The sequence below is a fragment of the Phymastichus coffea genome, unplaced genomic scaffold (genome assembly GCF_024137745.1).
Source record: "Phymastichus coffea isolate CEN01 unplaced genomic scaffold, Cenicafe_Pcof_1.1 PCOF00063, whole genome shotgun sequence".
Classification (NCBI taxonomy): Eukaryota; Metazoa; Arthropoda; class Insecta; order Hymenoptera; family Eulophidae; genus Phymastichus; species Phymastichus coffea.
Genome location: NW_026706874.1, coordinates 754,366 through 886,653, shown reverse-complemented (window position 1 = coordinate 886,653; position 132,288 = coordinate 754,366). Strand labels below are relative to the sequence as shown.

The following is a 132,288-nucleotide window of genomic DNA, read 5'->3' as shown; positions in this document are numbered from 1 at the left end:
TTGAAATCGTTCGATATCATAATTACAAATGCGGTTTTAAAAGTATAAAATGAAGTGTCTTTCATGAAAGCAGTACCTTTAACTTGAAATTTATTGTATAAAAATGTAAATAACTGTTACGTTTAGTTTCTATTGCCATTTCAGAGGTAATGCAAACAACTGTATGACTTAATTTGCAGCTTTTAGATGAGACAATCAATACGACAATAAATCTCTCAAAACGAGCAAATTTATTGATTGACCTGTTGAAAGTTAAAGAAACCAAACTGCATATTGTTTTTTTTTTCTTTCTTTGCGCAAGTCAAAATAACAATGTACCTCTTTCAACTCATTGTCGAGGACAAATAGTAAATAAAACATTTAAAAAACTGGTGATATATATGTGTGCGCGCGCGCCCGTATGTATCTGTTGTAATATTGAGCTTCAAACCGTCCAAATTATTTATTTGCGACGATGCACATCTAAAAAAATGAAATAATGCATTTATTAAGGATTATTATTAAAATCACTGACGTAATACGTCCAGGCTGTAAAAATAAATACAGCAATCAATTAAGTAAGAACGTGTGCACATGACCTTCAACTTCTTTTTCACAGGTAAATTAGCGCAGGTATGCGGGTTAGTCGGTCGAACAAGACAAAAGAAAGGGATCAGCAGATTTTTTGGGGATGAGGCGCAAAGTTTATGACCAATTATTACCTCCGCGAAGAGGCGACGTGAGTATGTGAACTTTCATGCTGTTTGCTTCTGGCTAAATTGACATTCTTACGTGGATGATTCACACACATGCAAGTATCATTTATACTTATCATGCAGTTTTCTTTTTCTGTTGGGAGAGGTCTTTCAATGTTTACTAAACATTATGCAAATGAAAGCAGTAGGTCTTTGTAAGGCCGACCGCGATGATTTAATAGTAAAATACACTTACATTTTTGTCGTGAAATTAAAAATTTTTCAAAAAGAGAATGTCCATTATCATTTTTGAAAATAAGAGAAAATCGCTTGCACTTAAAAAGAAAACAAGAGCCATGCATTATCCTTATATGGATGCAGTCGGTGCACATATATGCAAACAAGCAACAATGCGCGTGCGAGGCAAGGAAATTTTCGATAAACAAAAGAAAGACTGAGAGAGAGAGAGAGTGCGAGAGAGAGTGCGAGAGAGAGTGCGAGAGAGAGTGCGAGAGAGAGAGAGAGAGAGAGAGAGAGAGAGAGAGAGAGAGAGAGAGAGAGAGAGAGAGAGAGAGAGAGAGAGAGAGAGAGAGAGAGAGAGAGAGAGAGAGAGAGAGAGAGAGAGAGAGAGAGAGAGAGAGAGAGTACAAGTCTCTTTTTTCTCTTTTGTTTAGAAAAGAGAACAAGAAAAAAATTCTTATTCAAGGTACTTCCTTGGGTATGTAACAAAACGTTGTGAAAGAAACTCCGTTTTTGTTCGTTATTACACTTTATTTTTTCGTCTAATTGTGTGTGATTTTATAATTTGTTTATTGATTGTTTGTTTTGACGTGAATTTATGTATATACATAAGGCTGTATCAAAATAAGAGCACCATTTACAGTGTAAACGTGAGTCTCTTAAAACACCATTTTATTTGTTATTCATTATTGTTTAAATTTTTCTTGACTAATGATTACGCGAGTTATTACATAGAATATGCATACGTACTGCCACCCACACATTTCGTAATAATTTCTTTGTATTTATGTCCAAAAAGATTACCTTTGAAATAGTCTAGTTTACTGATATACTAAAACATCAGTTTTGAAATATGATATTTGTGTTTGTATTTACAGTGTTTTCTTTTTCAACTGTTGTTGAAATTCGTTTATCATTCTTTTCCGTTTTCTCAACATGGCTTATCGACTGACAGAAAATTTTTTGTGCAATTTTATCTTTATAGCTCCTAAAAGCCTTTATAAAGGCTGTTTGTTATAATTCAAGTACACTGCTCACATATATACTCAACGCAGTATAACAGTCTCCTAGAATATGTAGCTTCATTGACTGTACAATAAATTTCAATCTCTGAATGACTTTATTTGCATATTTGTAAAATTATTGACTACGTCAAGTTTTCAAAGATAATAAACTTATTACATTTACATATTTTTTAAGCAGTTGTTTTTAAGGTTCATTGTACAGTGTGTACAACTTTAATTTTTTTGAAATTTAGAGTAATGAAATTAATCTCTTTTTTGAAATCAATACTTATTAATTGACACCTTTCATTGGTAGTTTTCTCAAAGCTATAAAGATAACAGTTACACCACGCAACTCATGTCCGATTAAATTGTAGTATGAAAGGCTTTAACTTTACAAATATAAAAATAAGCAATTTTACACAAAGAAAGAAAATAAATTCGAATCTTATCAGAGTATACAAAACTCACTTAGAATATATCGCAATGCAACTGATTCGCAAACTGTATTATATATCGCAAAGAATATTGATACTCGATAAACTCGTTGTAAAAATATATTATATTTGAATCAATAATTTTTTTTCCACGAGAGATCCCTGCAGTCAATGTAACTAACAATATCAAAATATTACAACACTTCCTAATAATAACAAGTTCAGCCGATAGGCAAATGACGTCGGCGTATCAATGAATCATGAGAACAGTTGTTACCAAATTTAAGTCATAAATTGAAATAACACGTAACATAATTCCGTCAATAATAAAAGTTAGAATGACTGCGAACAAAACCGATCATTAACGATATGTAAAATATATATGTATTTCTAATAAAATGAAACTAAAAAAATTGAGAAAGCGATGCTATAATCTAAAACTATTTCAACTGCTCTATTCGCGAGAGAAAAACGAGATTAAACGCCGACACATCGATAAGCCATCGCCAATACTTTGTTGTTTTTTTTTCTTTTTTAAGTTGACGATCGCAAGCTTCGCTGTGCTATTTTGACAGTTTTTTCAGCTGATTGAACTTGAGTTGTTATTGTTGATGTTGTTGGTCGGTCGGATTTTGTTGCTGTTGACGACGTTGATGGCACCGATTTACCGTGTTGCATGGCCATGTGCCTTGCAAACGAATTACTTGGCACCAAAGCTGCGCAGTCCGTGCATCGACTTACCATTATGGCTGTAATTTAAAGTTGATTAGTAAATCTTATATTTTTTATATCGAATTTACAACCTACACTTGTAAAATTACGATAAGTTTATTTTTAAAAAGATTATAATATTTTCGGACAACATATACTTTGTGAAACAAAAATGTAATCGAATTTCAACGGTTGTTTCTATTTAAATAGAAATGTGTTACGTATTAAATAAACTTTTCAATGTCTGATTTTTATTAAAACAATAAAACTAAAATGCTCAAGAAATTTTTACCCTCATTTCCTTTAATTGCGTTGTTTTATCTTTTTAGTAATAAATATGATCTTATATTAGTTATAAGCTGTAATCTAGTATTTTTTTACACATTATAAAACAATTTTTCTTCGTGTATAAAATATATTTGATTCTTTCAAATCGATGCAAATCGATAAAATAAATAATTATTATGTTATTGAAAATATTTGTTTTTTTTTTTCTCATAAAATTACATTTGTAAAAAAATCATATTTTAAAATTAGCTTTGTATTTTAGAAACATCCATTATTTTACATACATTGAAAAATGCAAGTTTATGTAAGATTCAAGAATATCAAAGGAAATAAAAAAGATAAATATACACTAAATCATGAGATAAAAAAATAATCTACATTTTAATCATTTTAGGGTTTGAATTGAAAGAAAAAAAAACTTCACTCGAAACGTATAATATTCTAAAATATTTTACAATCAACGTACCGGACTTTTTGGTCCTGTGCTGAAGTTGATGGCTATTGAGTGCGTTAACACTGGAGAACCATTTACCACATTCTGAACAGTTGAGTTTCTTCAGTTTACCAGTCTGACTGGAGCTGAGCACGACTTCTTCCATTTCATCCATCTCTTCAGTTTTGATTTTCTTAGCTGTGTCGACATCTATTGGTTTCGACGATGACGACGATCTGCTACTTTTTCGCGATTCTTCCGTCTCGGTTTCAGCCTCCAAGTTTTCGATTATTTTCTCTTCCTTGAAAAAGACAGGTTTGTCTTTTGGTGGTCGTCCACGTCTTCGTGGTTCGTCGCTTTTCTTCTCTGACGATTCCTCTTCACTAAGTTTATGTTTCTTCGCAGATTCATCCTCGGCTTTGTCTTCGGACTCAGTTGATTTTGCATCATCTGTTGGCTCCTCGTCTTTGGACAGCGTTCTCTTTGGGGGCCGACCTCGTTTTTTCGGTTCAGTCGAGGGAGTGTCAACAGAGCTTTCTATTTTTTCATCGCCATCGGCATTATCTGTTTCTTCATCCTTCGATACACTTTTCTTCTTCGGTCTACCGCGTTTCTTAGGCAGTACCGAAGACTCAGAAGTTTCTTCTGTCTTGTTTTCTATCTTTTCTTCTACATCTTCAGACTCTTCGTCCCGATACATACTCCGTTTAGGTGGTCTTCCTCGTTTTCGTGGCTCCGGTGTCAATAATTCAACCTTCTTTTCGTCAGAACTTGCGGTTTTATCTTCTAATTCTGGAGTTACAGATTTTTCCACGTAAAAGCTTCTCTTTCCTGGTGGACGACCACGTCTACGAGGTTCCGACGATGTTGGTTGTCTCTCTGCTGAAGCTTCTGATTTTAGCTCACCTTCTAGTATAGGACTAAAGAAATAAAATAATTGTAACTTAGCATGTATTAAAATTGAGTATTATTTTTTCATCGTTAAAATAACGACAATTGCTCACCTCTTATCTTTTTCTTTAGAAGCGCTCCTCTTGCGTAGCGGTCTTCCTCGTCTCTTCGGTCCAATTTCTCTTTCGGGTGAACTTTCATCCATACTCTCGTCCGTCTCATCGGTCTCGGATTTGTCACCTCTACTAGACCAATTTTTAGCCGGCCTACCACGTTTTCTTGGTGAGTGTACAACTCGAACGTGTCTAGCGAGAGCAACAGCAATATCGAAATACTCGTCGCACGACTTACACTTAAACTTCTTGTCGACGCCGAGTTTCTTTCTCTCTTCGAGCTTCTCTAAATAAGCCGGTGACTTGGGACATATTTGCACGTGCCTCTCGAGTGCCCGACGTTTACGGAAATTGCGCATACAGTGACTACACTGCATCATCGGCTTGCGTATCTTCTTCTTACGCGGTGCATTGTCATCTTCTTCATCCGTGTCACCCACACTGATCACGTCGTTCTCTTTGTCACTTGAACCTTTTTTACCGTCCAGTGTTATTTCCATAACGTTGGATCGTTCGGATTCATCAATGTCAATGTCTATTACTTCGACAAGTCGCGTCGATCGTCTACCTTTCTTGGCTGGTTGACGTGGATTGTAATCGGGATCGGCTGTCACTTTCTTTTTTCTTCGACCGCGACGTCTTTGCACTACAGGCTCCTCTTCTTCCTCGGAATAAACAGATGCTGGCTGAATTATGATCTCCGAGTCACCACGATTTACAACCGTCAACTGTTGCTTTCGAGAGCGTTTTGCTTTCACGCCACTCGAACTGTCAAGAGTCGAATTTGGTATACTTTGGGACATGTTATCGTCAGACATGTGTCCATCGTCAAAATCACTGTACGCCGGATCTATTACTTCTTGTTTGATCTTGCGATGTGCCTGCAGGAGATTGTTCGTCATTCGTGCTTTTTTCGGATTCTTGTACGTACGATAGACTTGCGTCGTTAGTTGTTTTTTGGGAGTTAGTATTGTTGCTGGTTTCGGTGTGCTACGTATGCTTGATGCGAATTTCGTTATCGGCGTTTCTTTCTTCGTCTTTTGTAACTCGACTTTAGACGTTGTCGTTGTCATTGTCGTTGTTGTTGTAGTTGGTAGTGGTGATGACGGTGGTGGTTTGCCTGTTTTGAAACTCTGTATAGATGCCTGCAATTCATCAAATGTTAACTCAGAGTCCGATAGGTTTTCGTCGCAGAGAATATATTGCACTGTTGATTGTTCTAGTATTTCTGCATCACTATCTAGATCTGTAAATTATTCGGGAAATTGAATTTTTAAGTTTAATGCAACATTTATATTTAATACTCACCTAGTACGTAGGATTCATCTTGATTCTGAAGAACATAAGTGATTTTTTCTTTCTGATTGATATTAAGCTTCTTTAGTGGTGTAACGGCTGATTTAATGCTTTGTGTTTGTGGTTTTGCTGCTTGATAGACAACGGTTGGTTTTATTGTTTGAGTTTGTGGTTTTGTTCGATGAACATAATGTTTTGTTTGATTAACGTATTGCCTTGCTGGAATAACCATCTGCTTTGTCTGGGCAATGAATTGCCTTGGTTGAGTGACTACCTGTCGTGGTTGAGCCATTATTTTTCTCGGCTGAGGGACTATTTGCCTTGTTTGTGTGACAATTTGCCTTGGTTGTTGAGCAATAATTTGCCTTGGTTGTTGGGCTATAATTTGTCTCGGTTGGGTAACGATATGCCTTGCTTGTGTTACAATTTGTTTTGGTTGAGTTACTAGTGGTCTTGTTTGACCAGTAATAGTCTTTGCTTGAGTGGCAATCGGCTTTGTTTGAGTAACAATGTGTCTTGTTTGAGTAACAACAGGTCTTGATGTTTGATTAACAACTTGTTTTGTAGAAGCGACATTTTTACTATTAACGTCGTGATTTTTTGTAACTATCTTTGTAAGTGGTGTCTCTTTTTTTCGCACCTTGACTTCTTGTACTTTCTCTTGAGGTTTAGAAACCTCAATGATTTCTGTTTTGATACCTACTAAACTTTTCTCCAATATATCTTCTTTTTTTTTAACTGGATCTACAGATGCAGGTGCTTGACTTACTCTTTCAAATTTAATTTCTTCATCTTTTTTCTCACATGGTTTTAATTGCTTATTTGCTTGCGCAGAAGGTTTCTTTACTGTTTTCACAGCACCTTCTCCAATCAGCCTTTCGACATCAGATCTGTAAAACGTTAAAATTTGTGATAAATCACCATTTTACAAAAGTTTAAATTTTTAATTCAAGTTACTTCATAAGAAAATGGAAATTTGTTGGTGGTTCTCCAGATTCATCATACAGAGCTACTGCAAATATATCATCTGAATCCTCTACTGCATACAGTGCCAGCTGTTGGCCAGTGGACGTAAGAAACGTAGCAATAGTTTCATCATCATCTGTATCTGAATCTGATTTTGGTTCTGGTTCTTTAGATTTGGATAAAGCTTCTGATTTTATAATTTCCTAGAAGTTTATTTACTCATATTATATATTTTTAATTTATACTATAACATAGATCAATAATTTTGGTATTGTGGATAATCTGTAAATTTACCTGACTTGGTATAGCAACAACATTTTCTTCATCTTTGGAATCATTCAAAGATGCGTGAAGTGTAATGACATTATCCAGATCAGGATTTTGGTCAGAAACATTATCTTCAGATTTAATGTTTGTGATTAGTTTGACTACTTGTCCTTCTTGAGACTCATTGTCATAAATTATCTATAAATATATATAGAATATTTAATTAAAATATATTAAAAAAAAACATTTTTTAATCTGACTTTGGATCTATTTGTAAATGAAGCATCTTGTGAATTTTAAAACAGTTGTTTCTTGATAAATAGAAGTAAAGGATAAGGATAATGAATAATGAATTTCCTTACCACAGCTCCCTGTAGTTCATTCTGACTGTCACTCAAGAGTTCTGCTTCATTAGACTTGCTTACATCTGGCATGTGAATCTCTTGGCCAGTTTCAATAATAACTGCATTCTCACTATTGGCTTCCATTGTATATCTCCACTGAACGTTTACACCCTGGTCCTCATAGTATCATGATTTTTGTTGGTCAAAATAGTCAACCAATGCACCAACAGCATCAATCAAATTACACACAAACTACACCATGGAGTCAATATATAATATTTATAAGATTGTATAATGCAGAAACGCACTAAATTTACGAAAGCTTCAGCACTGCACTTGATTACAATAAAATGAGAGAGAATCAGTCGTTAGGATTTTGAGGTTACAGTTACACTGAGACAATTGACTCAAAATTGTATTCGTGTTCCCAGCTAAGAAAGTGTGCAAACCTGCGAATAAGTTTAACTTAATGAACTCGTCTTATGCTAAAGAGACTTGATAATTCAAGGACTTTCAGTTTGTCGCATCCGAGTTGGCTTTCTCGACTCCATAACATAACAAATAACAAATCCCGTCGCGCAGAATCGACTGTCGCTGAAAAAATACCAGTGCACTGTGTACGACACTGCCCGCCACTGCAGCGTCGGCTTCCCTAGGCCCTCTTCGTTGGTACTACCTACTTATTTGATGAACTAGATGTTCGTGACCGTCATTTTTTAACTTTCTTCTTTATTTTTTATATCACACAATAACATATTGTTTTTTGCAATTACGAAAATTTTTAGTTTTTCTTTGCTTCGCGTATATTGAATTATTTACTTACGAATAGCCTAATTAATCACAATCTGAACGTAAGTATATAGATTACAAGCTGAACTTCGCTAGAAATAAACAGTTTTTTACTGTTTTTTTAGACATTCTTCAACTCTTTGTATGCCTGTGTCGTAGTCAATAACCGTATTGATTTTCAGAATTCAGACGACCGACGAAGCGTTCTGATTGGCTGATCTGTTTTTCATAAAACCAATGAACTACAAATTAAATAATATAACGTTTTTTCTTTGATAAACCAACGATACTTTACGATATCTTTCTTGAAAAATATTGTAACGAAATAAATTGCTTTTTTACATATTTTTTCAAAATTATTACGATCGCTACAAAAAATTATTCGTATTTTCAGGTAAGGTCAGTTCAGGCAAATATGGCCACTTTAGTTATTGTCTGCTATGCTTTGAGAGAAAGATATTATATTTAGCTTTAGAATAAAAAAATTATGGTAATTATCATAGAGGATTGTTCTCTGTGGTCTTCATGCTTTGGATGCATACCATATTCAAATCTTTGTTAAAAATGAAGAGGTATATCTACTAAAAATACATAAATTATCATTTTTAAAATACTCAAACAAAAAATAGTTTCAACATTAACTGTTATGCAAATGCATTTCTTGCCAGCCATCAAAATGTATATATCAGTAAATTTATTAAGATTGGAGCAGAAATAATGGAATAAATTATAATAATTAACAGAGAAAGAGATAAGATGTATCCGTAAATGTCACAACACAATATGTAACAGAGTTTTGTCTTGCTAGTCATATTATGTGCAGGAGGCAAGGATTACATTATAAGATTTTACTTTTTCTTTATAACAGCATGTGAGAATTTGACTTGATAGCGTAAAAATCATGTACTTCAAATAAAGTACTTAACCATTAAGTAATCACGATGTTAACAAAACTGAATGTTATTAGTGGCGAAAAAACTTGATGACGAATAAGTAAGAGCAATGCAATCAAATAGTAACTTGATGTTAACTTATGAGAAGACATTATTAAGACTGAGCAAGGGAAGTTTAATTAAGTGCCATAATAATTTGCTGTTGATCTAATTAGGTAAATTAAGAAAAAGGTTTATATTATAATAAATAATTAATTAGAATAAACAATGCAAGTGAAATGAAAAATTTTACAAGTACAATGTAAAATGATTATGGTTTTTGTACTATATTCTTTTAAAATTTTCGAAATATATATGAATCTTTAAAGAATTAATTATATATTATACATAATTTTTACAAATGTTTTTTATTCAATGAAAAGATAACATAAAATGTTTACATATAATTTGCTGTGTTGTTTATTGTTTGTTTATTCTTCACTTTATGAATAGTTTTCTGAATAATTCTTTCTTTATTCTTAAGTTCTAGATACAATATCTAAGTAAAAATCAACACTATAAATTAATGATTATTAATTGCAATTTTAAAGAAAAAATTTCAAATTCAAAAGGTTTTATCAACTTTGGATAAAGCAGTGGCCATTTTTACAACTTTGTGCGTACTTCACTGTATATTGGTAAGATGGAGTGGTGAATTTGAAAAATAAAACAAATTTTTATTTTCGCCTGCATTTACAAACAAAATAAATATAGAACCGGCGTATGAAGTATTTAATTATTTTAACAAACATCACTTGTGTAAATTAATCAAACACAACTAATTAATTGCTAATAACTAACGCGCTATAAAAATAATCGAGTTAATTACTAGCTGTTACTATAATTACAGAATCGCTCACTTTCTAATTAGGGTATGTCGCTTCGCTCGCTAATGATTTTGTACACTTGTAGATAAATATGTAACGATGCGATTGTGACGAGTACGTGAAATATTTATTAGTTGAGAGGCATTCGTCATCATTAAAATATAAACATTGTATTCTAAAACTTTGACGATCTTGTAGATACATATAGCGTGATATAATCAATAGCATTTAATACACATGTGCAAGTATGCAGACTGGGACGGTCATTTAGGATTGACCATCCTTCTTCCAAAATGACACATATTTTCTTAATATATTTTTTCATAATACTTTCCAAGTAATCTATCTTTTTCCTTTCTGTCGCTTATACGAATAATGACACTAAATTATACTTTTCCCCCTTCTTATCCTTGAAGTTTCCGCGAATATCGCTTATGCTAATCTCAAGGCGTCGAATTCAAATGGCGGATTATAATTGTTAATTCGTTAAATGATCCTCCGCGCGCAAGTCTTCATCAGTTTCTCTTCCCTTCTCCCATCAAAGAAATTTTTCTTCCTTAACTTGTTCATATCTCTTCCCTGTCGCAAAGCTTGCGAGTTCGGAGAGAAAGTGGGTCTCTCTCTCATATTTTTGCATAATTCAAACAGCTGTTTGAATTAAAGCGCAATTAAAGAGGGGCTGAATGTTGTAAAGCTCGCGCGCTTTTTCATTACTTTCCTTGCGTCTGTTTGGCATGGTTAAAGGTTGCGTTGTTATCTCTTACTGCTTTATCACTTCGCTTACGCGTTTTACAACTTGGTCGTTCCTTTTGTTTCTTTTCCCCTTCCAATACTACACATTTTACCAATTTGAGTAAGAAAAAACTGTTAAAATATGAAATATGCAGTTCATTAACATTTTAGTTAATCTAAATTTTTCAACAAAATTCGCACATCATATGTAGTGATAAAAATAACAACAGACAAAAACATTGTCTGCACGAGGCTTCATACATAAACTAGAATAATTAATCATCCTGACAAGTCTGATTACTTTCTTTATTTTGATACATAGACATCTAAATGTTAATTCGAAATGTTATAACGTATCATTATAATCTTTTACACAATGTTGACATGTCGATTGTTCTAGCAATTTTGCGATAGCCAATGCTCTAATAAAAGTAATAACGAAACCCGTGAACGTTTTAGAAAGCAAATTGATGAATGAATGCAATAATCAGCTGATAGTGTGCAATGTGATTGAACGCGACGAGTATCGTAAAAATCAGACGAAAATCTCTTTCTCGAAGATTCAAGTGGAGAACGCTGTACGCTTAGAAAGAAAAGGAGAGTCTCAATACACGTACTCACAGACGTGCAGCATGTGTGCGTGCGCGTGTGTGTGTACAAAAGGCGAACTCTTCGAATGATCGATGAGAGACTACGGGTCGCAGATTTTCCTGACGCGAAAATGCAGATTCTAAAATAGGGACGACAAGACTCGCTCGTGACGCGACGACGAGAGTTTACAACGGATAAGCCGTCGCTCAAAAACGAGTTTATCGAAAGTTTCTCTCTCGCAAGCAACTATCGGCCCGAATTATAAATTGAACGACTTTATCGTACGCGCACGTGGCCGAGCTCGCCTTACCTTTCTTCTTTTCCTTTTCCACCGAGCAAGTTTTTAATTTGGCAAGTTTTAGCGACGCGCACGAGTGCCGTCGCGATATTAATTATTAACTATTACTCTCGATCGATCTCATCGCCGTGTGCCAAAGTGAATTATTTTTCGACGTGTCTGGCGTGTGCGCGGGGCTTAACTGTAACACAACGCGCAGTACGCGATTAAAATTTTGTTCTGCCCGAGCTTGTCGACGAAGGAGAGCGGGCCAATATCGAGTCAGCGAACAACTATCTTTTATCAAGAAAATTCCAATTCCCTTTAGTGACAAACTTCACTTCTCCACCGCAAGGTACAGGCAACTATGCGACTAACGAATAAGACGACAAGTATTCCCGGCGATAAAGAAACCTGGGGGAATCTTTCAATATCGAGGCTCACGCGCGCTCCTTTGTGCCAGCGTCGAACTTATATGAAAATTAAGAAGAGAAATTGCCTATAAATTCGGCCTGACCCTCGAATGTACGTCACATGATCAAACTGAAATAGTGTCTTAGCGAGGGCTGCGGCTCTCTTATCCGATCGCTTTATCTACTATTTTATCAGATTGTAATCGACGTCGACCATGGATTTTACATTGCAATCATTCTTCATTTACAATTTATCGTAATTATCGATAAACGCCCGAAATCGTTTCATCTGACTTTTGACTTACATCGATTTTCAATCAGATTCAATATTATTCTTCTCATTTCAAAGATTATACATTTGGCATATATCGGTTATGAATATCATCACTGTCTACCTTTGTTTTTTTACAGGATATCAAATTCAAGAACGTTATCTTCAAGTGTACCGTTACTTTCGTAAAAAACAGTCGCAAAACCAATAGTTTTTTAACAATTCCACCTTTCGACGAAATACCTGCGAAACGAATCAAGCAGTGACGAAACGATTTGGTTCGCAAGACACTCTTCGGATTCACTTTTAAGAAAATGATTATTAAACGTTCTTATCCATCTCTCAGAGGAGAAGAGAGAGGAACGGCTTATCATCTGGCAGTCGAAAGAAAAATTACGAGGGGTGTGTGTGTGTGTGTATGTGCAATCGATGTCGCACGAAGCGCGCGAGTTTTATTGGCTTTTTGGCTGTCGCCCTCACCCGCCGCGGCAACCCGACAAATTACCTCGTTCGGGAATTTCATAAAGCCTTTTCGGAAATTTATGTGCGAGCCTCAGAATCTTTGCTTTTTTTGAGAGAAGAATTTTCTCAGGTATTTTTATTTATTGTCCGATAATAATTACGCTGAAAAATTTATGCGACCCTTTTGAATGTCCCTTAAATATTCACCATTTTGTCACGTTTACTTTATTAATTTTTCGAATGCTTATTAACTACTTAGCGATTTTCTGTAATAACAGAAGCAGTTTTCACATTGTATTCAGATTATTAGTGATGTATTTCATTTCAGTAGTATGTGTAGGCTTAATAATAGAGTTATATTATACCGCTGATATTCAATAATTATTATAATTAATTATTCAATAATTAATAGCACATTAATTTTGAAAACTACAATATGAATTTTATTGTCACTGTGGAACTAGATTCAATGAATGCGCGAACTCAATTAACTGCTAAAATATTATATTTCCATTCATTATATGTTTTTGGAATATTTATATTATAAAAATATAAATATTCCAATCGGAATACTTATTGGGAAGTAGAAAACGAAAAAAATTTGTTCTTTTAAATTTAGCATGTGAAGGTATATTACGAAAAAATTGCAAAAAGATTGTTTCAAGATTCAGTTGAAATTTTACCGGTACCACAAAACAAAGTGCCAATTTTGTCTCGAAGTAATTTCAACTCGCACATCTGCCTCGTCTTTTCAATAACCCACTACGCAAAAGCACCTGTACATATATATTATACCTCATCTGAAAATCCAGTTATCATTAACAGCGCATAAATCATTCGCAAAACAAACGAAAGAAGAAGGAAAAAGCAGCTTTAGCTCGTCCCCTAGGCATAATCACGAGGCAAAAGAAAAGAGAAAAGAAATAAAATTGAAGCCGTATGCGATTCATCATAAGCGCGCGCGCACGAGGGAAAGGGAGAGAGAGAGAGCTATTATTTTCTTTCTAGCGATATTTCTTGAAATTGAAAGAAAAACCGGTTAAGCGGCTCACTTTCTCGCGGCACGGGCGCACGGTATCATTAAACTTGCACAATGACCGCGAGCGCAAGCTCGCCATCATTGTTACCGGCGCGCGCGCGCAGGACGGAAATAAACGGATACGACGACTTGCCCGCAAGGAGTTCTGCCAGAGCTCGTGGCTCTCGCTCCTTATTCTTAGACGCGCTCCAAATCTCGCGTACGGATGCGGCGTCTCATTCGTTTTTCGCGCGTGGCATGGATTATATTTTGCCGATGAACTATTCACGAGTGCAATTATCCCTAAGCGACGAGCCTTTCATCCCGTTAAAAATTTTAACTGCATGGCAGCCAAGGCAAGTGGAATCACTCTGTCTGCTGCAGGTTAATGACAAAAAAAAAAAGAAGAAAAAGAGGCCGCTAAGGCGCTTACCGTAATGACGCTTCTCGGCGAAAGACGATCGAGTCTCGCTTGCACTCGCTCACAGCGTGTGTCTCCGCCGTGTATTAATAATTGACGCTTGCTGGCTTACAGCTTCTTTCTTACTCTGCTTCAGTGTCGCGCACTCTCCCATGACTACACTACCCTGGTTACAGAATGGATGTCGTCACTGTGAATACCGCAATGTAGCTGATGTTCTTTTTTCTTTCGTAAGCTTTGTACGAACAATACCGTTGCAGATAATTTTTCCTTTTTGCAGTTTCGCATGCCAGTCGGAGCTTACGTTCACTTTTTGATTTATACTTCCAGTATTTCGAGCTTTATGAATACGTTGAAATACGAAATTGCGTGAACGGCAGATAGTTTTTTCTAAAGAAAACCTATAGACACTACGCGGCGAATGTTATCGATAGGTCATGGCGTGATTTCGTTACTCTTCGCCTATACACATTTTAATAGTAATTATAAGTTTATTGTGAATACGAATTTAAGAATCGAATAAAATATCTACTACTTGAATGATGGTTACGGAATCGCAGACCGTATCCTGTTATGGAAAATCACGATGATTGATTTTCATAGACGGCCGAACTGTGCGCCATATATTCATTGCCATAACGGTTGGGAGCGAATAAGAAACATTGCGCAAATAACTGATCGTTCGCACTGCAAGCTGACGATAAGCCATAAGGATAGCTAGACTTGTGCATTATCTTGCAAATCGACGCGAGCATCGATCGATCGAAGAAAATTATATCGATTTGTCGGTAAAATTTATAACTCTTCTATGTGGGCGGCATTGTGACTGCTAGCGATTGATTTTTAATACGCCCAGTCATTGCGAATTGCGTACAACTTTCACACTTGCATGTCAATGGAAACGTACCGGCGCAATACGCTGAATGCAGTCCTTTAATAAATCAAGTGATCAGGAACGAAGTAAATTTGAAGAGGGAAATATTATCCGAGAAATTGAATGATGTTTAACGGAGCTAGTGAAAGTAGCTTTCTCGTCAGTTTGTCCAGTTTTCATTATTACCCTGAACGACGACCGTTAAGACGATAAATGAAATCGGTAAAAGTGAAACCGATAAAACGATGAGCGTTCATATTGTCGAATAACTATTGTGATTGTCCGATGAACGAATTGGAGAGCTTTTACTGTCTAATGGATGATGTGCATTCTGAAATCCACACACAAACAAATTCCAACGGACCGCTCGCGATCTCGACAACAACGGAACACCTCCACGCATCGTTAAATATTCGTCGAGGCGTATAACTGCTCTAATTGGTTTTTCGCGCGAGACTATGAATACGTTTGTGTCTTTAAATTTCCATCTCGCGAGAAAGCTGTGCACGTAAGCCTCGCATTCAAATCGTGGACACGCGCTCTTCCTTTCTTTTTCTTTCGCCAGATAGTCGTGAATTTATGCGCTCGCATGTTCCTACCACTGTCAATATTCATTTCAATATTGTTCTGGCGACGAGAAAGAATCTTTTGGAATGATATGCAAATGGAGACGAGGCTCGAGACATAACAAGTAACAAGTAGACGGGTCCATTGTGTGCTTAGTCGGTGATTTGGCTGATGAAGGCGCGCTCTGCCTCGTTGCCCAATTGCACCGTTACTACCGTATTCGAAGCTCTCTACTATTTTCTATCTTTGTCTTGCAGAAACATTGACAATGATTATTCGGCAAACGGAACAGAAAAGAGAACAAATCGGTCTGATAACGCGCGAAATCAAACGGCAGTCGGGAAACTTTTCTTGCCACTCGGCTAAACTTATATCGCTTGCTTTATTGTGCGTGTAGAGCGCGCACGATTGTCTTTTCCCCGGCTGTTTGCGCGCGCGAGCCTCGCGCCTCGAATTGAAATTAAGCGACGAGGCAAACGAGTTGGCAGCCTAGGGAATGCTCAAGTGAACGATTTGAATGTGATTGCAGCTTTGGCGCTGTTGCTTGATGTGTTTGTATTCGCGAGTTAATTGTTTTACTCGACACGTTTTGCTGCATCCGCGTTAATCTTTTACGGGCTTGCGAGATTTAACGTATATGATGATGACTATTGTTTGTCACTGGCAATTGTTGATAACAAATAGAAACATGGCTGTCGTACTTCCTTTCGATAACGTTGCGTTAAAAAAAATTGTTCTTAATTTAAGAAAGCGATCGCTCGTTCATGTAACTGAAGAACTCAATGGAAATGCTTTTAGAAACGAAGCGAATCAATAAAGATAAATCAAACAGCTCTATAAATATAATTGGCTAGCAAGAGAATGACTTTTTAAAAATAGCACAGATTATATAACGTACAAGACGACTTATATAGACTCGCGGCCGAAAATTTCTCTACTGCGATCTTATTAAAGTCGACGTGCTCGCGCCCCGACTATTTTTCGCCATACGAGAAGATGATTGATATAATGGAGGAAAGAACTTGCCTTGCGCGTTCTAATTAATTTAGTCTGCCTTGTGACTTTCAGCTTTTCCGAGCGCGAGTAAGAGTTTCGTTGTCGGTTTATTATTTGTCGCGAACAACTTATTTTTTACTTTTATAAATTTAATAATAAATGTTTAATGCTGGTTATAATACAACTGGATTCAGCACTTTTAAATATAACATACCCACTCAACTAGACATGTATAAAACTCATAAAATTTAAGCATCTTTATAAGCCATAAATACTGTCTTCCGCTTTATAGGATATATAATCACTTGAATGTTAAATTTTCTATAATATCAAAAAATATGAGTTCGTGCAGTTGAATCTCTAGAAAAATTCCTACTATCTGGTGCTCTTTATTGACAAGTGCTACAGACATTTCATCTAATTTCCTTGGATTCCGTTCAAAAGTGGAAGCACACCACTAATTAAAGAAATATCATCGGTTGCGTCGAAGCAATCCAGGTTTTCATTTCCAAGCCATCAGCGATGCTCGCGAAATACCGCAAGTGCGTAATACGCAAAAGTCCGCCTAAAAAGCTAATATCAGCAAGGCTGGAAGGAGAAGGAAAAGAGCAAAAAGTAAGTACGCCGGGCTGCGAAATTGCACTTAATCCGTTCAAAGTAACGACTGTAGCTTCCTTTTTACTTATATAGCTGAAAATTGTCTCGCGTGGTCGAGAGGCAGGAAAGTCACTTCAACCCGATATTGCACAAGCGAATATTCTCAATATTGCGGTGCTACATAGACAGTAATCATTTCAATAAGAAACTTGCCCGACGCTTGTTTTGCCTCTTTTCTTTCGGTAAAAGTATGTACGCACGTTGTGAACGGGTGGATTTATCCTGGCGATAAATTCTCGGCGTTATATGTAAGTGCGCCGAAATTTAGGTGACTCGAGAGAGGATGAAGTGGACAAATTGTCTGGAAAATTTTTTGAAAAGTCGGCTGTTATTTTTCTTTTACTTTGCTAGCTTTATGCGAAATATATGTCAGTTTGGAATTTCGGACGCTAGCCAAAGAATGGTTACACCTAAATGATTGTTTTCCAGTTATTTTCTCGTGGGGGTAGTCTGCCCCAACATCAGTGTACTCCACGAGAGCTTTTAAAAAATCTATTGCACTTCGACATCGACTGTGTTATTACAGGTGAGTTCGTCTTTGATAAATTTTTCCACGCAATGTCCATTCCATCGTTAGCTCAACAAACCAAAAAAAAGAGAGAGAAAAAGGAAAATAAATAAAAAAATAAAAGTTATCCACGAAAGTCGAACCGCAAAACAAGCTATATAACGGGTATGTAGGTGCACAACCATATCCTCCGTTATCAATAGTCCATTAGCAGAGCCGATCAATAAACGATACGTCCGGTTGAAAAAAAGCGGCGTAGAGCATTGTATACTTCAATTTTCTTCGCAATCTCTGAGCCATTAATCAAGCTTGGCGTTTGTGTACTATTAACTGAAGCTACGGCGGTTTGGGCGCGCGCACGTGTGTGTTCACGTTACACTTCCTCTCAATCGGAGCGACACTTTTGCCGGAGCGGTAATCAAGCTCGATTAATTGCAGTTTTTCCGCTTCCATGACACACGACGCAGCCGCGCGTATACACGACAATTTCACGCGCCGACGAACGTTGCGCGCCGCTCTTTTTTTCCCTCCCTCCTCTCGTTTTTTTCGGGCATGTTAAAACTGCCGTGGCCGAATTGTCCGTGATGAGCTTTAGTTTGGCAAATTAAACACGATGTGGTCACTGTGCGGTTTTCTTTTCGTTGCCCGCGGAGAGTTTGATATACCGTAACGTGCTTCTTTTTGGCGACGAGTGAATTTTAACGGGATTATGAGAAGCGAAATGCGTTTTCCCATTTTCATCGCTAAAATTAACGATGCTATATATCGTCGCTTCATTGGAAATATTCCATAGGGATATGATAATGCATTCGTGATGTAGCGAGTTTTCGTGGCACCATCAAATACGCAAACCACTAATTCAGAGAGTGAATAACCATTTTCACCGTTAAACTGAGCTTTAATGACGTTTGCTGAAAAAAAGGAATTTAGGTAAAAAAAAATTCTCTAGGCTTACTGATAATGCACGAAGTATTCCCGCTAATTGAAAATCGATGAGTTTTATCGGAAGTCGAAGCGCGAAAATTCAACGTGTAATTGTAGGCCGCCCGTAGGAAATAACTTGCGAAACGAAGGAGCCACCATGCACCATGCATTAACAGCGCACATGCTTCACGCGAAGAAAGCATGACGCAATTCAACGCACTGGAAGAGAAACCGCATTGCTCTGGCGCGCATACGTTATCTTGATATTTATTTTGCTACTCAGTCCTCTATCACCCGGCGCGCTGCGAAAGTAAGGAAAGAGTTGAACGAAATAGTTCACGCGGGAAAACGAGCAGCGCGCATATTACGCGCGCGTGATTTGATTCTGATGTTACGTCAGTGGTGCAGTGCAATCATAATATTATTCCAATCGCGCAGGATGAATGTGGAAAAAGGGGGACTCTCGAATTTTCCATCTAATCACAGCGACTTATTAGCTCACACTGGCAACTCTTTAAAAAAGCAGCCATCGCTGCAGAAAAAAAAATGAAGCCGGCAAATGGAAAAAAATGTGCGGGCGAATATTTCAGCGGGCACACATTTTTTATTCAGCCGTCGCTAAGTTGAGAGGGGTGGGTTTTGTTTCGCAGCGATGCAATTTTAATCCAGAATTCCTCGGGAAAGAAAATTAGCCGCGGGCGTGCGCGCTAAGATTGCCTTTCTCCATCAGCGGGGGGAGGCGGGGTATTCTTTTCGGGGGTTTGTTGTTGTTGCGTCTAAGTAACGAGCGGTCGTTTTATTCAATTTTCTCCGAGCCGTATCGGCTTCTATTTATCTTTTCCTCTTCCTCCGGCCATTTTCCAAGGTCATAACAATTTGCCCTCGTTACGCTCGCTTGAATTTTCAATTATTTCCTCTCTCTTGCCATGGTAACAAATGCATTTTTTCGGGGCTTCTTTTTTCTTCGAGGTAGAGGATTAACATGGGGTACTGTTTGTATTTCAAAGTGGAGAATTAAGTGCTCCTTTTGCGAGTTTCACCTGATACTTACCTTGGATGTTAACTAAGTCAGTTGAAAATCAACTTCAAACTTACGGCCAAAGTTTGGATTGTCGTGGTAAAGCATTTTTCGACAATTTATAAGTTTTGCCTGCGTATTACTTATATTATCAAGTAATACTATTACGTAAGCTAGAAGAACTCTAATCATTGTTTAAACTACGCGACAAATGTTTAGATAAACTTGAATAATCGAATTTAATTACATTATGAATTCATTTACCACATTAATTACATTGATTTTTTTTTGCATTAAAATTTTTCTGACTCTTAATGGAATTCTCACTTTTCCTTGGTAATTATCATGCTTTTAAAATATTTTTAATACAGCGATAAATACGGATGTGAATAATGCCTAACTAATATTAAATGTAAAAGTGTTGTTTAAAATAAAAATGGAATTCTTAAAAAAACCAAATATTTACTAATTATTTGAAGTCTAGAGAACAGAAATAAATGAAATGAATAGAAATAAAGGCATAATATATATGAATAGATTTAATTTAGTATTCATTCGTGAAAAATTGGTTTTTTTTAATAAGATTATGAATTTTTTACAGCATGGATATTTTCTTCAGTTCTTTAAATTAACAAAATATCTCTTAGTGCAAAGGAATATTTGGATTTTATTTTTTCAGTTCAATTATAATATTATGCTTGAAGGGTGCAAAAAATGTCAGACTCGTACTTTAAAACGTATTTTCCAAGGGCTAATGTCAAAGTTAAATAGCAAAATAGAACGTCAAATTATAGTTGTCTTTTAACTTGAAACAATTCCTCATAAAGAATGAAATAATGAAGTAAAAGGTAACATTGTGACAATGTAAAATAAACTGAAGATGTATTCAACGATAATTGCTAATTTTATTGATATACAAGATATACATCGCGCGTGGCGCTGGCGACATTTGCTACATACACAATTGCACGCATCGTATCATGCGACGCCTTAACTTTCATTTTTCACAAATATAGTATCAATCGTCGAAAAATAAACCCAATGCCAATGCAATACATAGGCGATCTTATTTATATATTTATTTCTTTTTTGTTGAACTCAGAGTATGGATTACCTAGCTGACTCTCTTTTATTTTTTTTGTTTGAGGGAATGGGTTCATTTTTCGACGCGAAACGTTTTATTTCGGGTATCGGTTTCAGTTTTATTTTTAGGTCGACGATATTCGATGCGACAGGATTTTCTTCGTTTTTTCCAGAGCTTTCAATGAAATTTCATTCGTGGCAAGTTCCACTCTCTGCCACTATCGCTGTGTATATTTTTTGTGTGCGTTTTTTTTTAAGGTACGTAGACATTTTTGGAAAAATCGTGCCGTTTACTGTTTTTAAAATATTGAATAATTGATTGACACGACTGCAGTCAAATCATTTCGCTTTTTTTATTTACAGAATAGCAAATCAATAAATCAAATGTAAAATTGCTATATGGTTTGTTTCATTTGAAAACACAAGTGTTGTACACATTCAATATTTACAAGCTCAGCAAAAAATATATATAAACTTCTCATTATCGAGTAATTACGCGTTATAAACTCTAATTTAGACATTAGTCAACATCAAATAAAATAGTAGATATTAAATTTTGATCCTACAAAATTGATCTTACTATACTACATGTCTCATACAAATAAAAACGTTACGAATCTACGTAAATTGCGTGGCTATTTTCTAGAACACGATAAGTAGCAACTAAAATAACTTACTAATTCCTTTCGTTCAACATCGAATTCACTAATTTTTCATCCCTCAGGATTTCATTCAAACAATATAACCATAAAAATATTCTCGCATCGAATTACATGTACACTTTGCATTCGTATAGTTATTGCAACTAATGTAGAGTAGACGTCATTTTGCTTATTGCATGGATACGAATAATCGAATCTCGTAATAAATGATAACAAGTGCATAATACCAGTGACAATGATGACGTAGGAACCAATATATTAAAAAATGAACATGGAAGATTCCGAAGATGAAAAAATATCATCTCCTGTCGTTTTCGTGATAAATTCACGTAATAATAATAATTTTCATAGAAGATATCGATCGGAAGTACAAACGACGCAGGCGGCATGTCGTTCGAATCAGTCTCCGTCATCCCTTTCCGGTATTACTCTTGAAATCGAAGCACCAACTACAAACACGGCTCTATTTATACAAAGATAATGATAATAGTTTGTCGGCATAGCAAGTCTCTTGGCGCGACGTAAGAATCATAATCCGCGTTGACTGTGAGAGGTAATCACGTGAACTGCGCGCCAAAACTCAATTACAACTATGCATAATTGACGCAAAAATTCAAGTCTTTTTAGGCTGCTCAGGGATAACGAGTCGCTGAATTGCAATGGTTTCGATTTTCATTCTCCAGGGAATGTCGCTCCGATTAAATTTTGAAAATTCGTTGATCCCAGCGTCTAATAGTCTACCGTATACAAAGTCAGCCGTCGCACAGCTCGTCCCCTTCAGGCAAGGAATAAATCGCGAAAAAGGAAACTAAGAAAAAAACTATCTATTAGCAGACAGTCTTGTCAGCTTGGCAGACACCGTCGGGAGGGGCGAGAAAGAGTTTGCCATCGCCACAGGCACACAACTGATAAACGGCAATACCATCGGATCTGTTGCTGGGCATTCGTCTTCTCGACGACGATGACGTCTCGTGAGGCGCAAGAAGACCTTTGAGAAAGACGGCTCGCGCGTCAAGGGTGACGGTGCCTTGCCGGCTGCTAAGTCGCAACTGCGACAGGCAGTCGGCTTCTATTCCACCCGCCGACGACTCGATGCTTATTCGCTGTGGCGCGCGTATCTCCAGAGAACGCGTTGCCGACTCTAGCCTGCGAAGCGCAGTTCAATTTTTAAGTGCTGCGGGTTAATCTATGACCAGGCTTGCCTGTTATCCCTTCGTTACCTCAGGTCGCGACCAGCTTCGGAATTGACAAGTGGGGTTTGAACACTGCCGTCGAAAACAGCGCCACCAACACCTGTGATTTTCAGAGTCTTGGCACCAACGACCACACGCTCGTTCGTCGCCGAGAACAGTAATTCGCCGTTCGGATCGGTTATTTTGAAGGCCCTCGACACGCATTCCATTTTGTCTTCGCCTGTAATTTAACGATAAGTTGTCGCTTAGAGCGCCATCATTTCAAGTACTTCACCAAATTAAATGCATATGAAATAATGCGAGATTGGACATATCGTATCAATTTAATTCAACTCAGTAGATAAAACTCACATATTCGGCTTGAATATTCATCGGTAAAAACTTACTGAGCGTAAATCTGGCAAGTAATCGGCCATTATCACCTCGAGCTGATGCAGTGAAGTTGGACCAAGACTCGAGACTGAGACTATTGCCACGTCTGGACTTGAGACTAGAGGCGACTAAAGAATCGAGGACGGCAGCTTGGCCACGTAGCTCAACACCTCCAGGTATCACTTTCAACGAACCTATCCCCTCCTGCAGCACATTGGCAAAGACAAATTATTATTATTTCAATTTTTAACCTGTGGTAGAAAGTTAAACAAAAATACGATCCATTACTTCCGGGAATGTTCACATTCATTTTTCGATGCATGGGTAGTATTATCAATAAAACTGTCAGAAAAAACCGAAAGAGAGAGTGAGAGAGAGAGAGATGTACAACAATTAATTTCTTCAGTCAAAATTGCATTTGTGTTGGATATGGCAATTAACATTTACGCATGTACAATCAAGTCAACACGAGCGCGAAAAAGAAAAAGAAAAAATAGTCGTTTTGATTGATCACGGCCAGTAACAGTAGCGCAACGCTATATATACTGTAATTCCGCCATCCGTCCAAATTATACCTTCGACTCACATACCCTGCTCTCGCTCAGTCTAATGGCATCCCATTTCGTGATTATGAAAATTAATTGATCTACGCGAAACTCGCTTGAATGTATAATCCTCCCTGCGTGCATTATTGATTGTCGCGTTTCTCGACAAATAATACCTCGGATCTGCGTTTAGTTTTTCGATAGGTAAGATTAGAGTCACTCGGTAATGATCATTAATTTCCATTTTGTGAGCACCACGATAATCCTAGTTCCCCCATTTTTTATCTTGCTACCTTTTGAAATAATGAACAAACGAACTCATCGATTTGTAGCTTTTTACCCGCCAATACGTAATTCGACTATTGTCAGACTTTTGCTTGCCCGCAGGACAAAAGCACAGCGTTTTCATTTGTTTTCATTTGTGCAATTTTCCCACGCACGCGACTTAATTAAGCATGAAGATTTATCGCCGCTGCGACACAGATGAAAATCCCATCATTCTTGCATATTATTGATAATGGATTTTTGCAAAATTTTAAATCCTTTCGTGGATTTTGGTGTATTTACGAAAAAGCTTTTTGACATTCTCTTTACTACAGTGATAAAAAATAAAAAAGATTCGTATTTTTTTTATTCGTAAATGGGAAAAATTTTTTTTGAATCTAAAAGAAAAGTCGTACAACCGCTCGCGTTGACATTTCCCAATCACAATAGGCCGCGTTACTGTCGTCGACAGACGCGCTGGAGCGCGTCCGGTACTCTCCCTCTCCAAGGAAAAGTCGCTTAGTTGACGTCGAAAGAAAGCCTTTATTTGTTCTTTTTTAAGCTCTTTCTACTCGTTCCTTTTCGCGAGAAAAAACGTTTTGCAAGATGACGCCTCGCCTGCAATTAAAAACTAATCGTATTTCAATGTTCATTCAACATATTCTCAAAGTATTAGCAAGGCAATTAAGATCCGTTTCTTACGTGTATGTATATGGAAGGAGGTGGAGAACACTTGAGGAATCGTTTGGCAATTAGTCGGCGATGCATTGGGTCGATCATTGGAATCGGGCATTGCGAGGCGTTGATTGCGGCTATCATTTCCCAGTGCCTACGACGAGTGAGTATAGTCTGAATTATGTTTACGAGCTTTCGGTCTCCCCCTCCCTCCTCGGTATAATTGCCATTTGAAATATCGCGGACGATTAGCTTGAAGCTTATTTTGCGGACCGATGATCCGTCAAGTCCAAGCTCTTGCCATTTTTCACGCTGTTTAATTCACTTTAGCGTCGGCGGCGGAGTGGCAATTTCGATATAGCATCTCTTGTTGCGAAAGAGACCAGAAATTTTAGAAGTTACGTTGCAGTAACTGACAGATTTTTAATTACGGATTTTCATGAAAGCATAATTTTGTATTTTACAAGAACGGGAAACTTATTATGATTTATGTCGTGCCTGAAACCTAATTCAGTCATGTAATTGGGAAATATGAAAAAATCTAATGAAAATAACCGTTTCTTTATTTACAAACGATTAGACTTTTTTACTGAAATATCGGAAATTATCTTTATTTTAGTGAACCGAAAGTCCGTTATTTTCCATCCATTATATTCGTTAAATCCAATACCGAAAATGAACAATTCTAAAGTTTTCATTTTATGAAAAATTTATCAGTGTCAGATTCTGTTAAACGCGAGAAAGTCTTTCAAGAAAAAAAAATAACGAACGACGGTTGATAATTAACTTCCACGGCGCGCACGGAAAAGAAAACCCTGGTTGCGGTGATAAGCCGTAAAAACAACGGTAATATTACACTAATTAACGAAGTTGACATTTTTTGGCTCTTGAAAGTAAAAGACGAGACAAGCTCCATTAACCCAATTTCTCCGCCGAAGAAAAGAAGAAAAAAAGAATCGACAGCACTAGCCGGTGGTAGGGTTTTGTGCCATTGTCGAGCGCGCGAAAAATAATTATCGGCTTCGCGAATTTTCTCTCTTGATATTTTTTAGCATTGATGTCCGACGCCTCGAGGCATTATTACGATGATGTTTTTTCTTCACGTGTGTTTGTGTCGTAGCATACTTTTTTCATTCTTATATGCAGTTGGACTTTCTTCTTTGAAGATGTGACGAAGATGAAGTGAAATGTGATAAAATTAATTTGGTTTTTCCTAACGAATATCCTTTGATAAATTATACCAATTAACCCTTTTTCGCTGTATTTGCCATTGATTTAAATTTATCGTCGACGTTTATTCTGCAATGAATGACCAATACTTGTCGTGTTATCTGATTATTCTTTCATTTGCGTTTCATTCGCTAATTATTTCAAACTGTTCAAACGTGAAAAATCACAGGTCATGATGAACGACAATTGCACACAAATACGTTGCATTCAAAAAGAAATAGTTTTTTCCCTCTCGATGAAGAATCTCTCGGGCTTATTTGCAATGCAAACTTTAACGATAATACGCATCATGCCGCCATTTAATGAAGAGTAAAACGCGCGTAATGACGCGTGTTTTACTCTTTAATACATTATAGCATACATCAGGGTGATAAACGTCGAATGGTGATTCGATTCCTCCATCCGCGCGAACTGTATACGCGCGTTTGGGAAAGTCTATCGATTCACAATCAATCGCCGACGGGGTTTTAGAACACGCGCGCGTTCGCGCCCAAACTTTCTCTATTTTAGCGATGACGTGCTCCAGAGTATTAATTCTGACGTCCGAATGTTAAACTTGGACGAGTTGCCCGCTGATTTAGAGCGGAAATTATATGCCGTTCTGCTAACTTTTGACTGTGCGTCGTTAAAAATTAGTCCCTCGACTCACAACTTCAACACCTCAACTTTTTAATTCTTTTTTATCAAGGCTGTTGAGTTCAGTGTAATTGTAAATGAGCCATATATTCGTCATTAAAACTAGTGCCTGCATTTTCCTGTTCGCAATCAACAAGCCGTGTGTATTTTAATGGCCGCGAAAACAAAACAAAAATCGTATAAAAAATTGCGAAGCGGAGAAAAATCCATACACGTAAAACTACCATTTGTCAAAGAGAGAGAGAGAGAGAGAGAGAAAGAGAACAAACAATCCCCCTCCCCCACGAGTCGGCACTAAAGTATCCGTTCGATTCATTTTTCAGCATCCTCTCTTTCTCGCAATACACAACATCGTCCAAATGAAGAATCGAATCTCGCAGCTCGCTCTTCACTGCATCTTTTATTCGGTTTACTCGCGGATTTTTCAGCGCGGAAGTGAAAGAAAAAAAGTTTTCAATCCATCCAGCCTTGCGAAGCACGGAGACATAAAAATGCGCAAGACACTAAAACTTGCGGTAGAGAGACATCAACAACGCGCGTTGTTGCACACTTCGTCGCGCCCCAAAATTCATAGCTGCTCGTAAAGTCTCGCGCTCGCGTTCAAGGTAATGAATAATGCCCCCGTCTACCTAAGTTTTTCTCCTTGCCGTCGATGTGTGAATCATATTGAATATAGATCCAATTTTTTTCGGAAAGGAAGTGGGAAGCTCGTTAAAATTATTCAAGTTGAACGTGCCCTTGCTATATTACACTCTGTTTACATGGTATTTTATGAAGCCGTGAGGGATTTGTAAGCGAAAACAATGCCAACAGCAGTACGACAATAGAACTTGATAGCGCGTATGCAGAGAGAGAGAGAGAAAACATTAAAAACATCATTAAAAAACATCGTGCTTGGGCATTTCTACATTTTCACTTTTTCCTTTTGAATCTCAATCCCCCACTTTCTCTTCCGCTGTTGTATGTCTTATATTTTCTTTTCTTTTTTTAAAAGAGGAGCTTTACAATAATGAGAATAGATGGAAGTAAAAAATAAAGACGTCCTCTTATGTGGAAGACACAGTTATTCAATTCGTAAAAAAATGTCTTAGGTCTGAGTTATGGTTTTATTATATTACTTATTTTGAACTGCTGAACATGAATTTGGCAGTAGAATAGTCTCATTACAATCCAGTTTTAAATATACATATTAAACATAGATCAAAACATTTTTTTATCAGTAGATTTGTTATGCAAAAAGTGCAAACAAATAAGAATAGGACCTTAAGAGTTCGATCACTTTTGAAGAAAAGAATCAATTAAAAAATCTTGTGAAATGAACCTCCAACTAAATTTTTAATAATTTCGACAAAGAAATGGAAAATCGTTCTGGATCAATCAAAATCTCAAAAAAAGTATCACACATTTGAAATATCTCAAAGTGTACCTATCCCATGCTGGTTCTAAATTACAGCACCCAACGTACAGAATCCATCGTACGTTCGCACGAGAGAGAGAGAGAGAGAAAGAGAGAGACGGTGCACTGGTGAAAAGGGCAGCCAATTGCGAAGAGCCTGTAATCCTCAAAAGGTGCGGGAAGGTTCTCTCTATATATAGTAGTAGCGGGAGTGCAGAGGCTCCTTCAATTATACAGTAGCAGCAGCCTGGAGGGTCAGTACTAGAAGAGAGAGAGAGAGAGAGAGAGAGAAGCTTACGAGAGAAAACGAGCAGCAATCGATATAGCGAGAGAGAAAGCGAGCTGGCGTCTTAGAAGAGCGACGGCTTCTAATTATCTACAACGAGGCTTAATCGATCGCAAAGTGCCGGTGCGCCAGAATTTAATTTGCTCGCTAACGCCATTGTGGCCGAACACACCTCACTCTGAGAATCAACTCGACTCTTTTGCCTCTGTGTACGTGCAGTCGACGCAAATATTCTCTAAGGGCCTCTTCGCTTTTCTATAGGCTGCCTTTCTTGACACGCGATTAAAGGATCAAAAAGATGTAACACCAAAAATTAGAATAAGTGAAAAATCACCTTGATTAATATTCGATATAAATGGCAAATACGGATTAATTAAAATTAATTTTCGCTGCTGATATTCGATGGAGTGAAGACGCTGAGACTAATTAATGTAATTCCCAAAGGAAAATAACTATATCTAAGCGGTTTCGTATTCCGTGAAAGTCAAACGTTAATAGCTTACTAATGATTGTATAGCAACCATCGAAAAGTAATCAGTCTGTCGCAAGAATGCCCTCGATATCCGCGTTTCTACTACTGGTAACATTGCGGTTATTGACCGTCAATACCACCGATCAATTGACTATCTGGCTGGAGCACTCAAGAAACTGCGCTGAAAATGCACTTGACAAAACAATGCGACACTCGATAAGTTTCATTCGCCAACTTAAATGACTTGACGAACAATGCTTTTTGTTACTGACTTTCAATATAATATTAGTGTTTCTACAAAATGAGTAAAAAAAATGATTTTGTTTCATTGTTTTAATAATGAATTTCATAGTGTTACGAGGTCGAAATTTTTTACGATGCTGGTTGCTAGTGTAATTAATAAAGTGTTTTTAAAAGTATTTTCCAGGTCGTAGAATTTAGTGTTTTAGTAATTGACAGTATAATTCATTTCTATTATAATTTATTCTCGATTTTATCGTGTAGATTATATTTAACTCTTCAATTATAATGATTATTTGATGAAGGTACCGTTATTGCGTATTCTGGTGATGTTTAAATCGAAATACAATGAAAGTTGTAAGATTAGTAGTAAGATTAGTAATTTCTATGTGTTATTAAAACTCATAGAAGAAACTGTAAACTGATGAATTAAACACAATTCCAATTGTGTTATCGAGACTTACCATCTTTTCAGACACAATCGTTGAATTAAACATTGGATTCATTATCGAAGACTTATTAGGTAAAGTACCGATATTGTATAGTTAAATAACTATACAATTATTATCAGTTGATGAATATTATAGCACTAGAAAAGCAATGTAAATAAAATTTGAAAATTATTTGTTATAGCATGAGATAAGCACTTTCTAGAATCTAATTGAGATACTTATCTAACATAAATGCAAGTATGCATGTCATAGTATAGCGATGAAAGAAAAATATGAAAGAATAACAATGCGCTGGTAGTGTAAATTACATTTCACTGTTAGTCTAATCTACCTATTTTACGAAACAACTTGTATTCGATATTATGTTTCCTTTATACTTTATTCTCGTTAATGCATTCTATTTGGCATTTGGTATTCAGATACATTGGCTGGATATACTTTCGCACCAGATAACTCGAAATCATGAAATCCATCAACTAATTATATTTCTAAATAGTAGCCAAAGTGAGTCGTCGTACCAGCAAAGGATAGTTTTACAAAAACTGATGGAATCTCCAAACCTCATAATGGACGTAGCAAAACCATCATATTCCAACAACTATACAGCGTTAAGAGAGTTGAACTATGTGAATCGATACGTCGCCATCTATGAATCATTGCATCACTCTGTCTCGTCAGAAAATTTAAACAATTTCTTGGACTTATTCGTCGAAATCACAGGAATTTTAATGCGGCCAAACTGTTTATTCATCATTTTAAGCGATAAATTTTCTTATCGGCAAATACAATTGTTTCTCTTGTACGCTTGGAAGTATAAATTTTTAGATATCTCAGTACTAGAAGTGAAAGGTAATCTTAAAAACAAATACGTCATTCCATTGTTTCACAATTTTAATCCATTTTTCGACAATTTCACGAGACAATCATTTGACACGGATATCGAAATATTCCCGAATAAATTGTACGATTGTAAGAAATATGTTTTGAAAGTACCTGTATTCAATTTGGAACCATACATCCGAGTGGATAGAAACGTTAAAGGTCAGGTAATAAATATCCAAGGTACTTACACGGACTTCTTACCAATCGTAGCGAAGCACTTGAATATCCATCTAAATTACACAATGAGTTTTATGAATCTTACTCTTTCATCGGTTGTCGACGCAAACATTTTAAAGCATATCAATTTGAACGTGATGTTAATACCACTACCAAAATTAGACAAAACTTCGGAAGCGAAACACCTATTTCTTGAATTGGACCTCGGATTTATCATCGAAGATTTGGTAATTTTGGTACCAATTGTTTCAATCAATGCTGGAACTGTGTCGCTAAAGATATTCACGAATATTCTTATTATACCGTTTATCACTGGATTATGCACCACACTCGCACGCTGGTGTCATGGTAATATTGAGAAATTCGATATGTTTGAGATACTCGAGGTATTGCTGAGCGTTTCATCGAGACATCAACCGAAAACTACAGCAGGAAGATTAATATTTCTCGGTGTTTTGCTCGTATCGATGAGATATGCTTTAGAATTCTACACAGATCTGACGGAAAATCTTGTGAATGACGACGTGCCATTCGACACTCTCGAAGAAATCATCGACTATCCACTAGTACCGTACGTCAACAAAATTTTATTAAATGACGTCCTTAGCGGTGACGATTCGGTAACGGAAATTTTAAGATCGAAAATCAACACGATCGGTAGTATAATGGATTGTATTAATAAAATGATTGCACAGAAGAAGTTTGCGTGTATGACTCCAAAAAAAAATGCGGAAATGCGCTCGAAAATTTATAAAAATTCTGATGGTTTACCAATTATGAAGATTGCAAAACCAATAATATTGTCACCGCGATGGGTTTATATCTTTGAAAGATCATCGCCTTTTATGCATGTATTTAAAAAGCATTTCAACCGGCTGTACGAGACAGGGGTGTTCTATTATGTAGTGCATCAACATGCGTATTATCATCAATCGGTTTCAGTGAACAAAGACGAAGATGAAGAAACTCAGGGAGCACTTTTTATGCAGCTACTTTTCATACTTGTTATTGGTTATAGTTCGTGTACGGCAGTTTTTCTTTTAGAAGTTCTGTTTGGATTTCTGCGGAAATATTTACGTAGAAAAGGATTGACATTTTCAAAAAAGTATTTTATCGTAAAAAAATAAATTTCCACAACTTAAGCGTTTACTTATTATTCTGAGTGATCGACTTTCGAGGACTCGCATCCAAAAGATTATATATGCATGGGACGACAAGTTACTTGCTGTCTCAATATTAGAAGTAAGCTCTGATAAGAAAAATGTGTTACTTATGATATAATACTTCAATCCATTTGATAGAATTCTCACGGAAGAGTACTTTAACTTAAATATTTCATTATTTCCGAATAAGCTTCACAACTGCAATGCATTCAGTCTAGACATATCTGTTTTTAACTTAGAACCACAAATTGAAGTAAAAGTGAACGATTAGGTTATAGAAATGTTAAAGGTCCCTATGTGAACTTTATTCCGATATATGCGTCTACGATTCTAAACTTCTTATACGATACCCCATACCAATAGATATATTTTGTTGACAAAAATACTGGAAGTCAGTTTCGGCTGATTTGAGACAGTGCTTTTCACAACCTAAATTCCAAAATTTTCACTTTCAACAATCAACGTTACTGTGTCATCTTTTATGTATCTTTACGTTACATTTTCGACTTTATATTTATATTTATATTTATAAATTTAATCTGTGAAAAAATTGTCAAGAAATTACACAGTAACATATTAGCCGAAATAACTTCACATTACTTCGTGTAAAATATCGATTTATGATTCTGTTTATTATTGATTATATTTCTTCGAAGCTAAACTTGATAATATAAATATTCAATAAGTTTGTATGTCTTGAGAATAAACGTAGTTAAGCGGATCAAGATTATTTTACAATTTTATTAAGGTTAAGCCGTTGGGTGAATGTGGATTTTATTCTTTTCTTGATGTCTACGAATTACTTTACTTTTTAATCATTTAATCAGTCGATACTAACTTGAGTTATTTATTAGTACCAATTTGCTATTTGTGCTATCAATTCGTTTACAGACCCTTACATGTCGTTACAAATAATAACCCGTGTGACCATAGTTCAGCCAATCAGATCTCGAATAAACTAGCTTTAGTCTTTATCTCTTACAAACCTATCTCTTTTTTATAAAAGGAAAGGATACTTGGAAATTTGTGGATAAAATTGTCAATGTAGAAAGTAACTTTAAATTGTATTTATATTTTCTCATGAAAATAAATATGTTTGTTAAGCAAATAAATGTTTTCTCAATCATATTGATTTTTTCAGATCGATATGTCAAAGTTTCTTTGAAACGTACCAAATGAATATGGAAATATATCACAAAATTGATTACGTTTAGTCCTCGCGGAAAAGAAAAATAAATATCACATTTAGCGGAAAATTCGTAAAGCACAAAGTAATATTCCCGCGCCGATGTGTTTCAATTTCGAAGGAAATTGCTCGGCTACGGTGTAGTAAAGAGAGCGAACGAGCGAGCGGAAGGAGACTTGTGATGAATTAAAGTCTATAATTTTTCCACGAACTCTGTAGTGGCCGGATGAATCCTATTTATTCGTGTTCAGGAAATACTTCATTTTTATAATTTCTTATCTTAGCCCCCATCTCGTTCCTTCATTGTATTCTATACGCATTATAGTCTTCGATCGCTAGCACACGCAATCTGGATAATTGAAAATAATGCTTCGTTTGGTTGGGCTATTTTCTTTCGCTTGATCGCATGTATTGAAGCGATTTTGATTAATCTAAGCTATTACATGCGAAGCCATTGTTTTGCATTGACGAGAAACTTCATTTTTATGTGTACTATTTTTTAAATAATATTATCTATAACAAATTGTGGTATATTTATCAAATGACAAAGTCATACCAATTTCTTAATTTCAGAACCTTTTGATGGTCCAACAATGAAAACGTGAAAACGTGCACCATCGAAAAGAAATAATCCAAAGTTATCAGATGTTGTATCATATTTCATTCTCAGTTGTAAGTTTAGATTTTAAGTCACATGCCAAGAAGCAGAATAAGTTAGGTTAAAAAACACATAGATACACGAGCACGAGAGATAGAGAGAAAGCAGTAAGTAGCTCTTCGGAAACAAGGTGCGAAAAGCGAGAAGGCAGGAGTAGCAAGTTTTTCGCGGGAAGGATGAAAATAAGGAGGGGCGGGGGAGAGAGGTCACGGAAGTAAGGTCCCTCATCAAATATGAATGGCCCAGGAGAATCACGCGAATAAAGAAGACACCGGCGTCTTGCCAGTGTGTATATACTCTTTGCCGCAGAAAACTTGAAAACTTGCAGCAGGATATCATCGAAATCCTGCTCGCGCGCGCAAGAGCGCGTCGAGTTTATCCTTCTATTTTCTCTCGTGCTCGATCACTCGATCTCCGCGTTCGCGCGTTTCCTTTTATTTTCTTGTTCGCGGCTCTGCTACTCTCTCTCTCTATCTTGCACCTACCGACAGCAACATTTCCTCTCTCCTTTGGCATATCAATACTCATTTCTAACTTACATCGATTTAGATAAAAAAGAATCATTCGTCTAATCGGGTATATTTGCCGCGGGAGGTTCATTTTATACTCTATTCGATATTTTCAAAACTTGTCTTATTATTTGGATATTGCGAACATTCGATAAAAGTTCACCAAAGTACAACGTACCTGTTAATTCAAATCCTAATTATCATAACAAATGTCTAACCATAATGATCCAAATTAATTTCTGTGAAAAAGAAATAAGCAAGCATTAGAAGCGCATATAAGAGAGACAGGTGTGCAAGGATTTTGCAAGAGAGAGAGAGAGAGAGAGAGAGAGATAAGGCGAAAATAAGAAGATCAGTGCTTGGCGCTCGCACGCGCAAAGTGGATGATCCGATGTCTATTAGAGCGAGAATAAGAAAGAGAGTCGAGCTAGACATTTCCCTCGGGGAAATCGCAGAGAGGAACTCTCACGGATTGATACGCAATTTCCATCGATTTTTCTCTTTCGTCTCTCACCCCGTTCAAACTCGATAATCGCAATACCTTGATAATAGAAAGTTATGCCTGCCAAACTATTCTGCAGGTGAGAAACGCGGAACAATTGCATTTATGCATGCTACTGTTTTATTCAGTTGTGTGGCACGGAAACGACTGTATAAAGAGATGAGTGTCTGCAACGTCATTTTTTTTACGTCATTATAAAAAGTGAGTGTCTCCGAATTGACGAATATATACGTGTATCCAAGGAAAACATTTGTCACTCAGAAAGCTGTAGCAGCGGCGCTGACCTGCTCTACTTTTGAAAATAGAAAAGCTTCGGATTTCAACTCGAAGAAGACATCTACATTCAATTATTTATGGTCCTATGACACCAGATTTTCTCTTCACTAGGGTATTTAGTTCTTTTTGCCAAACACCATGTCTCTTGTGCGATGTTGATATGAATTTTTTCATGGACATCGATTAATAAAATATCTATACTATAAAATAGATATCAAAAAAGCAATTTTAGTGGATTGGGTATATTTTTTCGTTGAGGAAAGAGGGAAAAATTGAAAAAAATTCGTTCGAGCGAAAAGAAAAAAGCCACACAAGTTTTTCATATGTGTAAGCTTTTACAAAGAAAAAAAGGTAACTTTCATAAGCTGCTCTATTCGACCATTTCAATTGCAATACAGGCGTATGCAAGAAAAAAAATGAAACGCTTCTACTCGTAATATGTTATGTCCTTTTCATCATAAATGCTCCCCCTCATCGATCGCCTTTTCTTTCTTTTTCAAACGTTTAATTCGTTCTTTTTTTGCTTTCTCTTTCTAATAGCCTCATTTTTCGCAGGGAGAAAGAGAGTGGACGCGGCTTTAAAAATTGTTGTCGGTCTGGCTCTTTTTCTCGGGCATTATTCTTTTGTCGTGAGCTGCATGAATGCGCGCTTGCCGCTGGCCAACTCTCCCTCTCTGGGTTGATTTTTAAAGCTCTTAATTTCTTGCGCGAAAGATTTTTTTTGATGTGTAAAAACTACCCTCGGGACATCCACCGTTGTACATTTCGTTATGAAAATTATTTCACTTCGACGATGAAAATCCACGAAAGCTTGATTAAACGCACGGAAGAGATTTTCTTTTTTCGGCCGGCAGAGAGAGATACGAGTAATTATTTTTAAGCGTGCCGAAGCCATTGGCGTCATTGATCATAGTGGCGGACAATTAAAACGATCGTCCGTGACAAGCGTGAATATCTTACCAAACTGAATTCCATGACTTTCAGCAGCCATAACGTGAGCGCGAGGTTGAGAATGACGACGAGAGCAAGGCTTAGCACTAGCACGTACAGGCATCTCCGTCGCCAGCCGTACACAGCCATACCTAAGCCTACTTTGTTGTTGTTACTCGTGAACTCGCTCGTTGTTGTTGTTGTTGTTGTTGCTGCTGCTGCTGCTGTGGTTGTTGTTGGCTGACGGATTTGACGGGGTGTACTGGCCGCGTCGTCTGACCAATTTGATTGCGTTCTTGTTATCCTGTAAAGCAGAATGTAAAGAAAGTTTTTTTGCTGTTTTCTTTTTTGTTCTTTAGTGATGATAAGTGATGGCGAATCGAAAACCTAAGTTCGATTTGAACCGTGCAGTAAATGCTAAATTGATACACTTCTAATTGCGAACTGAACGAAATGACAACAATTTTTAACGTGTTATGATGATGGATGTTAATTAAAGCTGTCAATTAGAACTGACGGATAACCTGTCCATTACTTGAAAAAAAAAAGAAAAATTCTTCTCTTTAATTAGTAATTTTCGCTTGGGATAACAATGCTCTGGCTGTATCCAGCAATACTGTACACAGTCGTTGAATAAATAATAATGCACGCACAGTAACAATGGATTGAAATTTAATCTGGAATAACGACGGCAGTTAATTTAACGCGCGACCGAAGTTTATCATGATAAAACGAAAAGCCCGAATGAGCGAAAGTGATAGCTACAATAATTCGTAGACTGCTCAGTGCTACAATTCTTGCGTCAGTAATCGGCAGCTTTAATTTGATGGTAAAAACTATTCGCGTTGGATTATAAAAATTAAAAGTATAGGTGAGAGATCTTGTCGTTTGTTTGATGACTAGGACTTTGTCGCTTTCTTATAAATAATAATTTATAATAAAAATTATATCTCGATTGCTTACATGCAGGAATTCACCATCCAACAGGAAATTCAAGATTAAAAAATACCATAACGAAAACAAGCAAACTATTAATTTAAAAAAAATGAAAGGCAAAGGTTATCTTGTTGAGGAAACAAAATGCACGAAGTAGAAATGACCTATTTTTACATTATAGTACGTAAAATCATAGTGACGCACGATAAAATATAATTATCGGTACCTTTCCCGTTACTCAAGTAAAAATTCAATAAAACATCTTAATAATTTTACAATGACTTGTGAAAAAAGATCAATCACAATTACAAAATCGTCATCTATGTAACGCTGGTCTTTCTCGCAGAAGACAGTAGCAGCATACGGCAGAGTAGCCAAAATAGGATTACGGGAACCTCGAGGAAATTTAAAAGCCAATTAGGCAATCACGATAAGAGATAAGGCGGCGGTGAGCGCGCAAAAAGAGAAGAACGCGCGCGCTCGCGAAGCCCAGAGTTATGCAAAGCTAAGCGCGAGAGCAAAATGCCCGACATAATTTCAAGCTCAACTAATCCCTCGCTCTAACGAAACTTATCTCCTGCCTTTATTTATATGCTCTCCTTTTTCCTGACTTTCTTTTATTTCTCAATTCGTCAATTGTTTTCCGGAGATTGGCGCTCCACGGATAGATTGCATTTTATTTTCTTGTGTTTGGGAAAATAGTAAAAATCATAAATGAGAGAAAAAATTGTTATTAGTTGATAATCGCGAAAAATTCCACAGATGTCATATTTAGAATTTTTTCATTTCCAATGTTTACCACAGTTGAAAATTCAGTATTATTTTTTATTACAGCGCACTTTAGAAAATTATTTGTAGATGTAAATGATGTTTTAATTCAAATTTTAGCAAATTAAAAATATCAAGTATTTGGTTCTCGAAAAAATAAACCAAAAGTGGCTTCTTTTTCTCTTCCTCCACCGTAAAGCCGTTAACAGTGTCCGGAGCGGACGCTAATTCAATCTGCCGTGTGATGGCCGTCGGCGAAAATCGATCCACGCTTCAGAGTAGGATTTTTTCTTTTTTTTCTTTTCGCGCATGCACACGCCAACCAATTACACTTCACAGATTTTTTGTTCTCTTATTTTTTTGTCGGATGGAAAAATTTTATAAGACTTCAGAGATATTAAACGTATATGATCACAAAATATTTAGCACGAAAATAATTGCATTTCCAACGATTTATACTCAACTATAAGCATTCAACGGCAGTGTCACGTTAATGATTTTATTCCGTTTGATAATTTGTCCAAATTGCATCATTTTTCTAATCACAAAAGTAAGAACAGAAGTCAAGTTATAGTGTGAATTCTCTTAGTATACCTAGAACATTTCTAATAATTTAAGCGATTTCCCTTGTCCATAAACTATCAAATCGAGTCCTGCATTCATTGTTGCGAAAATAGACAGAAATTAAAGCAATTAGATAGATGAGGACAAAAGCAGCTGCCGCGCAACTATGAAGTATGCACAAGGACGAAAAGAATACGAGAGAAAGAGAGAGAGAGAAATATCAATCTGGCTTTTCGCCACAATATTCTCTCCAAATATGTAGAGTATGGACGAACTCAGCCACACGGAGAGTGAGAGAGAGAGAGAGAGTCGATATTGATATTGAAAGGGAATGTCAAGAGAGGATTACCTGTCCGAGCGAGAAAAGTCCTGTTACGAGAAGGAGGCAATTGGCCGTTATGAGTGGATTTCATTTCGACAGCCAAATGACCATAGAAACCCGCTGCAACGATAATAATCGTTCGATTATACTAAGTGATGGATTTTTAGTGTTTCCGCTGATAGAATTATTCACGTCGTATGAAATACTTATATTCTCAAGAGTGGAACATTATCATCCCAGCTTTCACAGTACTCAAAATAGCCGCACGACCCGAATACCTATTTGTATTTCGATGACATTATTTATTCTTTCAACGACCCACTTCGGAACTCGGGATGATTTGATTTTCTCGTTTGAACATTCAAAGTTCAGAAATCTAGACTGGTAAAGGTCGTTCTAGTTACGTCGTAGGATCAATATACTTAGATTCATAACGCTACAAGAAGAATCGAAGTACAAGAGCAAGAAACGCTTGGCTAAGATATTATCTCTGTGGCGGGCTGATCGTTCTGGTCACTTCGTTAGCCGAGCGATTGTTTTGAAAGTGGAGGGGGAGGGGGCGGCGTAGAGAAAGCCGATCATTATCCGTGGCCAAGCGAAATGCCACAAGCTTGCGGTCTCTTTGCCAAGTGGATTTGTCTCTGCTAATCGCTCGACTAGCTAGCTGACTATCGACTCGAATCCTGCATTCATTGTTGCGAAAATAGACAGAAATTAAAGCAATTAGAGAGATGAGGACAAAAGCAACTGCCGCGCGATTATGAAGTATGCACAGGGACGAAAAGAATACGAGAAAGAGAGAGAGTTGCGACCCTCCTATTACCCTCGACAAACAATTTCGTTATTTGTAGAATCGTGTCGGAATTGAGTTCGTTAATTTGTTATTTGCTATTCGCTATTTCCTATTTGCTATTTGCAGAGCTAGAAAGTAGAAATTTATTATGAAAATTTAATATGAAAATTTTGTTCGTGAGAATTGAATTGAAGCTCACTAAATTGAAAAATTATCAAAATTTTTCAAGAATTGATTTGAATAGTCTATTTTTTGGTCGCGATTTCTCGCCAATTGGTGCGATATTTGGAAGGGCTGAAGACTTCGATGACGACCGATATTTTAAAAATCGAATTTAAAGCGCAGCGATTGTCGCTCGGGGGTCAAGATAATCATACTCGGGCGCACTTAGCCGTATTACGCGCTTGAAAGGGTAAAAAAACAGTCAGACGGGCAGCAAGCCAAATCCAGTAGAGCTATGTATGGGAGAATGGCTTGAGATATTAGCCGATTGTTTGTCGCGCTTTTGTCGTTGCGCGCACAATGGGAGGGAAGAAGGCTTTTATGTTCGTCGGAAACTGTTGCTGGTATGCCGCTTTGAGAGAGCGTTTAGCTGCGAGCTTTGCTTTATTTTTCTCGAAACTTCATTTGCTGTGGCAAGAAAAAAGAGCTCTCGGATATATACTGGCAAGTACTAAATGCCATTCTAGAGAGAAAGTTATGCCACGTTCAGCAAAGCAACGCTCAGAATCCCTCTGTAATATTCAGGTCGCGGTTAAGGTAACGGTCATTCGTCGAATGCGTATACATTCAGATCGAACGCCTTGGAGATTTGGCGTACAACTAAACAAAAAGAAACTATTAACTATGTTAGTTTCGCACTCGAGCGGATTAGCGTGTGCACACCGTGAATACAGTGCAGGGGCAAGTTCACTAATGGAATACAGTTTGAGACACGCGTATGTATAAACTTCGAAGATTTGTATCATCCGGGTTCATTTTAGCTACATGCTGATTATAATACGTTAACAAGAAGAGTGCCATATATATTTTATCGGTCGAAATACATCAGCGCTCAGGAATTTTTGAGAATATTACACATTAGAAAAGTTAAATGGGTGTTATCGAAAAATCAGACGAATATAGATTTTGTAACTATGGTTCAATAAAGTATTTGATGGTCGCCTTCTAGCATATTTTCATATGTAAAAACATTTGCCAAAGTTACAAGTAAATCAGCGAGCCGAAGATGTGGCACTCTAGTGGTGATTCGCACTTCGACGCGGATTTTGGCGGTTTTTGTGGTGCCGAGAGCAGAAGTTTGTTTCTAAAGCGGATTAACGGCAGGAGGGCGCTTCGTTGAAAAAAAAACAGTGGCGCAGCGTGCTAATGGAATCGAGCAATTAACTTGACACCGCGATCGCTCTTTCGCGCGATGGTGGCAATGTGAGAGTTATTCGTTGGCTTTTTATGCCGTGCTCATTGGATGCTCGCCCTTTTTTTTTTCGTGGTTGTGAACGAGAATAGTTTTTGTTCGTTATTTCTTATTTCGTGCGTACCCATGCGTCCGAACTGCAGCGACGACTGGAAATTAGTATTCCTCCGAAAATGGCGCGTCCAAGCCCCGAGTATTTTTTCTGCGGCCTTTGTATAACGAGCAACCAACGCGCATACTCTCGAAAACAAACAAAAAAAGAGAGAAAGGTTCAACGACTATATGGGCAAGAAACGAGAAAGAGAGCGAGGAGAGAGCGACTCTACCAAATAAAACGACGATGGTTGAAAGGCATCATAAACATCCACTAGAAGTCAAAGCCTAAACTCCCCCTTTCTCGGCAAGGGAAAAAAGAGAGTTCCCTTGCGCACCAATGAATCCCAGTTTCCCTAATGAATTAGCGGCACTCGTTTCCCTGCCTCTCGGGCAGCGAGGCGCACTAATTGCCACGGCATTAGCCTTTTTTCCTCTCTCTCTCTCTCTCTCTCTCTCGCGCATACACAAAGCTAGGTATTCTTCGGTGAGGCTTGCTGCAACTCCAAATGCGATAGGCACATCCTTCCTCGCGATAAAAATATACGATCGGAAAGATATATATTCAAGACAATGTCAGCACTGAGCAAACAGAGACGAGAAAGTACAGGGAAATCTCCGGAGGGAGAGGGAGCTGCAGTAGTAGGCGAACGGAACGACGACGACGGAAACTCAAACATTAGCGTAACCGCCAGCAAATGCTGCCGGAGATTCGACGTCGCGGTGGGATCGGCTAACTCCCGCCGCGCTTTGGCGCCACCTCGACTTCCTTTTTTTCTCTCTTCGGCAATAGATTACTCGCAGCTCGAAGGTACAACAATTCAATTGCAGAAAAATCACTTCCAAGAGAGCGCAACTAACTTGGCCGAAAGCGAGTCAGGCAGGAGGAGCGTAGAACAAGGAAGAACACTTCTAGGGAGGAAGAATCTAAGCTGGAAGCAGCAGCAGCTCGAGGAATAGTTTGACGTAGCTTTTAGGTCGAGTTAGCCAGCAGCAGCCGCCACGAGTGAGAGAGGAACTTCCGTAATGCGTTAATCCGGTGTACAGTTGCGCACAGGTAGAGAGGTAGGATAGGTATTCAAACCCGTCGACGTCGAACGGCCAACAGATAAGAGCCAACCCTTAGTCGCGTAGAAGTTAGCACCCATGCGGGAGGATTTGCAGCTTTTCAACCGACAATTTTCCTCTTTTTATTCTTCCGAGAATGTCTTGCGCGATTTTGACGTTTTGCCAAAGTTTTTTTCTTTTTCGAATAATCTTGTAATAATGTAATTCTACATTGGCGTTTTAAGTAATTTATAGACATAGTATTTCATTACAAGCAAACAATAATTTATAACGTCATTCCAAATAGCGAAATAAATGACTGTGACTTAACTACCATGTTCGCCATCGCTGCTTCGAACACATTCATGGATGAACTTTTCTTTGCTTTTATTTATTTTTCGTTTTCCCGATTCAGATTTGTTTTTCATTGAAATCTCTTCGAAAGTTTTGTCGAATAGTCAAAATAAGCCGAAAGGAAAGCTCAAAGTGAACGTTTTACTTCAATTAAGCAGTTAGTTTGTATTAATATAAAAAATAAAGTTTAACTAACGGCTGCATCAAACATGATTCATGTTTCTCTGGAGGGAAAACCACGTAAGACCGAATTTACAACAAATAATTTAAACGCAATATCGTACAATTGAAATCGACTCGCCAACTGAATTCCATCAAACGAACAACAAATAGAAAAAAATAGACGACAGGCCACGATTCTTAATTAGCCGGATGTCCTAGAGAAGAAAGAAAAAAAAGAAGGTGTCTTGCCTCCATGTCCTATTCCGTGGAGGCTTTTTGTTCGTGCGGGCGGCGATGCCAATTACCCGACGCGACGGACAAATGGAGGGAGGTAGGATAATGAACGAGGAGATCGGAGATTGATCGACTAGCTCGCGTGCTGTGTTCTCCTGGCGTGTACGTGTGGCTTTTCCATATACCACGCGTACACGTTTCACACACCACGTTTAGTTGATCATCAATGAGATACATAACCGCCAGAAAAAAAACATTCTTTAAAGAGTTTTATTCTTCGTCTCTTGATGTGATTAACAGGACTAAATGTATTATAATAATTTTAAGATTGTTAGAGACAGTCTACGTTGGAAAACATCTCTTTTGTTATTACAGTATAGTCTAGTTAAGAAATATAAAATGAGAAAAACAAATAAACGAAAGAAATAAATATAAGAAATAAGATCTAAAATAAATCATAAATTGTGGAGCAAACGTTGTTCGTTCCCAGTTCTCAATTAACAGAGTAAAAAAAAGATTCGTGTCAATCGAGCCGGAAGAAACAGCGTAATTAGACTTTCTATTTTTTACTTTTCCTCTCCTCTCCCGCGCGTACTCTATCGAATGTCCGATGTCGTAAATTATTCAGGCGTCGGCTGCTGCTGCAGAAGCCGAAGAATCGAACCGCAGTCCCTCGAGTAACGAGACAGCGTACGCCCGTGTGGTTTTTCGCCCTCCCCCTTTTTTTCCTTCCTTTTTTTACTTACCTACACGTCCAAGTTCTTCAGACTCACCTGCAACAGAAATGAGAAAAGTGGCGTTAGATGGTTTTTATCGGACGATGGAAGTATGTTAAGTTTTTTTTTATATTTTACATCGTAAAAGCATATTCCATAGTTTGGGCCTTAAGTGATGTTGACGATTTTTCTAGCTTAGGAAGAATTGCTTTTACTTCTCGTAGAAGTATAACATTTTTTTATGATAAAAAAAACGCATTTCAATTTGTACAGCATATTTATTCTCTACCTTCTTCCTAAAAAAAAAAAATTTTTCATTTTTATGCAGATTTATGCGACGACGCGAGCTCAAACGATTAGAGGTGTCGGCGTGGTGAAAATGTATATCGTTCAATTTGATTCGAGAGAGGGAGAGGAAGGTCTAAATTCGCTTCGGGCTTCGCGCGCTATTACGAATTTTTTAAGTGCCAACTTGATAACATGTCTGAACACGTATTTGAATAATTTCTTAGCCGGAATATATATATATTAGCTTGATTTTACATGAAATAATGTACGAAATTACGCGTACACGAAAAGTTTCTAGTTTGAAATTCGAAAGATATTCCAAGAATTTTGGATTTGATCTTTACAATATTAAATATTGAATACGATATTATAAATACTTATATTATTGTATTCATGAACGTGTGTATTATTTTGTATTCGTTGGATAGCAAACGGAAAATACTATAGGTAAATGAATGCTGAGATCTATTGATGTGATAAAGATAGGTTGATTGATCATTCGTGAAATGTATGTTGCCAACTTTAATATCCGGTGCCATTATTGATGAACAAAAAATTTTTTTTTCCCAAGATTACCGACAAAACTGGAAATCATTACCAAAAATGCGAACTGATACGAAAATTGCTGAAAATAATTAAAATGTTACAGTCTAAAAATTTTTGAATTTCAATTTTTATTTGAAAATTAAAGCTAAAACTAAAATTAAGATTACAGCAAATCTTGAAAATAAAAAATTCTTTAAGATTTTCTATGATATTTTCAGTCGTTTCTAGGAAAATAAAAATTCAATACGTTACAATTTTTCGACAGTAGTTAATTTTGTATTTTTTTGCAATTTCTTACATTTTTAAAATACTTTCTTTGCCCGGATCACATCTAGTGTACTAATTATTGAATAAAGCAAAAAAAATAATAAATACATTTGTACATATAATTAATAATCGTAAAGCACCTATACAACATGTTTTAATCTATCGATTTCTAATGAATATCCAGCAAGTAGCTGAGAAATATTTACTGAAACTTTCGCTCTAGAAAAGAAACAAAAAATACAGCAGAAGAGCGCGCGAAGAATCACCAAACTACCATCTGAATGCAAATGCCGATCGCATTACGCGGCCTAGTCTGGCCTCATAAAGGCAAGCTGTTTTGTGTGGCACCGAGTGCTGCCAACTACCACTGTTATGCGGGATTACGAAAATTTTCAGCCTTGCGCGAGTTCACATTCTTAGAAAGAATGGTCAAGTCAGACACTATTTTTTTTTGTTTTATAATTAGTTGAATATTCATTTAGTATTTTGCAAAACGTTAACAGTGGTCCGCTATCATAAAATAATCTTCTTTAGGCTTTGTCGTCATACCAAGATGTAGACTTATAGTAGTGTTGCTGTTGTGTAAATAATAGCCGTTTATACAATGCTGACACGGGTAATTTGATGTTTATCAATAACGAGCAAGAGAATTCAAATAAAAAACAAATGAAAATTGCCGCAAAATGTACCTACGGTATGAAATGATTAAACACGGACATATAAGGTTATGGTATTTTGTGGATAATCATTTTCAATTAATTATTATTTTTTTACATATCATTATTAAGTATGTACACCAAGCTTTAACTTATAACGTAATCTCCAAATAAATGAACGTTTTTAATTGTCTATTAAAATTCATTTACATTTCTAAAAACAGCGACTAGCTTCGTTATTCGAACATTGGTGAATGATCAATTTCTGAGATATCTTCATCAATGATTGGCTCCGGCGTGGTCGTTCCAAGAAATAGTTGTACAAAGGTTTTATTTTCTTTCACGCACTGGCCATTTATACAATGCTGTAACGAATTATAATGTGTATTCGTGAACGACAAAAAAATTAACCCGATAAATGACTTACAAATCCATCACCACAAGGTGCACCTTCTGGCACAACATGATTAGGTACAGCGTAACAATTGCTTTTCTTATCTGGAATTGGTGGTGCGCAATACAAACGAGAACACTGGCTGTTGAACCATAAATCCTAAAATTTTTGAAAATTACTCTACATTTACCAAGTTTTTAATATTTATCACACTTACTTGACAGTCATACGTTCCGACAGCATGATCACAAATTTGATCTCGCGAGTATAATTTTCCGGGTAGTTTTCGAGGTATCTTGCTACTTTTTAACTCCGGCTTGTTGAACATACATTGCGCTCTTGATTCTCTGTAAATAACAAATATAACCAATGAGATTTTTCTTTCTCGTCATAATTCGCATTTCGTACCCATTCAAGAATTTTTTCACGCTCTCAGTACTGCAATTCGACCAAATAAAGCTTTCCCTAGTTGCTGTCAAATGATATGACATGAGGTAACCATCGTCCCAATCGCAGCCGTGTTTATTTTTTGGGTCATGCGATGCTCCCAATCTGATCATACAAGATATTTAGCTTTCTAGAATAATTTTTTGTGAATCATTATACTTACAGGTGACCAATCTCGTGAGCCGCTGGAACGATACCCAAGAAACTACCGGTGTCTTTGATTATTCCGACACCTTCCATCTCTTTGTATTCCGAGTCGAATGCACATGCGCCAGTGTAGTAAGCATAACCTGCAGATATAAAATGTGCATCGATAAGTATCAAACAGATTCCTTAGCTTTACTGAATTAATTACCTAGGGTATCGCAATAATTTCCAGTCTCGCACCTATACTCGTTACGATGTTTGACACATTCAGCTGGTACTTGACACATGTCGAAGCTAAAAGAGAAAATATACAAAATCAATAAAAGTACAATAGGAACAAAAATTAAAAAATAATTATTCAACTCACGAGGTCATAGTAATAGCGAAATCAAATTTGACATTTAGTCTCTTCATAGTTAGTGTCTTGTCTGTGTCGTTGTATTCGGTTTCGGGATACATGAATGCTGACTTGTCTCTCAATGCTTGTATTACTTTTATCTTGTTGTCGAATATTTTTGTGTGAATATTATTTTTGGTAATATAAGGTGTCATCGTTGGATCTTCTGCCAAAATGATACCAGCAATGTTAAGACGTATTTCAGGGTTTTTAAAAACACGGTATCTAAGATCGATTCCGTTCCAGAAGGCAAGTAGGTATTCGATTATTCTGTTGACGTTGCGATTGAACTTTCTACAAAATAGTAAGGAATGCAGTGAGAGTTTAGCTGAGAGAAGTGTTGTTATGATGACTACTTAGTTTGACTTACGCAAAATAATTAGACTCTACTATGATCAACACTTGAGGATAAATGATTTCAGGCAATTTATTATTTGCTTCATAACGTCTCCTTTTTCTACGACCAAAAGCAACCAGATCGTCTAAAATGAAGAATCGCATTACTCAGTTTGGACAACTATAATTCTAGTTTTTATTTTACTACTTTTAGTATACTAATTATTCTTACCAGGACCTAGATCTTCATTATCATAAAAAATATTGTGATTATCATCTGCCGATTCTTTACTCACATCAGTTTCATTACTGTAATCATTGCTGTCATAATCATCTTCATAATCGTCTTGTTTCTTTGTTTGCTTTGCATCTGATATTTTATACACGATATGATGGTGCGTATATTTGAGATCAGGATATTGCACTGTACGATTAGACATGAATATGTCGCCATTGTTGGTGCTGTGTTTGTACCGCTTGAAGAACTTGCTTAAGCGATTGACTAGAGGATGGATTATCAGTTTTTCGCTCGTTTCTACCAAATTAATTATTCCGTTCTGTTTTTGGAATAACATTGTATTATTATTGAAAAACTGTTTGTATGTTTATTTGAAGAGTACGCATTCAACGTAGCCATTATTTTTTGTAATTCATTTGTTACCAGTTTAATTTACTTAATTTTTCTTTTGCTTTCAGTTTAATTTCAATATTAACTTATAATTTGTTCAGTCTATTTATTTTGCATGTTAAAATAATTTCAGAAACTAAGTACTTACAACAGAAGGTAAATTATTTTCATCATGGTGAAGAACGAAAGCACCGTTGTTAACTGGATCATGATACATTTTGTATTCTCTCAACATCGCCTAATACCGTAAAATTAAAATTAAAAATTCTATTATCCATAATCTAAAAGTGATTAAATGAAACCTTACGTTTTTAACCCGGTCATACTGGACATTATTTATTTCCCCGAGTTTTTTCTTTGCAATGAATACCGGTGTATTAAAATCAGCCAGATAACCGTCAGTTGGCTCTAGATAAAATCTCATTTCCTGCTGGAAACTCGTCAGTTGAAGAATCCGATGGTTAGGACTTTCAGGATGCTCCTGGTATGCTACGCGAACAACTTCACACGACGTATCTACGGAAGATTACAGGTATTATGTAAATATATTTTATTTAAAATAGTTTGTTGTAGTTTAATATGCAAACCTTCGTTCAAATCTGGACCAAAATGGAGGACTCTTGCATCTTCTGTTATCTCTTCATGTATCTGCAAATTCAATCGACATTTTATAGGCTATTGCATCACTTTGAGTTCACAAAACTTTTTGAAGAAACAAAGTATATATATAAATATATTACTATAGACCGTTGAGCCGAAATGAGGGTCGCGATACATAAGAAAACGAAAATCCGTATCATTTTATTATTACCAATAAACCATGAACCTGCAATGACATTTATTATTCTCATTACAATGTGTCATTTCAATCGGTAATATTTGTAAAGAACTATCACTTACCCATGACTTGGTGAACAATAACTGATATAAAGAACGACACTCAAATAAATAAGAAATTTCAGGGTTATTACGGTATAAATACGATTCAGCGTAAGCAGTATGTTTGTTCATTACCAGACGCACGTGAAACTGCCAATATTAAAAGCCCATTGATAATATCATCGACACAAATTCAAGTATATGCAATGAGCAAGAACCTATTGTCTCCTAATATCACACTTAAATTCCTCGTTTACACACCTTATGTATTCGTGTCGAATCGCGTTACGCTTTAATATGATTCGTGTGTTTTAAAAAATATTGCGTAAATTTTGGAATTCGACCACGGAACAATTACATTAGAAAAATATTTATCTAATGTGTTTTAGTGGACAACAAAAATGTTAATTTGACTATTAATTATTTTATTATTCGACATAATAGACACAAACTTGTATGTTCAACGCAGAGTACACAAAAGTTCCAAACTGGCATGACACAAAGATAAAGATACGGTTATAATCAATTTTACGCGCGACAGGTATAAGACATTTACAGTCGAGTTAACAGTTGCAAGATTGTGGTTATATAACAATAAAACATAACGTCAAATAAGAATATAAATGAAAAACAGATTAATAACATAAAGCAACGAGAAAATCCGCGAAAGTAAAAGTACTTGGTTGGTTTTTTTATTTTTAAAAGCTACAAAATTTTACGCTATTCCGTGTGTTTTCTAAACTTCCTTGACTCTGCGTCGCTCATTGTTTTAACCGCGGTGGCGGCGCGCAAAATGCAATTTGCCAGTGTTTCCCGGTATAGAGCACTCGTCCGAAATTCGAGGCGCGCGCGAACGTTAACTTTGTCTTCTATCGTCGAACTTTCTGCTTGTTCTCTCTCATTCTCGTCTAATTTTTTTTCGTCATTCCGTGAGAGAGTGCGAGAGAAAGAGAAAAAACTGCAAACAGCATTGGGAATGAAAGCTATGCTTTTTCTTCTCTAAGAGAAATTGTAGAGGTGTCAAACGTTGGCTTTTTTGAGTTGTGCATTCTGTTAGAAACACACATATGTGGAATAACTTTAGCTACGTACTTTGCTAACTCTGTCGTTGAGTGTTTTTTAATGAGGGGAAAGGGGGAGGGGAAGGCGAATGTTTTTGAATAATTCTTCGAAAGATTGTGTAAGCGAGCTTTTGAAAATTTGATGAGCTGAAATAAGACCTTCAAGGGAAAAAAAAGTCTCGCCAGTGAAAACGTCAAACAATATTGCCTGAAGCACTTTCGAGAGGCAAGTGCAGTATCGTAACTGTTGCATCATTTCGCCGGCGTTGGTTCATAGACGAAAAGAGGAGGGTGGAGAGGTTGTCGAAGTCTGCAAACATAACGGCTTGGTGCTGCTGATGCTGTATCGTCGTTTGAAAGTGCCTGCCAATACCGAACGCCACGCTATATTGACGCCAGCAGCAGCGAGCTTCGAGATACGGATTTGCTCCCTTGCAAAATTCCGTCGTCTTATCTCGAGCTTGTGTATATCAAGTATCCCAGAATATCCTTGTTGATAACCGATCGCTAGGAAGACTTTTCCGACAAGCGTCACTTCGTTAATATAATGTCGTGATTTCTCCTTTTATTTTGGTGCATTTGTTCTTTATTCGCTTTGATGAATTTTGAACATCGTCGATGTGGAAATTTTTATAGATTATCAAAATAATTGCGAAAATCCAATCGTGTGGAAAGAAGAAAAATTCGCTCAAAAAAACAGCAAACGTTTACAACATTTCGAATTATTCAGATAGAGAGAGAGAGAGAGAGAGAGAAAGAGAGAGAGAGAGAGAGAGAGAGAGAGAGAGAGAGAGAGAGAGAGAGAGAGAGAGAGAGAGAGAGAGAGAGAGAAATGTTTTTGTACGTCAGTTTCAAAAGAATACACACACAGAATACTGTGTTGAAAATTTAACACATTAATTCAGCGTATCTAACGCACTTTGTCTTTATTGACCTGCGGTCATTTAAAACTTTGATGCATTCATAAAGGTAGCGCGCAGCCACTTCATTAATTCATGATTTTCAGTTTGAACAATAATCGCTGCAAACTCAGTCGAGAAAAAAACAAAACACAACAAATTTTTAATTTTCTATCTCTTTCACCCTGTTTGTAAATTAACCACAGCGAAAAAAAAGAAGCACACGATTAAACGGGATAATTATCCGGGAGGAGGCAGCAGACAAACAGACAAAAAAAATAGAAGCTTTTCCAACTTTATCGAGCTGTAGTGGCAGCGGCAGGTTATATTCAAAAGGCAGACGTTCATATGGCCAGTCGCAAAACTCGCTCTTCAGTCGCACTTTGTGCTTCATTGTTCGTTGGCAGAGGCTTGACCCCCCCCCCATCCCTCCTACGGCGATTTTATTTTTTTCACAAAAACACTGCATGCAGCTTTCTTAAGCTCTCTAGGGAGAATTAATTAGCTTGAAAGCTTGGGATTATGATCGACAAAAAAAAATAATTATAATGGAAAATACGTATGAAGTTGAAATCAACTGTGTTTCACTTGATTATTATCTTCTGTTATTTCCAGTGGTTTTATTTAATTATGTTAGTCAAAGAGGTCATTCGAAATAATTAAAATGTTTTAAAATTTTTTAAAAATATACTGCAAAGTGAAATACAATAATAAACATATAGTACAAATGCCTGGAACTTATGGTTTCAGATAAATGATTAATGCTGGATTCAACCTAGTGATTGTAATTATGAAAGGCTTTTTCCAATGTATAAACATTTGTCTAAAAAATATTTGATATGAAGGCTTTATTTGCTACACTAAGTCCATATCGCAAATGCAATACGTCGGCTGTCATGGCCATATTGAACCCGCTATTTTAGATTGCCAAAATCTGACTTCATATTTGTAATCAGAGACGTTCGACATCTTGAGGTAGTAATATTTTTCACTGCAAATTAAAAAAATGTACTTCTTGTATGTCTGGATGAATTAAGTTATCGCTTTCAGTTATAATAAAATATATTTTATTGATAACCTACAGCTAACCAATTAACGTCTAAGCCGATTCTGAATTGGATTAAGCTGACGATTGATGTTTTCGAGCGAGAAAACTTTTCACGGTACAACTAAACAAAGATATTACTTATTTGACAAACAATATCTAAAAAGGTCGTCGGATAAAATGTTTTCTTCCTCTCCTAACAATTTGAATTAATGTCAAGATCAGCATAATAATTTCCAAGTCTCGGCGAGAGGGGTCAAGTCAACTTAAAAGGCCATGTCTGCCAAGAAGATGGTAAATTATACGAAAGTCGCTTGGGACAAGAGCGCACTTAATAATTCATCAGCGAACTTTCAATTGATTATTAAGGAACGTTAAGTCCGTTGAAAAATGTTCGGTTCCTTCGTCCTAGTATTAATATTATACACAAATGATGGCCCGAGAAAGTGTCAGAAATTTCCTGACTATGAACTTGAGCTCGTCGGTAAATTTTACATTATTCTAATCCGGTGCGTTTAAAGAATGTTGCAAGCTTTATCTGCGCAATGTAGTGTCAAGTGCAAAACGAATTGATTATTACGAAGAGAACGATTCGTATAATACCTGTTATCTCGCTTCTTCGTCACATTGACTTTCTTCCAAAGTATTGTTGTGGAATAAAGAAAACAAACATATAACAACACTCATAGCAGCTCTTTAAGTACTTTCGTTCATATCGTCGACTTTTAAAACTACCAGAATCCAGGGAATCACATTCAGATGGAATCAGGCAGCGGCAGCACGATTCTTCAACCGCAACGGCGAAAAACTTGTGCAAGCCTCAGGGGGACCGAAGCTTCTTCTTTTTTTCCTTTTTCTTCATATTTTCACGGTGGCTATCGTGTTTTCTTGGGGGTTCCAGAAGTTTTGCCAAGCTATTGGATATATCTATTAGTGAAGTTTGATCCTTCAAAGATTAAATGTGTGTGTGTGTATATGTGTGTGATAGGAAAAATAATATTAGGAGAAAAAAATAAAATATGTATAACATTGAACAAATGTTAATCTTATCTTGTAACGTTTATTATCAGAAACATCTGGATAAACGAATCGAACAATATGCTAATTAAAAATTGTGATTGAAGCACCAACAAGTGCTAAATATAACTTAAAACGGCTCATGATTATTCGAATTGGTCAGGCATCATTGTCAACGAACCAAGAAAAGGAAAAAATCCGCGATTTTTAATTACGAAAAGTGGAATCGAGAGACAAAACGCGTAGAATGGCTTGGGAGATGTCGTAGGATGGCAACATAATCGGAGAGCCGTGCTAAAGTTAGCACGTAGAGTCGCAGGTGCGCAGGCGGATCGTAACTTTTCAACTAAATAAACTACAGTTTGAAACCTTGGCCCACTCCCCCTCTCAGTCGTTCTCTGCCTCGTTTAATAATCCACCGGCGTTGCGTTTGCACGCACGTGAGCTTTTGTGTTTTATTGTGTTGCTGGATTAATAGTCCGCTTGATTCTTATAGGATTTAAGCTTCTTTAATGGCTGCTTGCTATTGCGGTATTTATAAAGTGATGTATTAGAAAAAAGGTATTTATAAATCGACGAAGCTTTTTTCGTTAAATGATGCTGCATGGATACGATAGAATGCTTGACGCTCTCAGAGCGTTTGTGCGTGATATGAATAGATTGTTAAAAGCTAGCTCTGCAATCAACATATTCAAGTTTCATTTTCACTGTGACGTGACTACAAAAAATTTTAATTAAAGTAAGTGCGAAAGGCCACTCGAAAATTGTCCTACAAAAAAGTATTCGTTTACGTATCTAAATTAATCATATGAAGTCATTGATTACTCAAACAATGCAATCGACCACTTAATTTGCTCAAAACAGACCCAAAATTGCTTAAATTTTTAGTTGCATGATTTCACGATTTTTTTATTTTGAAAATCCAGAAAAATATTGTATGTATTTATTTCACAGTGAAATCTGTCGGTCGAAAAAAATTTCATCCGAAAATATCTGCAAGATTTTTGCCCAAAATTGATATTCTCTTGTTCGTTGACAATTTTTTATTTTTTATATATAAGAAAAAACATTTCCAATCAAAATTCAGTTCTATGGAATACTGAAAAATAAAAAAAGTAACTTTTCAAATGATGCAAAAAGCAACACTCACTGTGCTGATAATGTGTTTTCAAAAAAATATTTGTTAAAATATCGTAACTCGTGTGCCCCGACAAATATTTTTTTATCGTTCGTATAGTTTTGATATTCTAACAATACGTGAATGTATCGAGTAAAACTATTGCTTAAGCTTATACAGTATCAAAAAAATATATCCAGTTCTTTTTTTAGCGATAGACTAAATATATTTATATTTGATATGTAATGATTTGAATTAATATAAAGAATTTTTCTTTTTGACTAGTAAATCAAGGTTATCAAAAACATCAATATTGTCACGCACAAAATATTGTAATCTGAAAATAAAACTCTATAATAGCCCTCAGTATAAGTCAACCAAATGAATATATAACGCTTCAAGCAGCTTAAATAACTCCGGTTCAAAAGGTATAGCACCATTATCGAAATAATCCGCACAGGAAAAGAAAGGATTATTATTTGCAAGCTCGCAAATAATAATCACAAAGCTCGTCCGATATTTCTCATTTACACCTCACACATACACGCACACCTACATACATACACACATACACATCAGACTGGCTATTCTCTCCTTTGTAGGGTTAAGAACAGCCACGTACGCCTTAAATCTCGTGGAAGCATTAATCTTGCGTCGTATTTTAACGAATGACCTCAGCGCCTGTGTGCGTGACCTCATAAAAATGTTTTTCTTTTTCACTCTCACTTGTAATTATTACCGTTGAAGCTGTGAAGAAATTTGTCGTTTTATAGGTACGATGAGCTCTTTTGATGTCTTGAATTGTATAGAATTTTTTAGACCTTGAATCACGACATGACTTTTCATCTGCCATTTGCATGTGAATTGAATTTTATTTTTTGACACTTGCAGATCTACTAACTGCGTCACGATAGCGATATCGTTGCGAGGTTACATGAGATAAGCGGGTGGATTGTATTCTGATGCGCTTCATGCGGGAAAATTATTTTCGGCTATCGCACATGGGCTCATTGTTATAATACTGGATTTCAGGTTTTCAAATTTCCGCAAAGGGAAAGAGAGAGTGTCGATTACAGAAACATATAAGGTGATAACAAGTTTTTTTTCGTGGTCAACGATACGTACAAAATTTTACGGTTATTTGGTGGAAATAAAAATAGCATATTTTTTCATGCGTGATCACGTTTCGGGGTTGCGGAAACGTGATCATATTACGAAATTATTTTTATTTTCTTCCTCCTCGATTATTTTGCTCGTTCGGGAATGATTTTATGTATGATGATTTTTTACATATGGATGATTGTAAAAAGAGCCCGATATTCAGATTCCTCGCCTATCAGTAAATCATCCAAAACAGTAAAATTTGTTGAGCTTCCATGTTCTAAATTGCTTAATAAATTTTTTTCAATTATTCTACGAGCTATGATAACAAAGTTTAGACATTATTACCGTAAATTATTCAAAATTGAAAGTATAATTTGCTTATTAAAAAGCCGTATATACTTTTTTCATCATCTAATCCATCCTATTAATAGAAAATTTCCGGTATAGTATATAACGTTTAATCATTGAAAAAGTATATTTTGGAGCTTTTTATTTACTTGATCATAAATTGAAGGATATCTCCAGTTTAAAATGCCATTACCGTAACCTGGTAATTAAAACTTACATTTAAAATATTTTTGGGAGCTCGGATAAATACTTTATAAATGCAGAAGAATAATTTATAATCATGTTATGAAAGTGGTTAAAAGCCTGATTATATTTTAGATGTCGTTACCGCGAGACAGATAGGTTTTTTACCATCAACAGTATTGTGCCTCACAATCCTGAAAGTCACTTGAAAGAATGTCAAGTATCAGGCGAAACGAAAGTAATTAAACTCTCGGAAAGGAGATTGTAACATATACATTTACGTGCAAATGGCTAATGCTCTGGACGCTAATTTATTTATGTGGACATGTGCGCGCGTTACGCGCTTCGGCCAAAGCCATATACGGATTATTGGATTTATGGGGCGATTTCTTCTCCCTCTCTCTCGCACGCGTCGTGATTTGCGATCGGTTTAATTGATAATTATGCGTTTATCCGTATTGTTTATCAATCGCCCCTTACGCTCGTGATTTTCGAATGGCAACGTTGCGACACACGAGTTGCAATTGATACACGAAAGGATTATCGACCTATTTTTACTTGATAAGTTATTGTTTTTTTGCCACTCTGAATATAAACATTTTTAGATTACGTAACAATATTACATCTCATCCATCTTTGCTTTTTTGGGAACATTGCTTTTTGGAGTAATGGGGTAATTTAGTGGAGTAAAAAACCCATTAAATTACTCAGTTGAAGCATCATATTTCAATATTGTGCTAATTTAACTATTAACTGATTTTTCTAAGTATTCGGTTAATCAGTTTGCGTTACCTCGAGCTGAGCAATTAACTAATTTTTTGGAAGGCAACGTTTTTGGATTTGTCAATTGCCTCGAAATCCTACAATTATTATCGAAAAAAACACACTAACAAATTTTGCTTACTTCGCTGCGAAAAATCTTACATAGATTAAGAAATAGAAGTCGTTGAAAATCTATTATTACGAAAGACAGGTAAAAGTTGTTAATCTGTTCTTTCAATGATACTCAAATACACGTAGGATGAAGCGAACGAACGGTTATGTCGGTATAATGTATTATGAAAATTTCAAATAAATGGCGTCAGCCAATGGCAAGCAATATATTTTCATTTCGCCAAAATTCGGCTACAAAGAAGATAAAAGATTGCCCATTAATCTCCATACAAATACATTTTACCATCACATAACTCACCTGATCACAGCGATTTAACATCCCACTGTAGCAATAAAAGAAAGTGGAGAAATCATTCCCGCCACAGAGTTTACAACAATATACGCACATACATAGGAAGCACTGAGGTGCAGTTAAGCGTATAGCATTAATGCCTCGCGGGAGCCCTATTGTCTAGATATATTCAGCTTCGCGTCTAGGGAGAGCTGAAGACTTAAGGACGAACGCACTTTCGTACTGCCTCCCAGCTGGCTTATTTACATTTTGCGACCAATTAACAGGGCTTGATTTTTCCCTCTCTCGTGTAAATGTATTACAAGGAGGCGATTAAACACCAGAAAGCATATAAATTGTATAGAAAGAAAAAGAAAAAAACAAGAAATATTATCCGCGGGCAATTACATTCGCCCGCGGAATGCATTTAAAATTGCCTCATTAACGATACGGCAACGCGTAATCCAACACGCGCGCTATTCTTAAACCATAATTACGCGCGCTGCTGTAGCCGTCGAGGGAGAAGAAAAAGATGCTCACATTACGGAGTAGAAAAAAATGAGAGAGAAAGAAAAAGCGCAGCGTCGTAAATATCGGAAAATTGGAAATCGGTTAGGCGGCGCCTCTACTTTCCCCCTCCCGTCGGGTGTATACACAATACACGTTGTACAACTCACAATATCTCGGGCTTGAGAATCCGCGATATCATATTGAAATCTCGAAGATAATGCTACTGCCTCTTTCTTTTTTCCTCTCTGTTGAGATATTGCGCGGAGAAAATCAGCCAGCAGATTTTCATCGTGGGCAGATACTAATTTTAGGGCTGAAGCAAAGAAAAAAATCAATGATTACGCGAGCAATGAATATTTTTGCGAGAGAGGATTGATATATTGAGATTGTTGGTTTTGTATGTCGAAAAACAATGTACGCAGAGATGAATGGCATACACCGGAGTTTTAGATTTTTCATTACAGAAAACAATGGCGATTGAATGTTATTTCGGATGAATACCGGGATGGTCATATACTATTTTAATTGACTTGATGGAGTACTTCCTCATTGGCTATCATCGCAAGATAAGAATCGATAGTTTGACTAAACTAACATTTAGCAAAATAAAACAAACTCAGCAGCGCCTCACACATAAAGCAATCGAATCGTCTTTCTGGGAGAGAATCAAAGTCGTGCTTGCGCGCGCGATGTAAGGAGAAACGAATGGGACGCAGTTGATGGAGCGCACTCGGATTTATTGCCCGTTCGCCATTGAGACACGACCGTTTATATCCGCCGAATGGAATATCCTTTCTCGCCCTACACCCAGACTCTCTTTTTCTCTCTTTCTCTATGCTGCGACGTTTTATTTTCCCCAGCCTTCGTAGTAGCTTTTGAACGATACCGGTAACTCGAAAGCTCTCTGGGATTATATATTTTTTCCTCTTCTTTTCTTTCTTTGCGGGAATTGATTTTATTGCCGACGATTTGTGGGTTAATTTCACCCTTAATCTTTATTTAATTAATGCAATAGACGATGGATTCCCAAGCGAAAAAAATTCTCAAGATAACAATTTGTTTTTTAAAATAAGAAATGCGTACTTTAGGTTTAACTTCATGTTCTTAATATTTAAATTTGTTTTTTTCTATATTTGAAATATTTCTTACATTTTTTATACATTTACCAAAATGTTCTTGAACGAAAAATATTATTCTGAATTATTTTAAGAAAACTATACTCATTCAAAGCATAAATTCTTAAACTCAAATAAGTTCTTATTAATTTAACTCATTTTCCTTAGATAAGGTATTTTTCATTCTTGTGATCTCAAACTAAGAGCATTAATAATTAATTCTGCAGAAAGTAAATAACTTTTTGTGTGCAGTGTACTGGTTGACTGAAATCGATATTGACTACTCAAAATACATAACATGCAATTCACACATGAATAAATAACAGTACATTCCACTAATATTCACATCACTTTGTGAACTCACAGAGCTTTTGCAGTTAAAAAAAAAATACAACAAATCACAACAAACGAATCACTGCTTATATTACTTCTGACCTTTGCATACTTGCTCCGCTCCCATCTCAAAAAAATATTTTCAAATAAAAGAGACCACCGAAAATATTATCAAAAGGGGTCCATTTGCGCAGCTCAATAAACCACGAATAAAAGAGTACTGACAAACATAACGTCGTATGCCAAATGCAAACGTTATCGCCAGTGAGCATTACAAGCCGCGCGCTCGCGTAGCTGAAAATTCATTCTAGCGAATTGAACGTTAACACGCCAGCCCCGCTCGGTGTGTGTCCGTCGTGATTTGGTGTTTGCGGGAGGGCTTTTAGGGCATACTCTCTTCTTCTTTTTTGCGCGCATGTGGTCCATTGTTTGGCGCGCGTCTTTTGTTTTCGAACCTTTCACGCTTGATTAGCACCGCGCTTGCTTGCTTTTCGTTCCTTGTTGTTGCGAGATGAGTGATGGATGCGCGATGGCGATTGGTGAGAAGCAAAAATGAAACGCAGCGCCACGCGGTTAATCAAAAATCAACCGCGCTGCATTTGCCTCTCTGCGCCAGTTCGAGTCAAAGGCAGATAATCGACGTTGACGCTGTCGGCGTGTACGTATATTGACGATGATATGCGCGTACCGACGAGATGAGTGATTAATGACACGAGAGAGAGATTATCAGGTTAACGTATTACATCTACATTTTCGACAATATTGATGATGATCATCGTTGCTCATTATTGCTTTCAAACTTAGATTAGATTGTTGCATACAGCCACGCACTTATTTTAGATAGATGATATTCGTACAACAAACTCCGGTATTTCGACACAAAAGCAGTGTTCGTTTAAACTCGATCTAAAGGCTGAGAATTACAAAAAGGAACTTGGATTAATCAAGACTTTATTGCACGCAAACCGATAAATTCTTCTTCTTTTTTGATCGACAAGAAAAAGAGAAAAACATAGTCGGAAAAAAAAACTAATATCGGCGAGACAGAGAGAGAGAGAGAGAGAGAGAGAGAGAGAGAGAGAGAGAGAGAGAGAGAGAGAGAGAGAGAGAGAGAACGAGAGAAAGTTGGTACAGAAAAAAATGGAATGCGCACCGCCGAAAATGAAAAAAGGCAGGGGTGCGTAAAGTGTCGCAATCGTTGTGGTGGCGGTATTAATCGCGACGACGACGACGACAACGACGAAGAAGCTCCGCTGTATATATAGTGTCGCGCAGCTTCTTCATACTTCGCCGGAGCGAGAGACCTACACGACGCTTGGAAAATGGATGGCGACGACGCGCGTAATGATTTCTCAGACGACTTTTTTCCTGAGAGCTTTGGGGGATTATTATAATAAGAGGTATATTCATGCCCACGGGGGAGGTGAGTGGAGCAATTGATTTTTATCTCAAGGCTTTTCAACAGCTGCGGGAAAGTAAGACAAAAGAAATTTCCTTCCCTTCTCGGACATAATCATTGCCGTTATCGCTCACACGTAAAGTCAATAAACCGTCGAACAATACACACACGGCGAATCGTGACATATTGAATTTATAGCATTGCTATTGATAGCGAAAACAAAGGCGTTATACGAACTTGTTAACGAGCAGCCAGAGCAAGAGGGGATACAGGGAGTTCGACTACCGAATAGGATTATTCGCTAATGAAAATCGAAGAAAATCCTTTTCTCTCGATGGGAATTAAGCAAACCCCGTTTCTATCTCGACACCTTCTATACAATCATTTAATCTTATTATCGAGGCAGGAATTATTTTAATTTATAAGCTTTGTTCTTTTGGATTTGCAAAATAATTAAAATGTATTTCATTATACATTGTCTATCACGTGAAACCCAATACAATTCATTAAATATTAATTACGATGTTCGAGCATAATCGAGTTTCTCAACTAAACTATTCAATTCATATATAATACAAAATATAACAGAAGGAAAACAGACCTGACATGAGTGTCAACGAATTTTTTTATGCTGCTTCATATTTACTTAGCATATTACAAAACTAAGGATCATACTAAACTGATGCAGCATTTCTTTGACTGTTAACTTGATGCACGTTAGCTTTACGATAATTTTTATAATACAAACGAGTTCGTCAAAAAGTTCTATAAATCAAGTATAAATATTTATCACTATTGGATAATATTAACGATATTGAACAATATCAGTCAGTAAAAAATACAATGTTCTATATATCACATTAATAAAATCAATGTTTCTCGAACGTATATTTACTTAATCATTGTTTTCAAACAACGAAAAACAAATTCGATCATTTTTCAGTATATATATCACAGAGAAGATAATTCACACAGCGTCGTTTGCATGAAAAAGCATTGGCGTTCCATCACAAGAATAAGAGAAAAAAAGTAGGGGCGGAGCAAGATGACGTTTTCAAATGAACCTACAAGTCAGCATTACCTAGTAGATCATCGTTCAAGTCGAGGATATACGTACAAATGCTCTTAAATAACGATGGATTTAAAAAAAAAAAAGAAAAGAAAATTCAGGAAGACCATTAAAGGTTCCAAAAGAGGCCAAAGCGATGCATCACGAGTGTGTGACACACACAAAAAAAATTTGCCGATTAAGAGGCTTCCGAAGCCGATAAGCGGTATTACGTTGCAAGTTCTACTGTTATTCAGACGCTAGTGGCTAGAGGGTAAGTGTGTGAAGGAAATTAGCGAAACTAATGCGATATATATCGATTGGCTTGAAAGTTTTTCAATTCGTCGTGACAGCACTATTTTTTTTCTCTTTGTGATGCAAATTCAATTCGATCGATATGAGAAGCTGTCAGCGCATGGATAGATTTCAATCTGATAATATAGTTATAATAACTGGTCTTCTTTTCCATGAATTACGTATGCGCAACTCATACTCGTTTTTTTTGACATTTCAACAACCCAAGTCACGTTTCATTCCAGAAAATAGAACGCTGGAATCACTTCTCGAAAAAGCGTGCTAGCGAAACGTTAAAAAAAAAAAATAAATTGCTCGGAACACACACATACAAAATACGAGCATGAAACTAGAGTTTGAGGTGCAGTTTGTTAGATCGTAATAAAGCAATCAGCGCCGGTAAGTTTATAGAAGAGGGAAGGGAAGCAAATATACATAGTGAAAACGGCCGGAAATCGCGCGATGATAATTCCGTATCTATCTTGATCCGCGCGTGTGTGCAAGTTTGCAATTGAAACCTAATATCCGATTACCCGAATCTTTTGCTATATATGTGCATAGTTTCTATGTGCGATCAATCATGTCTACACACACCTACCTTATTTTGTTATCCGTGTGAGGCGAATTCTCCGTCGACTTATAATCGTTGCCAGTCTGTAACAAGGAAAAAGACAAAAAGTCTCTTTAGCTGCATTTACTGGAAAATTATTTACGCCAGAGCTCATCCATTATTGCTTTTTTATAATTGCACTAATGCATTAACCTCGATTTTACGAGATAAATGCCGAACAGGCTATTTGTAATGTTTTTTATTTGTTCAAATTCTTAATGCAAATGCATTCGGGTTATTTGCAGCTACTATGTAACTTTGAGTGTGTCCAGTGATTACAAATCATTTGGATATTACGAAGTGAATATTTTATGCACTCTATTTGCATTAGGATTAAATCTTATTATAGCTGTTACTACAATAATACTAAAATTATAATGTAATCTGATTAACTCAATTCAAAATAAATCAAATGGCTTATATAGTTAATTGGTTATATTCCATCTATGGTCTTGAATATTTAATGCTTATATGTAAGAAAACATATTTTCTTAAAAAAAAACGTATATTTAATTTTTAGTAGAAATTCTTGTTTTCAGAAGATTGCTATTCAAATTTATGAAAAGTAGAGACGTAAGTTTTTTTAATTTGAAAAACATCTTGAATTATGAATTTATTCACAGAAAAGAATTGTTGTTACTATAAATTTTAAGAAATATTTTTTTGTAAAATTCAAATTTCTTCAAAATTAGAATCTTTGGCTTGTTAAGTTTCTAAATTAAGAACTACTATGATTACACTACAAAACAATTTTTATATTAAGAAATTTTGAATTATTAAGCATAATCTTTTCTAAAATTAGTCTAAACCCCCAAAACACGAATTGTTTTCCTGTAATTTTCTTTTAGTAACTTTTTTTAAGTAATTTATTTTGTAGCATGCATTCGCACAACAAAATTTTTAATCAGATGTGCAAACAAAAAAACGTAAGAAAGACTCGCGTAGAATGAAAATCAATACAGCCGCAACGCAGAAATAGAAGAAGATTGCAAAAGCTTTCGAAGCGCGAAAATTGACGACATCGAAAGTTTTTTCTCAATATACCATTGAGCAGAAAACTCTGAGATTATAAGACATCTTGCATTGATATATACAAACGTCAAAGTGAAAAGAAAAGAATTTGCCTATTTTCTTTAAACTAAATACAGTAGATTCTAGTTATTCGTTGGTTTCGTGTTTAATTAAACAAATTAAAGAGTTACACGGGACTTGCCATTAGTTAATTGAGGATTACGAGGAGGACGATGAGTCCATCTCACTCGGGTTACGCCATAATGTAAATAAGGTGAGAGAGTTTTAATCCTCTTTGAGATAGTACACACACTACTCGAGGCTAATGCAGGATTCACGTGTCGGTGGACGTCCAGTTACAGTTTCCCGTTATACAGTTGCGATGGATTTTCACTGGCTAATTCGCTTTCTACGAATTTGATATATATACTTCGTTTGCTTTGTTCAGAGTCAGATGAAAATATTTAAGAGAATTAAAGCTAAGTTGAACTTTGCTTTCACATGATTGACCTCAGACTCGGTAACATCAGTTGCAAAGCCGAAAAACATCTCCGATACAACCGCGAATGTTCGCTTCGTGTCGAACATGGGACAAATGGAGCTGCACCCTCCTCGACATATCCGCAAGCTCAAACCTAATCGGTCGGAAGTGGCGCATTGTCCGCTCACATGACGCTTTGCGTCCTTTGCTGTTCGTATGTGTGTTCTATTTTTTGCGTTGCAGGGCGGATTGATTGTTTTTTTCGAATAGTTCGATTGGAAAGTTCTGTGTGGAATGGGATTATTTTTTGGATATATCTGCCCACATTGATGAATAGTGCTATGAGAATTCAGGAATTTATTTGTAAGAAAAATCGCTTCATTGACTTTATTACATTTTTAGTAATAAACAATTTTGAAGATTAGTTAAATTTTCAATGCATCATACTTCTTTCAAAGTCAATCAATATAGGTTCCTGCTGACTTACGCGAGTCTGTGTGCACACAGTTATCTATTTACTCGCCAAACTTATGTTATCAATTTTAAGCAGTCACTACAGTGTTAAGTCAGACAATACATTACAAAGTAAACACGTACTTAACAATAGACCGATTGCTTAAAAACAGTTATCAGTTGTTTAATCGTATAAGTAGGAAAAAATATTGTATATAGATCGATCAAGTATAAAATTTTGAAGCTATTTTTCAGAATTTACATTTTTCAAGCCGTCATCTACCGAATTAGTTAAGAGTTGGAAGACCACGATCATAATTTTAATTTGATTTGCGATTTTAAATTAGATAACAAAATTCATATTTTTTATTGAGATTTTTATTAATTATTTGTAATTAATGTTATTCTAATACGAATACTTTTCAATTACGAAATAAGATACTAAGATACTTGTGATTTTACATCAGAGAAGGCATTTTTAATTAAGTCTTTAAACTTTTTCAAGCTCAGCACGAATATCAAAAGTGAAATGCACTTCGAACTTTACTGAAAATTACTTGTTCGATTATACTAAGAACAAAATTATTAACATTAAAATTCCGTCTTATACACTGCGAAAAACTTTGTTACGAAAATTAAGAAACTTTAAAATAAATTTTGTTATTTTCAGGAGAAACATTGCTGTTTAAAGAAATTTCTTCTCAAATGAAAATAAACAGTTTTACTTGAAATTTTAAGAAATAACTTTACTTAAAACAAGAAATTCTCCTTGTTGGATAATGCATAATACTTTCATTGTGTAGTTTACCAATAGTGAAAACATTGTTATAAATCCTCGACAAACCAAAAGAAGGAAAAAACCGTCCCAACTCGAAATAAACAGGGCAGCATGGCGCGTCTCGAGAACGAAGTAGAAGAAGAAGTAGCAGCAGATACGCGCGCCGTACACTCGCCGGACGTTAGCAGCAGCCGGCGCGCGCACAAACGGGGGCCGACGTATTTACAGCCGCGGCGTGCCTCTCATGAAGACGTCGTGCAGCTGCCGGAAGATGCACATCCGCATATAGCGACCCCGTGCGCGCGAAAACTTACTCTCTCTCTCTCTCACACTCTCTCTACGGTAAATTCAATTTGCCGCGAGCGCGCCCGACTTGCTTGAATAAGTTAATGCGTATTCTGTTGCGAGTGTGATTTTGTCGCAGGGTTTAAATTCTGGATATTGAGCAACAATTATATTTTTTATAATTGATTTTGAAATTCTAATGCTCGGCTCTCTTTACTTATGGCGACGCTTTTATCCATAAAATAACTTTGCCATTGTTTTTTTTTTAAATACAACACTCGACTCTTGATAACTCACGTAATAAAGAGGAAAAAGTTCACCGAGAAATATTATACGGAAAAAAGTCGTGATAAGCTCTTCTATCAAATTGTGTGGGTGTGTGTGTATGTATTCCGAAAGAGAAAGATACCGTCGCGTAGAAAGATAAAGACAAAGCTTGCGAGAGAAAGAAAGAGAGAGAAGGAGTCGACACCTGTTGCGGGGGAAGGTAGCAGCAAGAACTACACTACTGCCTTTTTCTCTACCCTTGCCAGAGTCTTTCACACTTGACCGGCTACCGCGTCCTGTCTCTTTTGGCTTATCCAATTGCCGTGGATGAGCACCTCACTCTCTTTTCCTTCTGCTGTTGTTAGATTAAATTTTTTTTACCGGCGACCTTTTTGACTTACTTGAGATATCTTTCAAGGTGGAGATGAGTTCAAAGTTTTTTTTTTTTATGCTGCAATATTTTTTTTCGATTCGCTGCTGCGATAACAATGTTCAGTCGTTTTCTGCACAATTTCATTCCTACAAAATAAAATTGTGCTGCACTCGTGCAGTGTGAAAAGGTTTGACGCGATGCGAACGATGATTGGTTTATTGCGCGCTTGTAGGAATTGAACGACGTAATGTTTGCTGGAACTCTTTTTTTCGTGGTTTATTGAGCTGTAAATAGACTGCGTTTGATAATTTTATTGCATGATTTGTATTTTTTTATTTCACGAGGATTTGTAGATTTTCTTTTTGGTAAAAAGGTGGGTATGAGAAGGTTTGATGTAATGTGAGTAATTGTTAGTTTATTGCATGCCATTGGGAATAAAAAAGCTTTTCGGATCGATAAAGTGATGTGAATATCGGCTCTTTATTCGTGAAGAATAAAGAACCAATTCCTTTACTTGATTACTTGTGATAGGCATGTCATGAATTTTAAGTGGTTAACAACAATTTTGGTCAGACAATATTCTATGAAATAGATGTCTTGTGCTACATTTGTAATGCGTCGTACTTAGTTTAAAAGAATATAAGTGAACATTTTAAACTCTCACATTTGACAAAAGAACAAAATAATAAATTTTTTTTCTTATTTCGACAAGAAAAAATGACTTTAAAATAAATTAAAATATTCTGCAAATTAGAAAATTTAGTTCATGCACGCCTCAAATAAAATCAATGAAACAAACCTTTATCGTAAAAAAGAAGAATAAAATACGATTATAATTCCCAACACCTTCAACTTAAAATCTTAGCATTGAAATATAAAAGAATGTGAATACTCATCAAAAATGATCTTATCAGCGAGAGCATCCGTTAGAAAAGCAGATCTTCAATTCTGCTCGCTCGACTGCGAACACTGTGCGCGCGTGCGATGCTAAATGGGGTGAACTCATCGGTAAAAGTGTCTCTCTCTCTCTCTCTCTCTCTCTCTCTCTCTCTCTCTCTCTTTTCCCGTACGCGCCATGGATTTTCATTCGCGTCGCGTGCGCCAACGGCAATGAGAAATCGACAGATATACTTGCAAGCATTATGTCGCCGTAAGTATTTTTATTGCTTGATGGAAGTTGCGATTGAATTTGTGAGAATTACAATTTTGTGCATTTAATTTTGATTTGTTGGAAAATTAGTTGTCACAAATTAATCTTCAATATTCATTTATCAAATTCAATTGTAACATAGATAAGAATGACAAATATTGACAAATGTTTTGTTAAGAAGCATAAGAGCATTGAAGAAATTTGTTGTTACATTAAATTTAAAGAAATCATCTACTGAAATTAAGATATTTTTATTTTGTTGGCGATATAGAATACAATACAAATAAAAAAATTGCTTTTTGTGAGCAATACTTAAATCTTTTCTCTATGAAATGCAGCTGTTCGACGAACTCCCTGGCGTTGCCTTTTTTGATTCCAAATTCCTGCAAAGTACAGGAAATCTTCCACTAAGCACGCTACAAGCCTCAAGCAATTAGATCGCTTAACCGTTTACATAAAAAAAAAACTACTGTTCCAGGAAAAACTTATCAGACAGGTGTAGACTCATCCCAGATGAGAAAAAAAGGACGAGTGGCAACTTTGTAAAAGTGCACGCGTTAATTTGTACTTTCCATCCTTAACGAGCGGCAATAACCCGTGAAATCGATGTACAATTAAGAACGATCACCCTGCAACTTTTTCCCTAGGAATTGATGAAAAAAAAGATTTCAAATATACGAAACCTTTCTTTCTCTTTTTCGTTCAGTGATCGCGTAATCTCTCGGTCGAGCGATTCGAGAAAAAAAATGCAGAGCGCGAAACGAATCGGCCGTGACGAATTCTCGTCGAACGTGTTTATATATATATATCGCCAGTGAGTTTCGTATATTTCCAATGCGGTTACTGCCCCGGGGTTTCGGCTGTATTGTTTGCTATTAACATTATCTTCCTGTTCTCTCGACGTTTTCGCGGTTTAACCTCTCCAAAACTCGTTATTTTTTTGTATTGTCGTTTGCTATGATAATTTTCAACTGCTGCAATGTTCGCAGTCATTACGTGTATTTCGTTGCCAATTTGCGCGTTTGATATATTTTGGTAATAATGTAGAAAATATGATTTGGCAATTAAACTTATCAGTTCTGATTTTAACGAATGGCATTTTTGAAAACCTTTAAAAAACTTAAACTGTTGTTTAAAAAAAAGAAAATAATTCCATGAGTCAATTCTTTTATAAAATGTATTTACTCTGCTTGTGGGTTCCCACGATTTCAAATGCATACATTGGTACTGTCTTCCCATGAATGTAAACCTCGGCAACTACATTTATCATTTAATGAAGTAAAATTTTCTACTTGTTCAAAATACATATTTGCTGAAGTAAAGAAAGATAAATGACTATTACCCATCCTTTTGCGAGAATTTTCGTTAGCAAGAAGCTTTATGGGACTCGTTTTATACTTGCATCAATTAAAACTAATGATTTTTGAAGAATTGTTAAAATCGTGTCTTTCTCGAAAATTCTAATTGACCACGGCAATGGAAATACCTCTCATTGCATAGTTAGCAAAATGTTTACTTACTCGTAACAAGCATTGAATAGTAGAGAGCGCGTAGAACGAGACGTACAATTGCAAGAACGAGTCTTTTGTGTGAAAACGTATGCAGCGGATATCTCGGAAGGAAGGGTATCGCTGAATATCAAAATAATGAGCGTATTACGTTTCTCATTCAAGCCAGAGATTGAAAAACGCAAAAAAAAATTGTTGTAATTGTTGACCGACACGGCAAGGAGAGACAGAGAGAGAGAGAGAGAGAGAGAGAGAGAGAGAGAGAGAGAGAGAGGGGAGAGAGAGAAGCGTAAACTTTGAGAAGCACGAAGAGCAGCTTAATTAAACATCTAAGACAAAAGAAAAGAACTAGGGCCAGTGCTGTAGCGAAAGCTACAATATTCGCGATCCGATAGGAAAAGCGTTTCCGCACGAAGAGAGAGAGAAAGCTTTACGAGCTCGCTGAAATTGGAGGCATGCTAATTCGCCCGGAGGTAGACTAGGAGAAGCAAGCCGCGCTGCGTGTGCCCCGAAGGAAGTACACGGGAAAAACAAAAGAGGCCAAAGGCACTAGCGGCGGGCTATATATGGCTTTTGCTATAACACAAAGGATGAAATAAGGAAGCGCAAGCGCGGCAGAGCTTTCATAAGCTCGCTCGGCCGTGAAATGAGGACGGGACATCTGTCCCAGTGTTTTTCCTTGCCAAAACGGATTCCGTCTTTCTCTTTTCTTATTTCTACTTCTGGTGCGTTGGCGTTTGATATCGCGTTATTTTTCCCGTCGAGAGACATGAATATTTCGCTCGGCTTATGAAATTTTCTGGATTTTCTTTTCCTATTCGGCAGCCATATGCGAGAAAATGAGTTTTTCTCCTGCCCGATGATGGGAATTCGATTGATAAGAACAAATTATTGTTTTTGGAGGGGAAAAAATACCTGGACAAATATTTCCATAGTAAGAAAAAAAACGATTATAAGCTGGCGCAAAGCCTCGCGTGGCGTGCTATATAATATAAAGCGAAAACATGCTGGAAAATTTTAATTTTTATCCTTTGAAAGCGTCGAACGTCACGCGCTTTCGATTTTCTTGTATTTTCTGTTCGTATTGTCGACTGCAATAACAGACCCATCCCCGTGCGTTTTCAAACAATCGATCTTTTATAAGTAAAGGAAAAAATGTAGAGAGTATGAAAATTGCACAGATTAATTTTGTCAGATGTGAGATGTAGAAAAAGTTGTGGTATTTTTAGGATATATCTGTGTTTACGTACATTGGATGTAACTGATAACGAAGTGATACCGCTGACGTAATGTTGGAATGAACCCATTACATTAACTAAGGTAACTTCAATGGACTCGACCAAATATTTGGATAGCCAAAATTAATAACCGATATAATTATTGTTATTAGCAACTCATGATAATTGGAGTAACAAGTACATTCGTCAACAATATGTGTACTGTATGAGCGATATGTTGTTGTTAATATGCAGAAAATTAAATGAAATTTACTGTGAACTCAAGTTAACTTCTAAGAAAAAGAAACTTTGTACTTCGATTGACAGTTTATTCTCGCAATTTAAAAAAAAAGTTCTTTTTAAAATGTAGCAAATTCAAATTCAAATTAATTTTTCACTGTTAGATAATCTTTTTTTCAATACAAATATATGTATGAAGTAGGTTACAGCGTTTTTTTTTTTGAAAGAAAAGTTTTTTAAGTTAATGTATTACTGTAATTTAAAAATGTTTGATTCTTAATTTCAAAAACTATATTCTACGTATAATTATATCGAAATGTTAATTTGCTATATAATTAAAAATGAAATTTAATAATAATTGTAGCATGTGGAAAGTATTTCATGTATACACAAGCCATGCAAAAATAATTTTTCGTGTTGTTATGAGCAGAGAACTGGCTATCCGTAACAGTAAACCGAATGATAATAACACCGACCGAACTCTAACGTAAAGTAAATGATACTACTATTGGGGCTTCAATTTTAATACATTTAATAGAAAAACTGTATTAGTATCTCAAGAAAATTCCAAGAATAAATAGAAATGAAAAAAGAAAAAAGTAGCGCACATTAAAGTAGAACATTTTATCGTGCAAGGAGAATAACCGGTTAAGAAAACATCTGGCGAAGGTTTCTCTCGTGTGCAGTGTAGAAGTGATCCAAGCAGCAGCAGACCAGTGGAAGGATAACTCATTTTAGGGGAGGAAATGGCTTGGAAAAGGCCGACGTACACGGACCGGCACGTCCGGTGATCTCAAGAGCTTGAACTTGTTCGCTTTTTCTTTTTCTTTCCCGGTCGTCGCAAAGCAACGAAAAAGAAAGTGCGCGAATTAGAGAATCGAGTGAGAGGAATGCCATTTGGCTTGGGCTCTTTCTCATGAATCCAATATCGCGTTACGACTCTCTCTATCTCTCTCTTGCTATCTTCGTTTGAGCAGATTGGACAGTCATTCTTTTTGAGATTCGTGAGAGAGAGAGAGAGAGAGAGAGAGAGAGAGAGAGACAGAGACAGAGACAGAGAAAGAGAAGAAAAAAAAGTTTAGTTGATGTATAATTTTTTAATTTATCGATTATGCGAAAATAATATTTTATAAAATCTTTAAGAATTATGGACGTCGATTAACTTAACATCTTATTTAAAATAAGAAGAATAACAGTATATATGTATATATTTATATAATTAGATCAAATTGATTGAATAATTGAAGATTATTGGTATTTGAAATCACTAATCTCACTGTATTTGCATATTCTATTATCAAAAAGTTAATGATGAAGTTACATTATCCAATTACACTTAAGTCACTCGTGTCACGGATTTAGCGAACATTCAGTCGTATTTCATATTGATTTTTCAAGTCGAAATTCCATGCTGGCTTATTTATATCTCTACTTCCTTTGTAATAAGATAACAGTAATATTGAATTTGCCGACGACGTTTGCATTGTAGGTCAGCGCGACGTTATTAAAAAATCGACGCCTGAGGAAGATCTTGGATAGCGGAAAAAATGTTTGTTTAAGATACGACACAAAAAGATCCTACTTGCTTTGCATTCAGAGCTAACCAAGACGATCAGGCCGATAATGAGGGTGGCATGCCAAACATTTGACAGAGAGAAGAGGAGGAAGAATGATCAGGCGTTTGATTATTACATTTGTCCCGCGTTGCACTTTTAGCCCATCTCCTACTAGCGAGAGAACCATTTCCCTGCGTCGTCCCATTGCTGTGATTTGAATACAGCCAGTTAGGCATGCACGTGATGTGAATCCAGAGTGTTCCAAGTCGAGCTAGCTTCTCTCGTTACTTTACCTTTCACCGCGGCGCTGTTTATTGGAAACGCTTTTCGTTTTCTTTCGCTAGCGTACATAAGCTCGCGCCTTTTAATTGCATCAAGCCGGGAAAGCAATTTTGGGCGGAGTAGGCGAGAGGCGATGTGTTTATTCATTCATTTATATTCAACGTCGTTACTGCTGTAATGGAATGCTCGGAAGGAAGCTAATTTAACTTTTGAATGGGATATGACTACTGTGCGAACCCGACCTGGGCAACGCGTCTTCATGAATTTTTTAATGCAATCCAACCTATTTCGCGGACAGCATCCGGAGGGGTAAAAAATAAATAACTTGTTGGTAATCATTACAATGATAATTTTAATCTCCTCTTAAGATTTTAATTCACTAGAAGGTCCCTTGAACTTGCAGCTTACGCTCGGAAAGAAAAGGCTGTATGCTCAACAGGCCATCCGGCGTTGGCACGCGACGTCGCGTTCTGAAGCAATTAATTTTTGCTCGCCAAGCGACAGCAGGCAGGCAGCAGCGCGTAATTTGATATTTAAATGAAGTTAAAATAGTTGGCGCGCCACGGCAATTTGTCTTGTAGAACGAGTTGTCGCCTCATCTCGTCTTCGTGTTTGTCTTAAAGGAGTAGCAGCAGCAAACGCGTGGAAAGCGATTTGCGCGCTCGCGAGACTGCAAGAATTTCATCTAGGAGTATAAGGAGAAGGCCTTGTTGTTGTTGTTGTTGTTGTTACAGACGTCCTATTGCTGAAGATTAAGGATGATATAACGCAAGTTTCGCCGGAGTAGTCTGCCACTAGTCGACGCATCGCCATTAAACTACCGCAGATTATTAGCTTTGAGCCTTCGTAGAGTATTTCTTTTATCAATAGTCGATGCAATGAATAGTCAACTCGACCAACAGTTTCGAGCTGAACTTCGCCGAGAGCAGTTGAGCCTAATTTCCATTTGAACTGGGGCATTTTGTAGGCTAAGCGATAATCGCTAGTCAGGCAAGACTTTATCGCACAGCGCGACAATAATTGTTATTTTACATGTGGATTCTCTCTCTCTCTCTCTCTCTCTCTCTCTCGCTCTCTTGCTTGTTTCGCTAAGGCGCCCCGGGAACCGGAAGTAAGTTTCTCTAATTGCGCCGTGGCGCTCGAGGATCGACCAGAAAAAGAGAGAAAAGCGAAACAATAGTAGATACGATAAGGAGGTGAAATTTCAGAAACTTCTGTTCGTGCCAAAGAAAGTTTTTCCGAGAAAAAAGGAGGAGGCAAGAATGACAAAAGGAAATAAGAAAAACAGAGAGATAGAGGGAGGAAGAAATAGTGGGATTGACTTTTCACCACCAAGTGCTCCACGCGCATGCGATATTGACGTGAAGTAATCTAAAGTTCTTTCTTTGCCTGCCTAGTCTGCAATTCATATTAACGGATTTCTTATTTATTACGATGCGAGAAAAATTTACAAGTTCATTTTTGAAGTGATGATATGAAAATGAGATTATACTCGATTGTCAAATTTATCGTTGTCATTAATTAGTTTCAATATTCGCATGAACTTTGAAAATTATTATTATTTAATTTATAAATTAATTTAAAAAGTGCATATCGAAGAACATGTTTTCATTTAAGAATGCTTCTTGTACCTTTAGATTTGTGATGTATATGATACACATGGATAGAAATCAAAACTTACTGAACAACACCCGTGCGAACTGTGCGTTTCTGTGATATTATGCAACAAAGAAAACTTTTTAGATGAGAAACAAAAATGTTTTCCAAATCAGCATGACACATTTGCGAAAATTCAGTCTTGAACTAACAATGTTCTTAATTTTCTAAAAATATAAATCTTTGTTAGATGACAATTTTTACATGGATAAATATTGAAACTGGCATTTAACTTTGGTCATTTTGAGAAATTTGAATTACTCATTCCAATGATTGTCGTATCGTGTCTGTACGGAAACTAAGAACTGTTTGTTAGTAGCGTAAAACGGAATCGAATTGAGAAAATATCGTAATCGCTCGATACATATATTATCGTAATCAATGCAAGCAATCTCATTGCTTATACGCTAAAAACTTCTCTTTCACCGAGAGAGAAAAGAAAGAAAAGCAAAAAAGTGGCTTGGTTAGACTTTCGGTGGCAAAGTTGATATTAAAATCAATCCGATAGAGTTTGCTACAGTGGCGCTGGGGCCTTCAAGAGCGCTAGAGGGGTGGTGGTGGTGGTGGTGGTGTACCTCTTTCGTGAGGGTTTTTCAGGTGCTCGCAGTTTGCTATTTGCATTCGCCGGGAGCTACGCGCAGATTTTTTCTTTTCTCCCTTTGCTTTCCTGCCACGATTTTTCGCTCTCGTCCATCCAACTTGCCGAATCGCATTACCGAGATTTTTAGGACAGGACTCTTCACTCTTGTTTTTTCTTTTCTCTGCTCCACTCTGACCGACATCTCTACCTCGGAAATTAACGCCAACTCACGAGCTCTCCCATTGTTTTTTCTTTCTGTCTGTCTACTGCGTCTGTGTTTGTGTGTGTGGCTTGCGGAATTATTTAAATTCGACGTGGATCTCCTTGTCTACAAGCGAAAATGTGCTTGTTTTCAAAAGTGCATATATCTCTACTGTGGGAATGGAGATTGTTTGAACTAGGGCGCAACTCTGTTTGCTATGACAGTACCTTTCACTTTTTCTTTATTTTTCTTACAGGGCAAATTATAGCGCCTTTACTATATATTGTTAAAAATTATTTTAATCTCCCTCACAGTATTTCACAAAAAATTATTTCAATTATTGCCAGACTAAAAACTAAAGTTGATATTTGACTTGATTCTTGTAAAATCGCCAAGCGAATAGATGAATGCTATGGAAAACAATTTCCCATATGAATAAAAAAACATACTCGTAGGGTAGACGCCTTGCATCAAATATTTACGTTGAGCGAGTTTAATTATGAATTTTCAGAGAAGAAGAGAAAAGCGCCCACATACGATTGCAAGCGCTTTTGACACCGTGGTAAAGCTCTTTCGCGTATGTATGTACTTCGGCTGTTCCAAAAGCACGTCAAACTTTGAACATTCTTTTTTTTTGGGCAGACATTCGTTTGAATAGTGAACTTCAAATAGCAAATCTTTTCTTTACAATTCCCAAAAGCACGGACATAATTTTTTTAGTTACTGCGATGATTTGCATTTTTTCCGTCTTTGCGAAAAGATACGCTTGGTAGTAATGACAGGCGGAAAGAGAGAGAAAGAGAGAGAGAGAGAGAGAGAGAGAGAGAGAGAGAGAGAGAGAGAGAGATGTTTTGTTCGCGGTGGAAGAAAATTGTAGTCGTTGTAATTTTCAAACTCGAGGGAAAATTAGAGGCAAACGAAGAAAGGAAAAAATTGCAGAGCGATTCATATGTCTGGAGTTCTCATGTAATGTTTTCGTTGTTAAATAAATTTCTGTATGACTGCCAAATGATTTAATTTGGAAACCATCCTTTTTACACATCGAAATTATTGATGTCTTGTAGTTTACGAAGTACATTTGCTCATAGCGTTGATCTATCTGTCCAACTGTCATAACTTATTGCAGATGATTAATCATTTTTCATAATTGATCCGAAACTTGAAATCAATAAATCGTAAACCACAAGCCCCACTGAAATAAGAAGAAGAGAAAAATATAAATCACGAGAGCGAAGGGTTCGCGTGCGAACGTGACTCTCCCTTTTGCGCATCAAAATTTATGAATATAAATCACGAGAGAGAGGAAGAGAGAAAGAGAGAGAAGCTACTCCAAGCGAGTTTGAGATGACCCCAATACACACACACAAAAACACATACACATATACAGAATCTTTCATGGCATGTGTGACTTTTCGGCGGGTATGATTTATGACTGAGTGAGTATATCTAATTTTTTCTCTCTCGCAACTCATCTCTTAGCAGCTCCATTTCTCCAAAACACGTTAATGAGTCTTAATTTAGTACGACCATAAATGTAACAAATGTTTGACGAGGGATTATTCGTTACATAATTAGAAATCGCAGAAATACGCGTTTGAAAAAATTAAAAAAAAATCGTAGGTGTGAGGATGGTAACTTCTCTTTTAACAAGCGCACAGCACTTTTGGCATTTGGAAAACTAGATTGAAAGCTCCACGTCGACGGACGTACAGAACTTGTGCACGTATTTGTATAAAGTAGTCTCATGTCATACATATTTGATTTCATCGTTTTTCGACCGCGATGTCCTCAAGGGTTGTGCGTGGGTGGTAGGGCGACAAATCGTTTCTCTGATTTCTTCATATTGTTTCTTCTTGTTTTCCGGTCGAACTTGCGAATGAATAAGACATGAGTGAGACAGCTTACATATTGGAATAACAGAGTTACTTATAGTTGATTGCCAGAAAAAAAATTTTGTTCTCGACAATAGCGAGACACATCGCGTGTAAATCGCAACAAGTACTGGCAAAAGAAAAGAAAAAAAAATTGAAACGACAAATCGAAGTTAAACATGCAATATGTTCTCACACAAAGCTCACTTATGCAGCAAAGTTACTTACAAACGAAGCAGACGCTGTGGTGTGCATGGGTTTGCGCGCAAACTCGCTGGTTATCTATGAAACATAGCCTCATTACGCAAGCGACTACATATTTTAACGGTTTTAGCGCGGCTATTAAAGCATCTCTCTCTTGACTGTCGTCGTTACAGTCTGCCTGTATGATTTGCCGAGGTACGGGCAGGCGCGCGTTGCATCAATTATTTCGGGGCAATGTTACTCGTGGCTAGTGTAATTTCATCCCTCCCCTCTTTCTCCCCCCCTCCCCTCATTTTCCACCGAACGCAGATGGAATTTAGGAGAGATCAAGTTTACCTCCATCACTGGTTTGCGTATCGATATGACTGTTGGTCGAACTTGAGGACAAATCTGTGCATAATATTTTTTCTTTCGCTTTATCGATCTGATTCACCATTGATTATGGCGCTTTTAGACTAGTTTAAGCCGGATAAGCTTAGCTCTCCGGTAAAAGCTCAAGCAATACATGTAAGATCGACAAAAATTTTTTATATTCAACTAGAAATTGATGTTATCGAGATCTTTTTGAATAATGTATAAAAAATTCTCTAAGTAATTTCATTCATGAAAATCACAGTAGTACATTACCTAAGTAGCGCGGGAAAGTAGATTCTTGTCTCGTGTGAGGCTTACGCCCGAGGGAAGCGAGGACCAAAATTTTCTGAATAACGTAAGGAAATTTCTCTTAGTCTTTGAGAGTCGACGCACTTTGATGAAAAAAATTAATTAATGACTTCCGGATTCAGTCAGCGTAGCGAAAGACCGTCAAAGGAGTTCACATTCGCATGGGGCAGAAGTAAACGGTGCTAATATTTAATGACGTTTCACGCCGCTCTTTTGCAAGATGCACAAGCAAATCCTCTCCGATTGCAAGTATCTTTTCGTTTCTGCACTTATTATGAAACCTGAAGCCGCTTTTGAATCGAGATGTCCGAATAAACATCGCGCGTTCCTATATATCATAATAGCGAGGTGAATCCGAACAGTAACAACAGATGCCGGTAATAGCGAGTATTGCAGGCCTCGCGAATATTGATTAGCTACGTAGCGCGTATATCTGCATATAATTTTCAATTTAATAGGATTCAAACTCAAGATATTTTTGTTTGGAGTTTCGGCGCGCCACGAACTAAAATTCTTCGTTCTTGGAAAAACATTGCACAAATAGTCGTATATCATTCACAATATACCAGAAATTAACGAGGTGGAATCAACGAGTCATTGTTCGATTCTGGGGCTTGTGCGGTATTCTCGTGCGCGGTTGAGCTCAAAGCCCAAGTTTTCGGTTTTGAGGCGCACCACACGCAGTACATATACTCCTATGCGTACATTTTTTATTAGAAGCATGAAAAAGCCATTGGAGATGCTAAAAGATTTGCATGAAAATGTAGCAGTTGGAAAAAAAGCCCCTTTGACAAGCCGCACGTTCGTTATCGAGTCAGAGACGCCAGCCATTACATGCAAATAAGTCGAGAGATAGAGTCATCATTTTCTCTTCGTGTCCCTTCCAAGTCAAAGCGCGTCTTAATTACAGTTGTCTCGAGTCAATCTCGATGGTAATTAACCGTCTCGCGCGCGAGCTTTCATCTCTCTCTCTTTCTCCCTCTCTCTGCCAACCGTATTCCAGCCTCTGCTAGCTCTTTCTCTTCTTCATTTTTTTTCTATCGTCTTTACTGTTACTGGTGCATCGCCGACGTGCAAACAATCTTATTCACACTAACAATGGAGACGGAATCGAAAATTATATTTTTCGTAGGTATTTATGATTGACTTTGATGTTCTTTTGAGCTTTTAGATAAATTTTTACTGGTATTTGAAGCGAAAAATTAAGCAGAATTGTAATAGAGGACATTTATAGTCGTAAAATCCAGCAATGGATTTTCTTTTCTTTTTATTTCAGAAAAACTTTTACTGCGTATTTTAAATTGTTTAAATTTGACACGACGCATATGTTTTGTGAACACAGCTTAGATATAATTACGGTGGATTGTCTAAAGAAAACATCACTTGACAGTGATCTTAAAAACAATAGATTGTAAAATAAACTGTCGATTCATACCATTATAGATATGCTACTAATTATCTTATGTGAATCTTTATATAAAATCTATCAATAATTGAAAACATTCAGAGCAATAACTGCTTGTGCAAAGTAAATCGTTGTTATCTGTAGAAACAGGCATGTTAAAAAAAGATAATTTTGGAATGTTCTTTTCATCAGGCGTCGATTTGGTAAAAACAATAACAGCAGCAGTAAATCCTTCAAAGGAATTCAAAGCTCGTTAAATTAGTGAGATCATACAATACCTTTGTACAAGCAGCAACAGCCAAGGAGAAAACTTATTTCGTCGTTTTCTTTCCTGGGGCGGCGGTAAGACATTTATTGTTAAAAACGAAGAAAAAGCATCGAGTGGTTAGTGAAAGAGAGAGAGAAGGATTAACGAACGGAAGGGACAACGGTTAAGGGAATTGCGATGAAACAGAGGACAAAGTGCGCCGAGACGCTCTCTTTTTTTCTCGTCTGCTTTATTAGTTTGTTTTCCCACCGCGACCCCCTCTCTCTCTCTCTCTCTCTCTCTCTCTCTCTCTCTCTCTCTCTCTCTCGCTCTCTTTTTGTTTCGCTTTGCAGAGGAGATTAAAGTGCCTTTTTTCTTACGCGCGCGAGAGAGAGAGAGAGAGAGAGAGATGAGAGGGCAGATATTGTAAAGTATATCTTTATGAAAAACTTTTTGTTAGATTAGAAGATATTTTTCCTGGTGTTTTCTTAGATATAGCTTTGTAAAGGACAATTTTGAATGTAATTTTTTTAAGTAAGAAACGTCATGTGGTAAAAACTTCGAATTTTTCATATTTACGAAGAAACTCCATTTCAAATGTTTGAAAACATATCTCTTACTTATGCTTCTCCTTTGTTTGGTTTGACTTATTAACTGATTCCAAGAATCATATGTGAATTTATTCAAGGAATGAAATAATCTGCTCGATTTTATATAATCCAATAAATTGATTCGAGGAGTGAAATGATTTGCTCGATTTTATGTAAGCGGTAATTCCAATCTGAATTTTTTTTTTAAATATCATAATCTCGTTTTTTCAATGAATATTTATTGAACTGAAAAAAGAGTCTCGCTGCCGGAAATTTACATAACAAATAAATGAAAAGCAGAAAGAATAATTCATAAAAACCAGGCATGAAAAGGAAAAAAATTGAAAGATGCATATGCGTATTTGTTTAAAGCAACCGTTGTGAAATGTAACGCTCAACCAAAGGATTGAATGACAATATTCAATTTTCTGAACAACTTGCCACTCAATCTGATTAATAAATAAAATAATCCAATTTAAATTAATAAACCCACCGTCGATGGTAAAAATTTTTAAGTACACATTTGGCGAATGATCTCGCTATAATAAGCCGAAGGGAAACGAATGAATCCTTATCGCGATATGCTGCTCAAAGCAGTGTTACCTTTGATCTTTCGAATACGATTTTGATTACGCAAATACAGAGTCGAACGGAAAATCAAGTATGTGCAAATTCTAAAATTTATACTTTCATTGACTATCTTGAGATATCAAAGAACATGGCATTGTATCCATAAAAAGATTTACAACGCCAAGTTTACGAATTATTTCGTTGGCCAGTTGACGTTATTTTTGGCACAGACGAAAAAACACACGAGGAAAGGAGGCAAATAGTCTCTTACAGTTGATTTCATATCTATAAATCACATATATATCGGCATTAGAAATTTTAGAATTTATTAGAATCCAGCTGTTGGTGTGAGAGGGGAAATCCTTTCAACGCCAGACGAAAAACAGTTAATAATTTCGCAAGCAATTTTGCGAGCTGCGTGTGACGAATAATTGAAGCAAATCCTTCCATATATACACAGGGAGCGAGCAAAGAAAGGTACGAAAAAAAGGAAACAAAGAAAAGTCGCATTAGCAACGACAAAACAATAGCAACAGGCTTGTTCTATAATGAGAAGAAAGTACCTTGGGGAAAAGACGCCTAATCAAACAACATATAAATCGCGATCCCATTAAGTTTCTGTGAAGCTTGTGCATACCAAACAGCAGCAGCAGCAGCACGACAGATATGAGAGCGCACAAGCGTATGTTTACACACGTAAAATGCAAAGTCGCACGCACTATGCGTGTGTGTATTTTTGCTCATGCGCATGATACACATAGCGAATTCCTTATTCGTACATCTTTCTTTTTTTTGTTGTTGATAGAAGCTATTATAGTATGCATTGGTTGACTGAATTTTTTCGTATCCTATTTTCGACAAGTTTTGCGAGTTTTTGCTTTTTCTTAATTATTCACGATGAAATTATATGAGCTTAACTCTTAGAAATTCATCTATTTTTTAATCTTTACGAAAAATCAAATATTGAAAAATCTGAAACTATGAAATAAATTTGTTAAAAACTGGAAAAAAACATCTGCTAACTATTGAAAATAATTATTAGAATTACAATATTTGGGAAAATTTTCAGATAATTTAAATTATTCAATAATTTCCTTGCAAAAATTTCAAAAATTACATTTTTTATAATTATTTTAATCAATTTTAATCAATTCAACAATTTACAAAAATTGTCTGTCAATTTATCATTTTTTATCACTATACTTTTCTGCTAGCGATCGGTTCTCCATTTTCATAGAGAAATAATGTTTACAGTGGTATTGCTTTTCAGAGTAAACAGAAGAAAATTAAATGTAAAATTATACATAAAAAATAATTTCCATCATACCCAAACTCTTATCAATAATTTCCTTCTACGTAACATTAACATTCTTTGAGAACAACACCCGAAAAATTAAAGAAAAAATGAACTTCAACAATTCCAATGAAAATTAAGTTGAAGGATCGTAAAGCCACTTAGAGAATTAATCCATCAATGTAAACAGAATGATAGAGCGAACAACGTACCGCAAAGACGGCATACGATCAGCGGCTTTATCAAGGAGTAGCAGCAACAGCAGCTCTAAGTTTCCCTTCAAACGCACTCGAATGTAATGCGATTCGACGTTGAGTGTGTGTTAAGACGACGTGTATACTCATACATACCCACTCTCTGGCTTTTCATTGTTTGCTACGGCTAAGAGTGTCACGGGGAGTGGATATGAAGTACGTTTATATATATATATATATATATATATATATATATATATATATATATATATATGTGTGTGTGTGTGTGTGTGTGTGTGTGTGTGTGTGTGTGTGTGTGTGTGTGTGTGTGTGTGTGAGTAGTGTGTGACACACATAAACATATATGGACACACACCTATATATTTACAACAGTTTGCTCGCTCTGGGATGACACTCCAGGAGCTTCCGTAATTTTAATGGCTTGCAGCAAGTAAAAGTCTCATGTGATATTAACAATGTGGATGAAAGTTTTATCGTTATTTTTTTTAACAAGGAATTTTTAAACATAGAGTTTAAACATAGAGAAAACCACTTTATCATGTTCAGACGATCGTTATTCAAATTGGTATATTTCTCGGGTCATTTCTCAGCTAAATAATAAAAAATAATGTTTGACGTAGAATATAAAATGAGCAAAACAGATTAATGAAAGTGACAAAAATCTTTTTCCAAGGTGGAAATTTACATCGCTTAACTGGAGAAATACGAAACAGCCAGAGAATTTCGCAAAAGATCATTAGCATAACTTAACAATGTTAATCGCTTCTATCTTAGTAAAACGACCGAGAGAGGGGTGAGGGTACGACACAACATAACACGTCCATTGGCGTATATATAGCGCGAACAAAGCACCCGGTGCTCGCTGGTAACACGCGTAATACACCCGACGAACTTTTGGCTCTCTCACCCGTGTGTAAAGCCCTACCCTCTGAATTCTCTCGTGCGCGCGAAGACTGTTTACGCTACGGAAAGTTGTCGAGCTACATGGGGATGTTGTATCGATTGGCAAAGGAGTTACATGTCGTTCCAAGGAATTTTTTTCCTCGTTAAAATCAAAGCATTGTTCCTTTTATTAACTTTTGCAATGGAGAGAGAAACATTATTCACAGTACAAAAAATCCCACCGAACTAAAGCAATGAAATTTTTCTAAAAATTACAAGCGCTGTTCTTAACGCATGAAAATAAGAAATTTTATTATTTTGATAATTTAGAAAATTGTTGCGTTACAATTTAAAAATACATTTTTTCTTCGTATAAAAAAACTTATTCTTTACTGTATTGTAACTCATGTAAAGTATTTTTTATCAGTTACAGTGAAATTTACTTGGCTGTCACGACTCTAGATTACTTTATAAAAGAGAATATCATGGCAACGAATAATTGATCATCAATACGTGCACAATAATCATCAATACATTCCAACTCTCGTCTAAAGTTAAATCAAACGTCAGGGGGGAGGGGATGTGAAAAGCCACGGTGGATGTACAGCTAAACTCACGGCTAAAGCCTTCAGCCGTCAACGTGTGTCGTCCTGGTGGCAATCGAAAATTAGCTCGACACGCAATCCCCATAATCCCTTTCCTACCTTTAAGCGCCAAACGGCTAATTGACCGGGACGCGACGCGTGTTGATTGATTGAAAAAGCGTACGCAAAAAAGACGCGTTTAAGGATCCCTCCGCACAGTTTTCATCAATTAACGTTTGACGACGCATTGGCCCGGATTTCATTCACTCACTTTCTCACTCGCTCAATAATGCGCGCGTAATTACGTTGATGATATCGAAGCTTTTGAATTTTGCTATACACGTACACAAGCTGAGCTGTTAATGATGTCCCCACGTTGATTATTCGTGCGGCCGAGCGCAGAGCTTGTCACGCGTATGATCGATTATTATTATGTTATACCTGATCGAGCTTTCAACACCTCCCTCTGTCCTTTTTTACCTTCGGCATGGTTATTGTTCGCAGTTATCAGATTACAAGCAAACTTTAGATATTTTTAAGGACGATAAAATGTACATGTAGCGCGTGTGTCGCGCGAAATTCGAGAGTGCAAAGATATTTCGTGCTTTAACACGCAAAGTTATTCAAGTATTCTGTTCTGAGTCAGGTACGGTTTAAGCTTCGATAGAGGTCACCGCCAAGAGTAATATTTAAGAGCTCCTCAATATTCTGGAAACTTTCTTGCAGCACGGCGATATCGTAATTTTCATGGCAATTAATAACATGATTTCAGTCGAAGCCTTCTCTTAAAACTCCCATGAATTGTTTAAAGTGTTCTGTAAACTTTTTTCACATTTTACTATTTTTTATGTGTTGCTGAGCGAGGATAATGAAATTGATTGATTTAATTACAGATGGATTGTGGGCCAGAGAGAGTAATCGTATTATCATATTAATTAAGTTCTCTTCATTGCAAGAGAAGATTTTCAAGGCTATTATTCCGCTTTTTAATGCCTCAGATTAATTACAATAAATTGAACTTAACGTCCCGTCATACTCATTTTAATTACTTATATTAGATAATTACTTCCTGAAAACCTTCTTGGCCCAGAAGGGTTTATCATTTCCAAAATTTACAAAATTATTAAATCTTTTGATACAAATAGATGATTCAATGAGAAAATTCATGAATAATATAAAATGAGAATTGCTGATGCAACGGGCGCACTTAAACTTTTTGTGACAAAAATTATATGACTTTTTAGATATTCTAATGAAATTATAGATACTTTTATTTGATCAAATTGTCAAATTTTAGAAAATATATCAGTCTAAAATACAATTATTTTCAATAACGTATCACATAATTATAACCGATGTAATTCCCAAGTATATTCAAATGGAGCAATAATTATTGTTCGAAATAAATATTTGCAATTAAAATGGATGAAATAAGTCATTTTATGGACTTTTTGACCACGCACAATTTGACCAACCTATATGACTTAGTTTGAGGAAAACTTTACAGCGAAGATGGCTATTTTACCGCAAATGCATTTGCGTCAAATCTATTCGACGTAAAGATAAATACGAAGATGGAGCCGCATCGAAACGAGAGTTGCCTCATTAATTGCAACGTGTAGAGATAGAATATTTCATCTCGAAAAGTTGACAAGCAAACACGAGATTGGAATATACACAAACACATTGAGAAAGTACTAAACTTGAAATTCAAAGAGCCTTGCTCGTCGTCAAAGCAAACGACTGGACCTTATGGTCACTCGAATTTACATTCGGAAACTTAAATTACTTGGTATTCTGTATGAAACGAAACTTAGCTAATTATGAAGAAGCTAATCAAAGCGCGGGAGAAAAGTGAACGGTCAGTGCCGAGCGAGAAACTAATCAAAATTTTCGCTTCATCGGTTGATTAATTAAGATGCGGTTCTCTATCGTGTGTATGTGTCGCAAGATACATATTCGTATATACCGAGTTTGGCAAGATATGTCAACTTAACATTTAAATACTGTGAACGAGTAAAAGAGTGAAAGGCATTTACAGATTTTTTGATACTTCGTATGGTTCAGAGTTACAAGTGTTTGTAAAATCCGATTAATAATCATCTCTTTCACGAGTAGAGAAAAAAAAGTGCTCGTTTCATTCATTCACGCAACTCATTGCCATTTGGTATGTATCAAAGAATTCTCGAACAAAACTCAATAGGAGAACTCGCTAATGCAGTTCACGGCTTTTGCGTTCAATCATCAATTCATAATGCCAAGAGGGGAGGCTTAAAGCGGTACGCTTGTCGTGTTAAAAGGTTCTTCCCTCCTCTCTGGTAAACTCGATTAAAGCAGCCGCGCGTCTTTTCAGTAAAACGCGTGTCACTCGAGGAACAAGTGTCAAGCCAAGGTCGAGTTGGCTAATTAGCTTTCTCCTGAGCGCTAATCACACTTCCGATTTGATTAACTTGATGAGCAACAGCTGCCTATCGACGAACCGTTCTATTTCTTCTTACCCCTCGTTCGTCTTCCTTTTCATATTAAGATTCACGCGTCCATTCTAGAAGAGGAACAATAACGTGAAAGGGAAGGGCCAAGAAAACAATTCGCGTGTCGATAATGGAATAACGACCGAAGATGATGGCGCCAAGATCGCGTATACACACACATCTTCGATTTTTCAGCACCTACCGTACTCCCTTCCTTGAAATGGATTGACTTTTCTTTCTTGACTTTTACCAGCATCCTGCGAACTCGCATTACGCGGCAAGACAGAGAAGTTGTACGCGGCTCGAATGGAGAAGCGTCGCAAGACTTTTTCTGTTTTTACAAATTATTGAATGTTGTTTCCCGAGTTTTATCTGTGACGCTCTTTCCTCTTCTTCTTCTTCTTCTTCTTCTTCTTTTCAACTGCCTTCTTACTCTGTTTCATCTCTTTTCTTTCTTTAGCTTTCTCCACTTTGCGTTCGCGATGAATCAACGATATCATTCTGCAGTTAAGAATCGTATTCATACATTATGACTGTTACATTTTTTATTCAGGACTTGAATATAAGACTCGTAACATTTTTTAGCTAGTGCCAAATAAAATCCATTTAATTTTTTCCATATCTTTTTTAACGGTTAAATCTCGCTTGAATCTTCATTATTTACAAAGGATTTGAAAAATCCATCACTCGTGCTGATAATGTGAGAATAACGAGCAGTGCCGTAGCTAATATTCTAAAAAATCGATGGACTTTTATATGCTTACACATATTTTTTTTTATAACTTTGCAAACGGGCGAGCTTAGTTTTGAACTATTTAAATTTTAAACTTAAAGCTAACATGCTAGTATGAGAAGAGTTACGTTCGAAAATTAAAGAGTTTGTTATTATCGATCGGTTTATCAATATTCGTCTTCGATAACTAAACTGTAAATATTTTTCCAATCAAGACCTCCTCGTATCTTTTTACTTTTTCATCGATACGAAAAATTAGCATTCAAATTAAAAGGTGTTCAATCTACGTTCCCAATCTGTACTGGTGATAATATCGAAAGAGAAAAATTCCCAGTTATTAGCCGAAAGAATGAATGAACTTCTCGACTGTGAATTATCCAATCAAGTGGTATGTATGCTAGGTTAAAGGAGCTAATGCTCTGGGCAAATAACCGGTTAATTTACGAGGAACTCGGCCACGCTGTGGCCACCACACTAAACCTTCGCCCTCTCCGTACCCTAATTTCTCCGCGGAACTAACCAACTCCAACTTTCTTTGCGTTTGCTTGCCTCCCCCCCCCCCCCCCCCCCCCACCTCTCTCTCTCTCTCTTTCTCTCATTTACTTTCTCCCCTGAAAAATCTGATCATCTGAGAATTATTAATTACACGTTTCTGCACGATATTCTCCGGTTGAACGGACCAGAGTACTTAAAAATAGTTGGAAAATCGATATTTCGATGACTGTGTGAGCGATCGACGCTGTAAAAAATTTCTCAAACTAAGGGACGAAAGAAAAACGTACTTGTTTGGAAAAGTTCTTTAGTTGGTTTCCATGGTCACGAGTCCGCGCGTAATAAAAAAAAACATTATTTCATAAAGATTTAAAGAAAAAATTGGAACAATGACCGAGAAATAGCTTACCCCTCTTACAGATAAAGAATGCAAATGCAACCTTCAATCTTTATTACGAAGATATAGGCGGCGTGTAATGCGAAACAAGACATTACCAGGCGATGCCTCCCGTGGATGTGCATGTCAATGAACGATAAGTCCCTTGAAAAATACTACCTTCGCTGGCTCTACAGTATCGTTGTCTACACACGTTCGATCATCAAACCGAACAAAGCGCGCTCGGTCTATTGCATCATTCGAGCTCCGACAAATATAAATATTATTTTTATATTTCGAAGAACAAATCGCCATTCCGCGGGTGTGAAATTCTACAGGGCGCATGCACATACAGAAAAAACAACAGAAAACTCGAGCACGCAAAAGACAGCTGACCTCTGCTTGATATTCCACGACACAGAGTCTCCGGTTCATTGGCATGCGTCGCGTCCGGCACACGCTGGTGCTACCGTGCCGTTCCCGATGGCTTTACTTTTTCTTTCGTTTTCTTTCGTTTTCTCTTTCTCTTCATCTCTCTTACGCTCGCCATGCATTTTTGTTGCTTTAATTTCGTCTTCGGGACGTTTGTTTCGAGTTTGTCTTTTTGGTATTTCCGCTCCGAGGATTTATGAGATTAGACGATTCGCGATTGAATTGCCAAGTTTTGCTCCTTGAAATGGAATTTCTCCGATTCGCACAACGTAAAAGTTGCCGAACCAAGCCCCGAGAGGATTTTTCAAGCACCCACAGTCAACATACAGATTCGGGACGAGCTCACTTATCAAACAATCCACAGACAAAGTCACCTGTGTGCCTGTGTTTGCGTATGACCATACGATTAATGCTTTACGAAGCATAGAAAAACGTACGGCGCGTCAAGCTCTCATAAATGACAAGCAAAGCGGTGGCGGGTGGCGACTATACGTGTAACGAGCCGAAGTGCATATAGGCGGACGGGAAATTGCTCGTCGAATAACTCATACACAGCGGGGGCTTATACCAGAAGAGAGGGCACCATTCGTACCTACCCCCCGTTGTGTGTGTATGTATGCCCCGCACAAACTTCGAGCCTCCGTCGCTAAGCATACCAAAACCCATCGTGCATTGAAGCTCGTGCGGCCGAGTTGGGCCTTCGTCTTCTTTTTTTGACCTTAAGAACGTGAGTTCGGCTTTCAATTTTCAGATAAAGTTTTGGTTTCATGTTTTAGTTTTCTATCCTCCTATTTACACCTGCATTTTTTGTGAGATTCCCAAATCATTACCCAAAATAAGCAACAGGTTACTTCTTTCACCCAATCAAGTAACAAATTTCTATTTTCGAATAATATCCGTGACTCAATTTCAGTACATTTTTAGGTACGAATTCAGAATTGTCACGCATGCAAACCAAAAATCTCTGTGTCCATTTATTAAATGCTAAAAAAGTATTTCAAATTTATAGAAGCTACAATGTTTGACTATTGATAAAAAAGTTACAATAAAGTTTTTCAATTAAATTAAGTGCCATCAATCTGATTACAATTTCTAAGTGTTCAAGGGAAAACAATGTTCGTTCAAAGCCACCATTGGAATCCGGTGGAAAAATATTTTTTCAATGATGTCTTTGCAGACTGAAATCCGGCCGCAAAGTACTGCATTCCCGGTCATGGATAGAACGTGTTTTGCGCAACATGGCATGTTTTACGGTTGAGACACGGCCGAAAGAATGTCGGTGAGAACAATCATATACTTTTCCAGCGGGTCTCTTGGCACGTGGAAAAATTGTATGTGCTACTTGGGAAAAAGCTGGTTTATACCTCTCCCGGGTTTGCCATCCGAGGCGAAACCAAGCTGACGCAAACGCGTCGACTTTACCTCGGCTGGTAACCCGTAAGCTGGAAATGGCTCACTTTTCTCCCAAGGGTCACAATGTACTAATTAGTAGTTTTTATTACTTAATTTAACTACGCATATTTCAAATAACGAAGTAAAGCTATTGAATTCGAACATTTAAAGTGACTGAAATTCTTTATCGCGCACATATTTTCCAAATTCTGTACATACTCGTCTCTTTCTCTTCCATAAAACAAAACAATAATCCATGATAAATAAGTTATAAGCCATAGGCTTCTGTCGATAAAGTGATATTTATAATTCATTTTCAGCGAACATATGCGAGCTGATCAATTTTTATTGTTACGCAATCACTAGGCTATCATATCTTATGTAACGCGAACAAGAAAGCAAAAATTTTTCAAATTCCTTTTTAATATTATAGTTATTTGTCAATGGACATAATCAAAAGCCACTGCTGCGATTCTTCTTTTTAGAAGCGACTTTATTTCAGAAGATGCAATACACTCTACGTAGCTTAGTAAACCGTAGTCCATAAATATTATTTGAAACGCTTTGAGAAATAAGAAGAACACGATGTAGTGTAGCGCATGACATAAAAGATTCCAAGCTTGGGTTTGTGATCGTTTTTCCCTTTGCACTTAATTCCGTATCAATAAAGCTTATCTTCTCGTGGAGAATATCTTTTATACGATACGATCATTTCGCTTCTTTTTTTAATTTAATTTTATTTCATTTTATTCAAACGAGAGCCTTGAAACAAAGAATCGCGCGCGCGCGCGTGTGTGTGTGTGTGCGTGCGTATGTATCCTTGCATATAATTATGCACTGAGACAGAGAAAAGTCGATAGCCTAATTGTATTTTCACTCTCCGATCAGAAATAGAACAGTCACCTTTCGAGACGACATTGTTTTTCCCTCTGCGAGGCAAATAAACGTCACGGAAGAGGGGTAAAATAATGTCGCCTCTTTGCGCTTACTCTGTTAGCTTGTCGCTTCTCCTACTTTTTCCTTCTTCCGTCGAATTTACGAGAATTTTTATATCTCGTGTAGTGAGTCCAACGTAATTTTGCATTCCGAAAATTACGCTTCGCTCACAGGCCTATTCAATTTTCTTTTGCAGTGCTCCGCAAATAACATTTCCCTGTCCTTTCGTAATTCACACTGCTTCTCGTACTACGTCAAAGGACATCGCCAGAGAGAGCCTATTGCCAAAAATTGTCATATATACGAATCACGAATGACGTTTCCTTTGCAATCATTGAGTGCATGTAGATGCTCATGTATTTTGGTAATCAAATGGGATCTAGGAATATATTTAAGTTAATTAAGTTGCATAATTCATTAGCTATATTGATAGTCGAATTCGTGTTTTAGTTGTATACAGTAAGAATGTCATTTGAATTAAGCGATAACAGTTTGTCTAAATAACTCACCCAAACTAAATCCTATTACTTAAATAAGTCATTATCATTGATCATTCTGAGAGATTTGCTACTGGAATTGAGCAAGTGGTTTTTTAGATTGTAAAACTTCACTAAACATAAAATAAACCTAAAAAGAATAAGACACAAAACTAGTAAAAATTAAATTTTTATTCCTTGCATTTTTCTGAGTAATCGGTTATTTAACTTAAATGACTTTCAGTTATTAATTTAAATGAATAAATGAGAACTTCTTTTCTAGGGGGAGAGTAAAATTTTTCGAGTAAACTTTATCGCTCAATTTCAACTAAATCTTTTACTGCATGAAAACACAAAAAAAATATATAATTTAAATAATTTCAAAGTAGTTTAAATGGAACACTTACATGTCTACGTAAATACAAAAAATAAAAATTCGAGATTAATTTCGCAGTAAAAGATATTACTTTTTTCGTAAAGATATATTTTATGCAAGTATTTTTCGAGGATTCTTTTACTCAATTGGAGTTTCAAATTGAAGTACTCTGATCGTAATGGCTGAAATTGAATAAAATATTTGACAGTATTGAAATTTCAGACGAAAACCTCTTGATCTGATCATCTTACAAATACAAATATTAATCACACTAAAATTCTCAGGCAACAACCAAGTTTCTTCCCTCACCCTGCGCGCTTAACAAGTTGCCTCCCCCCCTCTCCCCCACCACATTTTTCATTTGATTCCACTATTTTAATTCGTTCGCTAACTATCCGCAGCTCGGTAAAAAAAGTTTATTCGCTCGACTTCGTTAACTATTCGCGCGGGAGCGCAAGTCGCGAAACGAAACTTTTGCTCGCCGCCCATTTTACAGGCGTAAAAGCCGAGGTTAACGATCTGACATTGTTATTTTGCCAGTTGCCCAGGGATTTCGACGAATCGTAAATAATTTTTCTGTTTGTTTGTCGATCGATCGAATCCAAGTATAAACTTTTCTCCGAGCTTCTACGTCCTTTTCTCTTTCGTTGTTAGGTAAACGAAATGCAGCCGTTCATTTTTGTCGTAATTTTGTTAGTAAACACGGCTGAGTTTGTTCATCTCCTCGGTGAAGTTCAGAACGTAAGTTAGCGGCAGTAAGTTGCTGAAAGAAGAAAGATCGAGAACTAATAAAATATGTCTCATACGATTGAATTTCAATGACAATCATTCATATTATAATACAAAGATCGATCGCCATGAATAATTCAATACTTTACGTCTGCATGTAGCTTTCTTGACGAGATATTGATTGCGAAGACAAAGCGTCCCACCGACACTGCAATTAACTTCCATTCAATTTTTAAGAGATACAAAAAAAAAGAAAACCAGAGTAGAAAAACACTTTTATAAACTCCTCACACACTACAGCCATTAAGATTAACCCGACACCTAAATCACCGCAAGCGCAATTTCACCAGCGACCCCCGAAAAAAAGAAGTAACCGCACTCAAGAATGAACTCGTTAAAAACTCTCTCTGTCTCTCTGCCCATTGGCCTATAAACCGCGGCTAGAATCACCGTCTACTTCTCTCTGACTTCTTTCTATTCCTTTCAGCCGTGGACTTTTTAATTTCCATGAACATAGTGCGCCTTCAGCTTATGTATCATAACGCATTCGAAACCAACTGAGCGTCAGAGTTTTAATAGCTCTGCGCTTGTGAAGTGTACTGCGCGTAATTATGACGACCACGAGAGTCTTCCTCCCTCTCTCTGTCACTTCTGCTTTAATTAATCGCTGTGTATACGCCTATATCCTTACGTTTCTTGTCAGATGCTTCAGCTCTCGTTTGTAACATTTTTTGCGTTGATTTTTGAAAAGTGTTAAAGTAGTACACAGCTAAATCGAAAGCTCATTCGAAAATTTCACTACAGTAAATATTCTACATAGATATCTATAAATACTTTTATTACTGGTTGCTATTGTTCATTGTGTAACTCTTGTTAGAGCAACAATAATTTCAATTTCTAAGCTCCATATAACTGTTGTACATACTATATGCCGCTAGGTTAAATAAAAGTAATTATCGAAGAAAATATAAATAGCGAAATCGATTTTGCCGTGCTTTTTGCTCACATCTACTTTATTTGTAGACGAACGAAAAAATAACGTTCAAATCCAATACCGTCGTAGCTCTACTTGACATAACAATAGCTTCGAAACTTTTGGCTGAATCACACGAGTTAAAAAAAAAGCTATCTTGCACGCGCGGAATTAGTTCGCAGCTAGTAGCTCGGCGGAACTGACAATTTCCGATCGCAAACGTCCAGTCGCGTGAGTTGATCGGACTTCCATCTGTACACACACATACAAATGTTTGACACGAGTTCCAGCTATAAACTATCCACCATCAACGACGAGTTTGAGTTTCTCAACGATTTTCGACTCTCTGGCCACGAAAATACAACGGCCTTTGTTTTACTTCACTGGTTTTCTTTTTATTTTGATTTAGTCCAATACAAAAAGCAGCGAAAAAATAGCATAAATTCAATAGAAGATACCTTCTTAATTGTCAAACCAGAAAATAACATGCGCTATCTACATACATCAAGAAAAAGTACTGTCACTTCCAGGGTTTGAAATTTCCGAAGCTGGAAATGTACCGCACATTTTTCTGTCTCGATTGGGCGATCGATGACTAGCATCGCTCTCTTTCTCTCGAGATTGAATTCGTGCAATCCACCAGCACTGCCAATCCACGATAAAACACGAAAAAAGTTAAATCCTTATGGATAGAAAAAAAAACGCAATGTCTAGAAGTAATTATGTCTGAACAAAATGGTACAGTCCCCAGAGCGATGATTAACGCTTTAATTGGAAAATTATTCAGCGATAAACTCTCAAAGCAGCACAATCATTAGCATATACTTGTCGCTTCGCTTGATGTGTTTGTGTCTGTGTATGCGTGAACGTATACAACAATCGCCCCTTTGGGAGACTTCACTCCTCTCGATTGTTTAATAATCTTCTCAGATTCTGCTTCTCTCTCACTAGGATACGCAATGTATTTATAAGAGAACCCCATTTTTGTCTAACTTGTCTACTTGAATTGACGATTCTTGTTGTGTTTTGCGTTTAGCTTAAACTGCTTGTTAATGTACCTTTTTTATTTTGCAATGATAAATGCGACGTTTTTGAAACTTCTATTTGATAAAAATATTTTTGAATTAATTCAACAAAACACATGTTTTTAGTTTCTAATTTTTCTTATTTTATAATAGTCCTCATGCTTGCAAACTTTGACGTTTTGTATAAATATTGTTTTATTTAATTATAAAATGATTTTTTTAGGATTTTAAGCTTTTAAATCGTGCTTTTTGGATTGTGATAATATGAAAAAAAGCTTACCTTAAGCTCAGTGATGAGTAAATATTTTAAAATAATATGAATCGAAAAAAATATTTCATCTATAATCTAATAAAGAAAATTTTGTCCGTATCTTATGTATCGTTGATCCGAAATTTCATAAATGCACCTGGCTTTGAGAATCACTACGAACAATTACAATAGTCTTTAATTTTGCTATTAAAAATAAAATGATTCTACATAATATAAATACCGTCACATCTAAACAAAATTTAGATAAAATCTCTTTTTATAAAATAATAATAATAATAATAATTTTTACTCGTATTTACCTACGTGTAAAAATATTTTCTTAAAGATATTATTTTACATATTACAACATTCTATCGCTTAAACAATAAAATTTACGAAAAATAACAGAATAACATCCATCGACGTATGGCGTTGCCTTCGCTGAAACTTTGAGGGCTTAAAATGCTCGTTATAACGTCGCTCATGGTTTGACGGCCGCAACGGACGTAACTGTTTATCACGCGCTTGGGTCACACGTTAATTACGACGTCGCTCCGCAATTCAGAGTAATTTACTTGCCCTGCCTATAATCCCTGTCTACTATCTCTCTCACTCTCTCCCTCTCTCTCTTTCTCTCTCGCACTGGGCGATTACGTTAATATTGTGTTGGTTTGGCTTTATTTTCAACTAATGATTGTTCCTAAAATATAAAAAAATAAAGTGTCGTTTTCACACATCTCAGCGCTAATTAACTTTCGAAAGATGGCGCTTTGCGAGTGGTAATTGAGCGCGGCTAACCGACGGAGATTCACGGTTACGACTCGCGAGCAATTTGCTCTCTTAAGCCTCTCTCTCTCTCTCTCTCTCTCTCTCTCTCTCTCTCTCTCTCTCTCTCTCTCTCTCTCTCTCTCTCTCTCTGTAAGGGACGATTACTTACGGGACTACAAGAAATTTACATATTACGCAAGTAGGCTAGAGATTACATTTTATCGCAAAAGAAATACACAAATTTGGTCGATTTTATCTTACGAATGTGTATAGAAAGATGCAGGTCCTTACAGTAGCTTGTCTGGTGTAGGTCTATGGGAGTTAGTTTTTGCAAAACAATGATGCATTAAATTCTGTCTGCAACTCTAATTTTTAATCTTCAATGGAAAAGTACTATATGTGTGTGCAGATTTTCTTTTTCTGAGACGCGATATTGCAACATTGAAATCGTTCCCAATTAGGTACTGAAAGTTTAGCCAGTTTACCTTGCAAAAAGAACGAAAGAAGAAGCAACAGTTGTGCAATCGTAAAGGAAAGCAAGCAGCTCATTAAAAGTCAACAACGCACTTCGTTAAACATCCCTAATAATCCCTAGCGATAAAGTTCATCTGATAGCCTCGTCGAACACAACGCCGGCCATTCCTTTTCTCTCGAAAGAAACGATAACATTTTATCAGACGGTCCACATCGGAAGGCCGCTACTCTATACGTGAAAAGAGCGACGAAAGGGAAGAGGGAGGGGATTCCAAAGCGCGTCGACGCTAAAGGCATCGTAACAAGCTATGCATGCTAATAACCGCCTTATACGAACGCTTTCCTCGACTAAGTGCAACTTGATAATCCATGGCATGATGGTGACGTGATATTTTTCGTTGCATCGCTACGATCCTACGTATCGGCTTACCTGCAACAAACAAAATGTTCGTCATTTGTTAGATGTTAAAAATCGTTACTTTTTTTTTGCGTTGACGCAGTTCGCGTAATACTCGTAAATTTCAACAAAAAGAGAGTCGTGGATGCAAAGTCAATCCCGCGTAAAAAAAAACAACAGTGGAATATACGGCTCGCAGTGAAAATATTCAGCACGAGGAAAGGCCGTGCTGCTGCGGGTATATGCACAACCTTAATGGTTCCGATAGCTGGCTGCGTGGCCGCGAAGCGCGCAGATTGAATTTTGAGCCTGGAGGCTTAAATCCTCTCTCGCTTCTCCTCGTGATACCATACAAAATTACCGGATCAAGCATGTGGACAAGGAGACGTTATTTATTCTTTATGCGATTGACAAAAAAAGAAGTAAAAAGAGGGAGAAGTCAAGCGAACTAATGACCGCGTAAATCATAAATGCCAAGATGTAGGCGTATATTACGTCAGACACGCAATGGGTACTTCGACCTCGGAATGAGATAACTGACCTTTGCCTTTGTTTCGCGTTGTTCGGAACTTTTTTAATGTGTGTATGTAATCATTTATTCAAACCAGTACAGTAAAAGTTTTTACTTTTTTTGACTTTTACAATAAACAAATCCATAGAATTTCTCAGTTTAAGCAATCCATTGAGTAAATGATTACTTAATTTATGTAACTTTCGGGTGCAAATTTGTTTGAGTAAATGTAATACTTTTCCTAGTATTAAAAAAAGTATAAAAAGTAATAAAATAACATCCTAAAAAAGGTAAAAAATTTTACATTTCTTCAAGCGAATGAAACAACCATAACTAACACATCACCCGGGTATGTATAAAAAAAGTTATAGGAAAAATCCTCATCGTTATTTTTTTTCGACAGTCTCATGAATCTGCGACTTCGGAAGAAAAAAGGAGCAAAAGATAACTGGCAGCCTATTCGCGTTGGTCCTTAAGAAAAAAAGAAGGAGGTGAGTTACTCAGGGAGAGAGCATCTGGTTTCAACGCGTCCACGTGCCCCTAGCACACGGAATTACAATTACGAGTCGTAAATTATTTACGTCGGCGTCGCTCGGGAGATATTCTCGTACACACCAAGGAGGCGGTAGCACTGGTGCTAGATGTATTATATAGTACGCATGCTTCACTTGCTGTCGACGCGAATTCCAACAAATTAACCGCGTTAATCACAGTTTCCCTGTTTTTTAGAACTGCAATGCGACGATAATTCTTTTGCTTGGATGCGTGTGTTTTGTTTAATCTTGCTGAGAATTATACGAATTGATGTTTGTTTCATTTTCGAAAATAATGAAACTCGGACATTTTCTTCGACTTTATAAAAATAGGCAGAAATCTGGCAGGATGACGATGGGCTGACGTTGATTGGTCCCAAATTTCTTCTTGTCACAAGAAGATTTCTTCAAAATAAAATTCATTTCGAAATTAGTACAAATTTGATTAATCACCTAAGCAATAATGCATACAGAGTATAAACAAAGAAATATCGTCCTCAAACGGGTAGCAAATAATTTTCGTAATACAATGCCCCGGCGAATTGAATGTCTGCCATAGACGTGAAAGACGAGTCTTTTTCTTCTGCTGCTCACACGCGATCGAGTTTCAAGTCGATTAAATAACGCGTGTAATGGGATAGTTTAATAGCAGAATCAAATGCTTGATTGAAAATAATATTGTACTAAGAAAAAAAAAGATAAAATGCTTTTACGCCAACGAGTTTCATCGAGCAGTTCTTTTCGTCGTAGAATTTCTCTCCCTGAAAAACTACACGTTGCTTGAGTGCAGCTTATGATATTATGGCGATTCCCGTTTTTTCCTTTGTTAATGAATACGCTAAATAGTCGATTTTTATGATACAATCATAATATATCAGATTTATTTAGAATTTGAATATAAGTTCCAAAAATCGTTCATGGGTTTTCCAAGAAAATTACATTTATCAATTTCAACAGTAATTAAAAATTTACTGAATCGAAAGAAAACACACATCGCATCGCAAATAAATAAATATGAATCACACTGGAACTAAAATAAAGCCAATCACTTGTGAAATTCAAAAGCCATGAATTTTTTTTTATCCAGCTCGATCCACAGAAATAATCAAACTCTGTTGACAAGTGAAACGTGAAAAACCAGTCTTGATCCCATCGCACGAGGTGCATCAATGAATAGATATATATGCATCATCAAAAATTTACGCTTAAGAATACGCAGCTACGGAAAGAACTGTATACAGAGCTCACAGACATTTCAGCTGCGAGCGGCGGATTTACGAGCGTGAGCGCGTCGTATTATTATTACAACCGAGAGCTGCTTCGCACGCATCAAAGGATTTATTGTTGGTTAAATTTTGCACGCAGAAGTGCGATACTTTAAAGCCACTACGACTGGATCTATATGACCTTTAATCTCTTGATTGATGTATCCACGAACTTTAGTCCGAGCAGTTTGGATTATTTCATTTTTTCGCGTGCAATTGATTAACGTTATTACAGAATTTTTCATGCGTACTTTTTTACGCGGAATTCAATGAACAATTGATATTTTAAGCTAAAATGGACGGAAGATACGTCAAGTAGACTATCCTGAATAGTAGATAGGTACACTAACTTTTCGTTTTGCGGAGAGCTCGTACGTTCTTTTATTACACATTGAAGCTCTATTTCCAACGTAAAATATATAGCTTGAAAGAAAAATATATCCCTATCGGATATTTTCTTTCAATTAGTTTATATATCAATTTTTTCAAATGAAGCTTAAAGTTAATAAAAGTACTTTAAACTTTTAATAGGAATTAGTTTAAAAAATTACTTCTCATTGATACACACACACACACACACACACACACACACATACGGTTAAATAAGTAGTAAGTATGAGATCACAATACATAGTAGCGAATACCTTTAAAACTTGTTCAACTGCCTTGATCTGATAGTAAAGATAAGATTAGAATAAAATCAATAAGATACATCGATTAGGGGTGTACATGTAACGCAGAGCTATTCACGCAATAGAAGTCCATCACTAATGCAATCCTCATCGTCTTAAGTTTCCTCCTTCTCCAACTGCTCGTCGAGAAATGAATCTGGAAGCAGATTGTCGGAGACTTCCTTCATTCGGGACCCGCTAATGATTTAGCAGAGCGAGAGAGAGGTAGAGAACTGCAACGCGTTCTATCTGTCCTTAGATTAGCCTGAATAAGTAATGCTTTTTGGGAGAGAAGGATCGTTAGCTATCTCTCTCTCTCTCTCTCTCTCTCTCTCTTTCTCTCGTTGCGCGTGCGGAATAAATATTAACGAGAGAGCTGGCTATGTGCATTGATAAATAATTCGTTATTTACGGCGAGTAATTTACGAGGCTAAACCAAATTAAAAGCTCGCCTCTAATGCGTAAATCCAGTCGAGTGCTAATTATGTACCTCTATCATCGCTTTCTTTCACTCTGATCCTTTTCCATCTCCTTTATATACATCTTCGCATGAATACTTAGGGGTGGCACTTGTATGCAGCCGAGATATCTATATAGTATAGAACAGTATGAATCACTGAAACTTACTCGTTAAAAATAGTTTGCTTTCGCTGCAGTCTAACTCATGGTTTACTTTGGAGAAATTTCTAAGCAAACAGTTTAATGCTTTCGTCATCGCGATGAAAGAAGACAAACTCGTGAAATTACGCAGTATAATAATTGTTTAATGTGAAATGCTCAACTACTCGTACAAGTATCTTTTCATCCTCGATGAAAAATTTGAAAAGACAAAAAAAATACTTTAGTCGAATACGTTTGCTTTCGTGAAAACGCTGAGAAATTCCAAACAATTTAAAGCTTTGATATATAAATTAGCGGTATATATACTTTGACTGCTCAGAAGCTCGAATAATAATAAAGTACATAAAAAAGTGGCCGGTGAAACGTATACAATAAAAGAGAAAAATTTCTAATTACCCTTTGTATTTATAGATATCAATTCAAAGCTAGATCATGTTTGTGTATAAGAAATATAAGAAGGTAAGGAAAGGTTATATACATTTTTTCTAATTTCTCGACTCTGGTAACCCTTTTACCTCGCTCGTATATCTTTTAACATTAGCTTTTGCTTTTAGCCAGAAACGTCGTGTTTTCTCAACGGCTCTTACTGCCATGTACGTCATATCTTCATCTCTCTCTCTCTCTCTCTCTCTCTCTCTCTCTCTCTCTCTCTCTCTCTCTCTCTCTCTCTCTCTCTCTCTCTCTGTTTGTGTTTCTCACATTCCACTTCTTTCAATGTTGAATTAAATCCTCTCTCTTTTCCTTTTTTTCACTGCGGCAAATACTAACGGGAACATTCAGCGATGTTTAGTAAAAAACTGAATTTGAATAAACTAATAATTTACACATATTTGTGATATCATATATACTTATATATTTAGTAACTAATTAATAAATTATAAATATTTTCAGTATAAAAATATGTGTTAACGTTTCTTGGCATTCAGAAGGTTGAAAATAAAAATTGTCTTTCAAATGTTAAAATTTTCATCATCATTCTTCAAACTCATTTTTTTCCATAACACTCTAAAAACTACGAATGTAGAATTAATTCTGAATAGTATCCTTAGCATTATTTTCAGCATTGGCGGTTTCGCGCTCACACATACAACAGGAAGCCAAGAGTTACAAGCTCGTAAGTTGCCGGGCGTGAAAATAGAGAGAGAGAGAAAGAGAGAGAGAGACTCGTCTGACCACTCGTCGAGCATTACTACTTCTAGAGGGGGGAGCAGTGGGAGACGGTCATTGCAAAATACGTCGCTCGTAATTCGCTCTCGTGAACAGCGAAAAAAAGCAAAATGTAACTCGATGTTTCTTTTTTGTAAGCGCTATTTTCTCGTTGTAGTCTTGCGCGTCCCAGAATTGTTTGGATTAATTGCGCGCTTGCACTGATGCCAAATAAATTTTATATGCATTCGTGCGCAATTAAGCACGTCTAAATTTCTGACTCGTGGCATAAATTCTGATTCTATTTCTTTTTTTTTGTCTATATTCTTAATCAACACGCGCCAAAAATATCTCATCTTGTGCGTAATGGCTCACGCGAAAAAAAGAAGATAACTTTTTTTGTCAAAGACTTTCTTCTCTTGCTTTCTTTCCAATTACGTATATTCATCCAACATCACGCAAAGTTCCACAGAAAAAAAAAGAACGGTGGGTACCAGCGCAAATTGGTTGCATGGGAGCAAAAAAAACCTTCTTTCCGTCCAATTCTCTTACTTGATGCCGAAAAGTCCGCGTCAATTTTCCGCCTCAACAATACTTTCGCAGAGTAAGTTTTTTCTTCCCTACTTTTTTTTTTCTTAATCAAACTAGCAAACATTGTTGCAATTTCTTTATTTTTTGGAGGTAAATTTGAATTAGATTTAATTTAAATAAAAGTGTTTTCAATCCTGACAGATCACGTTTAAATGTGTGTGCGCGTGGATGGGTGTGCATGCGCGCGCGCGTGTGTATGTTTACAAAGTCATCACGTATATTGTCTGACGGGGGGTTAGCAACGAGAGAGAACGACATAAGCAGTTTGCGCGACTGCTGGTTCAGATTCCATTTGTTCCGGCTGTCGACTCTCTGGCCTGACGTTGTGTCAGGCCAGAGAGTCGGCTGCTGGCGCTTCTCTCCCTGATTCACAAACTGTCGTCTCGTTGCAAAGACACTCTTTTTTTCATTTTCTTGTAAATTGAATTTGACATGCTAGTATCTCAAGAAAAGGAGAGAGACCAATTGACGCGTTGAGAAAATCTTTAAAATAGTTATTATTAGAGAAAGAAGAAAAACAGTCGCGTGTTGTTGTATATTAACCGTCGCAGGTGATATTTTATGGGACACGGAATAAAAATCATCTCGATCATCCCGATAACGCGACATTTGCGTGGTAAAATTATTGCCTCAGAAAATATCACTTTGAAACTCTCATTACAAGGGAAAAAAGAGTAATAATGATTATAATGCTATCCTTTCGTCAAAAATATAAGTTTCGCGGTCACGGAAAAAAATCATTAAAGACTTAAATTAGATAATTAATGTGACTTCAAGCGTTTGAAAAAAGAAAGAGAATTTTTGATATATCCCCAGGGCAGGAGTAGCTCGTTAAACAGTGCATCAAAAAAAAGCCCTCGATATTTTCCTTTCGTCGGTCGCAAGGGGCAGTGAAAGTAGAACGCAGAGCTTTTATCTTCTTCGCGATTAAACGGACAATTTCCCCTCTCATAGAGTTTAAATTGCGCGCACGCACGTTTTTATGTTTTTTATTTCCTCTCTCTGTCTGTCTGTCTGTCTCTCTCTCTCTCTCTCTCTCTATCTATCTCTTATTGAAATGCACTGCGCTCGTCGATGAGATTACAATTCATTTGGAAATGAAACAAAAAAAATGAGAGAGAATGGGGGATGTACGTGGTTGGAATGAACGATACGTGTACGTGTGATGTTTTTGATTTTACGAACTATAAAGTTCAATTTAATATACACGAACTCTTGCAACTACTGTAGCTTCTCATCTCAACTCAAAGACATTTGCTGCATCTTGGCGCTTGGATGCTTGTAGTTTGCGATATAATAATTAGATCAACAACCAAACCAACAATAACTTCATACTTCATAGGAAAAGAGGTCACCTGTACATAATGAATCGAGGATTGTTTTGGCTTTTATCAACATCGAGATTCTTTAGCTTTGGTGTGTTTTTACATTCGTAACTTGTGGATATATATAATACAAGCAACTATTGTTCTTTCTCGTCGAACTCTTGAGCTGGAAAAAAACAAATCTGGCCGCGCGTCCGCGAATTTAAATAAGACCAAGCACGGGCGAACGAAGAAGTGGCAAGTAGAACGACTTAATGAAAGCAGAATAAATCATAAAAAGTTACAAGTTTTTAAATCTCGCACAAGGTGGTGCACTTGCAGTTTTTAATTACCTTACATCTCTCATTCCTCATGCTGCTGCGCGCCACCTTGGAAAAGCTTTTTCTCTCCTTCCTCTTTTCCTCCAGTAATTTTTTGCTTTAAGCTCTTTGTTGAGCTCAACAAGTGTTATACCAATCTTCAGACAATGAAAAGAGAGAAACAATGATACAAAATTTCCATATACGTAATTTGAGTAGGTCGCTTCATTTATAGGTTACGAAAGCAATTAATTATAATTGTTTTGGTCTATATTGTATTAGTGTAACTTGTTCTCTAATTTATATAATCAATGATTGCTGTCGATTATTATTCGTTTTAAAGCCACGCGAGACTCAAATTATCAAACGACTTATGCACTGATGAATCGGTCAAACGGCAAGAATCTAAATAATTAAATTTAAAAGTCGCACGATAAAAATACGTACGTATGTATATCTCTATCTTCTCTCAGTAGATAACTGTAAACTTATTCTATCAAACTTCGCGTAAACTACCAAGGAAGGCTTTTGCGAATGTTTATCCAAGCAAAAGCAGAAATTTGTATGCGAAAGTGTGTAGCACTGCAACTGTCAAGCAAAGTAGCTCTCAACTTTTCCCTCGCTCGCTCGCTTGCTCGCGCGAGTTAATCAAGCTTTCATGATGATTGGTCTGGACGACGATGTCACCGCTGTGTAAACAAACGGGAGACAGAGAGAGAGAGAGAGAGAGAGAGAGAGAGAGAGCAATGCCCAACGACAGACAAACGATGATAACAGTTTTACCATTTAATCAACCCTATCTTTATGTATATAATTGGTTAGACGCGTTCGTGTTATTTTTTTTATAAATGACAGTCTATGTGTGATATCAGTAAATTGCAGTGAGGAATTAAGTTATCTATTGCGACAATACTATTTCTTATGCGCAGCCGTTTGTTAAATTAGATTTAGTTTTTTTACCTATTGATTATTTTGAAAAATTAATATTAAAAATTGATATAAAACCAAAAAAAAAATTAGCGTTCTTTTGCTATCCAAACGTTGAACTCACTTTCACATGAATGTTTCAAATATTTAACCTATAAGAATAAGACTAATACAAAGGTATAAACTTTTTACACTAAAAAATATTTTTCCTTATAGTAAGGTAAGTATTTAATGAAAACTATGTTACATTATATTCATTTCTCGCGAATCCAACATATTTTTGCAAAGTTCAAATGAGATAAATGATTGAAATTTCATTAACACCCAAGTAAGCAAATGGTTTACTGTACTAAAGAATTCCGAAAAGTCGATTGTTTGTAATAGTTAAGTTAGATTCTGGCATGGCTTGCGTATATCATTTGCGGGATCATCGTTCAATACGATTTGATAAATATTTCATGAACAGCTTATCAAGCAAAAGGTTTTTCCACTATCAATTACCAATGATTATAAATATCACGAGCGAAATGAAAATCCAATAAAGCTCGAACGAGCGATTGACCTGCTCTCGACTCTCTTACGCGCGGTACGAACGTCGAACTCACTCTCTCGGCCTTTTAGTTCAAAAATACCCGGCGGCCAAGAATAAGGAAAGGAAGGACAAACTTCTGAAAGCATTGGATGATAAATAAACCCATAATTGTCGAGATATCAATCGAAGAGGGTTCACTTTAATTCATTGAATGCATCGATTTTTTTCTATCTCTGTCTCTGTCGTTACAAAGTAAAGGATGTCAATTGCGTGCAACATTTTCTCAACTGAGTATGTTTGAACAAAAATTTGTAATTCTAAGAAATCTCTCATTTTAAGTAAAAGTATACTTAAATGTTTATAATAATAATTTTTAATTAATATTTAAAAATTTTCAAATTTTAAATAATAAAATAACATTTTAATAATATTGAAATATAAAATAATATAAAAATATTCACGAAAAATAAATGACTTTGTTATTGTAAAAATATTTTGTACTTTCTCACTTTTAGCAATCCAAAGTATTTATTTCTGTTTTACATGTTTCACGTTTCACGTACGTTTCCCAAAAAAAACTCATTTGAAGTTGCTTCCTTTGCACGTACGAGTGTTATCACATGTTACAAAAACAATTAATTACAAATATGCCATAAAATATAATAAAAAATAAAGGGAGATTTCACTGTTGGCATAAAACCTAAGGGAAAAGTGCAGAGAGATATACATCGAACAAACTCACTCATGGCACAGCAATGAACTTCAGAAGCGTATCCTTTACGACGCGGAGACTTGCTTGCGGAGAGTTTATATAGGGCGCTCATTCTTCATGCAGCGTCAAATCGAAACTTTGGGTAGAGGGGAATTAATTAAAGTTCTATTTGTGATATTGATGAATCAGCGCATATACATATATAGCAGTGACGAGGGCAAAGTAATAAATCCATCTGCTGGATGTTACGCGAGTTGCAGAAAAATTTTTGCCATTAATTTCAATTGCAAAAACTGGGTTAAACGAGCGCGCATCGAAAATTTTCATCTTCTAAAAGACGATGTTTAGCGTTTTGAGAGATGAAATAAGTAACGAAATTCACTTGGTAATGGTAAAGTTTTTTCAGTTCAATCAAATTGAAAAAAAACATTATGGAATGGGTAAGGGAATATCTTAATGCAATAATTAATAACTTTTTTTATTTTGATTTTGATCTTATTATAAAATGCTTTTACTTGTTGTACATGATCGCTAAGTTGAATTAAGCAGCGTTAGGAAATTCACTTTTTTTTCATCCGCGCGCAGATGCGTGAAAAGCGATTATCATTCGTATACGTCAACTCGGCAGCAGCTTTAAAATCCCTTAACGCTTTAATCCCTACGGATGGACAGCAATTGGACGTCGATAAAGAGCAAACGCACGCGTTTGAAATTCAATTAAGTAGGCCGTCGAAAAATATACGGTGTATTTTCCGTACATGCGTGTAGTGAAGGATTTTCTACTAATTAAGCGAAGAACAACGAGAGAGTTCATTTAATGGAGAGCCAAGATATATCTTGAATGGCCAATGAGAGAGAGAGAGATAGAGAGAGAATCGTAAAATCCTTTTACCTGTTATTTGTAAGCTTCCATGAATCATTAGTATCGGCTGTGTTATCATTGTTGCGAAATTACAGTCCAACCCGAGAATAGTTTTTATTAACTCGTTGCTTGCAAACAACGTTATTAGACTGGTATTCGGCATCTTTTTTTTACGGTTGTTTTTATATATTTTAGAGCGCTGATTCCATAATTAGTAAACAATAAAGTAATAATTTTTATCGCTTTAAAAATAATGCAACATAGCCCATATTCGTTGTTTTCAATGCATTATTTTCTAGATCATCAAAAAAGACTCTACATATCGCGATATGCACTAGACAATTTTTTGTGGTTTGCTCGTTAGTACCGCATCCTAATTTACTTTTTCCTGCATGAAATTGGCGCACAAAGCTTTATACCAATCTCTCGCGGCTTATGGAGTGATTCTACCACCCAATTTTTTCGTCTGCGTGTCGATATCCGAAGCTATAACCAATTGTTATTCTATCAGGAAAACATGGTTTTGACTGTATATGTCAAGCGTACGTGGTTGTGAGTAAATTTTTCACGAACGTGGAAAATTCTCCGGTTGGAAAATCTCGACGAATCGTTGAAAAGGGAATGTCACTTCTAGAAAAATGTCCAGCGAACGGAAAACACTTTCCTCTTCATTCATGCTCAAAAACAATTGTTATTGAAGACAACGCGATACGTAGTAAAATGTTCACCGATGGCGAAGAATTTATCAAACTCATCTACACTTAAAACTCTGTAACGTGATAAATTACTCTTTCTAAAAAATCCTCGAAGAATTTATAATTAGCGAAGTCCTTTGCCTGATAATTGCTAATTCAGCGTACAAAAACCAAAAAGTACGTACACTTTACGACACCGTCGTTAATAACGCAGACCTGTATTTTCAATTCTTGTACGTGATGTATAACAAATGTAGACTATATTTATCACCCTTGCAACGCTTATTTTTATTCTGAGTAAGGTACACTCGAACTGTTGTAACAAAAATAAAAAGTCAGTGGTGGGCATCGATTCTTAAACTTTGTGACCCGTAAAATCGCTTATGGCAAAAAGTCCACCCTTTTCATAACGCAAACATGCAATTGTTTTCGAAAATCAACGCCATCAATTGTCGACTTCGCTTTAATTAACATTGATGAATCAAACTATTAATAATAACACACGTATAGATAACAAGAATAATCGGAAACTTACGTGCGATTACACACATGCTATGATAAATAAATTAACGTATACGAGCAAGGATTAATTGAAATATTCTACCTCTCGTGTAAGCGAGTGAGCATTAATGCATGACGTAGCAGTATTCCCAAGCTAAAATCGGAGATTACAATAATTGAAAATAAAGCAAAATTTTAGACAATAATTCAGGAATCTGTGGAGTCGTACTTAAATGATTTTACATTTCAATTGCTGCTACACATCGCTGATTATCGAAAAAAAAAGATAAAGACACATAAACGCACACGCAGGAACAATATTCTCAACTTTCTTTCCTGCCCCTGCGGCTGTCTTCTTTTGAGCTTCTTTAGCATAGGGAGTGAAGACGATGTATTTACGAGTTCGTAGCAGGGGAAACTCCTTGAGATTTTTGACGCCGCTCAAGGGAGTATAACAGCTGAGCCCTCTCTTCTTCCTTTTTTCGAAACGCATATCAGATTATTTATGAGGGCGTTAAGTTTTTTTCTCTTTGATCCGAGCTTGAAAGTTTTATGTACCTCGTGAGTGTCAAACTACTTGCAAATCATAAGGTTGAACGAGTTACCATTAACGCGGGTTTGAAGTAATTACGAGTTTTTGTGATGAGTTGTTGAATGCTTATTTTGTGGGATATTGGTGATATTTGAAATATATTTTTATCGATTCAGTATCAATGTTGAAAACAGAATAATGAATGGATGATAATGGGCTTGGACTTTTAATTTTATTTTCTTTAGTTTTTTACATAGAATTATAATTATTTGCACGTGAATTTTTTACAAAGCTACTAATAGAATGTTAGTTTAATAATCTAAGCATATTAATTCGAAAAAAATAACAAAAAGGAATAAGATTAAATTAGGTAGAAACTACCTTGGTAACTTTTTACTGATATAATGGGTGGTTTGGGTACAGGTGTGAATGATTAAATGTAAACACTGCAGTTTTAAATAAAAACTTGACGCTTTAATGAAAATTAAAATGTAAATAAATTCAATATAAAATATAATAAAACTACGACCTTGAATTTCAGCCGGCATAAAAAACTTCGTACTGGAATAAGAAAAAAGCCATTTAAATTCAGGGTATCTCAACAAAGGAAATAAACTACAATGTACTCTACAAATTATTTAAATGGGTAAATAATTTCACGGAGGTTCGCTTAGTCTGTACAAAACGTAAGTTGAATGATCATTCACAAACCAGCTAGATACACATATTTGTGATAAGATTCATCCAAGCAGGAAGAGTATCCTCAGACTCAGCATGACGCAGTCAGCGATCCCTTGATGGAAGAGGACCGAAGTCAAACGTTAGGCATTTGACAGAGACTCAGAATAGCTGGAGCCAAGAGTGATAGAATTGAGACAAGAGTGCGCTCTAAAGGTCTAAATATCTCTGTGGAACTGACCGGCCTCTTGACAGCGTTTCGGCGCTGTGAGCAAAGGGCGCAACTCCCCACCCATGGGCCTCTTTCTTATCGATTGCCATCACAGCTCTCTCCTCATAAATTTAAAATTTATGACCCGGCGAGACAAACACGTGCTAGGACTAATGGGCTTTACGATGGTTTTCCACTATATTTCTCTTTCTCTAACTCCCTGCTACCTTGCTAGGGCGGTGGTCTTGATCCCACATGGCAACTACTTACTGGGTTGTGAGAAAAGATGACGGCTAAAGTAAAAGATGAAAGTGCGCTCGCATTTCTTACACCTAGAGCACAATACAATGCGAACAAAGACTCATCAATTTATGCCTCTTTTTTGTAGTTCTATAAACCAGATCACTTTATACAAGCATATTAAGCTTCTTTTAGGTCTCAACTTCAAGTGTTCCATGCACGTACTGATTAAAATAAAATAATTGTTCGAAGGTTCATTTTTTCAATGAAGGAAGTCTGGTTTGTTACTTGGATAGTTACTTGGAGAGTTACTTGGAATTTTATAACAAAATCAATTTCACACTGGGAATCATGAAATATGAATAGTATCCAAACATTGAATGCAAAACCGTCCTCTTTTCTAACATTTTATGGCTTATTTCAGTTTGAAATAGGTTTCGATAACGAATTTAAAGTAACGATTAGACGACTCAATTTTGCAAACCAGCTTTTGAATATGATTAAGTAAAATCTATAGACATTTGCAAATCTTGAATATCTGCAGCGATCGAATATACAACTTGAATCATTAAACAGATAAAAAAGTATGCAAATCAGTTTAAACATGTTTGGAATTTGAAAGCTTCAAAATTCGGAAAACTCGAACGCTCGAGCCTTCTCGGAGTTTCAAGCTCTGCGAGTTTTTGCAGAAGCATCAGATTGATCAAATTTTATTGCGAAACGGGTAAATAAAAAAAATATAAATTCAATTTATTGTGATTTGTGCGAAATTCAATTTAAAATGGAATAATAGTTTTAAGAATACAATGATTTTCTTTAGAAAAAAAAAGGAAGACAGATCAATTGATATTTGACTTGATAACAGAAAGATATAATAGTTTATACTGCGTAATATGTTCAATTCATAAAAAATTTTATCTTTTTACTTGTTTAGAATTAAAAACGAAGATCAAGTTTATAAAATCACTCCTCTCAACTTCAAAATACTATGGTGCGCGGCTAAATTCTACAAAAGCGACGACACTTGGCAGAGTAGAAAAGCCCGTCTCTCTCTCTCCCTCTCTCCCTCTCTCTCTCTCTCTTTCTCTCTAAGACACTCTTTTCGGAAGAAGAAACTTGGACTTGTCTCGTTTAAATCCTCCAAACGCTCATCCTCCTTTGTTTTCTCGCACGCTTTTATAAGAAAAAGAAGAAAGTCGAAAAAAACGAAAATATTTTTTCGTTGAATTTTTTAGAATGACGCGAAATAGAGAGAAACTTTTGACAAGTATACCAAGTGCTTCTTGAGAGTCCAGATTTCCAAGCGCGGATGATTTTTTTACAAAAATATATGACGATTAAATATGAATGAATCTCGCACGTGCGCGATATGTTTATGAATACGTTGGTGACAGTAGACGGATGGCGGGTATAGAGCTTTTTCTATATAGCACGATACATATTTTGAAAGATGTAACAATCTTTTAAAATAATCTGTGCATTTCTCATTTTGAATGTTTATGAATAGTAAAGGTTCCTCATTTTTTTCGTATGAATTACCAAATGATGCCAAGTCTAGCCCTTAAGTACGCAGAATGAATCACAAACGACCTGAATCCTCAAAATAGAAATCTCGACACTTGCAGTCTCCCATCAATACAAATATACTCGTATTTATATCTGAAGTAATTTTCTCTCCCCTATCTCTCTTTTTCTCTCGTTATTTGAAAAAAAACTTTCTTAAACGTGTAAAGAGCTGCTGGTCAAAAAAAGTAGAGTAGCCAAAAGCGTTTAAGACGACAGCGAGCAGCTGTGCAGTAAAAGGTCCAACATACTCTGTATGTGTGTATGTGTGTGTGAAAGTGCGTCTTACAACCCTCGAGAGCGCGACTGATTTAGTGCTGTAGTAGTAGGTATCGGCTGGCTGCCTGGCGCGAGACTTGCCTATCGAAACTTTTATTAAAGCGACACATACTCTCCTCGCGGTGAAGCGCGCCGGCACATAAATTCTGTCACGGAAATATAAATGTATTTTTTTTCTTACTTCCTCGTAAATTACGATGACGTTACCACTACTTACGCTAATAGTAAGTTATTATAGTGTTTCTTTTCCGTATGGAGGATGCATGTGTGTATGTGTGTATGGTCACGTTCAAGCGATTTTCTTTCAAGAGTAAACTGAGACAGATGTTAGAGTTACTTTTTTTTACGAGTAATATGGCAAGATAGCTGGAAGTACATCAGACGCTTTTTTTGCAATTTATTGATAGCACAAATTGCTTTACTGTTTTTTCTTTGATTTGTCAGTTCTTATTGACTTATATTTCATTTATATTTTCACAAACACAGAAAGAAAAATTCGTTCAAGTAAATTAAGATTTGAGAAATAAAGCAAAAACGAGCAAACAATATCGCAGTGTCGTTTGGAACCTAATACGATGAAAAACAAGGAAATATTATCTAAAATAAGCGTGACATCGAAGAATGATACATATATATGTTTCAGTCCTTATTCTTATAAGAAATAATGTCAGCCCAGTACTTACTTACTCACGATGTTTAGTCAATTATAGTAGAAGCCGCAAATGATGAGAAAGTGAATCTTCTCTGTCGGTCGCTCGATGATTTCTACTTGGGAGTTCTCTCCTATCAAAATTCATACGAGTCTCGAAACAATTCCTCTAGAGGCATTTTCCGGCCGTAATCGTAAAACACGTAGCTTTCGCTCTGTGTCTGCGGGTCGTGAGCGAAATGGAAAATTTTACAGTCGGCCTCGCGAAATTCGAGCATCCGTCATTCGTCGTGTTTCTGGTTTTGCCCACCCACCCACCACAAGCCTGTACAAGATGTTACCTTTTCAATGTGTTTGTGTACGCGAATGTTTGTTTTGCGGCCAAAACTGCTGACACTGGTTTTCGTGGTTTCAGCATACATCCTATCAATACGACTATGCCGCTGCATATTATAACAGACACAATAAAATTACAGCTTTTTACCTACGTGTATATTTTTTCCTGCTTGAGTAGTTTTGGATTTATATTTTTTCACACATAACTATCGGTAAAACGTTAGTCCAGCCCTTATAAAATTCAAAAACATAATGTTTTTCATAATATATTGCAGCATATTCAATTGAAATTAATCAGACCTGATTTGCTAAAAAAGTTTTATTTTAAAATTCATTATTTGTTCAATAATCAATATTTTAAGTTTTTATCAAATTACGAATGAAAATATTTGTCAACACATAAATTTTACACAAAATAATTTAACCGAGAGAAAATTATAATACTATCCGGAACTAATATTATTATTAACTATTCAGTAAAAAAATCTTTAAAAGAAAAAATTTTTTTATAAGACGTACTAAATTTTCTATTTTATATAAAATATCCAAAGATATATCAAGAAAATAAAAAATTATAATAATGGTAGTTGGCAGATATAATCGAAAACATGAATTTTTTGATTTATAGAAAATTATACAGATGAGAAAAACGTCTGACCAAATCATTACTTGTACTACTCGAAAAAAATAATACGAACGAATTCAAGCTATTATTGATGACGATTCGCCTGAAAAAAGTCACTAATCACCGTTTCACAGAAAAGTCTCAACTCAAGCAATGATCTGAGAAAGAGAGGCCTCCCTTGCCTTATTTTGCCATGCCGTGACTCCGTAATTTTCCGGCGTGCCGGCTCGATATCGGAAGCAGCCGCGGCGCGTTTAGCGCCACCTGCTCTCTCGCCTCGCTCCCTTGACAATTAAGTGCACGCACGCGGGGAATCTTTTTTTCTCGTTCCTTCTTGCAGGCATCAATTTCGACGCGTGACTTTTTGAACAAAAAAATAGAACTTACGGATGGTGATTTACGATCGTTGCAATTCAACTAGGGAAATATATTTTTAAATAATTCCCTCTTTCTTTTCTTTTTACTCGTTCAATTCTACCAGACGCTACGGATTTTTTAATTTTTTCTCGCACTTCTGAGAGAAGAAAAATCACGAGGGCCGTAGAATATATACATACATACACACACGCACACACACACACACACACACGCGCGCGCGCGTGCGCGCACACATACACATATAATTCTTTGTTTCGTTAGGTGAAGAACACTCGTGTACACGGTGCATTACTTCTTCTGCTTTTCTTATTTACAATATTATTAGTTTTAAATAATCTAATTCAATATTTTATTATTCACATCAAAAAGAGAGAATTACGCAAACTCTGGACAACTACACGTACGTCAAATTGCGACTCGCGAAGTTCACAAAAGACCTTAATATTTTATTACTAGATATCACTAGCTCGGCGATTGAACTATTCTTTTCATTTTGTGAATTGTGTTATTCGATCAGCAATTGAAAATCCCAACTTAATTTCTCACGTTTCATTTAATTACCAAAAATTAATTTTGATTATGGATTTCACAGATTGCACACGATTTATTGCCCGGGCAGTGTACGCTTTTATAGAGTTTCGCTGATATTTATCTAACGATAACATATGAAAGCTTCAAACTCATCCATCTCGCGATATTAATCATATATGCTCAGTGAAACATCAACTGAAAGCTACCTCTCGAAACTATTTGTTTCAATTTTCATGAAAAATTTTTTAAAAGTTTTTTGCATATACATTGCTCGCTCGGCCGACCGCAATCATGTAAATGGCTTACAAACTAAATTTAATCCGATTAAGTAGTTTGAAGTTTCTCGACCCGTGAAATAATACACGTGCCAGCGTTAATTTATGCAAAACTCTCTCTCTCCCTTTCTCTCTCCCGCTGTCTCTTTAAAACTATCTCTATTTCTTTGACATTTCAGCGTTTGATCATAAAGGTGAATAGACGTCAATCAAGTGAAGTGATAAACACATAATAAAAAAGGTTAATTTATGCAAAACTCTCTCTTTCTCTTTTTCTCTCTCTCTCTCTCTCTTCCTCTCTATCTCGATAATGCCATACATATCCGTGCATCTGAAAATTTTGCTACACAAACCTTCCTCAAAGCCCTCAAAGCCCTCAAAGTATTCTTCAAGGTAGCTACCCACACGAGTTTGGTTTAAAAAATAATTGTTTTGTATTTGATATAACATTAGACTTTTGAGGAACCTGAAAACAATAAATATCATCTTAGTAAGAAGTTTAAGCAAATTTCAGCTCATAAAATTCTAATTATTTGGTTAAAATGAACCTCACAAAGTAACTAACGAATTGAAGTTTCAAAAAGTAAGTAACGGAATTAAATGAATGCTAGTATGGCATAGCACTTGAATATAAAAAGAAAATATTGTTAGAGCAGAGCTAAATTTAAAGGTATGAAATTAATATTATATCACAAATGAATGGTTGATTTTTGTTTTTTTTTTTTCGCAGGCGCAGGTATGTACACATAGCTTTACAAGGTATAGCGAGAGAAGGAGAAGCCGATAGATCATCCGCGCTTGTCGAAGCTCCCGACGCAATCGCATTCCCGAAACATCCGCTGCCGGACAGACGGCGCCCCGGTAATGCATCAATCCGCGCGTACAACTCTCTGGATGTGTGTATATGTGTAGGGGCGCTCATCCTCGAACGCTGGACGTTAATTGAGTTAGTGCAGTGAGCCTCGAACGAAATTAACGACTTTCCGCGAGTGCCGTTGCGCGTTCGTTAAGGCGACTCCGCGTTTTTTACTTCGAACAAACTATTTTTAAAATAGAGCTATAGCTACGCATTTCGAAAACTGCAGAGCCGTATCCATTAAAAGGAGCTTAAAGGATAGACAGTAGTTGCGGGCTCATAAACTGAAAATTCGAGTTGCGTGTTTGGAAGCACCATTACTTGCCACTCCCCCCCCCTCTCTCTCTCTCTCTCTCTCTCTCTTTTACGAACTGTTTTTAAAAGCAGTCTATTCGCGCTCGTACTGTTCGTTTTTGAAGGATCTTCAGTTCCTCGTAAATAAGGCAACGAAACGTCTTCGCGCGCACAGTGCGCACCTGATCTCCTCTCCTTAGAATAGACCGTATAACTTACGCGCGCACTTCTTTATACTTATTTTGTGGTCTTTAGAGCACCTATCGAAAGGAATATTCACAAATTGTATATTCCATTCGACCGGAGATTTACTGGAAAACTAATTTTCGAAACAAAGGCAGTTTGTTGCTGTGGAGGGCACGCACATCACCTAGGATGGCTTTGCAAGCGTAGCGCGGTCATTAAACCTATCAAAATGAAGGTACCGAGCATAAAACACACGCGCGCGCGCGTGCGCGGAGAGTATAACCGACGGTCGGTAAAGACAACCGTTTTCTTCATCCTCCTTTACGACGTCTATTTTGCCAAAGCAAGCTTCTCATTTCACTCGACCCGTTCGGTATATATATGTATAGGCATAAACTTCTGAAACGACTATTAATAATCGACCTGATATAACTTTTTCTCCAAAGCAATTTTTACGGAAAGAAAAAAGAAAGCAAGTTATTAAGAGAAATTATGAACGACTTCAAAGACTCGTACCCGATTTTCTCTTTTCCGTTTTCAATTTGCCGTGCGCTGGCTTGCTCGATACGATTATCGAGGAAAAAGCGCACAGCAGTGCATGTCCAGTACTTGAGCGGCTTTGCGGTCCGAGCAGTTTTGTTGAGAATCCGTAACGATCGTTTTCTCCCTCCCTTCACCTTATCGCGAAAATGCCTCTAAGAAGTAATAGAATTTTTTTATCTCTCCCTTGCGATGATGACAATATAACTTTGAGGATTTCCAGATACTCTCATTTTTTTTATCTCGCAAAATCGATTATACAATGTAATGAAATATCAACTTTGGATAGTCTCACTTCCTTTTTTTTCTAAGAATAGATATTATTCTTATATTATGGGTATATATACGCTGCCGATGATAATTCTAATGAAGAAGAAGTCCCATTCATCGCCGCGAACTGACAAAACAGTTGATACGCTCGTGATAAAGCGACCCCGGCGTATAATATGAATGAACGGTCGCCGCCTCGCCGCAGAATAAAAGAGAGCTACTGCGTGCATGGCTTCCACTACCCTCTCTTCCTTTTTGCTCTTTCTCTCTTTTTTTGCAGCTTTGTTCTCCTTTGTCGGGATCCTTTCCCCGGAACTTTTTCTTATCTTGCTTTTTTTCTTTAAGTTCGATGATCTTTATGAATTCAGAATTTTTTGTAATAATTTTGTGGATTGATTTTGATTTGTTGCATTTTTAAAATAAGAAATTTCTTTTTAATAAAAAATAATGTAAATTTCATTCACAAATGGATACTTTTTTTTAACTCTGAAGAATTCTTCTTTAGTCACGAATTATGAACCCTTTAAAGAACAATGATATATAAATATGTAGCACAAAAATGCGATTTTTCTTTTAGACAATAAAAGAATTTTGCCATAACATGAATAGCTAAGGTTATGAAATATCGTTTACGTATTCTCCACAATTTTGTGATACACATTTTTCAGAATTCTTTGTAACAATAATTCTTTTAAATTTCATTTGAAAACTGCAGATAATGAATTTATGTACCACATTCGATACGACATTTTTAATTTTCGTAATCAATAAACTCATGAATGCTAATAATTAGTTATATAACTAGAGTAGTAGCTACAAAGGGGTACCTTTTAAAAGGTTAAATGGACGTACTCCGAAAATTAAATTTATAATTTGTTGATTTGCATAAGGATTTGTTATATCTATTGACGTTAAAGACGATCGTTTAGAAATTACTATTAGTGACTTACGTATTGAGAACACTAATATCAAGAATATTACTAATATATATAGACAATATTCAACCCAAGAAAATACAAAATCATCATTAATTTACAATTACGCCATCGTAAATTTTCGGTACACAATCACACCAACGAACCAACCTGCATATATGCGTAAAATCTATCGGAATAATCCGCTCGTGCAATAGGCAATAAATAAATTACCGAAGTCGTCGGCACCCAATCTTTCTGTCGAGTCGCGCATAACAGATGCCACGCTCATAAATAAGCTTCTCTCTCTCTCTCTCTCTCTCTCCCTCTCCCTCTCTCTCTCTCTCTCTCACTCGCACAAAAAAAGCCGCGAAAGAGTCTTGGCACTCGGCCGTAAAAAAAGCGGGAGATACTCTTATTTACGACTCGGACTAATCAACCTCTCGTTGTTCGCATATTTCGAAAAAAATATTTTTTCTTCAATGATAAAACATCAAATGTATATGTGTTTTGTGATTAAAAAGCGAACATTAGTTTTTGAAAACCAGTTCGTTGGAAATATTGAAAATTCTTGGATGAGGTGATTTAAGTGATTTAATCGGGTAATTGTCGAGACCGAAAAAGAATGCAGAGATAGATAGAAGAGAGAGAGAAACTTTTTTGGTGCTGAATAATATCTGCGAACATGAAATTCCGTTCTTTGTAAAATATGCCTGTTTCCGATAATATTATGATGTTAAAATCGATCGACCTACTGACCTTACGTTAATTATCAACGGTAGAGGACAAAATTAATTTTCTTTCTTTTTCTTTTGTTCGCGGGTGGATCTATCTTTTCCCCTTGTTTTTTCGACTATTTATTATTGATTATCCTCGCTTCAGCTGAATGTTTCTTTCTGCCTTTTTCTCTCTCCGGAATCCCTAGTGCTACTACTGCTTTAGGGCTTTTTCTTTTGTGAGATTGATCTTTCGTTGTGATTGCCATGCTACGCGTTCTTTGCTGAATATAAATCATCGTGTATACAAGTTCGGCTCTGTTCGACTAATACGTCAATCAAGTTATGACATTTTTGTTTTGTTGGGTTTACTCTGTGATACTTATTTTGATAAATAAACGGCGCTTATAAACTCGATAATTATATCATATCAAACGTATCTTATAAATACGGCTTGATAGTTTCTCAGCAGCCAACGTCACGTTACAATACCAACGTGAAATTACAATACCAAGCGAAAAAGAAGAAGAGAGCGAATCTGGATCCCTCCGGCGTAGATACTAAGTTGATCAACGTCAAGTGAAATTAGGGTCGTGGTGACAACTCGAATAACCCATGCAAATTCGCCGGCGAACACAGCAGCGGCAAGCGGAGAGAGATGAGCGCGAGGTGTAACGAAGATAGCGCGCGAGGCGGAGCTCGAAGCTTGTAAACTGACCGGCAAACAGGTGAGAGCTTGAGGAACGATTGGTTAGCGCTGGTTTTACAACGCCGCCGCGAAGCTGATCAAATATTCACACTTTCGTTGTTTGTCTTTGCATGATAATCGAACGTACCAAAAAAAAGGAAATTTAATTAGCTGATAGTTTGCACGCGCGCGAGAGACCGTAAAAAGTCACTGCCAGATTGTAGAGCGGATTTATATTGCTAGGATCGATTTAGCTCGTAAAAGTTCCGCGCGTACGGCAAGCCTATATAATCGCTGTCTCAGCGCAAAAAAAAATTGAAGTCACTCGCGTAGAAGCGCGAGTTTAAGTGCCGTTTCATTGTTTCGAATTAATAACGCGTAAAGCGTTTTCGTTTATTAGTCATCATCGAGAGAAAGGCGTAAAAGTCGCAGGACATCGATCAGCTTCCATTTCCATTTCGCGCTGGTATGTCACATCGAATGTTGTCGCATTAGCGACAAAGTAGATATACCACACCCTTTTATCTAGACGACGACGAGTGTCTCGAGCATGAAATATCGCGCCTTGGAGAGTCATGACTTTGTGAATTTCTTTTTCTCTCTACGTGTTATACAAACGATTTTTTTTTCGAGGAGAGAAAAACGAGAACAAGTGAGTATGACTGATCGAAATATGTTCAATTTCGCTTTTAATGGAACACACACATACACTCACATGTTATGATTTGTGGTATCCTGCGGAGATTTTTCTCGCTTTCTTTTCTGCAAAGGGAAAAGTGATTGGAGTTTGATATCGCGGAGGTTTTTGTATTTGAATCAGGAATGACTTTGACTTTGAATTATTCTCTATCGACCAAATCAGAGACTTGTGATTGGTCCGTACTCATTCCAAAAGTTAAAGTAGAACAAGGCCAATTGCAAAAAAAAAAACAAAAAAAGTAGAAGCAATGGACGATAATATCTGAGGCAGACTGACCGTGTGTGGAGACCAGTTGTGTGGCCAAGTGCGATTCTCATGCTGCTGATGTTGTAGAAAGACAACGCGCCTTTCAGCAGTGCCAGTTGCGGAGGTGGTAAGTAATGCCGTCCGAGCTCGCGTCCCACTCGACGGCGACGCCTCCATGCTTATCTGCGAAATTTACACTTGCTGGGTTATTATCGTCCATCTCGCTTATCACCGCCTAGAAAGATTGATTATGTGGCGCCCTCGCTCGCGGATTATCATTTGCCTGGAGACTCCCGACTGTTCGCTGCGATGATACTTGTTTGTACTTGGCTTATGAGAATTTGATTTATGTGTGTGATCGTGTGTGCGCGCTTACGACAAAGCATAATTACGTCTAAATTACTTTTTCTCTCATTTCGTTGCAAAAATATACGAAAATAACAATGAGTTGACAAAATAATAGCCCAGTAATTTAATTAGGTCTTTCTTCTTTTGAAATATGCATGATACTGAAGCTTGCACAGCTGTATTCTGTGTAACGTTATAACGGCAGAGATAACTCGTAAAACAATATTCTTGTTGAAGCTGTAAATTGATGGCAAACTTCTTGTCAATGAGAATTGCATTAAAGTACGACACCGTGGAAGACAAATATTGAGGTTACTTAGATACATCTCTTACATTTCAAATTGTCTTCTACAGTCGACTTTCAAGGTATAGTACATAGCTTGATGAAATCGCAGTGAAGCTAATATTTGGTATGATACTAACAACTGACAAACTTAGTTTTGTAAAATTCATAAATCATAATGATGACAAGAAGATAAGGACAGAACAATTAATGTTGCTATCATTTAAAAGAGATTATTTTTTAATCTTGCTCGAGAAGGTTAAGGCATTCAGATATGACATTCTGAAGGTTGGCACTGTATAATTTTAATGAATAATTTGAAATTTCGTACTACTCATACGTACTCTGATAATCTTATTAACGATTTACATGTCTTCTTCGTAAGTATCCCAAATATATCACCGAACGATACTTTAATGAACCACTAAAAAACAAAGAATACTATTCAATAACAAGTCAATTCAAACGTATTCATTTCATCATAATAATAGGAGTAGCTTCATTTCGTTGTAAATTGTAAGTAAAAAAAGCAGCATCCGGTAATAACCTAAAAACAACATCGCACGTCTGAATCACGAAACACACAGGTAGCAACAGTAGGATTTCCTTTTCAGCGTGGCGATTAACAATTGAAAATACAGCCGCCTAATCGCGCACTTTAGTGTGGCAAGCTAGCAAGCGCGAGCGTCCACTTAAAATACCTCGTCTGCTGCTGCAAAAGGAAAAGCAATTAACGTGGTTTACAAGCCACATTTTTCCTCGAGAGCATCAGCCCGGCGTGAATTCAAAGCTTGCGCTTACATTTTTTTTCGCCATGCTCGCGGAGCGTTTAAGTCTTGCAAGCTTGTGCCAGAGCGAGGTTTTATTTTTTTGATGTGTGAGAGGTAAATGCTTGTGTTATGTACGTGTGGAAATATAATTTTCGTTAATACGCAGCTTTTTATAGTGATTATGACTTTGCTATTCGTGTATGACTAAGCTGTAACTAAATGGAAAACCTATTTTACTTTCACATAGAAATACTTCGAGTTAAACGAGCGCGAAAAATTATCTCAGTTGTTGTAATGCTTTTACATAGAATAATTACGTGAGTACGAGCGATTAATAAAAATTAAACATACTACTTGTTGTCATTTCTTTTGTTTTTACTGAAGATAGAAAAATATTATTTGCTCAATTACTAGTTGTGCCCATCAGATACAATTGGAATATTAATTTATATGAATGTATCTCAAAAAAAAACATTTTTAATGTTACGTGTAAATTTCATATCGGTTATTTTTATCAAAGCTGAATTAAAATTTTTTTTTGTAATCACATATTTTTTAATGAAAATTTTTATTGGCTCTGTCTTTGTTATTACATTTTAGTATCTGCGTTGGTTAAATAGTGTATTGTATGTGCAAGAGTGATTACATCGAGGATTTAATTACATTGCATGAACAATTTTCAATGAGGATTATTACTTCCTCTGTTAGCACAAGTCATACATCTGACATTAATATATGATATGAATATGTTTGATCAAAAGGAATTCACGTTTTAAAAATATACTAAAGTTTTTTACAGAATGCAGGTAATGGACATTTTTGTTATTATTCTGAGGTAGCTGTATTCAATAAAGTTTCCAGCTTTAATTTATGGATTATAACATCTAAAAACAATTTCTAATTCATCGAAAAAAGTTATTTTTGACAATTTTTTAAAAGCAAAAAAGTTGTTTCAATAGCTTATTTTAACAAGAATATTGTTAGAGTACTTTATAAATTCTCCATTAATTGAATTATTTTATTTATGCGAAGGATCATTGTATTGACTAAATAAACCTAGGGTATTTATGCAACTCACTAACAACTAACAAACAATTTTTTAAAAGAAACACTTGTTTCCTATAGTTTAGACTAGACAACAAAATGAAGGTGCGTTGAGTTTATTTTGCTGTAAATTTTTACTATTTCAAAAATAAGTTCAAGTATACATTAAAAAGTTCGCTTACTGTCAAAGACTATTGCAAGAAAATGTGTTCCTTACTGCACAATTCACCATTTAAAAGCACATAGAACTGAAGAATTTTCAGCAAACCATGTCAAATTTCTCTCGGTATAGTTAAAAAAATTCTTTTTATCTGTGTGGACTGGCGTGTATAAACAATTCAAGCTACGTACTATGATTTTGTTACATAATATCAGAAATAGTTGAATGAGAAAAATTTTGACATACTTTCACAAGAAAAATAGGTTTAACATTCTACTATGGGAATTTCATCCAACTATTTTATCAGAAATTCTGTATCCACTTCCGCGATACTTCGATTGTATACTTTACAACAAGGTCAAATTCATAGGTATATGAACTAGACATATGACACCATGAGATTTTATAGGTTGATTAAACTCGATTTATGAGAGTGACATAGTTTATTTTTCATACACGAATTCATAAAAGTATATCCGATAATTAAAATCTGCATTCAGAAAAATATGAATTTGAATTCCTAAATGTGGTGTATGGTGATGAAATCTCATCAGCAAATAAATAAGTAAACAATCGAAAAATCTTACCATTTCTTAAATAGCGAGTTGCCGGTAACGAGCATCCGGCAAAGTTATCTTCTTTTCTCTTCCTCTATATATCAACAGTTTTCTAGCGTCTGCAACTCCTGTGTAAACATCTACGAAGAAAGGAAGAAACTCTATGTATGTAGTAATGTTTATTGAAAAAGAACGAAAGTGTAGTAGCTACGCGTTTGCGAGATAAACGATAATGACAGCACAATACAGCAAGAAAAATCCAAATGGCAAACATTGCCAGGGAGATAGTTTTCGTTATTTATACGTCTCTGCTCAACGCTATCTAATCTTTTAAACGCGATTTATCGTATTTAACAATAACTACGTAGTACATGTTCGATAAAAAAAGACTTAATTTATTGTATTATAATGTTCTAAATCAAAAGTTTACTTCGTTGTTTCTTTTTCTAATTTTAATTAGCAAACATTTAACAACTCCATGTATGTTTTCGATAAAAAAGACTTGATTTTTAGTACTTCTGACACCGTGAATAGAACGTTTATGCCAATGCTTTGTTTTGATTGGCAAACACGTAGCTAGCCGCAATAAAAATGTAAAATGACTAAAATAAAAATTTACCATCGAGCTCATCACTTGTTGGATAAACGATAACGAAAAATAAAAAAACAAACAAATGAAAACCATAAAGTTTCCAACGCGCACGAGTGACGATCGAGCGTTGAAAAAGGTAAGAGCACGCGATACGTCGCTCGCGGCTTCGCGCACAGCACTGAACCGGAGGAAGCCCAAAAACTCCGCTGCATCTCTTGGTGCGTCCGCGCGCGCTTAGTGCTAGCTCACGTGCTGACTAGTTGGCGCATGCGCCGTGTTATCGTTTTTCGCAGGTGGTCAATGAGGAGACTCATTTTAAGGAATTTTCAAAAGCTAGCTCATTGTAGGTCAATCAATCGGTACATTAGATATTAGGTTAAGACATTTCTTTTCTATGTCAATAAGCGAATACATTTAAAAAATATATATTGAAAAATGCAATGGATATAGCGAGCACCTAGCCAGATTATATAAATTTTTAATGAAGAATTTAGCTCGACTTATACTATTCGACCGCTCATTGACATTAAAAATGGACTTCAGCAAAAAGAAAATTGATGAACGTTTTTATGTAGTGTCATAGATATACTTTTTACCCCTAGAGGTAAATTCATTGGCTCACTTTTTGCGTGTTCGTAAATAAATAACTGTGTAGAAAAAGATAATAAGATAAGAGAAAAATCAATTTTTATCGTTGTATTGAAAATATTTAGCAGATACTCGATATCAAATAAAAATGATCTCGACGGTACGCTATTCGATGTCATTAAGCAGCAAAAGCAATATATGATGTTTGAATTTAATAAATTACTCATACATAAAAATAAAATCACACATGTGTATTTCACGTCATGCGATAGTTAATAACACATCCCCAATCAGATATCGAAACGTGTATCTTTTATCTGCTCTCAGATTGTAGCCTCGGGGAGACGTGTGTGGGATTAGACACAATGTTCACAAAATTAATGATCCGTGCAGCTTATAGTATTATTTAATTAAAATCGATGCATAGCCCGCAGCTTTATCATCATCTTTCCACACAAAATGTAATAAAACACACACTCTCCGCTCAGACGTATTATCAAATGTCGCATACACATGCGTTAATCCAAACTAACGAGCAAAAAAAGGGAAATCCCTAAAAAGCCAAAAGTCCTCAAAGAGAGAAGGTGAAATTCCATCGGTTGGAACGCATTTCGTAATTTCCGGTAGCATTCAGTGAGAGCGAGAGAGAGAGAGCAATCTCTAAGCTCGACCTGATTTCCCGTCGTCGTCGTCGTCGTCGTCGCGACTGCATAATTAAGGAACGCGCTGCTGCTTGTGATTTGGAGATGCTCATTAGGCGGTCATCCGTCCTCCTACTCCTAGCTAAGCTTCAACGAAGAACGTATCGACTTGATGTTGGAAAAACGGACTTTTAATCAAGTCCGTTTTTTCTTCGCTAAGCTCTCTGATATGTGTAGTATGTAGAGGTTAGGTCTTTTTATTTAGGAATATTCGTGCACACCGTATACGTTTCATATTCTTATTAATTTACCTGATTATATTTCATTTTTTCTGTCTAGGACTAAGATGCGGTTGGCTACGAAATGTTTTTCACGTGTTATCTCTTTTGATCTTGTATCAATGTTCCATCCAAACAATATTCTTATGATGCAAAATTCAAATGAAATATATGAAAATAATTTACGTTATTGTTCCTCTTTAATACGTTCAATTTCATACACGTTATAGCTGTAACGCAATTAGAAGGAAGCAACGGAACTATTTATAGAACCTCAGAATACTTGACGGTGTTTATGCGCTCAATTGCTGCTTAATATTGATTTTGTTTTGAAGCAAAGGCCATTGTTCGCTTCCGCTTCCAGTAGTACAAGTCAATCTTACGTCAGACAAAGATTACAACAATAAAGTCTCGCACGCGCGTTCTTTCCATGTGAAAATACACTTTAAAAATATACACATGTCCTCTCGGAGAATATCGTATTACTTGGAAAAAAAGAAGCGAGCGTGGCTGGATGAAGACGGGGAGAGCGCGGAGTTCAAATATGAGTTTAATGCGCAGCCGAGTAATGTTCTCGTATAAATCGCCCAAGCCGGGAAGAGAAAGAGAAAGTCTGAGTAATGGCACGATTACCCTGCTAATCGCTCAAGTCGTTTCATATCTACTTCGGATTTCAAATCTCATATTAATTATACATCTGAATGAAACAAGAACACCTCAGCTTTTGCTAAATCAACGCACGTAACGAAGCGAGTGAGAAAAAGCTGATGGGAAAGGAAAAGAAAAGCAACAACGAGGTTTATCCTGAAACGAGGTCAACGATGGCACTTTCTCTCGCACGGAGCCATGTTTTCGATTTTCCTCGCTTGTCCTTAAAAAAAAAGAAAAAAAAAACGATATGCCTCTTCTTTTCGAGTGTTAACGAAGTTTCAGTACCAAGAAAAAAAATCTCTCGACGCTTAGACGTCGCGCGTATATATACGCGTACGCGAGGGAAGTAATAACCGCGCGAAAAAAGTCGCGTGGTGAAAACTCCAATTTTGCTTTTTCCTTCGTGTTCAAGAGGCCTTTTACAACGAGCCACATTATTACGCACGCACTGATGCTTCTGTGCGGATATTTAACGCTTTTAATATACGTTAACGCGGCTTCTTTTAAATACTGAATCTAATGTTGCCAGGGCGAATATTTTTTTTTCATTTGGAACGAATAGCGAGATTGTTATTGCGCTTAGAAGTACTCTATTTCCATTCTGTTTGATAATACTTTTTTCTTCCGGTAAATGGGAAAGGAAACGAACGATATTGTTCTCTTTCAGAATGGTTGCGACATTCAACGAAATGATGACGATGGTCAACTCGATTATCTTAGCTAGGAAATACATTGTGACGTTAAATTTTGCCATGCAACTTAATTAAGTTTTTGTTGAAACACGAAAATATAGTTTTTTTCTCTAAATTGATAATTAAATACGCTAATAAAAGTTCTAATTAATAAATATAAGTAAGTATTTTTTATTACACGAGATTTTCTTTTTCAAGTGAAAATATTTCTTAAATTTAAAAACATCTGTTCTACTTTAGGAATAAATGTCTTTATTGAATATGAAGAAACTTCCATTAATATTCTATATAAATTCAAATAACAATAAAAATGAGCTAAAGCATTATTAAAAATATAAAATGTTCTTATTACTTTATTTGTAATTGCTATTGTTTTTTTATACCATTATTATTAGGATTCCTGTATTAGTCTAAAAATGTATTTCTTTTCTCAAAAACACTTTCAGTCTATTCAGTTACAGAGAAGCACATTATGTTACGTTGCATCCGATTTAAAAAAAGATCTGTTTATTTTAAGAAATATTTGCGTTGCGCGCGATATGCCAACAACATAACCATCAAACCTATGCAATTTGCACAATAATCCAAATGAAATCCACAATCCTACCAGACATTATATTTACAGCAACAAAGACAACGCAACAAAAGCGCGCAGTTTTGATAATTCAAGCAAGGTACAATCAAAATCCGATTGTTTCCCTCTATACACGCGCGAAGCTTCAAGCCACAGTATAATCGGCTCTTTTCTCCATGGCTGACCTAAATCGTTTCGGCTCTGATTCGCATATAACCTTATAGCGCGATATAATCTAGAAAAAGACGCGCGCTCGTGCGCAATTGTTTTCGACAATGAAAAGGAAATAAATACCTATTGTTATATACAAACTGTACGAAACGCACTAAGAAGAACAGATAGACCAACCGGAGAGAGAGGCAGTCACACATATCGCCCAACGTACACGCGCAAATTTAAAATCACCCCACGTTTTTCAGCACTTGCATGAGCGCCTTTATTTTTATCTTCACCGAGGCCATTTTTCTCTGTCTTCTTAACGACTCGTTTTGATACCGGGCGAGTTTTCCTTTTTTTTCAGCGACTTAATGAGATGGTAATTAATGAGTTATCTGTGCTTTTCTAAGGTAATCACTCGCGCAAACAAAATTTTGCGAGGTTCGCTTATTCTTGCTTTTTTCCATAGAATGCAGTTGAGACTTCGTTGGCCGCAAAAGCATGTGATTTCTAATAACAAGTACCCCTTTTTTCAAATGTATCATTGAACAGCCAATAAATTGGTGTAGTGGAGAGGGAAAAGGACGGCAACGGATAAATCGATTGAAAATTTATTCTCCATAGCTTATATGCGGTCTAATCCCTCTCTCTCTCTCTCTCTCTCTTTGACGCGTGTTGCGGCCATTTTATTTATGCAGTCTGTCGCAGCCATTTCGCGTTTGCAAACCAGTTAATGGCTTTCAATTTCCGTTGGCCATCAATAATATTTAGCTTTCGTAGCTGCTGCTGCTGCTGCTGCGGCGGCGGCGTACCTTATGCTACTCACGCGATTCCCAAGGAAATTACTTGTCTTCTTGAAGCGGCAGCGTCTTCGTATATACGAGATCGCTCGCGCAGATTTTCGGAGGGAGATGGGTGGGGGGCAATGCCGCGCTATTTATTTGTTTATTTACGGACGCGTTTGTTCGTACCATCACGTCTTTCGCCTGCTCGTTACTCATGTTTTATCTAATTCGCGCAGCGCGCGCACGCTGCTCCCGCACAGTTGCCAGCAAAATTATCTCGTGATTGAGTGCTTTTGTCGTTAGTATGAACGCTGGCAAAGTTTTCAAATGGAATTTATAACGTCTGCTCTCTGAAGTGTCTTACGTGCGTGGTAACTTACGAGACTGTGATATTGCTTGAGCTTTATGAAATCACAAGTTACGTTTTAATTCTTTCACGAACACTACTTGACCGTCAGAAAACCATTTCTTAAAGTAAGAACAATTTTTTTCTTCGCGGAGGATGCAGCACGGATAAGAACGTTGCTAAAATTAGGAATCGTATTCTTAAAATGAGAAATGAATTCTTTGATTGGTATAGTAAATGTTTTAATAGACTACAGATCAGTGACAAAATTTGTGTTTTAATAAATTTATTTAAATTCAAAAAATCAGTTAATACTTTTACCTTATTTAAAATATGAAATATTTCAAGAATATGAAATGTTTCGCTTAAATTTTTCTAACCTAAGAACGTCGACAATTAAGCATGCAAACTCAAATAAGAAAACTCGTTTCGTAACGTTCAGAATTTTTTTCAATAGGCGATATTCAATGCAAACAAATATATGAGCAGACGAAACAACGTAACGAACCGCTTTGACCACAGCAATATATAGCTACATACTCGAGTAAGCAGTTTACACACATACACACATAGAAAGACGAGCACTTGGCAAGTTCATTCGAGTAAATAGATTCGGTTATTAATATCGGGGGCACGACTCTCTTGAGCGTATTCGATTAGGTTGAAAACTCAAATCCAATAGTTTGCGTCCGCGCAGCCATGTATTTCGGACTCTCTCTCTCTCTCGTGCCACGACCGCATCTATGAAATGGAATTACAAACCAATTCCACATCTCTCTCTCTCTCTCTCTCTCACTCTCTCACTGTCGAAGCGTTTTCCAAGTTCCGAGCGTATGTCTGCCTCTCCACAATTTTAATGACTACGCTATACTCGATTTAGCTTGACCGATTGCCATTTTTCCCAGGTGGATGGGAATGGTTTTTCACAAAAAAAGAATCTTGGAAAATCGTCGATTATAACTCATGTAATGTACTTTTTTGGCAAAACAAAAGTTCAATTTTTGTGAATTTTCGTCAAAGAAACCAAAGGAAATTAAGGTAAAAAAAGACAGATAGATAGAGAGAGAGAGAGAGAGAGAAAGAGTGAGAAAAAAAGAGAGAGAGAGATCGGGTTGATACATACACTACGTGAAGAAATGGTAACATTGTACAGAGAGATACTTTGGAGGTAGTAGTAGAGATTGCAATGTTTCTTTGCGGAACGGTGTATATACTTTGCTAGCGCCGTGATTAAAACAAGACAGCGACCCACGAGCCCGAGGGAGAAATTTTAGAACGTAATTTATTTCGTTTCTTCAAATAAACAATTAAACACAGAGGGTCCTAATTAATGGTCGAAGATAATGCTCTTGAGAAATGCGGTAATGTAGAAACGTGTGTACAGGTGTGTGTTCATCATTATTATTCAAGATAGCTAATTCATTAAAGCTATCTCATGAGCAACACGACGGCGATGGGCGGACAGACGATGGTGGATTGAATGAGATGACAGGCTATATAGTAGTTTGCACCATCATACATACATAACGCGAATAATAAAGGACTATACGCGTGTGTGCTGCATGTTCGTCCTCGATAACCCGTTGTGTGATCGGTTCATTATTGTCCGGAGAGAGGGAGAGAGAGAGAGTACTACGATTGCTATACCCTGTTTACGACGATACTCCCTTGACGTTAGTTAACTAGAATTGAGCTTCAATTGTGGCTCGAAGTTTTGTTTTTTTTCGTTGGTGCGCGGTTTGACCGATAACCGAGTTGCTCTCGTTACAGCTTGATGATGCTTTTGAGGAATGAGTATTCGTTACTATTTAACTCGAGAAAATATTGATTTGCATTGATTTACCAAGCTTTTGATTGCTATTTCAAATCTATTCTAATACGAGAAAGAAAATTAACAGTTGCTCTGGCAATAAGTTTTCTTCAAGAATTGGAGACAATCTTTGTTCTTTTAAATATATCGGACTTGATGAATGTTAAATATTTCGATTTTGTAATTCGTGATATTTCCAAAATTCTTTTATTACATAATTAAATCTACTTTCTAGAGCAATATTAAAATTTACAAATTACTATTATACATTGGATGAATTAAAAAAAACAATACTTGCTTATCTCTGTATGATATACAATAAAATATATTACAAAAGAATTTTTATTAATTATATAAAGGAAATCTAAGTCTAACTTAAAAACCAATTTTCAGACATATCATAACAAAAACTAAAAAAGCTTTAATAAGGGAAAATAAAGTTTCTTATCTAAGTTAACAGTCATTTTTCATTTTAATGGTATTTAATTGTTCCTTACATTATATCTCTTGAAATATAGCAGCTAAAATAATTTATAGTATTTAGACACGCACTGTAACACAATTTTCCAATCTTCCCGACGCTTCGATAGGATAGAGTTTGTGCAAGATGAAGTCCTTCGATCGAACAATTTAATATGTAACTTTATTCGTACAGGCACACATGTGAGCCAATAGAATAAAATCAGGGTGGCGATGAGAACCCACGATTTCTTTTCCATTACCAGCGCTCGGGGCTAAGCCAGTAATAACGTGGAGAGGATGGTGGCGGTAGCGGGTTGAAAATAAGCGCTAACCGCGCGTAAAACAAAAAAAAAAGGAACGCGAAATCCAGAGACAGGGTCCTCGGTAAAAAGAGTAGAGAGGGCGAGGGAATAGGGAGAAAAGGCGCCAAGCTCTAAGCCCGACTTACACGATATCTTCGCCGCGCACTCGCCTACCTTTTTTCTCTCTCGCGCACATACAAAGCACACTTTGTTCTGTTAACGGCTGTGTCCAATTGATAAGCTAGAACACACTCTTTGGAAAACGACCGAGCGTCTTTTATGTATGTATGTGTGTATGTATGTATATACACACACATACACATATATAAATATATATTACTATGTGTGTCTTCTATTTTTAGAGACTACACGCAGTGTGTCACTCAAGAAGAACGTTTTCATTGAGCGAATTTGTTGCGAAGGCGTTGCTATTATATTTTTTTTCTGATTCATGCAGCAATGTTGTCAGTTCGATGAATGGATTGTAAAAAGCTACGGTACTGTGCTGTAGCTGAAAGCTTTCTATCAATCAATCATAGGCATTACGTATCGTTACAGCATTACATCGTCGTACGCGAACCTTCACTTTATATGTTGCTATGTCACTTGCGAGCATTGTTCGCTTTCTTAATTTGCAAAAAATAATTAGATTTTCCACAAAACTAAACGTTGGATTTATGAAAAGAAGAGCTCTCATAATAAAAAAAATTCCTTTTTCGAAGATCAAAGGGATTCTCTCGGACGTAATTAAAAAAAAATTCCAAGCTTTACGTAGTAAGCACGCAGCACGTTCAACTCCTCCTTTAATTAAGTTCACAGGGTCTTTCCGTGCTTTTGTGGGAGTGCTTTAAACGCGCGTCAAAGTGACAAAGTGAAATGGACAATTTTCTTGTTCTCACCTAGAAAAACTCGAAATACTGCCGCATATCGATATGTCTATATAAAAAATAAAACTATGTATAATTCGGAACGTCATAAGCCAATTTCCCATTAATTTACTGCGCAGGAACTCCTCCCAATTCGCTCGTGCCAATCGCGAAATTTCCGGCACCGTCATCGTCGCCACCCGACTTAGTGTTTATTCCTTATCCCTCTCCCTTCTTATTCCAAGGCCTGAGATTGCCTTGAAATTGATAAGCATGAGGAATTCCTTATTTCCTGTGATCGGCTAATTCGGCTTATATATGGTGGTCGGGAAAAAATACAGCACAAGGTTCTTTATTCGCTCAATTGAGTTCTGCTCTTTTTTTCAACGAAGCCCGTTCGGTTATTAGAAGAACGTGAAGTATTTTGATAGAAAGAGTTGACTTATATAGTTAATTTTCTTTCATGAATTTCTAATAAAATGGCATTTTTGGTCATTACAAGAAGAAATTCTATTTATCGCTAGAATTATCTTTATAAAAGATATAACATTTTTTAAATTTCATTCGGTCATTAATATTTACACACTGATGAAATGATCGTAATACTTATCATTGTGTAATAAATTACGTAAATGAATATTTGATTTCCAATTATTATATTTTCTAGATAATGAAATAATTCTTAATATGGATAATAGCAATTGTAAAAGCATTGAATGGATATCAACATGGGCAAAAAGAAATCCTTTTAGATCAAATAAATTTCTACTAAAAGGATATTTAACCGTTTCAAACAATGTTAATGGTATAACTATGTCAAATGGAAGATCTATGGGATAAATAAGTTAAAAATATGATTAAAGAAAAGAGTTTGAACCACTGTCTAAGCGATAAATTCCATTATCTATTGATCGACATTAAAGAATATCATCGCAGCGAAATCACTCGATGACATCCGAAACATAAAACCTCCAAAATTATTATTGGCATCCACAAATCACAAGTATTTTTTACTTTCAGGCTCATAAGAAAATTTTTCTATATACGACATCAATGAGAAGCCAATTGGCACACCCTACTATTCGTAATCTCGCAATTTCTCCTCCTTTGCAGCCAAGCCAAACGTGGCTGATAATTAAGTCGGTCGAAGAAAACACACACATACAACGTGAAATTATTTGAGGCGATAACTTAATGGAAGGGAGACTTTTGTATGCGCATGTGGGCTTTTACCCCCCTCATTACTTGTGACTTCATTTTCTCCTGCGTAGGTATTTTCATGCCTGCCAGAAGGAGAGTGACAGGAGAATTAAAAAAAAGAGCTTTTCATTTTACCATTCAGTCTTCTGTTGATCGACGCGTTTAACTTTATTGTTCTCACTCAGCTTGCAAACAACGTACGTGTCGTGTGATATCGAACTCTCCCGAGCTTGGTACGCGCGAGAAACGACCGGGGAACAACCGCAAATACTCGATGATTTTCTTACTGCACAGCGCATTTTTATGCTCAGCCGACTCGCTCGAGAAATAAAGCGCGCGCATACGGTTTCATTGACGGAGAAAATGGGAGCGAAACTGAAAAAACAGCAACGGTAAAGTTTATATAAACGCCGCGTCGTAAAGGTATGTATCGCGAGTCAAAATCTTCCGGAACAAGCAGCAACGGACTTTGACTGAATAATTCAGTGGCGCCGGCGCTGTACGCGCAGAGAGCCGTAAACCGACGCGCGCCCTGTCGCCACCGCGCAAGCGACAATCAATTGCCGTATGTATGACTCGCTCGTGTATATTACCGAGAGAGCTGCAAGTTGCGGGAGCCGGAAATTGAAGGTCGCGAGCGAGCGCGAGCTTGTGCTTCAGGTTTATTTTGCTTTCGGCGTTTCGCATAAGCTCTGCTCTTTTATTTTCTTAACTTGGTTCCTTACTTCTTTTGGCAAACTGATACCCCGTCACGACTTTTTTTGCTGTTCATGCTTGAATAATTTTTTCAACCTTAACGGAATGTCAAAGTGAAATTCTTTTTGTCAGAAGCCTCGGAAAAGAAAACAAAAGTTACCAATCAATGTTCACCAAAAGTTCAGGTCTGACCGTACAACCACCTGGACTACTTGAATCCACGCTACCGCTGCTCAAGAATGAAACTTGCGCACAAAAAAAAAGAAAAAAAAAGAAGACGAAAGCAAAGGTCGCCCGTGCAAACATACTGGGGCAAGCAGTCGCTACGGAAAAATAGTGAAAACGATTAATCGAGAAAGCGAGAGAGAGAGAGAGAGAGAGAGAAAGAGAGACAGAAAGCAACAGGAATCGAAATGAAACGAACGAGAGACGGCTGATTGCGTCCGGCCGAGATGATTGCTTTTCGCCGGCGCGAGCGGAAAAGCGCATTCGCGTTCTTTCTATCTCCCTCCCCCCTCCATTTTTTCGCAAACTTGAATCGATCACCCCGTATGTTTGAGGCGAGAAAACAAAGCAGCTGATGGGACTACGAGCACGTCGTGGATTTGCTTTTTATAATAATTGTCGATTTGCTTGTGCGCGCGGTTCGCACCGGTGAGGAGATTTGACTAAGTCGACGATTGGATAACTTAAGCCACAAAGCTTCTAGAAGATTAATCCGGGGAGATACTTAGTTGTGGCATTACTGAAGACAATGGACCACGAGCTTTCGTCAAACTCGAGCTTGTTTGAGGTTAGCCACTTCCGTATGTGTTAAGCGTATCAAAAACACGATCATGCCCGCAACAAACTTTATCAGGTATGCATTTTGATTCGAAAGTTTTTCCGCCATCGCGAATCCGTGCATGAGTTTGATTATAGCAATTTCGCACAATCATATCCAACCTGAAAAAATAAGAAAAGTTTCGCGCTCAGATCAATGCAAAACGCTATGCAGACGCGGATGTGACATTAAATCCACATCAATCATAAAATTCCAAATAGCCATGGCTATTTCGTATATAGGAATGATAAATCTTCTATATTGTAGCCGTGAAATGAGTTTTCAGCGTGTCCTGACCGCATATCATATATTAATTATTCATGACATCGAGACAGAAAGGTTTCGTGTTTAGCATGACTATAGCTGGTGCATATACGAGACGTCTTGATTCGAGATGATCCTGCGCATTTTGTTTCGAGTCAGAGAGATGCCCGCATGAATATTAGGATGTGGGCTGTTGGCTCTGAGACGTATTTTAGCTTCGGACGCGCGTCTAGCATTTCGCAGACGGACAATTTTGAATTACACGTACGCAA

At 36.5% G+C, this 132,288-nt stretch overlaps 2 protein-coding genes across 4 annotated transcripts; both read right to left on the bottom strand.

The window, feature by feature from the left end:
• Positions 1 to 1,435: 1,435 nt before the first annotated feature.
• LOC131667179 (titin-like) lies at positions 1,436 to 8,389 on the bottom strand. Of its 2 annotated transcripts, none has more exons than XM_058940444.1 (7): positions 7,683 to 8,389; positions 7,366 to 7,518; positions 7,045 to 7,256; positions 6,100 to 6,977; positions 4,792 to 6,037; positions 3,821 to 4,707; positions 1,436 to 3,104 (listed from the first exon to the last, which is right to left on the bottom strand). In XM_058940444.1, exons 1-7 carry the CDS (start codon positions 7,806 to 7,808, stop codon positions 2,890 to 2,892), a joined length of 3,717 nt encoding a protein of 1,238 aa, XP_058796427.1. In that variant the 5' UTR covers positions 7,809 to 8,389; the 3' UTR covers positions 1,436 to 2,889. The 2 variants fall into 2 exon arrangements, with proteins under 2 accessions (XP_058796427.1, XP_058796426.1); XM_058940443.1 differs by having other exon boundaries at positions 7,348 to 7,518; positions 7,683 to 8,388.
• A 12,459-nt stretch (positions 8,390 to 20,848) lies between these two features.
• LOC131667103 (delta-sarcoglycan) lies at positions 20,849 to 121,046 on the bottom strand. Of its 2 annotated transcripts, XM_058940306.1 has the most exons (8): positions 120,910 to 121,046; positions 120,321 to 120,430; positions 117,159 to 117,311; positions 61,355 to 61,410; positions 35,761 to 36,034; positions 23,266 to 23,455; positions 22,907 to 23,099; positions 20,849 to 22,832 (listed from the first exon to the last, which is right to left on the bottom strand). In XM_058940306.1, the coding sequence occupies exons 2-8, from the start codon at positions 120,321 to 120,323 to the stop codon at positions 22,514 to 22,516; spliced, it is 1,188 nt and encodes a 395-aa protein (XP_058796289.1). In that variant the 5' UTR covers positions 120,324 to 120,430; positions 120,910 to 121,046; the 3' UTR covers positions 20,849 to 22,513. The 2 variants fall into 2 exon arrangements, with proteins under 2 accessions (XP_058796289.1, XP_058796290.1); XM_058940307.1 differs by lacking the exon at positions 61,355 to 61,410.
• Between the last annotated feature and the right edge of the window lie 11,242 nt (positions 121,047 to 132,288).

Coding starts and splice junctions, on each gene's coding strand:
- LOC131667179 (XM_058940443.1), bottom strand. CDS start 7,808: ATGGAAGCCAATAGTGAGAATGCAGTTATTATTGAAACTGGCCAAGAG. Junction 7,257..7,347: donor TTGTTGCTATACCAAGTCAG/GTAAATTTACAG, acceptor ATAAACTTCTAG/GAAATTATAAAATCAGAAGC. Junction 6,978..7,044: donor AATTTCCATTTTCTTATGAA/GTAACTTGAATT, acceptor AACGTTTTACAG/ATCTGATGTCGAAAGGCTGA.
- LOC131667103 (XM_058940306.1), bottom strand. Junction 36,035..61,354: donor CACACGGATAACAAAATAAG/GTAGGTGTGTGT, acceptor TCTGCTTTACAG/GATAACAAGAACGCAATCAA. Junction 23,456..35,760: donor AAGTCATGGAATTCAGTTTG/GTAAGATATTCA, acceptor AATGTGCTGCAG/GAGGGGATAGGTTCGTTGAA.